Source organism: Falco peregrinus, chromosome 3 (genome assembly GCF_023634155.1).
Source record: "Falco peregrinus isolate bFalPer1 chromosome 3, bFalPer1.pri, whole genome shotgun sequence".
NCBI classification, from domain to species: domain Eukaryota; kingdom Metazoa; phylum Chordata; class Aves; order Falconiformes; family Falconidae; genus Falco; species Falco peregrinus.
The window spans coordinates 77,293,488-77,437,666 of NC_073723.1; the positions used below are offsets into that span (position 1 = coordinate 77,293,488).

Below are 144,179 nucleotides of genomic sequence, written 5' to 3' on the forward strand. Positions count from 1 at the left end.
CCCTCGGCCGGCGCCTTCAGCGAGGGTAACGCGGGCGCCGGAAGCCTCGGCCCGCGCTCGGCGGTGCCGGCAGCGGCGGGGGCGGGATAACGGAGTGCCGGGACAGCCCCCCGCCGCCCCGGCAGGCCCCACCGCCGTGCGGGGGGCGCGGCCGCCGGCACTCCCTGCGCAGAACTACATTTCCCAGAACGCTTCGCCACCGGCGCCTCCCCTTCCCTGCCGGGCTGGGCGCACGCCCGTGCCCGGAGCCCTGGCGGCGGCACTACAGTCCCCGGCAGCCCCGGCCACCTCCGCGCCCTCGCCCGTGGCGGCGGCGGCAGCTGCGCGTCGCTCCCTGGCAGCGGCGTCCGGAGCCGCGGCCGGCGCTGCGCGGGAGGGAGCGGGCGCCATGGCTGACAGCGGAGAGCCCCCGGCGGCTCCGGCCGCCGTCCCTCCGGGCTCGCCGGAGCAGAAGCGGCGGCCGGGCGGCTCCCCCAGCGCGGGTGCCGCCGGGGCGGAGGGCGCGGCGGCGGCCATGCCGCGGCTGCCGGTGGGCGGCCCGGGCGGGGCGGCGGGAATGTCGCTGCCGCGGCTGGAGAAGCCGATCAAGCAGGCCTTCTACAACACCGGGGCGCTGCTCTTCGCGGGGCTCTGCTGCGGCGCCGCCGTCCTGGTCTACTTCATCCTGGAGGCCTTCCTGCGGCCGCTGCTCTGGGCCGTGCTCTGCGGCACCTTCCTGCACCCCTTCAAGAGCTCCCTGACGGCGCTGGGCCGCCGCTGGCTCGGCCGCCTGCACCGTTCCCGCACGCCCGTCCTGCTGGCCGCCCTCCTCCTCCCCATCTGCTTCGCCAACTACGGGGTGGAAGCGCTGGGCGAGCAGGTGCTGCGGCGGCGGCGGCTCCTGCTGCTGCTGGGCGCCGGCGGGCCCCTGCTCTACGGGCTGTACTGCCTGGGCAGCTCCCTGGGCGTGCAGGTGCTGCTGGCCCAAGCCGCCCGCCTGATCTGCCAGGGGCTGGACTACTTCAGCAGCCAGTGGGTGAGTGCCCGCCTCGGGCGGGAAGGGGCTTCGGCGGCGGCCGGGCTCCTCTGGGGGGGCGGTGGTGGGCGCCACTTTCCCCCTCCCCGCCCCGGGTGTAGGGGGCCCGCCGGGCCGGGGCGCGATGTGCCCCCGGCCTCCCTCCTGCTCTGGCGGGCCGCGGCACCCGCCCTCTGCCTGCCCGCCCGGCGGCCCGTGGCTGCTCTGGGGGCCGGCGCCGCGGGCCGCCATCTCACTTGTTGCGCGGCGGGGTTGGGAGGGAGGGCTGCCTGGGCGGGAAGGTGGCGGACCCGGAGGTGAGGCGGCTGTTTGAAGTCACCGCCGCACCTTTTCGTTATTTTTTAGAAACTTGTATTTTATTGCGCTGCAGAAGGCAGAAACTCCCCTGGCAGCACGTGGGTGCGACTTGGGGCGCGGGGGCGCACAGCCCCGGTGCGGGCACGGGGGTACCGGGGCACAGCCGACCCGCGCTGTGGAAACCGGGTGTGAAGTAACTTGGGGAAAAGCTCCTGTGCTGTAACCCGGGGCGCGGGGAAGTGTCCTTTGTCATCACGTGGGTGCAGCTGGAGCAGAAGCCTTGCCTCGGTCGCTGTGTCCCGTCCAGTTCAGTCCTGCGCGGTGCTGGGGTGCTGTGAAGCCTGAGGTAATTCAGGTGAGGTGCTGAGCAAGCACCGACTCCTGTGGAGGTGTGAAATGTGTAGTAAGTGTTGTGAAGTAGCAGCTCAGCTCCGCGAGTAGTTAACTTGGGGGGGGGATGGCACCTTAAGGCTTGTCTCTCAGTGTATTTTTTTTTTTTCTTTTTAATGTATCAAACGATGCAAACAGTTTGAACGTTGAAAAGTGAAGCTGTTTAATTTAGCGATGTTATTTAAGGTAATAAAGATTCTGGCAGACTACTCTCCCCGGTTGTTGTCTTCAGTAGGTAAACTAGTTAAAACCTCCGGCAGAACTCATTTTCACTTCGTTATGTAGTGGGTTTTGCACTTTTAATTATATCTTAAGTAAATGGATATGTGAAAGCACAGAAGGAACAGTAAGTTGTACTCTTATTAAATACTGATGTACAATAGGCATGCTCAAATTGCCTGGTGTCAAGGATTTGTTATTTTTTTTAAGCTGCTCTAGTTTTTTAAACAAACAAAACGATGCCTCCCCCTTGAGTGGAGAATGACATACACATTTGGTTTAGTGGTTTTATATGTGGAGATAAAACTGAAGAACTACCTAAAACTGATTTTATGTGGACAAGAGAGAGAAACTGTCAAGAAAAGTCGCCCAACAAACTAACAAGCTTGTGCAGGCTTCTGATTTTGAATTACACATGTTCTTTGAATACTAGTTTTATTCCCTTAGTGGAGCTGGTGCATGCTGGTATCTCAAACAAAACTTTGGAGGTGTGTACCAGAAGCAAGAGCTTTCCTGAATGCTCTGACAAAGGACACTTTGAGCTTTTTCTAGTATAAATAGGATGGAGTGGAGAATGTGTTTTGTCACTCGAAGGTAAACATTGGAAGAAGAGATTTTCTTGGCTATCTATTCTGAGATGTCATATGCTGGAAAGTGTCAGGGGAGATCTGTTTCTGGTGTGTTTTGTCTTCAGAAGTATAATTAAGACTGAGTAGACAGACAGAGACACGCTTTCTGTTTTTATGAAGAGGCAAGATACAACCCAACCATCTTTACCTTCAGCTGAGAGGTACAAGAATCTAAGCATGGCTTGATACTGGTGGGAAGATTTGATTAGTTGTCATAAAGTTTACTTTCCTTTGCATTGGCCTATTTTATTTTTAACAGATCAGCAATATTACTACACTAACTGACTTGGCTAAGTCCAGGCCTTTATTCAAACTTCGTTAATTAAGCTATGCTTACATGGGGTGAGTATATGGGTACTAAAGGAAGCTGCACTGATTTAACCTCGTAACTATGGTTGTAATGCACTGGTCTATGTGCACGCTCAGTGCAGTTTCGGTTAGCAGTGCCTGATACTTCTGTTTTGCACTAATGTTTCTGATGTGATACTTGTGTTCATTGAAGTGCTGTAAGATTTTAACTGGGCAAAAGGTAGTAAGCTCCCAGAACTCTTCAGACCTGAGTTCCTTGGGAAGATTTTGGGTTCGTGTCAAACTGACCACAGATGTCCTTAAGCAAACCAGTTACAGTAGTTTTTTAAGGAAGCTGCCGGTGTCTCTTTCTGGGGTGCTAGATGAGAAAGAAACTGGACTTCCCTTTGTAAATAACCTTAACCTAGTCCAGTTTTTTTGAATGTTGCTGTTAATTAATATTTATTATCTCAGACCTGTAGCAGGATAGTTTAATTTTCTTCGTGCTGTTGAGCCTCGAGGTGGACCCATTAGTAGTATCTGGTTTAACCTCGGTTAAGCATTTTAAGCCCTTTAATTGCCATATTATATTGCAGGACTCTGTTTTCATGCATAAGTTCTGTTGTTAGTTGCACAGGAATTTTGGTTGTCACAAGTCAGTTTGCTCCATTGTACTCCTCTGGGATGTGAATCCTTCACGTTTTCTTCTGTATCTTATCTTGCATGAAGATTATAACTATTTTTGTTTGTAGATACTCTATGTGATATGCAGAAGTAATGGTAATTCCATTTTTTGCACTGTTTCTTTTAGCAGCCCACTAAGCCAATCTAGATTTCTGTGTTTCAAAATACTTTAATATGCAGTAATGTTATTAATATAAGTAGATTTTCCCCTTAGCAAGAAATATTTTTTTGCCAAGAATACGATATAGAATTTACTAAAAGCATGAAAAAGACAAGCAAGCATGGTTTGTTTTAAGTGTGAGACTAGTATCTGACTAGCATAGTGCAGTTGTTTGTGGTAAGTTTAATCTTTTGAGCTATGAATGTCTGTGCTCCAGGTACCAGTGAGCCTGCCTTGGGCTGCAGAGGTGTACAATGCATTTGTTCTTGTTTGGAACTTTGCCCCACCTGGATGGCACTGCTGCTTACAGAGGGGAAAAACATGCACAGTTGTCATTTCCCTTTCTCATTCCTTCTGCTGTATGAGAGAAGTGAGAAGATGCCTATCATTAGAATTTGACTGAGAACAACTATGAGGTTTTTGGGGTACCAATTTGGTGTTCTCTAGCTAAAGGTATTTTTATGGTATCTACTAGGCCATGAAACAGACAGACATTCTTTTAAGTTCTAGAAAGAAATGTTCTCAAAATACAGCAATTGCATGTGATAATGACATGGTAAACTGTTACCTTGGCACCAGTGTGTTACTGAGCTTTCTTGTACTGTTGTCTTCAAATCTAGGAAAGCCATTCATGGTGTTGATGAATTAAGGTTTGGAAATAGCTATATTCCTGTCTGTGGTTCTTCAGTCACACCTGCAGTTTAGGAACTGGGAATCCTAGATACCTCCATGATAGGACCGTTTGATAGGTGATTGCAAAACACTGCATTGAAGAAAAACTTCAAGATCTTAAGCTATTCTACAAGCATCTCGTTCCCACGGTCTCCTTTTCCTTCCCTTTCTGCTTTACAGTTCTTGCAATATCTTTGAAGAAACTTGCTCAAGAAATGTAGTATGCTTCTGGGCCTTAAAGCTAGGAGCTGGTTATAAATTCTAGATGAGTTCCTTGCTCTGATTCTGACCTTCTCTAGGGTTGTTTTAGAAGTCTTACGTAGAGGACATGCACTCTACATGAACTTCACAGATAATAGGGAAGGTGAACATTTTTCTGTATATTTTTTTTTTGTAGGAAGGGAGAGTTTATCTCATAGCAGGCATAATATACCCTTACATGTTTATCTGCTCTGACAATTTCAATGTGGTTACACTTGCAGTTAGCATACCTTCTGAAGACTAAACTTGGACTGTCTTGTCATCCTAGTTTTATAGGAGGTATGCTTGTATCTGGTGCCGTATCTAAGGTACAGGAAACTCTTCTGCTTTATTGCAAGAGTTCCATTTAGCCTGATGTTTTACACTTAGAGTACTATACAGGAAATGCCAGCTGTATTGGTTGTATTTTCTTTTTTTATTTTTGGTAGGGTTCACATGCTCATTTATTTAGAAAATGGTTAGTTTGTAGATCCTGGCAGGTGACATAAATTACACAGCTGCTTTACATTGACTCTGAAGTTCATTTTAGTAAATTAAATATGATATAATTGGCAGAATTATCTGGAGTGAACTTGGTTATGGGGCTGTCAAAATCTTTCTCTGCTGGCCAGTCTTTCTTCCTTGGTTTGTCACAGCTATTGGTCAGGATCAGAACTATGTACTCATATGTGTGTGTCAGTCTGTTTTTGTATTTCTAACTGTGCTAGGTACAACTCATGTTCTAGCAGTTAGCATGCAATTAGAGGACCTAATCAATCTTTTTCTCACTGCGGTGCTGGGCAAATCTGGAAACACCATTTGCTGTGACCACTGCATTGGAATATGGTCAAAGTAGGTGTTTGTTTTGGCTAGTGGACTGTCTGCTCCCTGTCAGGGAAGCTATCAAAGACATCAGTCAGGGAACCCTCCATCTGTGTTGGCACTAGATGTCAGCAGTCCCTAAACTAACCCTTGCAGACTGAAATTCTCAAACGTGCTCCTTGGCAAATGTTTTGGGTCACAGGCTCCAAGATGCTTGTCTTCCACAGTGCTATTGAATATCACCTGTGGAGGCAAAAAAGCATCTACATTTTGTCAAGTTCACCTGATGGGGCAATTTCCCTTCTAGCAAAGGAAGGGGGTAAGCTTGACTATAATATTGGATTAACTATAAATGATAAAAACACAGTTCTGATTTTTGAGGTGTATATAATTTCTATTTTTTGAGTGTTTCAGGTAGGTCCCCCCAGCTTAGAGCAGGCTTGCTCTGTAATAAGAAATTTAGGTTCCTAAATCTATCCAGCTTAAAAAAAACCCTAAAAACCCACCAAAAAACAACCACCTGAAAAAGCCCTTAAGTATTCTTTCTGCTGATTATAGTAATCCTTTCATTATTTGGTCTTATAGCTTATAAATCATACAGCCATGTACTGATTGTAAACACCTCTTACCAAAACCACAGGTTTTGGTTTAGAGATAAACTGTGTAGAGACCACATGTGGCCTATTTAAAAACATGATGGGGAGGGGCAGGGAAAGACTGAGTTGATAGTAGGGTTTTTTTCTGCTTTTGTTTTTCCCTTCCACACCCACCTTCAGTTTTGGGAGAACCTGCTGTGTGATGTGTTCTTGAAAAGGCTTAGGAGCTTGTTTAGATTTATACACAGGAACTGCAGCCTCAGGCATTAAGCTGATTCTAGCCTTGAGCCTAATGATCTATACTACATTATGTTAATTATTTTTTGGTATTTAAATTTTTGAACACAGTGATACTACATTTTCTACGACCTCTGAAAGGAATGATTGTTACGGAACTGTCCAGCAAAATTTGAACTGTGTTCTGTATAATAAAGCGAGAAGGTAAAGAAGTTCCGTTGTTTGAGGAACCATCTCTTAAGAAAGTGTCATCATGAAGCATGTCAGAGGAGTGGTACTCTGTCTGCAGGGAGAGAATTTTATGTGCTTTGAAAAGCCTGTTTCCACAAGTGAATCTTGTCTCAATAGCATTTTTATTAACGGAGTTTCTCATAAATAACTTGTATTAAGACAGGAAAAGTGAACTGAAGAAGAACCATTTTCAACATCTATAGCTGCAGTCTTCTGGGTATCTTAGATGTAATAGATTTCCTTTAATTCACAGTGTAGGAAATGTTTCAGGGCACATCAAAAATACTTTTAACCTGTGTATGGCAGTATTGATTTTCGATGATCAGTTCCCCTCTGCCCCAAGTTTCTAGTTATAGGCTCATACTTTTGTCCCTTCAAAAAGGGGTGGTCTCAGTAAACACTAGGTTTCTGTTTGACATGGTTTAGCAGTCTGCGTGTGTTAATGCCAGGAATACCTACATGGATATGTTTCACATGGTTTAGCAGTCTGCGTGTGTTAATGCCAGGCATACCTACATGGATATGTTTCACAGTTGGGGGTTCTAGAAGAAACAGAAAGGTATGCTGTTCTAGTCGTTTGGACTTAGGAGAAGGAATAACCCAGTCTTGTCAGGTTTATCCTTACTTGTGTTCACTTAGAAAAAAAAAAATCAGGATGTCATTTACCAGCTTAGGTAAATGACAGCCCCCTTAATGCGGGGAAGAGGTGGTTGAGTTTGCTCTGAGGTGGGCATTAGTGTTGTAGGTGTGATCAGTTGGGTTTGTTTTTTTTCCTGGTTTTCTATCTGTTTGGCAAAGACTGTCTCCATGCTAAATGAAAGGCAATTACACTTTCTTCATTCTGCAAAACTCTGCACATCACAGGATATTTCCTCTTGTGTAATAAGGAATATACAGTAAAGCTACATGGAATTAATTTTGGTTCTGAAAACTGGAATCAGAATGACATTTTTGTAAGTCCTCGCCTGTCCCTTTATTGTCTTTTTTTATTGTTTAGAAAACTTTTTCAAATGAACAGACAGATAAGGAAAACACTCTGATGTTCACAATGGCAAGCACAGTTTGGCTTTTATTGATGCGTTTAATGCCTTGTGTCACTTCATTTTTCAAGTCCAACACTGCTCTGCTGAACTTCTGCCATGGGTTTGTTTTCCTTCGCCAGCCTGCATCACCACTGAGGAGAAAGAGGTAGAAATAATGAACGACTGTCTTCACGTCTTCAACCAGCATCACTCAGTGCAGCACTGTTTTAAAAATTTGAGAAAGTGGCATGTGAATGTTTGGTCAGTGTTTTTAAGGTTTTTCATTAGTTTTTCTTACAATAGAAAATCTCTATTTCCAAATGAAAATTTTATTTTTACGTGTTAAAGGGAAATGGTAAAATAAGACTTTTTATTCAAACCCTGAAACAAACTGGAAAATAGGAAATGGAATTGAATACATAGTTTTGTCAAACAGTTTTAAATCTGAATTAAAAAAAACCCAAACAGCACAACAAACCAAACCATAAAAAACTTTGCTGTATGATTTCCAAGTGTGAAGGAGGAGCCTGGAAAAAAAGACTTTAAAATGGCAAAGGGAGAAGTTAGAGCTACAACTAGAAAATGAAAGATTTGAAACAATACCATTTGGTAGGTCTTGACTTGTTAAAAACTGAAGCTTTTGGAAGGTTGTCAGGGCACATATCAAAAGAAGCTGTTGGTTATTCTACTCAGTCTTCCCTGTTATGTTTACCGTGGAGTGGTTTACATGAAGCAGGTAGGAAATGTGTTTGCTGCTGGATGTTGAGTTGTTGGGGCAATATTCCATTGAAGGCTGGGTTGTTTGGAAGCTTTGCTACCAGTGAAGAGCTGTTCTTGCTTACCCCATTTGTGACATATGCTTCAGTTGCCTTGTTGGTGCCCATCTTACCTGTGTGAGCTGGTTTAGCTGTAACTGAATTAGATCTTAAACTCTTGTTTAGTTTTTTTCATTTGTTTGCTTTTTTTCTGGATAGTTTTTTTTATCAATGTGGGGAGCTTGAGCTAGCTCCGTGAATGTTGGAGCTGGTGTGCAGCAGATGTGGGACTGTCTGACTGGCGGTGGAAGGGAATGAACTGCCACTTCCAGTAGCAGTGAGCTGTTAAATGAGCTCATCTGTAAAACCTCTCCTGTAGAGATTAACTTGCTGATAGGAGAAAAAAAAAAAAGGGAGTGAACTGTGTAAATAAAGAATTCCGTTCTTCAGTATAAATCAATATAAATGTTGCAAAGAGCTGAGTAGTAAGAAAGAGTTCATTCTTAAGAAATGATGCCAAAGCCAAAACAAGTGTCACAGATTTTCAAATTCTCTCAACTTGCAACTGGAACTGGAAACAAACTTTCAGTAACGTTGGTGATACAGTCATGCTGATAAATCCTACACTTTCCAACACTGAAATTTAAAAGAAAAATCAAAACGCTGCATACTTCTGTGGTGTAATTTTGCCTTCAATTGGCAATTTAAAGAGAACTGAAACCCTTCAGACTTACCTTGATGTGTCTAAATCTGGCATTTTAAATTTACCACTGTAACCCAAAAGTGGATGCTGAAATCAAAGAAGTTATACTGTAGTTACAGCTATGTATAAAGGAAAGCAGGCAATTTTTCTTTATCTGTCTAAAGGCGAGACAACATTTTGTTCAGTTTGTGAGGGATGCTACGAAGTGCAAAGGAGATGTGAGAAATAGGCAATTTGGTTTAGCATGGAATTTGTATCCACTCTAGTTTCAGTGCAGTAATTACAGTAGCTTAATTTTAATAAAAGTAGGCAGTATCTTTTATTCTTTATTTCCATTATGTCAGTTGTTGAGATGGACATGTGATAGTAAAGAGGCCATTAATATTCTTACACTCTAGTGTAGCTAAAGCCTTTGGAGACCATTCAGAAGAACAGTGGGAAAGGTTATATAACATCCTTCTAAAGAGTTAAGGAGGAAAAAAAAAAGTAGGCTGTTGCCAAGTTAGTATGGGATGAAATCCTAGTCCATGTCAATTTAAGTTAATTTGCTTTGTCAGTTGCTTTCAGCTACGAATTGTTGGAAGTAGGCTACCCAGGTTCCTCTACAGTGTATTTGTTGCAGTATAGGGAAGTGCTTGGCCATAACATTAACTGATAAAGAACTAGTTTCTCCGTGGTGTCACTGAAATTATACCTCTTGCACCAGTCAGTTAACTATATATGTTTTTTACAGGGCTTCGGGATTGTTATTCCTTGATCTCCAAAGCAAGATGTCTTGTTTATTTTAAAATAATCTGTTTCTCACTATTCAGTAGAAATAAGAAATATTGGGTCATTTGCTAAGCTTTCAGAAATGAGAGTTGATGAATTATTGTAACTTACAACACAGAAATTTATTGAATACCTAAACCCTCAAATGCTAGCTTTTAGTTCAGCTATATGCATGGCTAAAAGTAGTGCAGCATGTTTCACTTTGTTGGCTGTTAAATGTAGGCTTATGCTCTATTATTATGCTTTTCTGGTGTAATTTTAATCAGAAAGTTTAATTTATTTGATTTACTGAGTCTCCTATTAGAAATTTATTAAATTTAAAAGCTAAAGAGAAAAATTGGCTTGATGCTGGAAAATTTATCATGGAATGATGTTGTGTGGCTGACATTAGGGAGTTAGGATTGCATTTGCATGCTGAGTTCTCTCTTGCAATTACAGTTGTGCTGTAATATGCCTTGTGAGTGAATTTATGTTATGAGCCTGTGCTTTTAAAGGAGTGCTGCTGTGCATGTAAGTTCACAACTTAATATTTTTTTTTTTAGTCTTATTGTCTAAGGGTTGTGTTAGTTCTAGACGTTTGTCTCAAGTCCACATTTGGCCACAAGCATTATCCAGCTCCGTTGATGCAAAACTAGAGATAGCAGTGGGAAGTTGGGCTGATCAGCTTTGATGAGAGAGATTAGTATGAAAAGGGTGTAAGTTTTTTCACATTTAAGTGATTTTTAAATTACGTTTTGTGTATGTGTATGAGTGTTCCCTCTGAAGTTATCACTGCTTTGCTGCTGCATTCAGTACAATTAAGATTACCTTTGCACCAATTGGGTGCATGGGAGATGTCGCACAAACTTGCTTTTTACAGGGACTGTTGCCTCCTCAGTGTGAGTCATATAATGTGCAAAGTAAAGAGGTGAAAGCTCTTCTGGTGTATTCTGTTTAACTACTTGTGCTATGTCTCTGCCACTACATTACTGCTTCTTACAGTGACGTCTGATTCGGCAAATGCTGTTAATAGAGGTTCTGTTTAAACTTCATTGGGATTTATGGATTTGTAAGTGTAAACTTGAAAGTGTCCTTAACTGGTTATGGATAGAGAATGTTTGTTGAATTTGGTTGGGTTTTTTTTTTTTTTTTTTTTGTTAAGGATGGAACACTGAGTTTCTATTTTCACAGGTTTTCATACCTCTTCTATTTCACATCTTCTGCTGAGTAGCAGCTTTTGACCTCCTGTTGCCACTTCTGGTTTCTGCTTTCTTCTTTTCAGCATTTTCAAGCTCAAATTCTTCGTCTCAGGATTCTTAATTGGAATTCTGTATTGTGATTTATCTGATGATAAATCTGAGTTATTGAAAGCAGTTAGAAGCAGCAAAACCAGTATGATCACATCTGTCTCTTGATACATTGTCACAGACATTTTTCTGTCTAGTGTTTTTGGTTAAATATTTGATTAAATTTCATGTCACAAGTCATTAAAAGACATGACTGGTTTGTGGACCAACACTGCTCAGAAACAGCAGTTCTTGTTGTGCTTCTGAATGGCTATCTGTGACTTAAAACCCCCTTTGTCTCTTTGGACTGGAACACAGGAGCTGGCAAGCTGCTCTGTGCTGGAGTGAGCGGTGCTCTGCTGGCTCTGTCTCCGTGTGGCCCTGTTGGTGGTGCTGGTGGCCCTGTTTCATTTAGTTTCTCACCTTTCAGTGGTAGTTCCAGAATAATTGCTTGGTCTCAGGTGCAAAACCATCTTCCTTCAGGGTTTGTGTCCAGGAAAGCTTGTATACCCCCTGACATTAGAACCATACTGAAGGCAGGCCAAAGGCATGTCTAGCCTGCCCTTATGCTTTGCACAAACTTTACATTTCTCTTACATGGAGCAAACCCTCATGTAATTAATTGGCAGTTCTGAAACACAGGCTTCTTGAAGAATTAGAACCAGAAGTCAGGTTCTAACTTCAGTTCTCTCGCCACGGCAGTTGGGGGTGTGTGTGTGTATATACACACATATCAAAATACAGTTCTATTGTGCTCGTGTATGTATACATACCTGTGCGTATCTTTTTCTTAAAGATATGGACGCTGGTTGTTGGTTACCTGCTGATGGTTTCATTCAAGTGGAATATAAGCACTGAACGTTACTTAAAAGCAATCTCAGTCCCTGTCTGGATTATGCTGCTCTTTCACTTGGGTGAGTAACAAGGAGTTACTATTGTAATGCATCCACTGGGATTCTGTTGTCTTGCAAACAAAGCTAGTGGCTTACACTTCTGCTAAATCTTTATAATGGAGTCTTAGCTGGGGTGCATGCTGTTTTCTCTGCTCAGTAATTCTGGCTACATGTGTCCTGCAGGGACTGCTGGAGTAGGGAATGGGAAGGCATCAAGATGCTGAGCAACATGTGTCTTCAACTCCTCCTGCACAGTTTGTACTTCCCCATGGTTTTCCCTTCTTTGGCTGACAGACCTGGTACTTACTCCCTGACAGTGAAGGAGGGCTGGGGTCACATGTTTCATTTTCTGTTGTTAAAATTGTTTTCTTGTGTCAGCATAGTCTGAAGTTGCTGAAGTTAGGAATGGTAACAACTTGGTTTATTCACCGAGAAACTTGTTCACCTGTATTTTCTATTCTTTTCTGTCAATGTGGAAAACTTGTTTGCTTTATGATGTATTTTAGTTTCTGTCCAGATTGTTCTTTGTTGATGTGCTGTCTTTCTTGGTTTTGCTAAATGTAGAGTTTATTAATGGCATAATTTTTCTCATAAAAAGCACAAACCCTTGGATCTTTCAGCTTCTGTGGCAGGTTCCTGGAGAATTCCTGTGTTTCTGGTTATAGTTGTTCTGATGACTGTAGGCATGTTGCATGAACAGCAGAATGGAAAGGAGTCTTCTGGTAAGGAGCAAGTCACTATTTCTTTTATTGTTGGAGGCAAAAGTTCTTTTAAGTCACATGAAAGAATCTGGATTGTTTTAATGTAAATTCAACGTCATATGGATTGCAAGAATTTGAAACTAACAGACTAAAAATCTTACAGTTTACTCATGCTGCAATGAATCTTTTAATTCTTTACAGAAAATCATTGGTATGGATGTTTCCTTTTCATAGCAAAGGAGCAACTCTAATGATCAAGCCTGATTACTTAAGTTTGCAGAATCCTACATGTAGTTTCAAGCATAAAGAAAGCCCAGGAAATTTGGAATCGGAGGCTAAGTTTTGAAAGAGATGAGCAATATGGGTTTGGTAGCTCCTGTAGTATTAAGTATGAGAGAAGCTTGAGACAATTGCGTTCAGCAAGTTTCTTATAGCCACTCATTTGTTTTTAAAATACGAGTTTCTTAAAACTACAGTTTGTGTTCAGGCCAAGCAAAATTGGGTTTTCCTGTTGTGAGTCAATTTTGCATGAAAGCAAATGTCAGGTGTTGCCTTCTAGTATCAGCTATATGATTATTTTGGGGAAACTTTTTTCCTGTCTTACTGTTTTCTTGGAAGTTGTAATAAACTTGGTTAGTAAAATTTGAGTATCTGATACAGAGATTTTTAGGTTAATCAGACTGCCAGCAACTCTGAATGGCTTGGTAGCAGTTCATTAGCAAGGATAGTGCTAAGCAAATAACTGGTTTTGTATTTTGGCTCCATGTGTATTGTAATATTAAAATTAATGGCACTCATTCCTGATTGACCATATTGAATATATATAATGCATACTAAAAACAAAGTGTCTACCCATATAATTTCTGTTGGTTCACTGCTTTTGTGGACATCAAACAACAAATAAAACATTTTAAGATTAAGCTTTTCTTTATTTACATACACATATATATTTTACAGGGGCGGAGCTTCCTGGTCAGATGATTTCCATTGCTGCTTCAACAATTGCCATGGCAATTTCAATGACAGAAGATGAATCCAATAATGAACATTCCTCACAACCCTCAGGTGACTGAACACTCTGTAAGAAACATTTGAATTTGCTCTAAAGGCATGACATTGGAGGGAATGAAGAAAAAATTTAAAATAGTCCCCATCCTCTTCATTCTGTCCAAAATAGCACATTTACACTTGCTTTGTGAAACAAGTTTTTTAAAATGTTAATAAGGAGATAATATAAAAGCTCTCTTGCAAATGATAGTTTACGTGGCTGTGTCTACATTTAGAAGGCCTGACTAGAAGGATTTATTGTGGTGGTGTCTTTTGGTTGTTTTTTTTGTGGGTGGGGTTTTTTTTGGGTTTTTGTTTTTTTTTTGGAATGAGGCCATCTTTTTTCCTATTCTTTAGTATTCATTTTTTAGTTTTCCCTAGCTGCCTTTTGATTTTTTGGCAGTTACGAGATATAACTGGATTTCTGGACAAGGTACAGACAGACTGGAATAATTTTTGTGTACATCAGAGTGAGAAAAAAACCTTTGTTTTCTGTTTCACTGTGGCATGCTCAAAGTCTTTCCTGTAGTGAGTGTACTTGACGTTATAGCTTGAGTTGCAATACTTCCACTTGCAGTAACCAACTAGAAATCTGTAAGAAATGGCTTGAAAGAGTTGCAAAGAAGGTGTTTAATTGTCCATCACTGGTTTTGAACCTTAGCATCATTTTTCTAGGTAGACCTTTGATGGAATGTGATACTAGAAAAATAAGTTATTATGAAGATCTCTGGAAATTGGAAGGGTTCATCCATTTCCCACAATTAGACGAAACGGGTCATTCAACTTGACAGAATGTGAACTTACAAAACTAAATATGAAAAGGGCAGTTTCAAACAGCTTATTCTTTTCTTACCTTTGTTTCTACATTGTACATGACTATTATAAAAATATAGAACCCTATGAATATATGTCCTGAAAATTTGAGAATGGAGCTTTGTGGTGACAGTTCTCTTACGTTGCTGTCTCTAATCTTTAGTTTTGTAAATGAGATTTTTTTTTTTAGTTGAATTTTGAACATCTGGTCAAGCAACAGTCTCCCACAAATGTGCTAATAAGTGGTTGTGTTCTTGTTTGTTGCCCCTGCTACTTTTTTTTTTTAAAACTTATCAGTTTTTAATTTTTTTCTCTTTAAGACAGTTTGGTTTTTTTTCCTCTTTTCAAGTTGTAACCTTTCTTGGCCAAAAGAAAGCTACAGCAGATTTAAAAAGGTGTCTTTTACAGTGTATTTATTTTGACATAATTTCTTGAGACAGTTTACTGGATGATTTTTTTGTCTTGTGAATTCTGTTGTTTTCCTTCACAGCAGGAAAAGAACAAATACAGTTTACTGTTTTGTGTACTGTTTACTCCTAAACAATAGTTCAAACAATTTTACAACAATCTGTTGGGAACTAGCATTCTATTCTTTGATATGTGTTAAACACATCCTTTTGGTCGTCTGGTTTGGATGTTCTGTGTGAACGGTGATGAAATGTTATGCTTGTACAGCAAAAGGTTTTACTTGCAAGGTTAAGAAATTACAGCTCTTTTGTTTTTCCTTTGCAGTGATTTTTGGATGTTTCGTTATCTTGCTTTGGAACTTGTAATGCACATCTATTTTATGAGAAGTGTAATATTTTGAAAGCTTTCACATCTTCAGGCAGCAGTTGGATAGCGAATTTCAGGAGATCTTCCTTTTTTATATCTATTCTGTCAGTGGTTGTCAAGGTTAATTAGTTGTCAGTAGCAACAACAATGCTTATACCATATTAAATCAATTATAGAACAGTCAGTGCTTTGAGGTTTCACTGTTTTCCTTATGCTTAAATTTGTTCGTGAAAAAAACAGGAGGGGAAGTAAGCTGTATTGATTTTATAGTTTTTCCTGAACACTCATGCTTTTCCTTATTTTGTGGTTGAATAGTGGTATTTAGTGTTGGAGGTGAGGCGTTTAATGATACCAGTGCAGGTGGTCTAACTTCACTTTCCTGGTGTTCTAAGTATTTCCAGAGTATATACAGTAAATGAGAAGTCCACAATTGAAGAAGCAGATACCACTGCACTATTTTTTTAGCTGCCTTGTAGGCAAGCTTCTGTTGTCTTGTTGGCTTTGAATATGATAGATACTGAAAGCCTTAAATGTATGTACTCATGACTCTTACCTGCCCTTTCTGCCCCAGTTTCTTTGTTTTCTTACAAATAAAAAATAATCTTTTTCTCTTGAAATTACAGAAAGATGTGGTTATTCATGAAGGGATACCTTCGTTCTGGTGTTCTGAAAGATTTTTTTCATTGGTAATAATAACAACACTGTTTCATCTAACTGAAGATTTTATTTTGATACCCTGCTCCATGGTGATAGACACTTGCCTTCCTGTTTATGCTGCTGTGCCTTTTCCTTTTATTTAAGGAAGGGGAGGATAATAATTCAAAATGCTATGTCAGCAAGAAGTTGACTTGACAGAGAACACATTGTGTGAAGAAAAGAATGTATCTTAACACAGCCTGGAAAATTGACTTTGTTTTTATTATATTCAAATAAGTATCATACATTCTGATTTTGCTAGAATTATACACTAGCTATTATGTTAGCCATTTGGGAAAGACTGTCATGCTTTTGTTAGCTGGAAGATGGAAAGGTGCTCTTCAGGTTTCGTCTCTAAAAATATTATGAAGCACGCTAAATGGGATTTTACAGAAACTGAAGTTACTCTAAATAGATATTGTGATAGGGTTTTTTTTTTCCTATTTGTGTTGATAAGGCACGGTTTGCATGAGTCATGCCTCCGTTTGCAGAACATACCTTGCCAACAAAATCTGTCTTTTTCATTTTGAAAGTTTGGTGTTTTTTTTGGATGGATCAGCTTTGTGAACCAACTGGATACAGACATCTGAATGGCAGTTCTGATGTTAAGGAGTCTGTGTTTGTCATGGGGAGAATACTGCGTCATTGGCAGTGCCGATTCAGTTTTGCTTAAAGTGCTGTGGAACTGCATTCTGGAAAAGCTTTCTTGTCTTGGGATCCTCTAGGAGTTTTTAGTCTTTTTCGTTCTTTTTTTTTTTCTTTTTTTCCTTTCAACTCTTTCCCATCTGTGCTTTGCATTCTGTATACAGTCTGCATAAGTTAATAGGGAAACTGTAAGGGAATGAGGCTGTTTAATTGGTACTGCTCTTAACATTACTGTTATTTAATTAAGGTTTTCTTCATTGCAAAAATACGTTGATCAAATTTTTCATTACTGAAAGAAGGTATATTCTTTTTTCTTCCATAAAAGTGACTCTTATTACTTTTTGCTCCAGAAGCCCTTATCAGATAACTTTAATCTTGAGGCATAGACTTCAGCAGATTAAATTCCTTTGTTTTTTTTATTTTAGCTTTTAACACTCCCTCCCCTGTAATAAATATTTGAGTTTCTGCTTGTTGTCATGTCACTTCTGTTTATTAATTTTGGAGCAAAAAGGTAAGAAGAAAAGTGCTAAGTGAGATGAATTGATAGGGGAGATTTCTCAGTTAAGGATGTACTGCTTTCAGATTAGTGTTCCTTTAGTGCATAGTAAGCTGGATCCATTTGTTTCTATTAGTACTGTTCTGCTTCTTTGAAAGCAGACTGAGAAGTATAGGGCAATGTACTCTATCTCTTACAACAAAAATACTTCGTTTTTTTAGGAAAACTTCTGTTTACAGGTAGCTTCCTGTCCCCTTATTAAAAAATGGACTCGTGTCTTTTTCTCCCAAGTCTAGTTGGTATGATAGGCTTCCTCCCTTGGAGACATGAGTTGATCTGCCCATAAGCACTCCACCTGAAGCTTCTGCTGTGTTTAGCTGCTTGCAGAGTTCCTTCTTTTAGGTTGCATGCTGTAATTCCTTTGGGAATATACTGAAGTTTCACCAAATACGGTTACCAGCAACCAACTGATGTTTCTGTCATCATTCCAGTGTCCTATCAGTGGGGTTAATCAGTAGATCTGCATTATTGTATTGGTGTGTTGGGGGAAGTGTTTATAAGCTCTAAAAATAATTCCACTTACTTGTAGAACACCAGTGCAGATTTCCACAACAAAAGAAGAGTGTTCATCCAATGTGTGAGGCTGCAGAATTTGTCACTTACCACTACTGTACACGTATGACACATTGGTCTGGTCTTTTTGTACGTTCTAGCTGTCATGCTAGGCTAGGAATGGCTTTAGTGATACATTGCAGCTAAAACTGCATGTGTGGAACACGAATTGTTTGACTGGTATGCATGTAGTATATTATAACAAGAGTACAGCAATTTTTCTTTGTGGGAGGGAGGTGAATTGGTATTGATGTGATAAAAGCCCAGTGGAAGAGTTGTGTTCATTGCTTACCTACCTGCTGCAGTATGTACCAACATAACAAATTGCCTTTTATTCTTCAGTATAGAGTAACTTTAGAGATTTTTCTGTGTGTGTGTTCTCTATCTTGGCTGCAAATTTTTCTCAAGTACTGATGTGTGGAAAGCGTGTACATTTCATCACCAGCATGGGGCCTCAGTAGAAGTTTTTACCAGTGTTGTCCAGGAGAGATTCTACATTGAGTGACTGAAGGTGGATTTGGTGTCACCCATACTAGGCAGATTTACCAATTAAAAGTTAAATAAATAAATAAATGACAATGTTCTCTATACAAGAATTTTAATTTGGATACAATATTTTGGCCTGAAATGACTATTTACTGTTTGTTTAGAAGTGCCTTTGACACATCAGCTCACATTTTTAAATTGAATTCCATGTTTACTAACTTACGAATGACAACATTTGTTACCTAATAATTTATGCTCGCTGTTGTTACTAAAATATGTTACACAAGCAAGTTAGGGTCATGGTGCAAGTGCTATTTTTGTAATGTGAGTGTTCACGAAAAGAAAAAGTGTAGTAAGAAATCTGTAAGATACAAGCTCTCTCTTCAATGTATGTTGTATTTTTTTGTTTTCTTTAAATGGGCTAAACCTAAGATTTGTTTTTCAATACTTGAAATAAAGAGAAATCAAAGATTTCTTTTAAGACTTTAGATTTCTTTTAGAATTGAATTACATTAGGTATTTTTCAGGGTTTTGTGATTCTTTGATAAAATATATTTGGCTTGTAACTTACCTGCAGTGACAGGAGGCCTCTCAGAGGCTGCAGCATCTTTTCTTCTCTCCTGCTCCCAGCACTGCTTGGCATGGTATTGCATGACGTGGGAGAGCTTACACAGCCCTGTTCTAGCTTTTCAAAATTCAGATCAGTGCCAAGGCAGTCTCTGTCTTTTAAACAAATTTAAAGAAAACCAGCCAAAACAAAAATAAAGAGCTTAATTTGGGACTAGGGAGCATATTCTGTTCTGTGGTGAACATTAATCTGATATTTCCACTTCTTTGTTTGCATTTCTTTGTTTTAGGAGCAACAGAAGGTGATGAGCCTCCACATGCTTCATCATCTTTCTCCTCTTCTTCATCTTCTGGGAGCAGACAAAGACCTGAGATTGGATCTTTTCTTAGAAAAAAGAAGACTAGTGATATTTACTTTGTTACACTTGTGTGGGCCATTGTCATTGTCCAGATCTGGCTAAATTTCTGGATTGTGCAGCTGTTGCCGGTGCCTTTTGCAGGTAATAATCCAATTATTGGAAATGCATGTTAAATAATGACTTTGATAGCCTTGGGCTTTCTGTTAAATAAAATAGAAGGAAAGGCTTGTAGGCTTGTATGAATTGTGATTTAAAACTTTTTCAATGCTTTTTGTTAAGACAAGATATGAATTGTAGCTTCAAATAGGAAGATTGATTTGTACTGTCACCATGTAGTGAACAACTGTGTAAGATTGCTTTGTCTCTTGTAGTTACCTGGAATAATTTAGTGCCATACCTTACATTGTAAAAATACTTCTGATTTAGAGTACTTTTGTTTTTCTTCTTCGTGATGTCTTTGGTTTTGCACCTATGGAGAAAAAATATTTTAGCTGTTATTCAGTAGTGAAGTACAGCTCATGTTAACTTAATTTCCATTAAAAATGGGTTGCTAGGCTCTGTGGACAAGTGACAAGATAAATTTGGTTCTAATTCTAGCTCTAAGGTTAATTAGCTTTGTTGCTTCACATCTACATGCATCTGTTCTCTTATATGTCAAGCAAAAATGGAGTAGTTATGGTAGCTATCTAAAGAGGTGGTTATAAAACTGAATGCCTTTTTTTTTTTTTTTAATACTCTTTAAGGGGAGTGAATAGGGAAGGCGGGAACTCTGGGAATATGCATGAGCTACTATGAATCTGAAGGCATTTCCTCCCACCCCCCTATTGTAAACAAAATGAGTTTCCTGATTTGCTTGGATTTTCTTTAAACTTCAGTTAAAACGCTAATTTTCAACATTTTGAAATCTATGTAACACTTATATGTAACTATTTTACTTTTTAGCAAGTGTGGTGGGTTGGCCCCAGCTAGTGTCCAGGCACCCTCAAGTCAATCGCTGTTTTTCTGTCTTCTAGTGTGGGCTCATCCATGTGCTGCAGTCCCCTTGGGGAGGTGCCAGCTCAGGTGTCTCCTCATCCCTCGGCCACAGTCTCTTCAATAGGTGTATCTGCTCCGGCATGGGTCCTTCGCGGGCCACGGTCCCTCTGAGTGATGTGCCTGCTGTGCTGTGGAACATTTTTACTCCCCTGGCCTTTTTATTCCCTCTGTTTCTTCTTCCTCTCTATTCACCTGTTCTCTCTGTGTTCCTTCCTCTTCTCCCTCTCTAGTGTTTTCTGCCCTTTCTTAGGTATATTTTCACAGAGGCACCACACCTATGCCTGATGGGCTCAGCCTTGGCCTGTGGTGGGTCCACTGTGGAGCCACCTGGAACCAACTGTGTCTGGCACAAGGTAGCCCCTGGTTTCTCCCCATGGAGGCCACCCCAGCGGCCACCCTGCTACCAAAACCTTGCAATTTACATTCAATACACAAAGCCATTATAAACAAAGTCTAGTTGTGCATCTGGAAATTACGGCTGTGGGGCCATGTGTACAGGTTCAAGGAGCTGTGGGCACTGTGAGGCACGGTGATTGAGAGGCATGGTGCAGGGAACAGCTGCACATTTGGTTGTGGTGCTGTAGCAGCAGCTGAAGGGTAAAGCGATGGTTAGATGTATGAACAGCTGAACGCAGCGTAAGAGCAGAGAGGGGGTTCATCTTTGTTTCATTCCAGCGTAGTTCCTACAGAAGAAACTGCCCAGCTTTGGTGTGTGGGCATCCTGGGAAATGGCGATGCCAGGTTGGATGTAGCTCATAAATAAATCATAAAACTGATAAAGGATTAGACAATAAATTTTAGACTTGCTAGAAGCAGAGTTGACATGGCTTAATTTATTGAAAAGTCAAGGAGTGACATAACTGCTGTTCAGAAATACATACTTGGCTGGGACGAAAAATGGATGCGATAGTTTTACAGTTAGGCAGACAACAATGAATGATTTTAAACTTGAGCCAGACAAATCTAAAAAGCGCACGTATAGAACTGAAATGGATGAATACTGCTGCTGCCAGCCATAAGGTCTAAAAAGGCTATCTGAAAAAATAAACTCATGTCAAAATATAAATCAATTTTGAGAATATTTGTGACTTGCCTTAGCAGTGACACGGCCGTTTAAGTGCTTTTTCTTGTGATGTAACTGATTATTACTAGATCACCACAAAAATACAGTGAAGAGGCAATATAATGATGAGGAGAACCACATTTTTAGAACAGTGGATCACATTAAGCATTGGATGGTGAATGATGATAACCTGGATTGTTAGAAGAGAGATGGTAGTAAAAATAGGAGGGCTTATAAAGGAAGTTTCCTTGCAACTGTTTGAGTTTAAGGAGACTAATAACTAAGCATTTTTGAGATGCTAGGGAGAATGCTTCTATGTTTAGTAAAATAAAATAACCCTTCAAAACCTTAAATAGAAAGGTGTTAAATTCATCATTGTGTTTACGAATATAAGGAACACGAAGCAGCATTTAGAGTATTAGAAATATCTTGGTACCGTTAACATATTTTTTTTTTTTTAATGCATTTGTACTTCAGTATAATGGGATGCTCTTTTAAAATTGCTTAATGTAGAGAGGGTGGAAGAATTATAATTGCACCATCAAATGAAAAGGTGAAAAGATTACTTTTGAATTCAAAGGCTAAGCAATAAAGCTGGTTGTAGAACGCTTGTAGCCTGTTGTTCAGTAATGTGAGCCTGGGAATCATGGTATTGTCTCTTTTTAAGCGCTTTCATTCCTTGTTTGCTCTGTTACATCTCTCTTTTTTGCTTCTGTTTTTGTCTGTCTGCAGGTCATTTTCTGCTTCCTGGAAATGTGTGGAATCTCTTAATTATGCAGCCTTTCTCTTTTGCTCAGAACTTTCTAAAAACAGCCCTCCTTCAGCCTTTTCTCTCTTGCCTCTTTTTAATCTAACATAGTTACAGCTGTGTGGCTGTAGCACCTTCTGACATCACCTTTGCAATGAGCGTGCACTCAGTTGTTCTAGAACATACTATTTAAACACTTAATAGCAAAAGGTTAGAATGCCGTTTCAGGTATGTTGTTCACCTTGTAAAATGCAAGCTTGCCTTCTTTTGCTGAGCAGCAGTTTATGTATTTGCCGTGAGTTGCATTTCATTATACAAAATTTCAACCTGTAATTCAGGTGCTGGCACTTGCACTGTGTTTTCTTCTTTTTTGTATGTTTGCCACGTGATCTTTAGTAGAAAGATTATTTTATTTAAGAGAACAGAGCCCGTATTGGCCACAAGGTGGTGCCAGAGGGCAAGTCAACCAAGTATCGGCAAATCCTTGAACGAGCTCTCTGAACCAGTACTTACACGAGTGGCTTTGCAGGTAACCGGGGCTTGTGGAACTTTGGTAAATGCCCTGTAGCTATTAAAAGTTAAACTTTTTGGCTATATATGTCATTGTACACATCTCCAAGTAGAAGCATGAGGTGAATTTTTGAGGCTGAAGGAGTTACTGTACTGTTGATGTATAGCGGTAATTAATGAATCTAGTTTGGAGAGTAGTCCTTCATACAAAAAAATCCCAAAACACTTTATTAAAAATATGCTTGAATGTATTGATGGGGAGTTCAGTATCAAATGGTGCTATAAATATGATACAATTGGAGGCGTACAGGGAGCATTTTTGCAGAAAGTGATTTTACTGTGTTAAGTAGATTTTTTTTTTAACACAGACTGTAGTTTTTGGTCTACGTGTGACATTCGCTGTTACTGAATTCTGGTATAAAAAGGGAGCAACTAGGAGAATGAAGTGACTGTTGATAATAGGTTCACTTTGTTTACCTTTAGAACCACAGTTTTCAGGTTTTGGGGATGGAGCATAGTTTTGTTCAGAGGTTTGTGTGTAAGTAGTTCATGCCAGGACTGGGTTATGAGACCTTCTGGTCTGTTACTGCTACGTAAAAGTGTCTTTGTGACTGATACTTTTGCAACAGTACTCCATTTAAACCAGTTGTAATACAAATATTTGTTTATAATGTGATTTAATTAAGTCTTCTGTTAGTAAATTTGCTAGTGGCTTTGGAAGATTACTTGCTTTTCTTATTTTCAGTGATGAGAAGATAGATAATTGGTGTAACATTGTTGAATAAAAAAAGAATATGGCAAGTAGTTCATGGCTGTTAAAGTTAGAGTCCAAAGAAAGTTTCATCTGTGTCATGTGGGTTTACTTTTACGTTCCTGATTGTGATGATTCACAAGTTTTGCGTGTGTACTCGGTAAGTCAGGGAGAGCAGTGCCATCACAGAACTGGAACAATAAGCCTTATGCAAGAAGTCTCTGGGCCTTATTTCATGGCAAGTAAATGGACATGAGCTTTTATTTCTGTAACTGTAATGCTGGATGTTTCTAGGGTTACTGAGAAGCTCTATTTTACAGTGGAAATAGGTTAAGACTGTTGGAGAAAAGCTGCTTGTGGTAGCAAAATTCTTCTTTTGGGGAAGAAGACTTGTAACTATTGTCTGGTTTTGAGGAGTGTTATGAATTTTTCTGAAACTTTGTGCGATTGTTTTCAACTCAGGATAAAACACTGATCTCAAAACAATGTTTTTGATGTTTAAAAGCAAAATTAATCAGCAGTTGTGTTTCAGTTGTAGGTTTACGTGATCTGTGAAATTGCATGTGATCTGTTAGTTCTTAAAGGAAAGATAAGAGCTTGAACAGTATAGAAGGCCTAAAATTTAGGAATTGAAGCTGAAAATTTTATTTTATGCATAACATACTGTTAAGTTCTGAATGTGGTATTTTATGTGTAGTCGTGTGGCGTGGTGTATGTGTGAAGATGTTATAAATCCACTTTACTGGAATTGTGGAATGGCACCTGCTAATGCCAGGCCTTGCTCAAGTCTGTTAGCTGTGTGTTTGGGTAGTGCGCAGGCACCTTTCTTCTGCTGCCATCTAAATGCCCTGTGGATAAGCACAGCTGTAAAGTGAGTGAGGAGATTTGGAATTTTCAAGTGATTTTAGTACTAAAATGATGTCTAATGGGAAATAAAACTCAAGAATATTTTTTGTTCTTTTTCATAGGTCTTTCAGAATGGAATAGTTGCATAGTCTTGTGGAGCTCCTCTGAAATCTCTCGTAATTAATTCCCTTCTTGTGGTTACAGTTTGGGCACTTAAAAAACTTGTGGCTCATTTTGGAGTTTTGAACTTCATGGCAAACCGTTGCAACAGTTGGTGGCAGCTTGTTGAAAATTTTGTGAAGGAACGTCAGGAAGCTCTTGCTCCACGGCCCATCAGAGGGCTTGGAAGAGTCATGCTAAAGCTTGACAGTAAGGTATTTCTACTTTTTTCCTTAAGCAACCTGAAAGTTTTTTATTCTCTGTTCACTGTATGCTGAGACGCTTTAATTCTAAAATAAATGTCTGTCACTAATGGACCTGTCTCTCATGTAAGACTATATCTGTTTTATGGCGTATTTTAAACCATGTCTCTTCTGTCACTATTCACACTTAAGTACATGTTCAAACTTCATTAAATGATTACATACAAAGCTTGACAGAAGTTGATTTTTAAATGTCGAGTTAGCTTTAGAAGATTCCTTATCTGAGTAAAGCAAACTTTTCATGGTTTACCATGATCGCAGAGATTTTGAAGTTAAACAATGAGCTTTAATCTGAAGGATGAGACATTCCGACTTCTGTTGTGAAAACTTAATATAAAAAGTAACCCATTTTATTCTGTAAGTAGGGCCTGAGCTAGTTTGAACGCATTTATTTATATTGTGTAGAAGTACAGTTGCTGAACACAGTGGAGTGATGGTACAGAAGGGAGCCTCCCTTCTGTAAGAGAAGAAATAATGTGGCATAAGGTACCTGGGAAGTGCCATAGAATGAGGCTTCTGTGCTCCCCTCCCTTCTCCACTCAAAATGCACCCACATTTGCATTGCAAATGGCGGAGTTGGAAAGCTCCACAAAGTTATGAAGGCTCCTCCATTCAGAATTGTAAGTTTTGACTTAAACTGATAGATTTTGTTTGTAATACCGATGCCAGTGTGTAAAAATGTGCTTTCTGTAACTGTTGTTGAAGTATTCTCTGATTTAGAAAAAGCTGTTACTTCAGAGTTTGTAGAACTGAAGAGCTGAACCTTGTAAGTACATTTGTCAGAGCATCTGTACTTTGGCAGAACTGTCTGCAGTTCGTAGCTCTGAATTCCTGCAGGAAAAGGAAGAGCTGAAGCCCAGATCTAATGCGTAGATGGATTCAAAAGGTCAACAAAAGCATTAAAATGGCTGTAGGAAATAAGTAAGTATTTCAGAGTTCATTGGGGAAGTATTTGAAAGAGGAAAAGCCTTTCAGAATACAGCTATGAATGAGATAAAGGGGTTTTTTTCAAAGGTAGTGGAAAGTATTAGCACGTGAGGATCAAAGCTTACCTTATACAAAGCCTTTCATTAAAAGCTTTTGTAAGAAGACTCTCCAGACATAATATTGTATGTGTTACATTTCATGAGTTGTCATGTTTAGTATCCTTGTATGGCATAACTATGTGATACAGTGTCCTTCTTAATTCCACTAAGTCTTTTCTCCTTAAAGAAGGTAGGGCTTTTGTTGTAATGTGCAGCAGAACTTCCTGCTTTTTGGCTTACATGTATCTGAGGTCAGTTTATATTGGTGGTGTTCTTGTCTAAGCAGAAGAACAGTGTTGGCAAAACTCATTTCTCCATCTCCTCCCCCACCCCCATTTTTTAGATGACAGTCATATTCTTCTGAGTCTGTGCTCTGTATATTAAAGCAATTCTTGCTCTTCTAGCCATTACAAGAAGGACATTTGATACTCTGCATGATTCTCTTGTCCTTGTTTGTGCCTGTTCTAATTACAGTTCACCTGGCTTTATCATGGGTGACTGGAATTATATGTGGTCTTCCAATGTTTGTCACACTAATGCTTTCGTATCTTTTAAATTCTAGGGTATGCTTATTCCGTGTGTTCTAGAATCATGAATGCATCTTATCTCTGAGAATTTGGGAAGAAATGCCATAGATTATTGGCAGTTGTGATTTTTTTTTGTGGGGACAGGGAAAGGAGAGGAATGAAAATTACATCCTTGTAATTTTTTTTTTAGGAAGGATGGAAGAGCTGTATTTAAGAGCTGTATGATTACCAAACATTTTGGCTTCAGTAGGCACTGTTGAAGAGCAAGTAAAAATATGCAAACACAAAATAGAAATTCATGGAGTATATTGTTACAGCTTACCTTTTTTGTGTGTGTGAGAAACCAAGAATGAGAGATCATTTCCTTTGCAATTAGATGTTTAATTTTTTAGTATTTTATCTGTAACTTTCTTTTCCTGGGAGCTGTAGCTGCCTAGTGATTTTTTTGGTTTTGCTTTCTGTATACGGAGTTAATTGCAGGCTGAATCTCAGCATCAGAATTCTTGGGGCTCTTGTCAATGGCTTCTTGTACTTAGCTGAGGTCTGTTTCACATAAATATCTAGTGGTACTATTTGGTCTTTCTAAAGTGGTATGCCTGATTAGGAAATAATTCCAGTTTTGAGTAAAAGGCAGTGAGGATGAGGAAGGCGTCTTAGAGTGGCATGTTGTCTTCTCCCAGATGAAGTGCAGGAGGCTAGTGTAGATGGTCTGGAAAAGGACCCATTATGAGAAATTATGGGAGAGTACTGCTTACGCATGCCAATCTCTGAGCTTTACTGATTATGTCTGTTTCTTAAATAAAAGTAAGAAAAGAACTGCTCTGCTTCTTTCCCACTGCTTGTCGACCTCTGGTTTCCTCTTGGAAATGCACACAGATTTGAACTGAAGAGAAGCTCTGGTCCAGAGGAAAGAAAGTAGGGCATTGCTTTTCATTTTCTTTATAAATACTAGGTCAAACTGTGCCTGTATGTGCAGGCCTGCTCTAAATATGGACTATGGAAATAAGATGTCCTTACTGTATTCCTTAGTCCTTGGTTGTGCATTGCCCTGTGGAGCCATCAGATGCAGCAGTTCAGGTGTGAGAGACTTCTTGGAGGAAAGATTAGGAGGTTTTCATCAAGTCATCTTAAAACTTAGTAGATGATAAAAACATGTATGATATCCTAAGTCAGGAACTAATAACTTTTTTTTTTTGTTTAAAAGACAACTGTTGTCTTTAATATTGAGACTAGTTTTGTTTTTTATTGGAATTTGCGAGGGAGTTGAGCAGTATAGGCTGTTGCTCAACTGCATGCACTAGACTTATTAATTAGAATGTACTAGTATTTTGCCTGCATGCTTTCTGGTAGACTTCAGTGAGTCATGTAGTTGTTACACTTTTTCTAGGTATAGCATACTGGAATTTTTTTATATGGAGGACAGTAATAAAGTGTTTGGACTTTTGGTAAAGTCAAGGTTTCATTCTTCTGGTACCAAATTTAGCAAGTGGTTAAACCAAGCACAGAAAACGAGCAGAATCTCTACTAGTGCATGTATTTTTTTAGGAAATACTTCCTAAGATGTGTAAGATCTTATATAAATAGTTTTCCAATAAAATACTGCAAAAGTGACTGTGGGCTTAGTTTTTTTGGATAACTTGAAGATTAAAATTAAGCTGTAGCCTATTTTCAGATGTGTTTGTTTACATTTATAGAACTACTTAACATTGGTGTTGGTAAGATAATAGGCAGGTAAACTCTCCCAGATAGCATCTTAAATGTTAATAAAAAATTGCTGGTTTTTTGACGTATAATGTTATTTCCTAGTTACTGTATTTATGATCCAATGCCAGAAGGCTGAAATAACAGAAAAATACCAAAGACTTCCTTTCACATTCTGCTAAAATCTCAGGCTAAGAATAGAGCTCTAGTTTCTATTGCATTGGACTTACAAAGTGGAGAGCTAAGAGCCATGAGATCTCTGTTTGTTCCAAAACAAACCTAAACCCCTGTAGTGGGTTTTAATGTGCAGAAGTGAAGTTAGAGGCAAAAGTGTGTTGTTGAATCAGTAAACAACTTTACCTTTTTTGACTGATAAATTATCCCATAGGTGAAGAGGTGAAATAGAAACAAATTTTATAGTGTCAGTTGGAGGCTTTCGGAACTTTGCCATCTTTACATTACTGTGATTCTTTCCACGAGTAGTAAAAGCGGATGCTTTGTGACGTATTTTATTTTCACGTTTCCTGATGTTCATGTTTCTTCGTAAACCTGTTTCTTGTTTCTGATTCAACTTAATTAACAGTCTGATATTTATTTTTTTTTTTATTTGAATTGTTCTTAGATGTTTTCATTGAACTATTATTTTCTGGCAACTGGTGAAAACACTAGATTTACTTGAGCATTCAGTGATGATGTTTTCCGGGAGAAGCAAACTTCACTTACTTGATTTAATCTCTTAACACAGAGGAATAACATTGAAGCTTTTGACTGTTGTGATTATGCTGCTAACTGATTACTAATGGCTAGAATTAAGAGTATAGTCCTACATCAGCTAGGTCCTAAAATGGGTGTACTTGAGCAGCATGGGTGAGAATTAGCAAGGAAAAATAACTGTAGCACAAAAAGAGAAATTGACAGTTGAGAAGTGGAGAGCCTTCTGCACAAACAATAAAATTATATGAAATCTGTACATTTATTTGATCAACAATTTGCTGTTGTGTGTATATCAGATTTAATTAATTATATTTGATATTGTGCCATTGAATATCAATGTTGTAATATGAATGTGGTACTAAAAACCATACAAAATTTGTTTAACAGTAGTTGACATGATAGGAATGTTTTGAAATACATAGGAAACTGCCTGAATGGGACTATTAGTGCAATAAACAAGTATCTCATGTTAAGTTTTCATGTTTCAGTAAAGTGCCCTTCTCAGAGTACTTCTACAAATCCTGCTCTGAAATGTTAGCTCTTGGTATAATTAAAGTGGAATTGCCCAGATCATGCTGATAGCTCTGTTAATATGATTAAAATTGTTCTTATTTGTTACATCCCTCTTTGTTTCAAAAAGTGCATGTTAATAGTAAAATCTAGATTCTTGCATTAGAAGTTGTGATCTTTTCTTCCTATTGCAATTTACCTTTGTGTCTGGAACAAATTCATTTTCATTCTGTGGATGACTTTGCCTGCCTCTCATTGTTGGTTGGTTTTTTTTTTTTCCCCTATTACTGCATTTTCCAATAATTTTCCACTGTGTTCTTGTCTTTTTTTCCCTTTTCTTCCCTCTCCCCCTGCCACTGACAAGCTGTGGCACTGGCTTAATAAGAAGGTAAATAAACAGAAAAATTGTGATTCCAACTAATGGATTCTGTGGTTTTGGGGAGCGGTGGGGTTTTTTTGGTGTGCTGCTTTTTTTTTTTTTTTTTTTTTAGCATGAACACTCCTTAACATGCCTTGCTTAATTTTTTTTTCTCTCCCAAGTGTTTCTTTTCCAGCTCTTGATATAAGCTACTGAAGGTCATAAATAATGCCTGATCTCTTGTCTTCTACCGAAATGAATGCACATAGTTAAATGTTTTGTACAGCAGGATATTGGATTAGCCTTTCAAGTGGTAGTTTCATTTAGCGACACTTCCATTTAACAACAGTTGATTTCTACCTGGTCTCCACTTGTATGCATAACAAACCCAGTTTTTTCCCAGACTAGAGAGCTGTTCTCTGCTCAGAGAAAACATCAGTTAACTACATTAACATGGGAGTGGTGAGGGTGAAGCACAGTTGTGAAACTATGAATGTAAGTGCTTGCAAATAGTGCATTGACTGGCTTCAGTCGGTGCTGTGAATCTTTTGCTTCTGAAGTGTCAAACTGGCCTGTGTACTTTGTGGTATTTAGTGTAGCAGGAGTGAAATGAGAATATGCGTGGTCTCAGAGCTGCTGAACCTAATGACAGTCTTCAGGGAAGAAAAAATAATTATAAAAGCAGTTGGTATAGCTAAAACGTGGTGGTTTTTTTTCTTCTTTTGTGTAGCTTTTAAAAGCATGTGATATCTTTTATAAGACATGTACTCAGTTCCCATGGTTCATCCTAGTCAACTAGAGCTAACTATTGTTCTTTGGGGGATTGTCATCCCAAGAGAAGTTAAAACTGATTCAGTCCATGTTTGGCCTCATGTGCAACTGAAATCTGGACATCATCTCAATGCAGTGATACCTCTCTGGGACTTGGGCAGTGTCATTGCTTCAAACAAGTGCAGAGCTGGAGAGGGATGTCTGAAGTGTATGTATATGTGCAGGACCTCAGAATTTTAAAGGTGAAAATCTTACATGTGATAAAATATATGAAAACTAAGTAGCTAAATGAGAGACAATCAGATACCATATTTGCAAATAGGTTATGCTTCCAGCAGTAACTTTTATCCTCACTTACCACTTCAGTATTAGTGGGAGAGTCAGGGTGGTTACTGTGGTTTTATAAACAACAACTCATCCTTTCCATTTGGTAGCTAGCACAATAGAAACCATAGATCTTGTTTGACTTGCATGTTGTGAAAGACACCTGAAATCCTGTAGTTAGAAACAAGTGGAACAGAGTAGAGCATGGAGGCACTGGCACAACTCTGTTCTTGAAAACAATGAAATGGGGCTGCAGAGCTGTGGGTGTAAGATGGGGAATAACGCTGGACACCTGTGGTGTCCAGGCTGAGCAGCTATAATGAATTTAGAAAGTTTGATCTTCAGTATTTAATCAGTGAACTCAGGGTTATATGATGGGGGGGCTCTCTGTTTCTGAACAAGAGGGTAGAGTTGCTTCCTTCATGATTCAGCTGTAACTGTACACTAAGAGGGCAATTTTAAACGTTCTTTTGCCCTTGAATATAGTTTGGTTGATTTTAAATTACATTTTTATTTTCTGACTTTGAAATGTTTGTGTTATGTGAGTGACTTACAATTAGTAAATATGTACAACCATAACCCTTCATAATTTTTTTTTAATTGGGTATTGGTTTGTTAGCACAGTTTGGATGAAGAGCTGAGTTCAGTGAGCCGCAGGTGAAAGTTTAGGCTCAGCTACTCCTTTTTCTGGCTCTGAGTTTGTCATTTGCTTGTTTGAAAATTCATGTATGTAGGTCGATTTTTTTTTTTTTTTTTTTTTTTCCTTAATATTGATAGGTTGCAAAAATACTTTCTCTGTGATTGATTTGAACTCTGTAAGTCTAGATTTTATTTTTAGTGTAGAGATTTGCATTATTGGGCAAAACTTATGGATATAGTTTCTTAACAGAGTTTTTTTAGATCCTAGGAGCTATTTTTGAAAACTACTGTTTAGCTTTACAGTGTCATAGGAGATCCTGAAAGTCCCGTAGTGTGAGCAAGTAGTAATAATATTATAATCCAGATGGGAAGGGGAAGGAAACAAAAAGAAGGCAAAAAAATACTGTGCAAACTGTATCAGGTTCTTGGAGTTTTGTTTTGTTGATTTGTGGTGATTTTTCTAAAAATAATTATGTTTGGAAAAAAAATCATACTCTACAAGAGGCAAAGAAAGTAGGAGTTTTGTAATACAGAACACTGGATGCAGTTAAAAGGTTGATTTCTTTGCACCTTTCTCCTTTTTGTGTGTCTTTGAAGGGAAGTACTTGGTGGATTATCAGATATTTATCTTTGTGTTCTCCCAAGAAACTAAAAATATGCCATCTAGAGGCGGCATAGTTTGAAATGATGGTTGGTTATGGCTGATAGTGATAAACTTTTTTCATTTTTGGGTTGGTTTGTTGTTGTTTTTTCTGTTCTAAGAGCTTCTGTCAAGGAGCTGCTTGCAAGTCTCTGGTTTTTGTTGGGTTTTTGTTGTTGTTTTGGGGTTTGGTAGTTTACCTGTGAAGTTTTTGGTGGTTTGGTGTTTGGTTTTTTTGGCAAACAATAGTATATAATTACATAGTTTAACACTGTATATGTAGCCTAAAGAATAGAGTAAGTTTGGTTGAACTAGCATGACTTGTTCTTTATAACATTGTCTATGGCAGGAGTCCTTAGAAAGAGTTGCTGAATTCTGCTGTTGCTATTGGAGGAACAGTGGTTGTGAGTAGGCTTGAGACCTCATATAGACCATTCTGTAGCTTTTCTAACTTAACTATTCATCTGACTCATTTTAACGTAACCCTGAGATGTGTCCTGATTGCAGGTTTCCCCTTATTCTCAATCAGATGGTATTAATAAGATGATATCCTCAAATATTAACTGAACTAAAAGGAGATATCAAGTCTAAGAAATGTCTTGGAAAAAAATCCTGATAGACAGTGAAGTTGTTTAAAGAAAAAAAAATAGTCCTTTTTGGTAATTTCATGTAGATTTAATTGAAAATGAAGTAGATGTCCAGGTATGCTTCACTGTGTGGGTAAAGCAGTAAATAAAACATAGTAGAAAAACTAGTATTCTGATGGCTATGCAGTGTGAAGCATGAAAATATGAATTCATAGATGATGTATCATTCTGCGTAACATGGAGAACCTGACTAGATAGTAGGTTTCTAGATTGTTAAGCGTGAACTATAGTTCTCTTACAGTTCAGTGTAATACAGTTTGTATCATCATCCAAAGTTGAAAGCAGAGAGTACTTGCAAATTATTGAGAAGCATTTGAACAGAATGCAACTTACCTTAAAAACTTTTTTACAGTGAGATAAATTAAAAAAAAAAAATAAAGCTGATACCTTCGCCTTCAAAACTTTGGCAATTGAGGATATTTTTTTGGTGGACAGTATTACAAATCAGTAACATTTCAGTTTGGTTTCAGAAGTGTGACCTTCTGTAGCTTAGGAGCCTGGCTTTCCTTTTACCTTTGTGTAATTTTGGATGTTGTGACAGCATTGGCTTCCTGCTGTTGACTAACCATTAGATTAGAAGCTTGGAACTGAATTTCATGATCTCTGGCTAATGACTAGTGTTTAGCTAGTACATGTTTGTCTTTGTGTGCATGCCCATGATTTACAGGAAGGATGTAAAGGGAGGTCTGACAGGGTTGGGGGTAAGAACAAAGTCTGGACCTGATGCAGTGGTAAGTACGAGCACACAGGGATTTAACAGTCTAGCTTACCTGCAGCAACATAGCACCTCTGCATTATTTAGCGTGAGTGTGCAAAGGTGAGTGCTTCTTAAGGAAGTATTGTGGGTGAATGTAGAGGAGGGATGGGAGGTTTAATAGAAAGCAAATTAAAGGCAAAGGAGTAAATATATCCCTAAATGAGTGTTGGGCATCTGCTTTTGCTTCCACAATACTCAATCCAATTCAGTCTTCTCCTGTGATGTCTGTACCAGTTGTATATCTTGAATTTCCTTAAGACTATGGTGAGACATGTAATTGCAGTACCTGTAGGCATATCAGAGCTGGCTTTCATCTAGCTTGCTTGGGCTGCCTGCCCAAGTAAATAAACACAGGGTGGGCTTGCATGGCTGAGGCTGCTGCCTGTACTGTACATCAGTGCTACCATTACTAACTAGATTAAAGGTAGTTTAGGCTTTACATGTGCTGCAGCTGCACTTCAGTGGCTGTGTAGGTGTACTCCAACCCACAGTAAAGAGTGTCAAGGAAAGATCAGCTGTTTGTCATGTTCCAGTTCAGAGAGAGTCCTCCACTATTTGCTACCATGGTGAAACATCTAAAGCTTCCAGCTTCAGCTGTACTGAGATTTTATCTATTGGTTACCACTTACACAATCATTGAGGCTAGTGTTTTTTGAAATCTCTTCACAGTACCTCCAATTTCTTGGATTCAGTGAGTCTGATTAAGGTACTATGTGTAAGACTAGCCAGTGGATTTCTTTCATCTCTAACTTAGAAAGTAAACAGCAAATAGTTTGAACCTAGTTAATTAAGAAATAACAAGGGCAGCTTTAATTTTCAATAGCCTCATTTTGAAGACCATGCTAGAAAATTTCCACCCCCTGGCTGTCAGTTTTTCAGTGATACTTTTGTGTTCTGTCTTTTAAAACAGGGAATTTTTTTCTATCACATAATCCATAGATGTATTCGCTTGGAAGGGCACAGCAAATTCTGTTTTCGGTCTTATTTCCAAAGAGGTAGCAGCCCTATGTAGGGTCTACTAGAGTTTTTCAGAAAGCGTACAGGACTGCTGCAGGAAGGTACCTTCCCTCTAGCACTGGCAAGGCAGTATCTGATGGCTGAATTATTACAGTAATGCTGAAAAATGTTAAAAAATATCTAACCTAGAAGATTTTGCAGTTTTCTTCAGGTTCTCGGAATTCATTTCTGCAGGTCATAATATAGTGCAGATTTTGTTACAAAAAATTGCTGGCTCAACACCTTGTTTCTTGTAAAAGGGTTTTGCTTTTTTTCCATTTTTTTCTTTATAATTTTAAGCAACAGTTCTCAGATGCTGAATATAATCCTTGTGTTAATTTAGGTAACGTGAAGTTTAAAAATAATTGCTTCATGCACTTAACTGTTCAGATTCTTCAGGATGAGCATAAAAAAAATAAAAATCCTTACTTTTGGTTCAGATAGGAGGTGTTACTTCCATGTTAACCAATTCAGTCATCACAGAGCAGTCTGTGGGAGTGAGTTGTTCCAGGGCCCTCTTCATGTGTAGGGATGGGATAAATAATGAAGAAAGAACTAATGTAAACCGTCAGCAAGCATATTAGTAGTTCTGTAAAATCTTTTAACTGAGAAGTTACCAGCTTAATTGCTGAATATATACCTTGTTACTCACTTGGAAATACTTTCATCTACTGTACATTGGCTTTGACCTCAGTCCTCTTAAAGCAAAAGTTTTACAGCTGCCCTGCTGCTGCTGCTTTTTCCTGCAGTAGTGCTAAATGGAGTAGAAATAGCCTTTGTATTTGAACCATAGAAGCTAGGAAAATTTATTTGGTCATACTTGCATGGGCTTTCACAGCTTTTTATGTAAACAGTCAGTTTTGTGTATGAGATGAAGCTCAGCTTGCTGTGTTCTAGAGCACTGCATAGTCATGTTGCAGAGCAGTTTTATTGTTTTAAATGGTGTTATCAGAATTTCTCTCATCTTAAGTGCTGTCACTCTTTGTGGACATGTATAGAATGGGTCTTTCCATAAACTGACAGAGGAACGTACACACCTCTTTCCTCTATCAGTAGGTTTAGCTGATGCATGTGTAATACTGAGCATCCTTTTGAGATTGAAAGTGGATAGAAATAGTCACTGCTGAATAATTGGCCTGATGTTCAATCATGTAGAAAACCTCCCGTCCCATTTCAGTTCAGAAGGTGACGAACAGCTTTAAAAGTTTGGTTACTTGCAGAAATACCTCATTTGCTGTTTAGATGGCCAGTAGCTGTTCAGGGTTCAAAGTCATGGTTGTGCATTACAGTGTACTTTCATGGCTTCCAAGGCCTGTGCAGATAGTATCTGTAAGTTTCCAAGTTGCTGAAGGACAAGAAACAAAGGCAAATTTCTAGGTTCATAGCTGACATGAATGCTAGCTTCTTTAGTTCTAGTACGTAAATGTTGAATTATTGCTTGCTTTGCAAAGAGCTTGCTGTGTCTTGTGGTAATATGTAAGTGGTGTTTGCAAAATCACATGTCATACCATGATCTTAATCATGCTAACATTGCTTGTTAATTGTTCATCTCCAAGCTTGGGCATAAATGCTGTTTGATTAGAGCCTGGTTTTGCACTGTGACTGTAAATAAACAGAACAATACTGTCATGTAACATTGCTTTCATTAAAGGTTGATTTATATGCTACCATTTGTCTTTTTTCTTTTTTTCTGCACAGATGATCGTGTGGTTGGAGAAAATGCTAGATAAAATAATCAGCATTTTCATAATATTTTTGCTAGTGATAGGAACCCTTCTGCTAGCCCTGCTCCTTACTGCAAAGGTACAGTGCACTAAGGAATATAATAACAGAGCTTATTTTAAATGCTGAATGAAAGTTACTGATATTTATGCAAAATTGTGTAGCTTAAAGAATTATCTTAAAAATGTAGCAACTAAAATGTTTTGTAGTTGAACTTGTTACCATTCTAAGACTTCTTATATGTAAAAATCTATGTGATTATGTTTGTCTTTATATGTTTATTTACATATATGACAACACTAATGCATAGGCACTTGGAAAAATGGAGTTTATTCTAGTGAAAGAATTACTAGCTTATATATTACAGGAGCAGATCTGTTTTGCATTCTGTTACACTTTTCTTGTCAACATCAGATCCACTTAGATTTTTTTTTTTTTTACAATTTACCTTGCATCAGAAACATTTGCAAAATGCGTAAGGTGTGTTTATCGATTTGTTTGTGTAATTGCCTGTAATAACCTTATGGTATTCTGTTCCGAGTTTAAATGTGCTGAGATACATGATCAGATGTTCTCTGAAATTGAGTTTTGGTTTGTTAGGATTTTTTTTTGCTCACCAGAAGAGGTCACTGGTGTACTTTTCTGTTTGGTGGTTTTTTTTTTTTTAATAGCGTGTGTTCATACTTTAAAAGAGTCAGTGGAGATTGAATGTTTGACTTGAATACAGCTATGGAACAAAAATCAATGGGTTCTGATGTCAATCTTCCCCCCCCCGCCCCCCCCGATGTAGGCTTATATAACGTATAATGTCGAGTACTTAAAATTGAAAACCTTTAAGAGTTGTGCAAACATTCCTGCCTAAAGCTTCCTTATGTTCATAAAAGGAACATTAAGATATTTATAAAAACTATCTTTTATCACTCTTATCAAAGAATTAATTGCTGAGGCACTTTATAGTGTGGTTAGTCATGTTAGAGCTGTGCATTCATTAATTTTTACACTTATTTGATCCATGGCTTAAAGTATATCTGAAACTATGCTCTGTATTTTAGTACTTTCCCTGACATCACTATTTTTTTTGCCACTGATGAGATAAGCTTTAAATTTCTGTTTGCTATTACTAGTCACAGAGTGCGTGACCAAAATTGTCAGAACAGACTGATGATTATTGTATTGACTGCTTTTTTTGGTTAATGGCACTTCATTCTTCATAATGGGTTGTCTGCATTGGAAGACTTATTCTTTGAATGTACAAACTGGTCCTCCCCCCACCCCCCCAAAAAAAAAGTAGCCTCTCAATGTTGGAACAGTTCTAGTTTACATTACATAACATTTTCCCTCTCTATATTTAATTTAGGTACATCAAGAGAGTGTTCACATGATTCAAGTCACAAGCAGCTTGATCAATGAGACAGTAGCCAGTCATCCAGAATGGGCAAAGTAAGAATGCTGAAGTTAAGCAAATAGTATAGGGTGGATGAGCAAGCTTCCAGGTGCTCTTATGCATAGCTTTTTAATTTAAAAAAATCCCCTAGGTGAGCGGAAATGGCAGTGACTGTTGCAGGCAGATGTAAAAGCTAAACTCCTAGGCAGCAGTAGGGTTTATGCATTACTCTGGAGGACTGTCAGTGTGGTATCTCATTTGAGGACTTGGACTTTGTTGGAGAAGGACAGCTGTATAAACTTACGTAGTTACAGTTTTGGAGAAAAAACTTGTATAGTGCAGAGAATAAAGAGGTCAATATTCTTTTCCCTTTTAGCTGCAAAAGAAAAGTAATGGCAAAGAGTGCTCTCTTATAGAAAGTTAGGATAGGAGAGCTGAATTACTTTTTCAATGTGGAAAGCTGGCTGCAGAATGCCTTTGAAGGAATAGGAGTTGAAGAAAATGTTTTTGGAGTGAATCAAAGAAGAGTTCAAGGGTGGAAAGAATGGTAGATAGGGAGAGTTTTGTATGAATCAGTTGGGAAGGGCTGTTGCTGTTAAGAGTATAGTGTATGTAGTGGGAAGCTTGTAAGATCTGGTCTATGTAATGATTAAAGCAAGCACTAAGGCAAATATTAAAGGAGAATAAAGATTTTGAGAGAACTGCATACAGAGAAAAACAAGGGCACACTGGTAAGCAAAGAAGTATTTGCACGAACAGCAGAGGGGGAATGGGCAAGACTGAAGAGTGTGATTTTGAAGGGGAAGATGTTAGTTTGCTTTCGTTTTGCTTCAGCTAAACAGACATGGGGTAGAGATGAGTCCAGGTACTTAGTAGCAAAAAGAATCCTCTCCTGGACAAAAATGGTTGACTTCTTTCAAGGGCACTTTCTTAACAAAAGTGATGATGGTTATAACAGGATTGGAAGAAAGTGCATGCTGTATTGTAAGAGCAAGAGAAATTTTCAAAACCAGAACTAAAATGTTACAGTTAAAATAAGTGCTTTAGCAATACTTAAGTAATCACAATCAAGAGAACAGAAAGTACTTCAAAATGTGTTTTAGTCCTTCATGGCATCTCTGGTGTTGTTCGGCCTTTCCGTCTTGCCATAAAATGGAATATAAGTAGGAAAATGGAAATTTGACTGTCAGAAGTTTATTCGCATAATGAAAATACTGGAGTACTATTTAAGTAATTAGCAGAATTTTAGCTAAAATTTTTACTTCCAGTGTTTGCATCCAAACACTCTCTTTTAATTCATTAGTAGTAAGTACATGTCTTGCTAAATGCATCAAGCTTAACCAGCTTTCAGAGCTTGATGCTCATTATGTTTAGAGGTGACTGAAATTTCTTGGAATTCCTATGTAGACCATTTCTGAAGTGTTACACAGACAGAAGAGCTTCCATGTTGATCTTCAGTCAAGTAGAACAAATGCAGCAGTTTTATTTCCGGAATGTTTTCATGTTTTGGAAGGGCTGCAACATGTGCCATTGAATTAAGATGTAGAAAGAAGGTCAAAGCAGAGAATGTGTGCCCTGTATTCACAAGTGTTGAAATGCTGGCAACTCAGTAGGTCCATTGCTTGAAAGTGACCTGATGCTGGGGACTTAGAAATAACTAGTGGCCAAACCTGTTGCTTCATCTGGTCACCTTTTCAGGGAAACTACGTGAAGAATTTACATTCAGCTTGTAATTCGAAAGGTTGTCTTTGCAGCCAGATAAGACTGCTTCGTATAGTATTTTCAGAAAACTAGAACCCTAGGAAAATTTCTAAGAATGTAGTGTGAGTAGCATGCCTACAGATGGAAGAGCAGATCTTTCTTGAAAAGTTGAGATACCAATTTAACTAAGGTTTAAGGAACGTTGGAGAAGTCTAAATTCAATGACATGCCCGAAACTTACTTGTGCTTTGCTTTGAGAAAATCTGTTCCTTGATATGTAAAGGAAATATTCTAGTTGTAGTAAGCTTATATGTATTAAACTTTAACTGTTTGTTTGAAAATGTTAATTTTTAATGTGTTTTGGATGTAATGAAATGAGTAAGATATGTAGCAGTTAATTTTTTTTTTCCTTCTTAAAAAAACCAACAACTAGCTGGCTCCCAGAAGCCCAGGTTATTCAGAAGGCACTCAATTCGGCAGCTAACAATGTATACCAATATGGCCGAGAATGGATCACACATAAGGTAAGAGTGAGCTCCCCCACCTTTTTTCATGTTTTCATTTCTTGTATCTCATAAAAGTAAAAAGAAATAAAAAGATTTTTGTTAGTGATTCTTTTCTGTGTGGTTAACCATTTTGGTGACAGATCTATTCTTTAAACGCTCCGGTTTGTGAGTTGAAGGAAGAGTGGGAGTGATTTCAGTAGTCTTTTCTGCTCAGAGAAATAATTATTTTTAAGAGCTGAAAAATCTGACATCATTTTAATACTATTGCCAGCAAAAATGCATCAAGTAAAGGTGAATAATTTTTTTCATTTGGCTTTAGCTGTCCAATTGCAGACAATGTTGATTCCTCCCTTCCGCCCTGCCCTTCTAATTTCTGTGTGGGCTGGGTGTGGTAGATAAATAAAAAAAAATCTTATTTTTCAAATTACAGTCTATTTATTTAAGTTAACTTTCTTCAGGAGAATTTGCCAAGATCCTTATTTATACCTTTTGCTATCTGGCACACATCTCAGATTATTGGAAATATTTAAAGATGATCAAGGATTTTGGATTAAGCATTTCAGAGATGGCATTGGTTTTCAGTGTAGAAAGAAGTCCTTGTCTTAGTGCAGCAGAATATTTATTTTGCTGATAAAATCTTCATGTTGTGAACAGTGTTGTCTGAAGTGTGTATTCCATACTGATACTCAGCTCTTCTAATAATTTGGTTTGAGCTATGCCTTTACTCACAATCTTAGGTGATTTATCTAGCTTGGAGTTTATTGGTAGATGCCAGCTTCATAGTGTCCTGTATAATAAAAGATTTCTATGTCTTTTAGCTCCACAAGATTTTAGGGGAAAAAGTGAATAACACCGCTGTGATTGAAAAACAAGTGCTAGAGCTCTGGGACAGGCTTTATCACTCTTGGTTTGTGAAGGTAGGCAACTTAAATGGTATTTATATGAACTTTCACTTAGTGCTTTGAGGTAATTATTCTAAGTATGCGTTTCTGAGAAAGATCAGCAAAAAGTTGGAATGCTGAGTAAAGGTAGTCATAATAAAAAGCTGGTAAAGATTTCGGGTTTGTAAGATATATCATTCGACAGTCACGGTTTGAGTACAGCTAGAGCTATGTCCTTCACTTAAATAGTTATGTATGTTTTTATGTATGCCATTTAATTTAGTCCTTGCTTAATTATTATATTCAGTATTTCATAGTTCAGAGCTTTCTGTTGAATTTTTGTGATGTTGAGAGGTTAGGAGGAGAAACTGGTGTTCTGCATGGTTTGTGTAATTTTTATTAGTTTGAAATTTTGAGAAAGAAATTGTCCTTTCACTAAGTTTCTTACAATGCGTTTTTGCCAACTGTATTAGTCTTCCTATAATAGGTTCTGCATGCTGAATCTTGAAAAGTTGGTAAGAGTTAAATCATTTCCATGCTGCCAGTGCTGTTTGCCTTTTAAAGGAAAAAGCAATTAATTAGCCATGGTGCAATGGAAATATCAAAATCCAGATGTACCCCTGAAATACTCCTGTATATTTAAGTAATTGCAATTATAGTATATTAACACTTTTCTTTATACGGTCTTTTTTAAAGTACTTGTAAAGTTCCAAGAAGATCTCTGTATTATAGCAAGAGTTTCAATATAGCAGTCAGAATAGAAAGGGAAAGAATCAGGGGTTTTTTCTGACAAGATAATGTTTTAGAAGAGCATGTAGAGAGACTACATACTATTGAGGAAATATGAGATTGCTGAGGAGAAAGGAGAGCTTGTATCTACAATAGATTTTGCTGGCCTTAAGCACTTTGGGAGTATTCAGTGTTAAATGCTCGACCAAGAAAAGTGCCTACTTTTGATACAGTTACACTGATAAACCTTTGTGTTGGGTGGTCCATAGCACTGTATCCTTCAGCAGGGCTGTGTGTCACCATGTGTGCTGTGGGAGTACAGCTTGTTTGTTGCTGCAGTGTGCAGCACAGGTTGTGTCTTTGTTCACTGCGTTAGGTGATTTCATTCCTGCAACTATTACTTGATGGAATGCTATGAGGCTTCTTTCTTGTAGGTGCTTTTGTGGTTAGGGTAAGAAACAGCTTTCCTAGCAATCAAAATGGCAGAAAGAGCTTCAGGAACACACTGATGCTTGCTGCCTACAGTCTGGGAGCCTGTTCCCCTGGATGCTGTTGGCATACTAGACATCCTATGTTACCATTGGCTTCCTGGGCTGCAGCTGATTATCTGCAGGCTGCAGGTAACTACTCCAGAGTCTTTCTGATCTTGCCTCTTCTATCACACTCCATATCCACATAAATGTCTCATCTAAGTGCTTTCCACCTGGCCATTTCCTTCTGTAATATTACAATAGCCTTGTGTGGTCCTTCAGTGTATCTGAAAACTGGTAAACTGGATGATAGTGCAGTGTGGAGGACAACTGTACCATACCTAACTCACTCAGTACAGCTTTCAAGCTCCCCGTTATTTCAATTGTATGAGCATAATAAATACACTTCATTTTGAAGCCTGCACGGTGTTGCTCTAGTCTGTAGGTGACTGAAGAACCCAGGCTCAGGTGATGCTCTTCCACGGAAGCCATAGAGTTGAGGAAGAACTGCTGATGAAACATGGATTCAGCCATTAACTGGCTACTTTCTGAGAAGATCAGTGGGTAGCAAATGGTGTATATTTTAAAAGATTCTAGAGATGTGGTAGATCAGTTACCATTGTGTCTATGTACCCAGTGAAGTAAAATAGCAGCAGACTAATAAACCACTTGGAAGGTGATAGCGTAACTCTGCAATCAAGCTGTCTTTTTCAAGGACAAGAATCTCCTTTTCCTAGCCCATTCAGGTGTGGGATTTTGTTTTGCTTTTAAGATCCAGTGAATTTGTTGAAAAGGAACCAGATGATAATTTCTTCAGATTCCTTATTTATCAACACCTGAGGCCTTTGGTACTACAATATATATATTATGTAGTTGCTGAACAACAATGAACTTGAAATGTTTATGAGTAACTGTTAGAAAATTTGCAAATGATATCTAATTCTGCTAGTTAATGGCAAGAGCTGTCTGCAGATAGAACTAGATGAACAGGGAATAGGTTCTTGATATTCTTAATACAGTTTACAAATACAAAGGGCCTATTGGAGGGGGATTTTCAACTACTCTTATGTTTCTGCTCTAAATAAGCTGCTAACTCAGAATAAAGATCTCTGCGTTGCTGTGGATTGTTAAAGGACGTTGCTAATCGTGCATCATAAAGTCTAACAGTGCATCTAGGGAGACTTGGTAGTAAGTGGAAGATGTAATGCTCATAGATTAATCATTGCAGGGACTTTGCTACTTGCTGTGTATGTCAAAAAAGATACTGTCGTTCTGAATGCAGGCTGATAAAGCTAAAAGTTTTGGGAAGATTCTAACAATAGTATTGGGATGCTTTTATAAACAACAGAGTTGCGAACTTCAGAAGTCTCTTGTTATTAAAGATTAGGATGAGATCTATTGTAGTCAACAGGTTTGCTTAAACTTGCTTATGGTAGCATTTTGGTATCCTTCCCTGAAACGCTTGTCACAGTCTCAGACTGAGTCAAATAGTCTCATACTAGACGGTGATCAGGTGTGATGCTGTTGGACAATAGGTAACTTCATAAGTAGGGTGAAACCACTTAAAGAATTGGCTGCTGTGGTGATGGCCAATGTGTTGCTGAAGAAAGCCTCCATGCTTTCAGTTTAGCTTTTAGATTTTGCATGACTGAAAGTTGCCAGTGGAGGTGCAGACACTAACTGTGAGAAAACTACTTGTTTTGGCTTTTGCTTGAGTGTTCCTTTGTGGGTTGTACTGGGAAAAGTTGTATGTTGCAAACAGTAAATTAGGTAGGCAGTAACTGACATCATTGCCTGTTTCTTGTGTACTATCCTAAAGAGCAAGACAGATATCATTGTATCAGTCAAGCAGTAAAGTTAAACTGAGGTGAATCAGTACTATATACAGAACTGTAATTACATAGGATGATTAACTACAGTTTTCTGTCAGACTTTGATTTTTCCTGTGTACAGAGTACTTCCAGTATTTTTGAGGATGCAAATTAAAGCAGCTCTCAGTATTTAGATGCATGTTTGATCTCTTCTTCTGTAAGAAAACTTTAGTCTCTAACTTTCTTCTGTCTGTAAGTTACTCAAATGTCTCTCTTCTTTATGTCTTTGTCTCTCTTTTTAAGAATGTAACACATTCTGGAAGACACAGAGGACACAAATGGCACATAAACCGTCAAAACAGCTGGCTTGGTGATATTCTGGACTGGCAAGATGTTGCATCGTTTGTTCATGATAACATTGAAACATTTCTTTCGGTATGTATTTTTTGCCCTTATTGCAAAATTGGTCTCATTTTTAGCTGATAACAATTTCTCCTTGGACGACCATTAAGGTTATGGATTCAAATACATAGAAAATTATATAAACACTGCTAGTATTACTTACAATTACCCAAGCGATTATTGTAAGCCTACTTAGGATCTGACCATACTCCAAACAGAACTGGTTGTGATGAAGAAGCCTTCCTGATTAGAGCATCTTCATTAATACTAGCTTTCTAGACCTCGTCCTGAGAGAGATTGTTACTGTAGGATTATGTGTGTCACCTGCAAGCTGATTTTAAATGCTTTTTGTTATGTAGTTGTCTCTTTTAAAAAATGAGACCAATTTGTCTAGGTTATAATTGTGGAAACTATTGACCAAGAGGTTGGAAAACAATTATTTTTTTTCCCCTCAAGTTACTATTCATTGGGTTGAAAGCAGCTTATTTCTGTCATCTTTTATGAAAGTTCTGTGGAGAATGAAATTAATTTTTTACACTCTGTGAATTCCTGAATAGATGAACTGGACCTTTCTCCTCACGAGGAGAAAAAGCATTGAAAGCAATCCAAACTGAAGCAACTACGTTTCTCTAGAAAATTATGTTAAGTCTGAAATGCTTAATATAGTCAGTCCCTGATATAGTTAATATTTAACTTAAGCTGTTGTCATAAATCAAAGTATCTTCAGGTTACTATTTATCCATTTTGCAAAAAATGTTATTTATACCTAACTGACAACGTAACATTTCTGTGGATGCAATTAAAGCTAGTATTTGCCTCAAGGCAGGTTTTTGTTTAGACTGATGGGCATGTGTGCTTTTTCTGTGCTTTCTCAACTGCTGCTTAAATGGTTACAGTTCCTGTCACAGCAGATGTGAGTCAAGAAAAAGTCAAGAGAAACTCTTTATTGCAGTGAATCTTTCTTCAGTTAATAGTGAAATTTGCTTAATACTTTCTGGAAGTTGACCATGCATGCTTGAGGCAAAGTTACAAAAATACACAACGCTTCATCATTTAAAATCAATATGGAGTTTCCTTCTAGGCAAGAGTGAGAGAAGAAGAAACTACGATAGGTGCTAGCCATGTCATTTACAGCTTTACTGCACAGTGCTCAGAAACCATGGTGGTAAGTGTGCTTCAGTAGTCTAAATAGGCTAGAATAATGCAGGAAATGGTGTAAAGAGGAAAAAATATTTAAGATTGAAAGATGTTAATATTAAAATTTTCATCTAGCTAGCATGCTTTGCTTTACTTCTAAAATCTGGTTGAGAAGTTCAGGAAAAAAGAGTGCCAGCAGTTGACTTCCTTTCCTGTTTATTTCCATGAACTCGTTACTCATCATCTGTGGGGAAACACCTGCCCTTTTTCTCCATACACTCGTGTCTTTAATGACAGCCTCTAAACCAGTCAGCGTAGAGCTCTAAATCCTGATGTCACATCCTTAGCGGGCAGCATTTTCTTTGGGGGCTTGCTCATCCACAGTGCATAGCGTAAATATTACTCACACTGATATTGCAAATTAAACCCACTGAAAATCTGACTTCTCTGTTTGTTTGGGCCATTAAAACTTGGAGATGATGAAAATAAGAATAGTTTTTTCCTGTTTAGTGTTTCTAAGCAAGTTGTTTACCTACCCTAGGATACAATGGAAACTTGCTGTATTCAGGATTTGTGTTTTTATCAAAGCATGAAAATCTTTTGGTATGTTGAAGAGGAACAAGGAGTTATTAGAATGGCATACTGAAGTGGGAAGAATCAATGTTTGAGATTATGTGGGCGCTTTTGAGGGGGGATGTTTTTGAGCATTTCTTTTTTTCCTTTGGGTGGGTTTTCTTTGGTTTGGGGTTTTTTTTTGGCTTTTTTTCTTTTTTGTGTATGGTATTTTGTTTTTTGTTTGGTGGAAAGGTTTAAATAGGTTAGCTGCAATTCAAACTGTAGGATGTTTCTGCATTTGGACACTTGAAATCAGTGCTAACCTACAATTCTTAAGCATACAACAAGACACAGTACAGTCCCAAAACTGCTTTGACAGTTTTTTAAAACACAAACCATTTAAAGACAATGAGATAAGTGGAAAGAAGTATATGTGGATATGCAGCTATAGTGAGATTTCTTCCACCTTCGGAAAAGAATAAACATTACACTGCTTGCACATAGGAAGTACATATGCATGGATTGAGGCTAGAACTTACCATAGAATAACTGTCTTGCTAGCCCTTTGGCTTTCTGAAGTGTGTCTGAATAGTACAGATGACTCTGTATTCCCTGAAAATACAACTGTTTGATGATGGCATATTGCAATCACAAGCAGATAAGCTCTTTTCCATTGATGGATATCATAGGAAATGTTCATCCTCTTTAAAAGAAGGAGCATTTTCTGTAAGAAAAATGTTAAAAGAATACAGATGCAAGTGTTTCACTTTGGGCTTTTCCTGTTGTGGAAGAAACTTTAATATTAGTTGAAAGCATATAATTAAATCACTGGTATAGATGTCCTGGGAAATCACATGTGTTCATTTAGTTTATAAAAATATGTATCGATTCAGTACTTTGAGTATCAGACAAAGCACAGAAGACTTAGGTACTCCCCTCAAAATGCACTGTTCAATATAGCAGTTATGCCTAGGTCTAGTTTGATGTAGACAGACCTTAATTATTTTAAAATAATTCACTGTATAAACATGTAAATTGCCTGAAGATTTAATAAGAAGAGAAGCTTTTCCAAATCAGCAGCTTGCCTTTTTTTGAAAAGCTTTAGTGTTAGGAGCACTGCTGCCTTTCAGCTTTGGATTTTCCCAGTATTCTTTAGAAGTAGTATTATAAACTAGTTTGGCCAGCGATGTATTTCTGAAATGGGTTGGTTTTTTTTCATCCTGTTCTTAGTTTGGAGAGAATTTGAGTGGATCCTCATGTAGGCCTTGAATTTTGCACCCTGTGCTCTATTCTAAGGTAGTTTTTCAGGTGAATGAAATATGCAATCCATAGCTGGACTATTAATATTTAGTTTCTGAAAAATAGCCTCATTCCTTCCCCACGTACCTGCTTTTCCATTCATTCCCTTTTCCTCCATTCCTTGAAGGCTTGAAACCTTGAAAAAGTAAATTGCTGCTGGCTAAATCTCTGAATGATGGCTCGGAACTTCCTTGATGGTATATGAGACATTGCTAATGTCTCCTTAAATTAATCTTTCTGCTTCTCACACAAGAAAATTCATTGTTCCACCAGCAGCCAGTATCTCATTGAGAGATTTCCTGGACAGGAAGAAAGAAGACTTTCCATTAAGACATACACTGTGAGCTTCAGCTCAGTTAGGTTTCTCTATCCTTGCCTTTAGCACGACTGATGTGTGTGTTCCAAATCAAGTCAGCTTCTCAGATATTTCACTGAGTTACCACACATCCTATTATTTTCTCTGATCCTGAGAATTTCTTCAGATAATCTCTGAAGTTTATAACTAATACAGTCCATTCTTCAGTAGTAATTCAACTACCATGCATTTTTTATTTTCTAGTAAGGTAAGCGTTTAGAGGTTTGGTGTTCCCATCTTTGTAATGGGTGTTGGTTTTTTCAGGGTAGGTGAAATTCAACCTGATGCATATTTTTAGAGGAGGAGTTGATTTCTTCACAGTCAGAAAGTCAAAGGCAAGATGCTGGAGGATAGTTCTTTTTCTGTGGCTGTTTTGTCTCTGTTTCATGTAAAGGTCAAGCAAAGATGTCTTTTCAAAAATGAGCTGTTGAGCCCTGAAGGGTTAGCTCAGAACTTTATGGGCAAACATTTATTTGGAAATCAGCTTTTAACTGGAGCAGGGAGCTTTTGATCTTGTGCATACTGTATTGTTCTTCACAAAAGTCCATTGCTTGCCTTTTACCTTAAAGGTTTATTGACTCATTCTGTTGCTGTCATTTTTGAGTTGTCAGGATGATATGTCTTTCTGAACAGGAAAAAAGTAAAAAGTATACAGAAGGATAAAGTTTTTTATTCCTAATACCTTTTTGTGTCCAGTTTTATTCCTTTATAAATCTGTTAATGATCTCTATAACCAAATTACGTACATGAATTTACCTGGCTTCCAGAAGTGTGTTAAGTTCTCAACAAATAAAATGTGCTTGACCAGAACAAGTTAAACCTTGCTTGCAGGTGTTGGCCAGTTTAAGTGGCCATTGGGACACCTTAGATATCAAAATTGCACTTAATGTTCTTAGCTTTCTTGCCTGCTAAGGATTGGAAAGACACAGCAACTGATGCTGATGGTGACACATCATGGTGTGATGCATAAGGGAGTCTTGAATTCTGTTCAGCTTTGTAGCTCTTATAAGCAGTGTTCTCTTAAGGCTACTTATAAAGCAGTGTTTTGGGGAAAGAAGTGTGGTCTTCAGTTAATTAAGAACAGTAATATTAAAAGTATCATTATTGCATAAATATTTGTAGTTGTGTTTTGGAGAACTTGTCTCAGCTGGCAAGGTGTTAGAAATCTTTTATGCGTAGTAAGTGAGCTCTTGAACTCAGCTGCGGTATGTTCTGAGTATCAAATGACATTACAAACTCTTAGGTGCAGGTACATCATCTTCCCTCAAGTTAAGGAGGTTGTCCTTTTACAAGGTGTTTTTGTTTCTGGGCACCTCCCACCCCTTGACCTATGACCTGGACTGTATGTTGTGTGATACTTGGAGAGGCATTACTTTTCCAGGTCATGGCAGGTAGCTTGTCCTCTTGCTTGCCTATTTGTTGGGTTGGTTTTTCCCCCTTCCTTAGTTGCTAGCATGTTTTCTTAAAGCAAAAGCAGTCTTTTCCTAGCTCTTAAGTTACGCATATTCAATACCTTCTTCCTCAATAAACTGCTTGTGTTTCAAATCCCTTTGTTTTCAACCCGTGTCCCTATTTTCAAGGATTTTACTGCTGTTCATGATCAAAATCCACATTCTAATAGGAGCCCTGTGACACCAAGTTCTAGTAACAGGAGTTACTGGGACTGGAGTGCCTTGCACAGTTAGCGTACAACTTAGGGCCTGTTGTTAGCAATGGTGGTACTATCTTTACTGAAACCACCTAGAGGCCTCTACTTTAGCTACAGATCGTTCCCTCAAAAATCGTTGTCCTCTATGTTTACAGTCCTCATAGTGTAATGTACATTTAATAAAGTTACCTGGTGGATGCATGAACGTATACTGCTGCTGCACCCCAAGAATGAATTCTTAATCCATAGAAGAAGGAAAGGGACAGGTACCAGTGAGAGACATTTTTCAGCAGAATGGTCTCTTCCCTTCTAACCTCACTTGAATTTTCAAGAGACTAATAAAATCTGTTCAAAAGATGAGCTTTAGAATTAATATTTCCCATTAAATAGTAAGAAGCACGGACTAAGTGGATCTTTCTGGTTTTACTATGTGTTGTAATTCCCTGTCACTTCCCCCAGCATTTATTCCCTCCCAAATTATGGCTAATAAATTATCGTCTGTATGTTTCATTCAGTTGCAAAGGAAAGGTGATCACTCAGCTCACACTCCTTTGTCTGCTCTACAAATGCCATCTACTAGAGTTTTTTTGTGATTTTTCTTTTTTTGTTTGTTTTAATTCAGTCTAATTAAGCTGTTCATTACACCAAGAGTAACTGTTGCTAATATTGAAGTCTTCACTTGCAGCTTTGAACCTGGAGAAGGGGTTTTGTGTCAGAACTTTTAGTTTTTTCTAGTTATATTAGTCTGAAAGAAGGTATATCTTTTTGTTTGTAACCTTGCTTCTTTTATGTTTGAATCACTTTGGCTATTACATTCTTACTGTAGTCCTTCTGAATGAAATATTTTTTTATGAAATTACTGTGCATTGTATTTAGGGTGCCTCCATGTGCCATACCATACCATGTTTTTACGTCCTTAATGTCTCATGAAGTTGCTGCCCTATTCAGCTTGATGTGCCTGCACCCGTACATAAACTGATTTGCCTATATGGGTATTCTATGTTTAAAGGTATATCTTAAATATACTGTACACTGTCTGTAACTAATAAGCGATCAGTTCCTAAAGCCAATACCAAATCTAATAGATCGTATGGCATTGTTTATTTTACGTAATTGCTTGACTAACTGATGCATCCCTACTCAATCACAGTGTGTAGTTGTCTGCAGACATTATAAAAATTATGCATCTCATTACCATAAAACATTTTTAAAATAAATTTATTGAAGTAGTAATTCTGTTACTTGATTTGACACTCTCTTCAGATTTATTCCTACCTTGTGATGTTACATCTTGTTCTTCGTGTTTTAGCATTTCTGCCTTTGAAAAGATGAGCTTTCTCTCCCAAGACAAGACCTGCTTTCTGTTGATGGTGATGTTAATCACAATAAACGAGGCAGTGCTTCTAGGATTCTTGCAGTTTTGCATAATGAAATAATTTTGAGCTTGGGAGGAAAACTCTAAAACCTTGTAACCATCTACCTAGAAACTTGTGTTTCATAAAGTAGACATTTTCACTTGACATTACCTGCTGTAACTTAGGAGTGAGGGAAGATGTTTTTTTAAAAAATGTCACTTTGTACGACTTGATGGAGATGCATCACTCTGTAAGCAGTTCTCTGTCCTAGCTGATACCATATGGTGACTGACTTGACTTCATCTTCGATTCCCCCTCCTTTTCCAGATACTTGAGTCTTTGTGGATAGTGATGAGTCGCAATGTGAGCCTCCTGTTTACTACAGTTACAACATTGGTGACAATCCTCTTCCATAGTGGGACAGCTCTTCTCAATTTTGTGCTTTCAGTGGTAAGTGGTATGTCATCGGTTTACATGGGCTGTTTTATTGAAGGAACCTAATTGCATGTTATAACAATGAAAAATCAAACCTAAAGCATTGAAAACATCTTCTAACCTTATCTAATACCAAAATTCTTCAAGATTTTGCACCTTTCAAATCTGTTGCTTGGGGGGTATTCTAGGCAGAGGGCAAGATTTGTGTAATGTCAGTATTAGGGAGCTGGCAGTCTTCGTATCACTCCATTCATGGAAAGCTCTTTTTTCTGGCCTTGAAGGTATTGAGCTGTAACTTGTGATATCCTACATAACTACTGAAATGTTATGGCATATCCTCATAAACGTATCCTTAAACAAGGCAATGTGCTCAGAAGAGGTGGAGAATTGTTACAGGGAAATGTCAGCAAAAGTATTTATTTCACAAGGATTACCTTGTATTCCCTTTTTTAATGAAGTGTCTTCAGCAGATCTGCGAGGTGGTTTTTGCATTGTTTAACCTCTGTGAGGTCTGAGTTGTGGAATGCTTCTGACACAAAGTTCTTGTTAATGTTATTGCCCACACTGAGTTAGTAGTCTCTGAAACCTTTTTATTAGAGGTGTTTTGTTTAAAGGGGATATTATTTTTTAGTGTATTATGTAAAATAGATGTTTATAGTTTCTTTTGCTTCTAAATGCCACAGCTGTGTCAAGTATTTTATAATGGTAGAGGTAGCTTCTTTTGTCTCATTTGCTGTGACAGCTGTTACTTAAAGTAAAAAACTCCTAAAAGACTGGCTTGGGACTTTTTCCTGTTTTAACTAAGCAAATGCTGGTCTTGGAACCTTGACTGAAATCCATGTGTCCTAGTTTTTAGTTCAGAATTCAAAAACATTTGTTAGAAAACAAATTGTTTTGCCGATTCAGCTTCATTGCTTTCATTGATGCTTGCTCAGGAGGGAGGTCTTTGTAGACAAAGCTACAAAATTGAAATAGTGTTTAACAGCACTTCAAGGCAGCTGTGTGGATTCTTTTCAATATATAAGAAAGAATGGATCCCAATAAGACAATGGAATGGCTGTCTTGAACTAGAGAAAATCACTGTCACTTAATGTTCTTTAGTTATTTTTCAGTTAGTAAAGAAAAAAATTCATGGCAATATTTCATATCTCTTCTTCCTTTGTCCACAACTTCACCTGTCATGACACATTGAAAACGGTGTCTGAGAAGTTAGTATACTTGAAAGAGACAAGTTTGGGTTGTAATTGCAGATGATTTCAATGTGCTCGCTGCCTAGACACAAGATTCTCCTCTAGATGCCTGATGGCTTATACCAAGTTCATTGCATGCTGGTGCTGTGGTGCGTGATCCTGCCTTTTTGTCTGTCAGTGGGTCCTGCAACTTGCTTGGGCACTGTGCAGTCTGGTTTAGCAGAGCTAGTTCGGACATTGCTGTGTGGAAGTTCTTTTAAGGATTAGATGCCTTAATGGCTACTGTTTCCTCCACTTCTGTTTTAGGTTGAAGGTGTAACTTAAAATGCTCATATAAAGCTTTCCCCACCAAAACACATCAGTCCTGCACTCCTTGTTTCTTGGATCTGACCATGTGTTTCCATTTGCACTCCTAGTGGTTACATACATAGGAAAGATTTGTTTTAATAAATGTATAGGTTCTTTCTGTAGATTCTTGATAATGGTAGTTTGAAATGCAAACAGTAGAACTGATAAATTAGAAACACTTCAAATTTTAAGACATAAGGCAAAAAAAAAAAAACATTACTGAAGAGCATTGTCCCGTTAAAACTGTACTTCAAATACACAAGGGTAAAGGGATATGCTTGTCTCCATGTCTATGCACAGAAAAAGTAATGTATAAGGGTTAGTATTCTTGTAACTGCACTACCTCTCTTGAAGGTTTAAAATTTGAATGTCTGCCTGAAGAGTAGTTATTAATGCTGTTGAACACTGTGGGAGAGTGCTAAACTTAGTCTTGTTTGCACTGTATATTTCATAGGCCATTGTGTCTGTTCCGAGGCATAGTTTCTCATCTTTATGAAAGTCTTTCACAAAGGTTCTTGCTACAAAAGCTGAATGGATTTTCTTAAAACACAAAAAAGTATGTTAATGGAACTTGTGTTAATAGTGTTTAGTGTGGGTTTGTTAGCAGCTTATGATTAAAAGAGAAAGGACTTAAACTGAGGATATTCAGTAAATAGCCTGCGCTAAATGAAGACTAATGCAGCCCATTTGGGGTAAGAAGTAAATGAAAATGCTAGTTGTTGTGAGAACTTAGTTAAACCTTAAAGTACTAAGGACAACTCAACTGAACTGTTGCAGAGTCCATGTAGAAATAACATAACTGCTTCTTAATTTTTCCTTGTGTGTTTTTTCTCTTTCCCTGCTGCAACAGCTTAATGTTGTATGCAGAGAAAATCCATATGTGAGCCTTTGATAAGTCACTGCAGCTTTGTTAACTTTTGTGATAGGCATTGTTACCGATTCCCATTTGGTGCTATGTCATTGTTACATTTACCTGCTATTCAAGTTCCTTCCTTCAGAGTTAAGGAAAAACACCCTTTAAGTGAGGAAGAAGAGAGAAGACCAGAAGGGACCTTAACGGTTCTTATTCTTCTGTGGTCTTGAAGCATATTTACATCTTTCAATATAGTGAGATTTCCCCCCACTGCCAGTAATTTGCTTTCTAAGGGTGGATATCTTTAATATTTTAGTGTTTCTTTAAGCTGAGATTTCAGCATGAGCTGTTTTCTGCTCTCTTCTGGAAAGTCTTGAATTAAAAAGTTCCTGGTTTCCTGGAAAAATTCTCACTATTCTCCAGAAAGGAGAGAGAGCTTCTGCATAGCGTTTATTTGCCTTGACATTAAAATGGTGTTGGAGTCTTTGATTATTCTAGTTTAGTTGCTGCATCTTTGATGGCTACCTGGCCCAATATAGTTTCCCCACCTCCACTCTTTCTTTTTTAAAATGCAGTTTTGGAATGGAATATTTACATTTTTAATGGACTGAACCCTAAGGTAGGCAACACGTGATCACGTTTTGTATGTTGCCGTGGTACAGCCAGCACTGTCAGCTAAAAAAGCTGACTCTTCTGAAAATGCCGTGTCTGTGTTTTGACAAAAGATATATTTAGTGGGCTACTGAGGGAAGTAGTTCTTTTCTAAATGGGAAACAGAAGGAATTCTTGCAAATTATGTCTAGGTAGAGCTGTGTTTATAAGAAAGCACTACTCCAGCTTTAACTGTACTCTTTTATTTTTTCATTTTGCAGGATTCTTAGTTGCTACAGAAGAGTTTTTACCCATTTGAAGTAGCACAAGCTCATTTAAATTTTCCAACAAGATAATTTCTGAAGTGCTTAACTTTTTAACTGATTGCATTCATGTCCAGTTTTATTCATCTTGAATAAAAATAGTGAATTTTATTTTGGTAAATGGTTTTAGAAAAATGTGCCTTAAAATACAGAAATAGCGGACACTTTGTTCAGAACCTCCATTTTGAAAAACACATCTACCATTGAAACACTCAGTAGGAAGTTACCTGTGTAGCATACCCATCCATGATCCAGTAGGACTGTATTCAAAGCCTTAACAGACATCTGGAAACTGATAATTAGTTAGAAGATTGGCACTTCTATTTCACTTCTGAATAGAAATTCCTATCTGCACACACATGCACATCGATGTATATAATTTGCCATTGTGTCCACATAATTTGCCATATCCACACATGCACACTCAGACATGTATGTGCACACTCACTCTCTCTGCTTGTACTCAGTTACAAAGGTCAGAAGAGAAGAGCTCCGTTTGGCTGACAGTCAACTACAGTCCTGTTGGAAAAACACAAATTTTTGATGCTGGGGGGAAAAGAAAAGCCAAGAACAAAGCTTTTGTGCAGAAAATTGAGTATGAAAGGCAGATACAGAAATAATTCCTGAGTCTATGGACCTGATGCACAAGCAATTAAGATATGTGTTCCTCAGTAAGTGTGGAAATGAGAGATGCTGAATTACCATTTTAGTATAAAGTGTTTACCTATAGCTTTCTCCTTGATTTCAGTCTGCTCTCAAATTAGAGTACTTAATGATTTGGTCTACAGAACAAATTCTACAGCAAGAAAGTAATCCATTGACTGTTTAACAATGGAATGATGTTATTATTTTATCTTTGTTCAATTCTTCCTCATAGTCATCAGCAGATTCTTGAATTGTTGCTTAGGAAACAATCTGGGAAACATTGGACATCTCAGCTATCCTGTAAAAGAGGCCTGAAAACTTTCAGGCTCCAGTTGATATAGGGTAGGATGCATCTTTTTGCTGCTGAATGTACTCTTGAGGCTATTCTACTTGAAGAGTCAGCAAGCCACTTGTTAATAAATTATTAAATTCTCTGCTGCTTCATTTTGCTTTTCTGTACCTATTGAGCTTAAGTAAATATATTAATTCCCCCAAATGCAGATAATCTAAAATTCAGTTGAATTTTAATGATGCTATAGAATACATACGTCTTGTCTTAACAGAAATAGAGCTAGGTTTATATCTTTTCTTGACTTGTAGTTCAGTTTAACACCATTTTATTCTCTTGCCGTTTATCCTCAGCTGTCACTTTGGCTTTTATAGTTCAGGTGGGTATGTGTATGTTGGTGTGCTGTTACTCCCTAAGAAAGCAAGTTTCTTTTGTAAACTGAGGAAAAACAGCTTTTCCAGTCAGTACAGGTGCTGTGTGTGTTGCTACTTGAACTAATCCCCAGCTCTTATTCATAGCCTGCCTCAAGTCAGCCGTGTATGCTTCTCATACCACAGGGAATCAAGCTTTGCCTGTTTGCTGCACTTAATTTGCTTGTTCCCTGGCTGCTGTATTGTTTTTAGAAGGCAACATCTTCAGGAGTGAACTGAGACTGTCCTAATAAAACAAGATCCGGTGGAGCTGTTTTTCACTTTGCTTTTTGTTAGTGTCAGGATGAATGGATATTGTACTTTATGCTGCTTTCTGTGTTGAAAACTGCACTGCAAGGAGGATCTGTAGCTGGATCCCCAGAGGAAGAAAGACAAAACACAACCTGGGTGCCTGCTTCAGTATAGGGAGTTTTGTAGCGAGATAACGAAATACTGAAGTAGCTTAGGAGAAATGGCAGGCCTTATCAAGGAGAAAATAACCATACTTGCAGCATTACAGAGGATGGTAAAATCTGATTAAAGTTCTAAGATGTGCTCGTTTGAAATTGTAACAAAACACAGATAATATTGCTACTGGCAGTGGATTATTTCCTGTTAAACCAAGGCATAATTCAGTTTGGGTTTATTGGTTGTTTTTTTTTAATGATCTCAAAATGATTAACAGTGTGCTGTTTAAATGTGCTGATGTAATGATTTGTTTTGATAGATTTGTTTATCACCCAAGGCAGAAGTTACACACCTGGGAAGATGGAATACAGCCTAAATCTATATATGACATTTTGGTAGGGGGGTCACAGTAGGTGAACAGCTGAATGTGACTTCCAAGTTAAAAGCTGGGAGAGTGGAAGAAAGTAGTAGTAACATTTCACTGAGTAGAAAGGAATTGGGAACAGAGGCCAGTAGACGGCATTCTTGAGACTGGTAATAGAATACTGCATGTAATGCTGTCTGCATTTATTTTTTTTCTGAGCGTGTTCAGAGAGAATGCATGAAAAGGGCATGCAATGTCTGCAGACTGGATAAAATGCTTGAAAGTAAGGGACTTACAGAAGTCAGGCTGTTTGGCTTATCAGAAGATTAAGATGTGGTTTATTCTAGTATACGAGTAGGTTGGAAATAAGGAAAATGAAAGAATTCTTTTTAATCTTGGGAAGAAAGGAAAAAGATCTAAAGGCTACAGTTGAAGCAGATATAAGCCATAGTTTACCATTGGAGCACATAGAATGAATTTTCCTTGTTTGAGATATTCTGTTTCAAGCTGGACACGTTTCTGTGATGTATACATAGCCCAAGAAGTTGCTGAGCCCACTAACAGAAAAATGAGGAAAATGCAGTGGATTGCAACATAAAGGAAGCTAATACAATCTGATTGAATTTTTTTCGTCTTCAAACTGAAACAATGGAGCTGCCATCGCTTCTGCTGAGACTCAGCTTCAGAATCACAGTATTGCCAGCCTAATAAATATTATAAATCTTCTGTTTGTGAGTTTTTTTATTTAATTCAGATTTGATATTCAGCTGCATAATGACTCTTGAGACAACTCAGGCTTATTTGGTGGGGTTTTGTTTGTTTTGTTTGTGTTTTTTTTTTTTTAAGAATAGGTGTTACTATTCAGCAATTCTTTGATCTGCTGAACATGCTGGGGAAAAACCCAAAAAATCCCAACTAGATGTGACTTTGAGAAGAAGCTGAACGGGGCTTAGAGTTTTATAATGTTTAGCTATAATGGTGAAGCCCTTTGTCCAGCAGGGGAGAAAATTATTCTTCCAGCTCTGTGTGTTTCTCTAAATCCAAGCTTGTGGAATAGTATTTTGTGTCTTTCCAGTGAAGTTCAAGATATGTATTTATTGTCTTTTAATTTAAGACTCAAATTTGTTTTGCAGGTGATTTTTCTGACCACGCTATTCTACCTGTTGAGTTCCAGTGATGAGTACTACAAGCCAGTAAAGTGGGTGATAAGCCTGACACCTTTGTCTCAGCCAGGTCCCTCATCAAATATAGTTGGGCAGTCTGTAGAGGAAGCAATAAGGTATGTTGTTGATTTCTTGCCCTTTCAGGAAAATCCATTTTTAAATTTGATGTTTAACAACAAATATTTAGCAATAGTAACAGCTTGTTTCAAAGATGAGTTGCAAATCTCAAAGATTTTCAATAACCTAGCATTGATGATTCCCCCCCACCCCACCCCCCACCCTTGATTGTTAAAAAAGCAGTTTGATTGGACCTGCCTAAAAAATTTTCAGAGGTCTGTGCCATAGTGAATACTAGTATTTTATAAAACTGATACACCTATGACATCCTTAACCCATCAGGAAGCATGTGTTTGCTGCTGTGTTGGCATTAACAGGTCGTGCAGCTTAGCAGGAGCAGATTCATACAGCAGAACAGTTGACAAGGAGGACCTGACATCTGTGCTGTATGCATGTCAGAGTTACTTAGAACTGTTTTTAGTCTGATCTTGGGCACTAGGTACCCAAGTACCTAGTGTACATCTGAAGTGTATTTGAGGTGCTTCTGGAGTGCATTTTCCAGTTCAGTTTCATCCAAGAGAAATCTAGTTCATGATACACATGAATCAAATTACACTGAAGGGAACAACAGAGGAGCACTGTCCTTACCACACTTAAAACACTACTGTACTGCACCTCCAGAGTGCGTCCACAGTGTTTCATGCTTAGTTACCATTCTTAGGTTTCACTTCTGTACTACTACAGCAAGAGAAGGAGGATTTTTTAGTGTTTTTAAATATGGTTCACTGAGATTTCACAATACAGCAATTTTTGGGGTAGTAGTGTAATATATTTCATTACAGATGAATTAAACTGTTGGCTTTCACCTGTTAGCAGCTTGAGACACTCACATGTTGGTAATGTAATAAATGGATTTTAAATAAGGTGTTTAAGCCATAGCTCCCTTCTTGAAAAGTTGATGGACTGGGCAGAATCAACAGACTCCATGCTAACTTCTGTACAGCCATTGTCTCTTGCACCATTGCTTTCTGTGTCATCTTGCACATACATACAAAACATGAATAGACTTTAAACCAGTGATGTATTAAAAATGCTTTCCAACCTTATTTCCGTATGTTTGCCATTGTTCTTAGGTGTACTTTACAAGTGAGTGCTGTTGTCTAGTACTGGAATTAAACTGTTTCTGTGTACGTTGTGAAAATGAGAGGGTTATGTCATGTTGTGTAAGATCTTGAACAACAACGATAACTGCTGTAGCCATTTCAAATGAAGCAGTAATCCAGCTAGAAAACAACGAATTTGAAATTCTGCCAAAAAGTTAATAGCTCTTCTTTTGAGTGACTGCTGTTGAGTTTTCATTGATCGCATGTTTAATATCCCTGTTCTATCTGTTTTGAAGAGTGCAAGCAGATTTAGGAACTGAAACTTGTCTCACGGATTGTTCTTTTTAGCTCTCGGTAGAGGAGAGCAGTGTCAAAAAATAGGATATGGCTTCTCTGGGCATGGATACTCTACAAAAGAGAATTGTATTAAATGCAGTTTTAAGTGTATAGGTCTGTGACACAGATGACCCAAGGTATTTGTCAGAGTTTAGGATGGTGAAAAGAAAGAGTATAATGTTAGAGAAGCCACAGGAAAATGAGCAGGGAAGAGCCAGCATGCATCAGTAAGTGCAAATAAGATGAGAAGAAGCCAGTGTCTGGAGAATGTGAAATGTAAATGTCATACACAAGGGAACTCTGCGTGTTCACTAAGGTAGCCTGAATCAGTCAGTCATATTTGTTTGTTTGGAGTAGTCTTTAGTTGGTGCCTTATTGAATTCTTTGGACTGCTTCTTCTGAGATACTCAGAAGTTCCTCTCTGTTGTTCAGTTGTACCAAAGGATTTATCACAATGCTTCTAGACTAGCTTGCATTCCATTCAATACTTATTGTGACCTTCAGCATGTAAATATGATGGAGTATAGTAACAAATTCCCATGAGATTATGCATGCCTAATTTGTTGCTATATGATAAACAATTGCCAATGCAAGCTGTTTCTTTTGTCACAAAGTAGCAGCTTTCATTTGTTTTTGAAGATCAATTGTTGCTGGAGGGGTAGGAACCTAAAAATGGCTGGTTCACCTCATCTATAAAAAGTATGCAGAATGGATGTTAATGCTTCGTGGTAGGGTGGGAGGAAGAGGCTCCATTTGTATTATGAATTATTAAATAATGATGTTTCTGTAGTTACTTTCATTATTAGACTTTGACAGCATTACACAACATGAATTCAGCCTCAAGATACTCATGCATTCAAGTTGACCAAAAGTATAGAAAGATTGAAAGTCACCAACTTTGTTCCAGCTCCCATCACCCTTCAGCAGGGCATAGCAGTGCACAGAGCTAAGACTGCGTCTACCTAGTCCTGTCTGGAGGGCAGGGATCCTCCTGGCAAGAGATGCAGTTACATCTCTGTTGCCTGTGGAACACATGAAATGAAAACACTCTTATTCCATGTTATCAGTTGCTTCTGTTGCTCTTTTACTTAAAATATGTTTGTGAAAAGCACTGGGGAACTTGGATACAATCAAGGAAGTCTGTTCCTTTGAGTTCTGTGCCATTTATTTGTGAGCAGAAGAGCAAGGGGGAAAGCATAGGAGGGCAGTCAGTAAGTGGTTTCTGTAGCTCAAGAAATCCTTTAATTTGAACCTGTTATCTAGCAAACACCTAATCAAACCAAGAGCTTTTCCCACAGCAGTTGCTTTCATTGGAGCCGTGTTGTGATTTTTGCTGTCTGGATAATAAGTAACTATTGATTTTAATAAATATTTTTCTAAGTCCCTTGGTGATGAATTTGCAAAGACAGTGACAGTTCTGTTTACATGGATTGATTTATGAGCTGTATTGGGGTAAGAACAGCTTTCCAGTCGATTTTGAGCCAAGTGTTGAAGCTGACTCCTATTTGTCACAATACCTCAGATGTTAAATTTGCACTTGAGTAGTGGGAGAAAAAAATAGGCAGCTGTGGTGACACAGGAGTTTTGAAGTTGTGGAAGGGAATCCAAGAGTTACCTGCTTCAAGCCATGGGATGAAATGCCCTCTGGGCCTTCAACAGGAAATCTGTTTGTCCAGAATGGAAGGGAGGCAGAATGCCAGCAGCATGTAACAGGTGCTGGGAGCCAGCAGGGATTCACCAAGGCAAATCATGCCAAGCTTGACCTGAGAGCTTGCTTGGCTAGCCTAGTGGTACAATGGCAGAGCAGTGAATGACAGAAGATCACTTGGAGGCACACAAAGGATGAGGTGACATCAGGGAGCACCCAGTACAGCTTCACCAAGGACCAGAGACTGCCCTTCACCTCTTCTTATGAGCCGTGGGCTCCAGCCCCCTCCTCCTCATGTGCCCAGGGTCCCCTTGATGAGACAGTGGCAGCCCCACGTTCCAGGAGAGTTGGGGGTCCTCAGTGACCCCCTCACCGACCCAACACCCTGCAAGTGGAACGGCCCCCACTCTGAACAGTGGCTGAGAGGTGACAGAGCATCCAGATTTCCTGCTGGCTGGAAAGGGAGGCCCAGCCGGCCTGCGCAAGGGGAGGAGAGGGCCTGCCATCCTTTGGGCTGCTGTGCCTGAACAAGGCAAGGAGCTGCTGAAGCACCACCGAGGGATGTCCCGGGCGGGGGTGGGTTCACTCTGAGGTGCACCCTTGTTCTCTTGGCTAGTATGAAGGACAAAACTTCTCACCACTTTTGCAGTCTCATGCTTACCCGTTCTGATAAAGAGCTCTCCCCTTTTGTAGGGAGCCTCACAGCCACTCCTCAGCTGGAACCTTGCAGCAGGTTTCCAGGAAGAAGCTCTTGTCTTTCTCGGACATCTGCTGGAAGATCGCATGGAGGCACACGGAAGGACAAAAAGACATCAGGGAACACCCAGCATAGCTTCACCAAGGACCAGGTGCGCTGGGACCAACATGAGCTTGCTTTGAGGAGGTGACTGTCCTAGCAGGACACGGAGAGAGCAGTGACTGCCATTTACTCTGGCTCTAGCCAGGCCTGTGACACAGTGTCCCCCAGCATCCCAGTGGGTGAGGCGTGGGCAGGAGAAGGGGACTGCAACACGGTGGGAGGGCCACTGCTTTGTGCTCAGCAGGGCAAACCCCACCTGTGGGGCAGCTGCTAGTGGTGGCATGTGCCAGGTCAGTGGCGGGGCTGATGCTGGCAATGGTCTGAAGGAAGGGCCTGGGTGGTAATGGGACAGGCCACCTTCTGCAAGGTTGTAAGTGTTCCTTCCCATTTGGAGAAGGCAGGAAAGCTCAGCTTCAAAGAACCACAGGAGCACAGATGTTGGGATAGATGCTTGGCAGTCTCCAGTCCAAGCTTCTGCTCAGATCAGCCCCAGTTGGATCCTGTTGCTTGTGACTTTGTTCAGTCACATTTGGGTACCTGGAAGGACAGAAGCTCTGCAGTCCCTGCGGGCCCCTATATTTTGTCTGGGCGGCTTCATAGTGACAATCTTTCCCTGTTAACTAACTGGGATTTCTCCTGGGCCTAGTGCTGCTCGTTCAGCTGTAGTCACCACTCGGGTACACCGCTGAACCTTCTCCTCTTGATGCAGACCAGAGGCAGCTCCCTCTGCCTACCCTTGTGTGTCCCATACTATCTCAAATGCTTTGGGCTTGACCCACCCCACAACAAAGCTTTCCCAGACTGGGGAGACCAGGAGTGGACAGAGGAGTGCAGATGAAGGTGCCGAATAAGAGAGGAAGCATGTGTAGCTTTTGTTGTTGTTTTATTGTTTGGGGTTTTTTGAATGGTTTCTTTCCCAGTCTTGAAAAGAGCTCTTAATGAAACAGCTAGAAGGGACCTTCAGGGTGAAGCCTAGTACTTCTTTCTGGCAGAACTGTGGTCTGCTTTTCCAAGGCAACAGCTGTCTGTCTAACATCTTTGCTTATCTGTTGCTACTCTTTGCGCTGCCCCAGAGTGTCTGGCTTCATCTTCAAGAAGCTTTTGCTCTTTTAAGATTTGACACTCAGAGGAGAAGTAGAGATGCCAAGACATCAGGGTGGAGCTTCTCAGCCTGGAAACATAATTCAGTGTTTCTAGGCTTCTTCAGGGACAATGAGGCAAAGGGAAAACACAAGGGATGGCCTGCTGCTTGTTTGGTCTTTTTCCTGTGTTGAGAATGTGATTTTGTTTGTGAGCTGGGCATTTGCCTTTGCCCCAGATACATGCCTTTGATGTAGTTGTACCAGTTCTCACAGGTAGGTCCTGCTGGCCTCCGAGTAATCCTCCAGAAGGGAACTGACAGTGTTTGGACTATGGAACAAACAGTTTTGCAGATTGTTTGTACATCAGTTTTCCCAGTTTTGAGTAACTTCTATGATGAAAATGCTCCTGTCGTTTTAGAGTAAGCACCTGTGTGTGCTTTGTTACCTTTGCTCCTCCTGACTGGTTGCATCTTGGGGAAGGCAGCATTTAATCTGCAGGAGAGGGAGCATGAGTATTTCTGTGATAATTCTATAAAAAAGTAGTAAAGAGCCTGGGTGGAAGATCACTGCTGAAGGCATGTGTGACTGCAGGGTTTTCTGACTGATTTGTGAAGTACTGGTGCTACAGATAAAGCAACTAATTCAAAATTCACAATGTCAAATACTGAGCTGGAATTTCTTGTGCCATTGCCTGCAAATTAGATGGGAAATAAGATTTTAGGGAATTAATAATAATCCTGAATACTGCTAATGCTTAGCAAAATAGCTTCTTTTCTCTAATAGTTTTGGTCTTTCATGCCTAGTTGGTTTATCTGTTTCTCTTTTTCTTTGGTTTGCAATCAGTCTCGGGTTTCTCTTACCCAATTTTAACTTTCATGGTATGGCCACACTGTTACTATTTCTTCTTGATAAATGCTTTGTTTGCCCTTTGCCTTTCTCCCTCCTGTCATTCTCTCCTTTTTTTTCCTATTTTTTTTCCCCTGTTTTCTGCGTTATGTAAGTGGGTTTCAATACGCTCAAAAATGTGATGAATTAAGAAGGTAGCATAGCACCTTCATCGCATGCAAGAGTCTCCCTTGAGTGGCAGTGATGTTTAGTGGCCTGTGAATATAGTAAATACATGATTTCTTTCACTGAAACTACTGGAAGTCAGCTACAGGAACCAGTGGAGAAAGGGGAACAGGGAGGGGACTGGTGAGTGTGGCAGAAGGCTTGAGCTGCAGCATTGTCAGTCAGGGTTAGGAAGATGTCTTGCTTTAGGAATGTGGTCCAAGTGGTTCTCAGTCTACTGTATTTAGATAATTTGAGTTCTCAATACTAGTTTATGAAATTTCTCATTGTAGTTATATTAATAAGGTAGTATTTTGAGGATGGGGAGAAATCATTATCTGCACATATCAGTGTGAGATATGCTTTGTTCAGAAAGGTTCTTTAAAATCAAGGTAGTTCCTATGTCCCTTACCTCACTACATACGTAGGAAAGTCCTGTCCTTTACCCCTCAATTACATAGGTGGTACTCTTGTCTTGGATGAAGCAGTAATTCTCCAATTAACAGGTCTCCAAAGTAGTAGCATGCACACCTTTGCCTGAACCATTTTCCTTTCCCCGAGCAGCATGTCGTTCTCTTCCTGAATGCACCATACCCTTCTTCCCTGAAGCTCCCATTCTGCTTGCTCTGGTGGAGATATTGCACATTACTAAGTTGCATGTTCTCACGGCCTCAGTGCAATTTAGTGTGTGCGATACTTTCACATGAGTGCATGCACACGGGTATGGCTGTGGCTTAAAGTTACTGCAGCTTTCAATTTTGGTGGGGCCTAATTACATTGTGAAATGGTCTGAAACCCATATCAGAATTTTGAGTGATGCCTGGAAACATGTGTTAGTGGAAGTTTGTTCTGTAATGCCAGGAAGATGAGTACCGTTTGTTTTCAGTTTGAGAAGGGTTATCATTATTTGCTTCATTTTCTTCACTTGCCATGTACACCTCAAATTTGATCAGATTTTTCATTGGCTATATAAAAGTCTCTTAAAATATTAGGCGTTTTTAAAGAAGAAATAGCAATTGTATCCTTAACTGAAATTTGCCAGAAAGTCAAAGAGAGATTTGATATGAAGAAAACCTATAGCGCCTTGGTGGCTGAAATAGGTTTGTACTGGATTTTTAGCTTTTATTTATTAGCACTTAAAGAGATCTGAAATGAGCTACGATGCAAACAAATAATAAAAAATCTCAGCTGTTTAAGCATCTGGCTAGTTTGGTGTGGCATCCCGGCAGTAATGATGGAGAAAATGAGATAGTGATACAATTCCCTCAGAAAACAATAATCTTCCAGCATGTTAAGGTAATGCTTAGAAAAAGCAAAATGTGTGATCTTGTTTATTTTACTGCAACCTTAATAATGTCTTTCAGATTAATTTTTTCAACAACTGTTGACTGATTATGTTTTGACCGAATTTTTGCATGCAATATATGTTCTTTAGTAGCAGGAGTATCTTCTGCAGAAATCTCTTGTCACAGGAATGCATTGAACAGGGCCTTACTGAAATTCTATAAGCTGTACTTATGGTATATGTTACAAGATGGGAATAGAATTGAAAATTATTCTGTCTTAATGAAATAATATCCTAGTGTAAAATTGGAAATAACAGATAATTATTTTTTATTTTTTTCAATTACATGGAGGAAAGGAAAGCTTCAGTTGAGTTACTGACAAAAAGTAGAATGTAGTCTGTAAACCAAGAGATGCCACAAGGTTTCAGTACATATGCAGAACCAAACTGACAGTAACTGTAACTTGATTATCCTAGTGGGATAAATAGTAGTATTTATCAGCTAATTGGTTTAGTAGCAATAACCAGAAGGATCACTCATAACACTATTTTAGTCTTAAATACTCTCCTATATGCAAAAAAAGAAAAAAAGGGGAATTTGTCTTTACCTGTATTTCCTTTTTCTTTAATATCAAAAGTACTTGTTATTAAATGCAGCAGTCTATGTATTGCTTTATGTACATGATTTTTAAAAGTTACTCAATTGAAAGAAAATTTCAGAAAATAATTCATTTGCTCATGCTTAATCTTTATACTCTTTTTCCAAATTTACCTGAAATTATGAAAAAATGTTCATTATTGTACACACATAATTTGGGTCAAGCAAGTCACAAAGTCTGTAGGAGTTTAACAGTTTACTACCCCTAATTCACACGATTATGTAAGTGCACAAGCTGATGCTGAAACAGTTCTGTTCTCTACACCATGCAAACTGTTATACTATATTTTCAAACATGTTGATGGATTATTGAGGGCTTCCTTAGTTTATATCAGGCAGTGCCAGTATTCTGCCATTTGCTTCTTTGGTCTTCCAGATGGAGCGTTCTGTATGTTTTAACAGCAATTTCTCTTTGTCTGTTTTTGTAGTTTGTAATTCTGTGACTGTCCAGTTTAAGTCATCTGTACTGAAGGCATCTATAAACACATAGAGGGTGTGGGTTAGTGCATGCATGTGTGTGCACGTCTGCAAATTTAAACATGTAAGCAGGTGAGCGGGCGGTCTTTAAGAATAATGTAAGTGTGTTGCATCTTAGATACTAGTCCTTTAATTACAGATTGCAATTCTGCAATTATGAATATATGCTGCTATTGTTACAGAACCAACTTTTTTAAATGGTTATTTGTATGTCAGAACTTACAGTCTTTATTTGAATGGAAGTGTAGCTGGTATGTGACATAGACTGTACCAGCAAAACCACTGACACTTGCATCTGGAATTCAGCTCAGACAGTTAGTTTTTCTCCTTGCTTCTAAGGCAGGCCTAGTAGCTAACTAGGAGGAATGGAAAGACAAGGATTGCTGAAAGAATTACTAAAATACACAGAAGAGATCTTCTATCGGGCATTTCTAAGAATTCTGGGATACAATGAAAATGATTTTTAATATAACATACTGAAGGATTCTATGCTTTCACAGAATGTGTGTATTTAAGGTTGCAGTATATATTATTATAACCTTGGTTAGATTTCTGCTATTTAAAATACAGATCTATTGTAATGTAAGAAGAAAACGTGAAGGTTGATATAAAACTTCAGGATTTCCTGACATTTCAGTCTTTAACATCACAACTTTTTTGTCATATTAGATTGAATTAAAAGGTCAATCCATTATTTGTTCTTTACACCAGCATAAGCAATCAAAATACCCTCTTTCCTATGCTTGTGATTCATAATTTTATAATAGTAATAATCTGAACAGACTGGAAGCTTCTTAATATAGGACTGAAATGGATCTTGAGCTTTATTGAGTCCAGCTAGCTGTTGCTCTCATTCATGAACTTTTCAAGCTAAAATAGGGATCTAAAAGAATTACATCTTCCAAGTGGTGTGGAGAATAATAAATGTTCAGTGTACAGTGCCAGCACATGCTAACAGCTAAGAAAGGCTTGAGTATGACTAAAGGGAAGACTGACTGCATAGCTGAAGAGCAAACTAACAAAGGCCAAGGAAGTGGGAAACCATCCTTTTAAAAAGCTGAACTTTTGGCTAAATGAAGAAGAGGATCATAAACTTTAGCAGATAGGAAATAGACCTAAAGTGGAAGGGAGGAGGAGTTTGATTCATTTCCTCAAAGCTCCACAAAATGCTGCTGAAACAAAATACTATTTTTCATATGCAGCAGGAGCAAAAAGCACTTAGGGCAGCTGAGGGATGATAAGGAGTACTCAGCAACAAGAAGTCTGTTGCAGGGGAGAGGTAAATTGACGCTGTGTTCTTTGTTGCTGTAAAGGTAAGTGAAGGGAGGGAGTCACATTGCAAAACCATTCTTATGGATGAGCTGCACCAGAGTCTCTCAGAATTTACAGTGACTGTAGAAAAGGTTGTGGAAGAAACAGACAAAATGAGCAGTAGCAGATTGCTGAGAGTGGATGATACAAACTCACCAGAGAAAACTGAAGGGCAAAATAAAAATAAAAATATTCCAGGAAACCCAGGAAGTAGACATGTAAGCTGGACGTCAGTACTGTGCAGCTTAGTAGGAACTAAAGTTAAGGACATACCAGCACCTGGTGAATATGATTTAGTTGTGAAGAGTCAATGGAGTTTGTTCTCAGAGTTCTGCCTTACTCCATACTCTTCCTGTTTTTTGAAGTGGTTCAGCAAGCAGGACCATTAAGAAGTCGATCTGGCTGCTATATCCTGATGAACTTTCATAAAGGCTTTTTATAGCATCTCTTTCCAAAGACTTCCAAGGAAACTAAGTAGTGATGAGATAATAGAGAACGTTTCTGCATAGATAAAGAATCAGTTCTAAAGAAACGGAGAGCAGGAGTAAATAATGCTGTTGAGGTGGGGACCTGTACTGTCCTATCTATTCATAATTGTCCTGGGAAGGAAGTAGAGAGGGACACCTCAATGATGCTGCAGAGCTAGTAGGGGTGAAGACTGATTGTGGAATTGCAGCAGGACTGTATGCAAACTCAGATAGCAATGTTTGTGGAATAAAATGACTGATGAAATGTAGTGTAGATGAAAGTGATGCATGTGCTTGAAAACCCATCCTAATTTCACACACAAACCGATGGCCTCTGTGCCAACTGTTACTGTTTGGGAGCTGTATTTTCAGGTAGGCGTGCTAGCTCAGTGTTCAGCAATACTGAAGACATCTGCCAGGCTTATCAAACACTAAGTTTTGTTACAGAGGAAACACAGAATGTTCCTCCCATTGTATGAATCTATGGTTTGCCTATACCCTGAGTTGCTGAGTGCAGTTGTGGTTCGTGCATCTCAAAGCTAGGAGGGCAACAAGGCCGATTAGAGAAATCAAACTAAATGTCGATTTCTGTATGAGGAGTGACTGAGCTGGTTAGGACTCTTCAGCCTGGAAAAAGGGTGTTACAGAGTTCAGGTTTGCAAAATCAGAACCAGTGTGAAAAGGGTAACTGGGGTTTGACAGCTCATGGTCTCTTCCAAGATAAAATCTTGGGATCACGAAACAGCAAGCAGGCAGTTTCAAAAAATAAGAAAGGTGTGTTGGTTCACGTAACAGGCAGTAGACATGGGGAAGGTCTTGCCAAAGAATGTTGGTTGCAGGAACTTGCAGAATTGGACAGGGCTAAGAGTAGGTACTTAGGATTACTAAATAGACAGCCTGCATCAGGTTCATGATATCCCCTGATGTGCAAATAGAGGCTGGAAAAATGGTGGATTTTTAAATATGTTTGTCCTATTTCTTTTGTTCCCTTAGCATCTGCTTCTGGCCTCTGCTGGATATGGGATGCTGACCGGACAGACCTTTGGTCTGAACTGGTTTGGATTTTTCTGTTATGTTCCAAGATCCGTTTTAAGCATTGTGGTCTGCTCACGGTGAAGATCTAGAATGTTAGAAATAGTTGATTGAGAAATAACTAATGCATTCAAATGTGCTTCTCAGAAGACTAATTGTAAGTTTGTGGTATATGTGACTAAACCAGACCAAATTAATAATTAAAAATAATTTTAAAATATTGCAAACATGAAAGTATTGCAAAGAACTAATTAGATGTAGAATTTCTTACAGGTTGGACTATGTGTTAATTGTTCTTTTCCAGAAAATTGTAGACTTTTCTTGGTTAGAGAAGAAAGTCTGTTTTCTGCTGTGTCCTTTGAACTAGTTGCCGCTGTTTAAAAGTCTGAAGTTTTGATAGTCACTGGAGCCATGTCCTGCCTTGAGAGATGTAATATTTGCATCGGTTAAACCATTGCAAGGACCTATGCTTTGTTCAAAACTACGTTTCTTTATCTGATTAGTGTCATTACTAGTCTCCATATGTTGGCACTGTTACCTCTCTTTGTTCAGTTGTATTATTCCTAAGGACAAATTCATTTCAACAGCAGAACTGTTGAAATCTCATCATGGAGTTGTCTCTGAAAATCATTTGCATGTTTATATGGCTCCTGAGATGATCTTACTCTGTCAAGAAATGCATCTGTTATATTTATAGCTGGAATATATTTTAGTGCTCTTTGTTATTTTTATGTGTAATTTGGAACTGAAAAATGAGGGTCGTCATTATTATTAAAAGAAGAGAACCCTTAGAGTCATAGAGCAGCTTCAGAGTTTTCTTGCAAAGGACTTCTTTGAATTATTTCATTTTTCACTGTTGTTCTGGTGATTGCTTGAAATTTGGGGGATCATTGTAGAAGAATACTTCAGTCCTTGTTAAGATAATAGCTGTCCTTTGATTGCCACTGGTAGCTTGTCTTTTGCAACAGATGTTGATGTCTGAAGGAAGAAAAAGTGACTTGGTTTTGCAGTTAGGGTGACAGAGACTGTTAGTTTCAGCTGGGATAAGACAGCACTAGTGTACAGGTCAGAGTTCCTGCCCTCCAGCTGTGTGTGCTGGCTCCTTTCCTGGTGGCAATGCAGCTATTTATGCCGCTGCTCTGAGTTGGGTGGGGAGTAGAGAGCTGAGTTATTAAAACTAATGTGGCAAAAAATAATTATTAGCTGAATTCATTGTAAAAATTGTCATGGCACATAAAAGAGACTGTGCTGGCAGGTAGACAAAGGAAAGGTGGTCTGGGGCAGAAATGAATGCTTGAGAACAGGGGGATGGGAGAGCTCTTGTTGTGGCAGTTTTGAGTTAACCTGATTTGAAATAAATTGTGAAACTGTGCTGTGAAATTTAAAATGCATTGCATTTGCTTTTATGCCTTGAACTCTCCACTTTTAAGATGTGAAGGTTGTGTTCTGAAAAGAAATTGAGTAGCTGGTGTTTCTTACAGCAGCATTGTGAATTGGTCGGGTCTGAATGCAGGAAGGTTTTGCAATGAAGATACAGTAACAGTCTTTGTAATGTCTATTTAGAGAATATGGGAAAATACAAAACATCAGTGGGATAAAGAAGATGACAAAAAATGAAATTGTCTTTTTCTAATAGTATTTTTGGCTTAGGTGTTCCTTTTATCAAACTGACATTTTAATTGGATTGTAAACCACTGTAGGGCTTGTGAAGTGTTTTTTAAGGTATTTAGGGAAATGCAAATTCTTGCAAATGTTTCCAAAGATAAATACCACTTTTGTTTAGTTTTTATTCCATATGCCCATTCAGCGGCCAGGGTCAATGTACCTTCACTGTAAATTTAGTATAGTAAAGTCTTCTGAACTTACTCTATGCTTACTCTAATCTTATTGGAAACTCCAATTCTCTTCATTTCAGCCCATGTGCTCTTTTTTCCTCCAGTGCTGTGGGAACAGAGAGATCTAGAAAATAAAATTAATTCTGTGGCAAAAAAATGAACGCTATGATTTGAAGGTTGAGGTTATGTTGTGCATCCCAGGAGTCTTCACTTTTCTGCCTCTTTCCTTTCAGCTGGGGTTGTTGCAGTGTTAAGCTGAAACTTTTGAAATTTCACCATGTTGCTAATGGTGAACAGATCTTAACCTGCAGGCTACGCGAAGTGAACCTAAATTCAGGTGGACATACATTTAATGTAAACTTTGGTAGAAGCAAAGGGGAAGCAGTAGACTTTTTTCGGTAAATCAGTAAGAGAGAAAAAACATAATCCACTAATACCCACAAAATCCATAAAATGAGAAGCTGGTGCTTTCCCTTGTCAAATCTGCAAGCAGATTCCCTAGCTTTTCAGTGAAGTGGAAAGAGCTTTAACAAAAAAATATTTAGGCCAGCTATGCAGAAACATTTGACAATTTGATGGAAGTTTCTTCATTTTTAATCTGAGTGATGTGAAGTATGACCCATGTCCTCTGATACTTTTGAAAATTTTGGGTTTTAATTTTACATGCATTTCAAAGCTCAGTAAAATGGAATATGTATGTCTAAGTATGCCTTACACCAGATTGCCATGAAGTGCTCATAAATTACACATTTGCAGATGACTGTTCTTGCAGGTAAAGTGGTTCATCTGGATACAGTGCCAAAGTGAGACATGAGCAGCAGTTGGATTTTCTGATTTCTGAAATGTGTAATTACTTTTGTATATAAAAGGAAGCTGTATGTATGCCAATGAGGTATTAAGAGATGAAATTAATTTATTGTCATAATTTCACCAGGAAGGTCTGCGTTTTATAGATGGTAATAAATTCATTCAGCATTTCCACTAGTATACCACATCACCTTGAGGTTCTGGTACCGCAGAGGCAGAGTAGGTGAAGCATACTGTTGATGAAGATTGTGATTAGTGTTTGCAGCATTACTTTTTTTAGCTGCCGTAACCATTATGTGAAATGGGTAAGAATTTCTAGAGACTTGAAGGTATGATTCTTAGTTTTTCTGACAGAAGTAACAAACACAAGTCTTCAGAGACTTGAGAGTTCTCCGGGGCTACACTTGCCACAAAGTAGGAACCCCTGTGCTTTTTTTCTGACTAGTTTAAGCAGGCAGAAAGAAGAAGAGTGAAACTGGATATAGCCTTCTCTCTCTTCCTTCTTGACCACTGGCACCTCACAGTTTCTCAGCACTGTGATGCTTCTCCTTTCAGCTTACTAGTTGTGTGTGCTTAGACGCAAGGAGCTAGAGGGAGTGCTGTACTGTTCCACAGTCTTTTAGAGTTATATGCTATTTTGCTGTTAAAATGTACTACATAACAGCTTGCAGGATGACGTCAGACCAGAATATACCTGTTGGTCCGTGGTTAACTTTTCTGCTATTCTGTTAGTGTATTTGTAATGAGTAATGGACATAAGTGTAACGTTTTCTTATAAGCTGCATGACTACATCGGCAAAAGACATGGAGACTTTGCATTTAAATTTAAATAAAATTAATCTGAAGATAAAAATTATGCTTGTCTGAACTGAAATGTTAAACTTGTGTAAATTAGAATGGCACTTTTGTGTGCTTTCTTATGAATGAGAACCAATTTTGCAGTTACACCCTAACATTGTTAAATTCACAGCAACTAATTCTGGCTGATGAAATAGTTTTTCTGGGTGGTTGTCTTTCTCTTGGTTACCATGATAAGACTGCCTTCTCTTCTTTTGTAGTGTCTGAGAAAATCTGAAATGACTCTTTACAAAGTCTTTTCTGTAGTTGTAGATGGATATTTTAATTTCAAATGAAGTTGATACTTCAGATACCTGCATCAAGCCTTCCTTGCCCCCTGTATATTGAAGTGTTGTTTTGGGCCATACTTACAAAAGTTGTTAAAATCTTGCTAGTTTTACTGCAGCACAGAAAATATCTTTATGTGGAAAATAAGCAGATACTCAAAGATTTTGAAATATTTTTGACAACTGAGATGTATTTGTGGTGCAGTTCCTGTTTGATTGATAGGAAAAATATTTACTTAAAGATTTAATTACAGCATGTTGAAATCTGGGTTCATATAGATACTACTAAATATTTAGATTTAATATTCTTATGAACTTCTTATGAACTGTTCTGGATGTGTGGGATTCTTTTTCTTTCTGGTTTTGTTTTGGAAGGACCTAGCAAATTGCACTCTAAAAAGTTGAAAAAAACTTTGTGTTGCCAAATAAAGAGTTTCAGAAATTGTGAGATACCTTCTTTATAGTGCAAAGGGGTTTATGTGAGACAGGTCTAAGATTTAAGAGACCAGCAAGGCTGAGGAAGGGTTTAGTGGGAACAAATGTATCTTTAGTGCAACCAGCAGAAATGATGGGGGTTTTTTGTTGTTGTATCCTTATGATCATTGCAGTACAGATAGCACTTCATTTATCCAGCTGCCTAGAGGTTTCCGTTGCCAAAGACCCCGTTGTAATTGTTCGTGTTCTAAGTTCTTGGATTCCAACCACAGATAACTTGCACATATGGATTAAAGTGGTATTTAGCCTGTTTTTGTAAGGCATCTTTAAACAAAACGTTGATAGATTGATTTTTCTCCCCCTTTTTATACTTGTTTATACTTGATGGCTGACAGAATCAATCAATTAATAAACAGGTTCTTGTTACAGAAATATTATGTTCCTTTGATATCAGAAAGAAAAGGCATGAATTAAATGTCAGAGAAAATGCAGAAGATTAAAGACTGCGTATCTAAAGTATGAAAACATCTTGAGGTTTTTAATGCAAACTCACATTTAGCATTCTTACTGTGGCTTTTTTTGGGGGGGTCGTCTTGCCTTTTTTTAAAATTATTTATAACTAAAATACAGGTCAGTATTTCGCTCTTCAAAATCTCTAGATTCTACATATTTTGGTCTGTGATTTCCTATTTTAATATTCTAGAAGTTTATCTGAACCGTGAAGTATTCAGGCTATTTTCACTGAGGCCACCATATACTTGTAAATATTCCTTCTTCACGCACCACGTATTTGGCTGTCAAAGGTTGGATTTATTGTTTCAGGTCATTCTTATACACTTGCTTTTTTCCATATTTTCCCTTCTCCTCCTCTTTTTTTTTTTTGGGGGGGGGTGGGGGGGTGGGGGGGGATATGACTGACAACAGCTTTTCGTAGTTAATCTGTCAAGAGAATCTCGCATTTCAAACAACAGTGTTGGTGTGTGAGGCTTATTATGCAGTTATAACATCCAGTGGGGTTTAAATTAAAATTATCTTTAAATAAGGTAATTTTGATGCAGCAGTCACTTGGGTATCTATGTGTGCTTTTAGGTGGGAAAGGAGGGCAAAAATATGCAAACTGCGCATGGAAGTAACAATGAGTATATTGCCCAAAGAAGCAAAAACTGGGAATCTTGGAATTCTTGCTGTTAGTTTAGAAGATAAGGTTCTACCTAGTAGTCTAATAGCAGAGGAAGTTTATTTTCTAGAAAGTTTTCTTGATTCAACAAAGGAAAGAAAATTTGCTCTTAGTGGCTTTAGTTCCAGAAAGGGCTGTTTTCTGTGCAGACTGTGTTAACTCTTCGAAGTGCAGTGAAAACCTTTCTGCTAATCGTCTGGCTCCATGATTTCTGTTACATGTCTTCCTGTCCTCTCTGCCCTCCTGCCAGAGTTCCCAAAACTGCAAAGGCACAAGCAGCGTAACTAAAAGCATGACATGTAAAATGGGAAGTTAACATCAGCAAGCTTTGCATTTGTCTCTGCTAAGAGGGTGTGCGTGCCACCACTTCTGCAATGATGTAACTGCTAGAACTGTTTGGGGGAGAGGAACTCGGGGATATGTAGATCCAAGCTAAAATAGTGGTTTCAGGAAACTTCATGCCTTTCTCAAATAAGGCTGAGAAACTGGCATAGTAAGATGGCTTCAGAGTATGGTTTTTGTGACTGTAGTCCTAAAGCACAGGTTTTCAGTTCAGTTTTAGGATACTCCACATGTGTAAGTGTGCTGTAAAAATGATACAGCACTTAGCTGCCTGTGTGTCGTCTCATGAAGCTGTGGTCACACTTAAGAGAGAACTTTGTTTTGTGGCCAGCAAGCTGGACATAGATTCAGCAGGATTGAATTAAATTGCCAGATTTCTGTTTGGTTTTTAGTAGTGTAACCTGGTAAGCAACCTAAAACCTGGGAATATAAAGGTATTGAGGCTAAAATCTAGTAATAAATACGAGGTGCTTAATTATTTTCATCGGGAAAGCTGAGTAAGTATGTAGGAAAGTAGGAGTTTAAGCAGTCTAATTTCACTTAGTAGACCAGTGGTTTTAATCTGATGAAAATGAGCAGGTATGTAAGCAGATTTTAAAAAAAAAAAAAAAAGAATGAACAGGTAGAATGGGAAAGAGCGAATAAAAAGTAGTTCATACTTAGAATGTTACTGCTTCTCGTAGATAAAATGTTATCTTTATTATAGAGGATATGGTCTGATGCTTGAGCAGTTTCTTTCAAGGAGTTTATCCCTGGAACTCACTACAGCAAAGAACAGTCTGGGGTTTTTGCATCTAAATGCCTTAAATGACAGATGCAATGGATGCTTATCCTTTTCGTAGGGAACAAATGCATAAAGGGTTCAGTGTTACATTTTGAGTTGTGTTATTTGTGGCACTAATGGCTTTGCAGTTTTTAAAAGCAGCTTGTATATATCTTTATAGTTCCCAGAATCCTATTGCCAATAAAATTTAACAGAGTTTCTTTGATTGTTTTAGAGGTGTATTTGATGCTTCCCTCAAAATGGCTGGGTTCTATGGACTCTACACTTGGCTGACTCACACTATATTTGGGATTAACATAGTCTTCATACCATCTGGTAAGAATTTGAACTATGGTAATCTATTTATAGATAATACAACATTATTCATTGTACAAGGGCAGTACAGTAGGATTGAATGTTGCTGATAATATTAGTCTTGAAGTTATTTTTAGAGCATGACTATGGGTCGGGTGGAGAGAAGCCCCTGACTGCTGTCTTACCTCAGAGCCTTGCCTCTTTCTGTTTTCACAACACATCCCCTGCCAGCTATTTTACTTCTGTCTGTTTCTATTCCTGAATGTAATTCTTTTTCCCTTCTATTCAGTCCAAGTCTTTCCAGGTTTTAACTTCATTCTGCCTGCCTTGACTTTTGTTTCTTCCATAGTTGGCAAGTGCTGATTTTTCAAGATGTCTAAATGCAGGAAGATGTGGTGTGAAAACGTGTGATAGAGGCGTGCTGTCTATTCTCAGTGATGTGGCCGGACTGTATTACCAGCCTCTAGTTTTCTTTTATTTCTTAATCTTAGCTTTGGAAATGTCTGAACAGTTTTTACTGAACAGTCTTCTCTCTTGTTCCTCTTTTCCCCCTCTTCCTCTAAAAATAATATTAATTATAGTAATTTAAAAAATGGTGTACCTTCGTGTACGAGGGAACGAAAGGGGAAGCTATCAAGCAACAAACCCCTATATAATAGAAAATTACTATATTATAAAATGCAGCTACCTTAGAGGCTATTGTTTGTTATGAAGACCTACTTAGAAGGTTATCGGTCAGTTTCTTTCAGCTACATGCAAAATCTTAAAAGTTTTTCCTTGGGGTTAATGACAGCAAAAGAGAGAAAAAATATTTTTTTTGTATTACATTCATTCCTCTTGCATTTAGTTAGAATGACAGCAGTGCTGCAACACTTGAGATTACAATGGGTATTTGTATAATCAGAAGGGCATATGCCTGTGTGTATACATCTGCATACAGAAATATGTCATGGATTTGATATTTGCTTAGTTTCTCACAGTACTACCTACTTACGGTTAACTGCAGGGGATGCCTTAAGTTACAATTAAGACTTTTGCTTGTATGCTTTCTTGCACATAGTTGCTAGTGTTTAGTTATGTGAAAGTTTGAAATGTGCGTGATTGGTAGAACTTTAATTTTTTTATGAATTGGTGCCTCTTTTGGAAGTAGCTCCTTATGACTGGCAGTTAGTGGAGCTTTTATATATGGGGAATAGTGTAATTTTCAGTTTCTTCCTAAACCACAGCTATAAAACGCCAAGAGCCTTATGTGGCACTTCTCCAGTGTCTTATTTACAACAGTTGATAAAGTGGCACTGCCAGTGTGGCAAAAGTGTCAGAATTTAACTACAAATATATTTATGAAATATGTTTCTCTGGTCTTTTTGATACCTCTGCTTCTGTGTGCTCTAGCATTAGCAGCAATCCTTGGAGCAGTGCCGTTTCTGGGGACATACTGGGCAGCCATCCCTGCAGTCCTAGATTTGTGGCTTGTGCAAGGACAGGGATGCAAAGCCATTTTGCTCTTGGTTTTTCACCTCTTGCCGACCTATTTTGTAGATACAGCAATTTATTCAGATATATCAGGGTAAGTACATTGAAGACTTTTCAAAGTTAATATTGTAAAAATGCTTAATGATCATCAACACCTTTAATTAAACTTACTTTCTGAAGCATGCAGAACAGTATCTTCAAGCACAGGAATAGATGAAGTGATACCACCTTTTTAACTGGCCTAAGTGCCTTTACTTTCCCAGGACTCTCTTCTGTAAACTCTGTCACTTCAGAGGTCTTGAACTCACTTTCAAAGTCAGCAAAATCTAATTCTAACAATACTTTTGCTCTTTATCTAATCATTGTCTAAAGCCGTGTAGCATTTTCCTTTACATCACCTAACGCCAGATGATGCTACAGAGCAAACAAGAAATCCATGAGCTGTTTAGGGACCTAAAAATAAATATTTCATTTTTCAGAATGAATTGTGAGAATTTTGAGGATTTTTTTTTGAAGTCAGCTTTTGTGTTGTGTCACCATACCCCAGTGTAAAAATCTATTGATTATGGATTGATCTTTAAATGTGTTGAGACAGATGAAATTGCAAAACTGGAGGTGGGCTTCTACTGAGACAGTAGCTGTTCTGTCGTGGGAGGTAGGCATAGATTTCTTGAAAAATCTTGCTAGGTATTTTGCTGTCTCTGTTGACTTGAAATGTCTCCTGGTTTTGACTTTGAGACTGTACACAAACGCACTTCAATCTGTGGAGTCAAAGTCAACATTTGCAGTTGTGTATGGAGTGCAACTGAAATGCCCACCGATACTGGCTGCTGCTGAAATACCTAGTGAATCCCTTTATGCAATTCAAGACTAGAAGATAAAGCAGCACTGTTTAACAGAGCTGGCAAAGATATGAACTGTAAAGTCTTGTAAGTGCAAAACAGGTTCACAACCATGTACAACAAAGATAGAAAGCTGGACTCTAGTTGCTGCTTCAGTCTTGATCATCTCTTAAACTGTTTGAATTGAGGACCTGATGGTCCAGACTTGGTTACGTGCTGGTACTAGTTCCTCATTTGTGCAGATTTTTATTACAGTAGAGTTAATGCAGAATAAAGACATGAAATGTTTCAGTTCTGTGTTATTAGAAATTATTATTTTTGTTCACTAAATACAATTACACCAAACAGAGAGAACCTAATGATAATATGCACAATATTATTAATTTTCCTAGGCCATGGCATTAGTTATTTTGCATGAATTAAAGCAAACAGTTGAAATATAATCAAATGAGGATTTTTTTTTTCCAGGAATAAATTGTGGTTAAATTTTAAGCTAGTAGCTATTTCACCAGCCAATAATTGTTCTGCTTACTATAATACATTTTTTGACTGGAGAGGATGCAGGATCTGTCTACTGTCTTCCCCGTAAATAGATCAGTAAGCATGATGCTGTCTTGCAGATTAGATTAAATCTATTTGAAATAGATATAATAGTGTTATGCAGGATTTTCCAGATGCATTACATTTATCCTGTAGCCCTATTTCATCAGGTGATCTGTTGTCTAATGTAGCAAACTAGCCAGAAGAATGTTTGATGCGAATGCTAGAAAAAAAGTATTCAAAGTTTTTAAAGATTTAGAAATGAATCATGTGTCTACTGTTGGAGAAGCAAAACTTCAAGGTCAAGTCTGTCCCCTAAGAAAAACAATCTGGCCCTACCAGTAGGTTAAATTTGATCTAGGTAAGACATGACTGAGGTGTGTATGATGTAAAGTTGCATGGTCTCGTTCCACACACAGTTGTGATGAAGGCAAAGACTGCCAGTGTGGGAGCTGGGTAGAAGTCAAAACCATAGTAGAAACCTGGCAGAAACTGCCAGAGCTCTAAACTGACTACCTGGTATTTTCACTCCATTACACACACAGTTTAGAGCAACTTTCTGAAAATTGGATGCTAGGTTTCAACTGTAGCTTTTCTTAGATAATCCTGTATTACCATCTTTATTTTAGCTATAAAGATTAAGCATGATGAGCAGGTTTTGTGTAAATGCTGTTGATTAAGTTTTGTCTTGTGCACCCAAACTGAAACGTGGAAAAGATAACTGGCATGGCTTACTTGCTGCCATAATAGCTTTCTATCAAAAGCTCCATTGGCCCCAGCTTTCCAGTAAATATTGTTTATAAAAATCTGGTTTTGTTTTTCATCTGAAAACATTAAAAGGTAATGATAGCAAACAGTCTGAGAGGTTGTTTATTAAAAAAAAAAAGAAATGACTATTTATTTAAAGAATATATGCTTACTGTTCTTTGAAAGATGGGATGCAAGTTGCTGTCATTGTGTAAATTAATGTCTTTGCTCAGTGGTGCTCATACTACATGTTGCGAGTTGTCTTAAAACGTAACAGTTCTTGACCATAAAGCGTGAATAGTCTTTGTAATCAATCATCTCACTGTTTTCAAAATGGAGATGTTTTTGCCATCAGCTTCAGGCATTTTTCAGCAGATGTCTATGAAGTGGCTACCTCATTGTGGATGTTACTAGTGTTATAGGCTACAGTACATTGTTTAATCTGTTGTGCAAATATAGTGCAGAATACAGCTTGGAATATTTGTGCAGTCATTCAGAAAGCAGTTTACAATGTAAATATGGGTTTCTATAGCTAGCTATGTTATTTTCTAGGCTTAATAAAACATTGAGTAATTCGCATTTCATAATTGATAGTGTTGTTTTTTATTGTTCTTAATTTAATTTTATTCTGCTTGTGCCATAATTCCAGAGGTGGTCATCCTTACCTGACAGGTCTTGCAGTCGCTGGTGGAGCATATTACCTGGGACTGGAAGGAGCCATCATAGGACCAATTCTACTTTGTATACTTGTGGTTGCTTCCAACATATATAGTGCCATGTTGGTGAGTCCAACAAATTCAGTGCCCACTCCATCACAAGCAGCATGGCCATTACAGATTTACCGGTAAGTTATAAATGCCTTACATGTATGCATAGTGCTTTTACATGGATCAGTGTATGGATCATGCATATGGGGAGTGTGTGTATGAGTTTTATATATGTGCATACACATCTACACACATATTGAAGTATTTGGAGAGGATTCAGCTATCCTATATTCTAGAAATAGAAATTGTGGTAAAGTAAAACACTCCCTGGAACTTGTAAACTTGAAATGTTTCTTTAGTGTTCCTCAGCTTCTTACAGAAGGCTGCTTTCGAAAATTCTCTGATATTGTACCATATAATTTATATGTTGCTGTTGTGCTAGGAGGTGACTGATGTCTTTCTTTCTGTGTAAAACTGTTATTCATGGATATCTAATAGTCAGCATTCATTGTTCTTAATAATAGGCCTGCCTGCAAATATTGCATTTTCTGTGTAACTGTACAATACTGCAAAATATAAATAAACGTACTTGAACTTTACAAATGGGATAACATGGTGTGCCATTATTCCATTATAAATTCGATCTTGATTAATCTCTTTATTAAAGTTACCAAACATGGAATATAGAAATGTACATTTAAACTGTACTGTTAAGGAATGTGATGAATAAACTCCTAATTGAATAGTTAATTAGAGCTGGAAATCGTATCATGAAGTTACTAATGACAGTAGCCATTGTAATGTTTCTACTGTCTTGTTAAATTACATAGGTTAGCTCATTATACATATCTCTTTAAGAGGATTCTGTGCTTGTCAGAAATAATCCTTTGCTTCATTCACATGAATAATGCTGTCCTCTTTCATATGGGTAACTTAGGAGAAAAGCTGCTAATTGGACCTGTCTGTGGTCTCTAATTTGTAGAAGTTATGTTCCAAGATTTTCTGTATACGCAATAGATAGACCTTCCTGCAGTATGCACAACAATCTGTATGTGTGTTTGTTTCCTGTTTAATTTGTAGGAAACTAGGTATTTGTAATCACTGAAGAAATCTGAGTTTTACTTTTCCCACCCTCCAGGTCACCTAGAGAGAGTCCTGAGGAGTTGAAGATGGCTGCAGAGTGATGAAGGTGCTGTGCCGCAGCTATGCGACATGGGAGAATCACTGTCTTCTGTCTTGAGTTCACAACAGCCATGGCCTTCTGTCCCTTTCCAGCTGCACCTAGGGGCAGCTCACAGGGAAGCATAGCTTGGGTTTTAGGAGAAAACACTTCTCGAACATCTGCTGGCCTTACATTAATGCACACTTTGCCTCTTCAAGAGAGAATGTCTACTTCCCATGGCTTTGCACACTAACAGAGTTCAACTGCCTTGTTGAAGACATTCTGTCTTCATAAATGGAATAGTTAAGAGGACAGGTATATCCACTGGAGTCGCTATCTTAACTGCTGAAATGAGTAACTTGGCTTTTATTTATTGGGTTATTTGTATTATTAGATTGTAGTATCTTTAAAGAAAGCCAATTCCAAAATATTTATTCTCAATCTGGTGGCAAAAAAGGTGTAAACCACTCATTGTTAAATGAAAATAGAATATAATTATTTGCTGCTCCTCAGACTATTTCTTAGAGGCTTTGACCATCATCCATAACTCTTAATAACACTTAAATATTATAGTTTTATATGCACTGAAATGTAACGTTGTTAGACTGGTATTATATCTTCCTGCAATAAGCAGACACGCGAATTGGTAAATGTGGGGTTTCTTCCTATTGAAATAGGAGGACTTGTTTAAATAGTTTAAATCTTGCCCTCATTTGCAGTGAAATCTAATAATATTTTGCTGTTTATCCACCATCCCAGTGGAGTCATCTTGTCAAATAGATTTCATCAAAAGCCTTAAGTGTCTTCAGGCAGAGGTAATGTATGATTGTCATGTCTAGTTGCAGTAATAGGAAGAAGTTGAATGGGGATTGTTTCATGCTGGTTTTCAAATGCTGTGGCTAAGTTCAGTTAACTTTTCAAACAAATTTAAGTTTATTTCCAAAGAGGAATAGGAGAGAGCATGGATTTTGGTTCAGGTTTTTTTTTTTTTTTCCTCTGTAAGCCTCTGGCCAAATATCTTAAGATATATCTTAATGTTTTAAGATAATAATAAACAGAGCTCCTATATTCCTGAAATGGTGTGTTGCCTAGGTCACAGCATCAGACTCCTCTAGTGCTTTTCTTTCGTATGTAAGTTTTTTTTTTGAAATTGCAGTTTGGTGGCATTTAAGGCCTTTTGTATTGATTGTTGAAACAGTTTGACACAATGGATCTTTATAAATGGTTCCTGTTTATAAATAGGAAGTGGGTTTTTTTGGTAGAAATTTCATAATTGAACACCTTTTCCCCAAATAGGGTGAGGCCCTGGCTACAAAGTAGCAGATGCACATGCTTAACCAAAGAACCGCCTTTCAGTTTCTAGTAACTTCTCTTGCGTTTATTTCAGTTTGATTGATAATGAGTTACACAAAGTACAGGCATCTCTTGCATTTATTGCTGACGATAACACAGTGTTGGAACAAAAATCCTTATCTAGGGATAAAGATATCTGGGATTTGTGTACAAACAGTTTTCAGTAATGTAGATTTTTTGGTCAAGTTGCAAAAGTGCTGATAGATGTGGAAGGCTCCTGTTTTCATGATACTGCATGTATTTTTACATTGTTTCTAAAAATACATTGCCGTGAAAAGTGATCGGAAGGTAATCTGATACTCACTAAGGAAGAAAGTCCTGGCATAGGTTTGCAGTAACCAGGCTCCTATTAAGACACAAATAGCCTACTCCTCAGATTCTGAAAATCAGCTGCTGCAATTCTACTGGTGAAATGTTACGCTTAAATGGGGGATTTCAGGTATGCTGTTTTTCTACTTGCAAATTTGCAGGTATGTGTTTGGAGGACAGACTCAGGCTTCGTTTCATGGTTTGACTCGAGTTCATTGAAATACACAAACATCCCACTTACTATTTTAAATTCAGAAAGACCTTTGCATCAATTCCAACTAACTGAAGAGGAAGGCTATATTGTTTGAATTAAGTAACTGTCCTGTGTTTTTATTTCCTTGGTTATGGGGCTCATGGAAAATCTTTAATGAAACGCATTTTTATGATTGTTACTGGCTGGAGTAGAGGATGACAAAGAGCCTGAGGCTGTCCCTATGTATTCCTGCAGCATGCTGACCAGCTTGAATGAGACCACTGTGATAGTTGGGAAACTTCTTTGTTATATTACTTTTTTTAGTTCACAGTTTTGCACTGAAATGTTGTGTTCTTATTATAGCTTCTTGCAGACAGCATTTAAAGAAAATTACTGGCAAGAAATACTGATGTTTAATGGATCTCAAGTGTTCCCTTGCTCCTCTTTTCTTAACTGGTCAAGACGTTTCTTTTGTCCACCTTTGCTACCCCAGTTATTTCTGAGACTTTCAGATTCCTATGGTACTCAACATAGTCATTTTTGAAAGAGTCATTATAAGGCATTCTTCTGTTTTAAGTTTTCCTTTTCTCCCTCCCGATTCACCCAACCTTCTTTGATCAAAGAAGGGTCTCTGCAGTGAAGATTAAAACTGTATTTCAGACACAGTTACCTTTTGATAATGGCAAATCAGTAAAATCAGCTGAAAAAATGTGTTGCTATTTCAAAATCATCCTTTCCCGGTTTGAAGAGAAATAATGTTGTATAGAGAATTCAGATCTGATGTAGTCTTGTTAGTTCACCCTCCTTTGAAACGAGGCTTCATACTGATGCTTCCTTTTTCAAATTCAGCTGAGACTTACCGTGAAGAACCATCCGTAGTACAGTCTTTCTCACTACATTTAGCTGATGGAGCTCATGCTACGTGCTGTGCTGTGCCATGCTGGATTGAGGAACCAGTTGTATGGTTCAGCGGTGGTACAGTAACAGTACACTAACAAAAAGAAAAGAAAAAAAAGAAACAAACCCTCTATAATAGCATATTAGAAAATGAAACAGTCACTGAATTTTGGCATGTTTAAATAAAAAACAACATACAACAAAAGACTACCTTATGAAGAAGCATACCTGGATTATTTAGGGTTTGTCTTTAGTAAGTGTCTAATTACCAGTAGAAATAGAAGAACTTGTCCTTGCATATTTAACAGCCTTTTCTAAAAGGACAGCCTCTTTAAGAACAGATGAGTTTAAATCAACTTTGTGTTAATGTGAAATTAAAAAAACTGGTTATTTTGACTTCTCATCATTGTAAGCTACCGGTTCCTGGTTGTATTGCTTCATCTGCAAAAGCAGCCAGCAGCATTAAACTATGGCTTTCTTAGAAGAGGCCATCTTTTTCATAATGCTTATAGGCAAGAAATTGATGGCCTTTCGATTTACTATAAACAGTTATTCTAGGAGCAGGTATTTACTTGTGTTTAGTATGTTTCGTATTCAGTTTGAACATAAACAAATTAGATTTCAGAGGGGAATGCTTGTAGTGAACCAAGACAGTGTAGTCTCACAGTGTTGTAAAATACAACTGTGCTGGGTTTTCTCATTCTTTTCTAGCAAATCAGGCTTGCTGCCACTAAGTGTAGTGCCGAAGGGCTAGTGGTGACTGTTTCTTGTGCTGAGTCTTAAGTTAGCCCTTCTTCCCCTTCGTGTAGCTTAGCTCAATGTTGCTGTGCTGTAGCAGCTGTAGCAGAAGTGAATGTGTGCCAGTTTACAGCCCAGCGTATCCTTCAGGTCACTGTAAATACTGGCTTGTTGAATACATAAAGCCACAGGCTGCAATGGGCGAGAATCTGGCAGACGTTCATTTTGCCAGCCTCACTACAATATGGTGATTTTCAACACAGATGCACCGCGACCAGTTGGGAGCAATAATAACTTATTTTGAGACTGCTTAACATTATAGTCATACATACAATATACATTTTTCAGAAATTAAGTTGATACCCACGTATCTAATAACGGAGACAGCAGTCAGCTATTTCTGTGCGTAATGGTATGTATTTGCACGTCATCTAGGGTGCGTTTAGGCTTTCCTGATTTCAAGGACCACGTGGCTTCTCTTCAAGGCTTTGGGAGGAAATTATGTATATCTTGTCAGTGTTTATTGGATTAGGAATTCCATAATCTGTTTAATTAAATAAAATGAGAAAAAAGCATTGTGTAGGGAAAACTGGATGCTGTCTCCAGTATTATACGTTGTGGATATCATTTGAATAGGTGTATGGCTGCAATGTCAAAACATTTTTTCTCAGAAAACCTGAAAGTACAAAACTGGATAAATTTTTTTCCCCAGTAAAAGCAGCAGCAGAATTGCTATGCTGCTAATCCCTGGTACTGGTGACAGAATACTGCAGTGTGCTGCCTTTCCTATGGACCTGATACAGTAAGCATGGGAAAATACCATTATTCTACTGAGACTCTATAGCTTTGCATCAAGTGGTAGAAGATGCTCCCACAACTGCCTTTAACATTGTGTTTATATTATAATGGTTGAAGTTTGTCACTGCATATAGTGCCACCTTTATGGATACTATCTCTGGAAATGGCTACTGCTTCCTTCCGAAGGTGCTGAAAGCTGTTGGGACTGCAGTTAGTATTCATTATATTTAGTACTTCAGGTGGTATTCTTCTAGAGATGCAGTTGCTTGCAGTTTTACAAGTGAAAATTGATTTTCCAATTAAACAATCTTTACTGAGTGACAGTTGGTATTTCTTAAATCCATGGATGCATCATCTTTACAAACTACATTGGCTTGTATTTCAAAGGGTTTCTTATTATTTTTATTATTTCTTACACTTTCTGGTAAAGCATACTTTGGCAATTTCCTTCTTGTTTCTATTTCTACAAAACTAGAATTGCCTAAAACACTTAAGAAACCTTAGGGAGGCTTGATCTTTAACCTGATACTGTTTGTCACTTTTAGTAAAATACCTTAATGTTTTACTGTAAAATTCTCCGAAATTGCTTATAAATGATAAAACTGCAAATAAAAAAATAAAAATTGCAATGTGGAAAATGAACTTGATATTTTGAAACCAGAAACAATGCCAGAAGTGATGAGCATATTCAGGGATTCCGTGTTGGGTTTGTAAATATGTATGTTGATATGCAGTATTATATAAATATAAACAGCGTCTCTTCTATTAAGGCTTCAGCTGAAATTTTGTCCTATACTACTTTTTTTTAAAAGATAGAAAAGGACAAAATACTGCTTGTATATAGTGAAAACAAGCAGCATTTTCTAGAATTAATGTTTACTGGATAAAGGTTGGGGAAAAGCCAAGCAAATACTGGTAGGGTGACTAGAACTGTGTTGTTGTAGTTAATAGAAAGCTGGGAAAAGCTGTTCTTCCATCTAGTAATACATTGCTAAGAGATTACTGTTCCTGGAAGTATTTGAACATATCTACTAAAGAGCTGCCAAAATTAATAGGTCATGAAATATGTCTTTAGTTCCCCAGTCTCTTAACCCCGTCTGTATCTGACTTAGTAGATGAGACTGTTTCTTCATCCTCTTTTGGGATGTATTCCAGGACCTGAAGGGCATGCTTTGAATGTCCATACTGAAATAGTATGTCCAATTCAGGAAGGAATTACTAACTGGCAAGTAAATGCGTCCTTAATGTGCTCTGCGTATGGATGGACTTGGACAAACGTAATTCATGTTGCATTGAATTAGAGATTATTCGTTGGCTATAACACCATGTGGCAATACCAGAGCTAGGTTTGAGTTAGAAGCAGGGCATATTCGCTTGCTGCAGGATGCATTTGCAAGCTAATAAAGGCAGAGTGAGTGCTCTAGAATCCATGTATATATCTGAAGAATTTTCAGCATTGATGGTTTTAAAGCAAAAATGCTGATTTCTTTTCTTAGCCTCACTTTTTGCCACTAGACTACATCATTGGATGCCAAGAAGACCTAAATTCAAGGTGACTTTTCATGGTACTTGTGTAGATTAAGAGCAGGAGACATCACAGAGCTATAAAGTAGCCACGGAACAGAAGTTCGTTAAGCTTAAGAACTGACATCCAGGCTATGAAGTTGGAAAAACAAAATCCAAATTTTTGGGCCCCTTTCTGCCATTGTCAGCCCAAACCTGAAGCATTTCCAAGAAGTATCAGTAACAACTGTTTTTGTGGTGTTTATAACTTACTGGCTGTGTAGATCAGTGTTTTAAGTTTCCCTCTTCTGTCATCAGTATATTCTGCAAGCATTCAATTTGTTCAGTTACCTTTAAAAACAATTTTTCTATGCTTCAGTGATGGCTAGAAACCAACTTTTTAAACTAATAGTTTGGTGTTTACCTATATATATTTATAAAGTAGTGTTTGATGTTTTGGTCAGAAGACTAGGGAAGCGGGTGGGTTTTTTCCCCTTTGGTAAATTTGACCAAACCAAATCCAAAGAAACTTCTGATGCTGAGTCTTAAGACTGGCTAGACCCTACTCAAAACTAACAGCGGATCTTTTGCATTACAGAGCGCGGGTTGTTCTAAAGCGTGCATTCCTACCCAGAACCTGTGGGGATTTGGAGCAATAACTTCTGTTGTCTGTTGACACAAATTTTATCTGTAAATGTACATGTGATACATCTTCAGAATGGAACTATGTTCAAAAGTAACGTTGCCATAATTGGTTTTGGTACAGTACCTGGTTTTGCATGTATAATACTGAAAATGTAACCCCTGTGTCCATCCATGGCAGAAAAAAATGTGTGAGTTAAGACTGAGAAGTATTCATGTGGACTGCAGAGGTATTTAAATAATTTTGATTGTACGCACTAGTCCTCTTCCTAATAAAAACGTTTTTTTGTAGCAGGTTTAAGAAGCTTTTAACTTAATATTGTATTCACACTGCAGTCCTTTGTAAGCACAGAATGGTTAATATATTTTGAAATAAAATGCTGTTAATGTAAAGATAACTGAGTTTGGTTTGAACGATGGGATCTTTGGAATGAGCCACAAAGGCAGAAGAAGTTAATCTGGTGAAATAACAGGTTTGCTGGAGACAAAGTGCAAATATGGTAGTGGATCTGCAGTCCCTGTGTATAACTTATTTCAAAGAGAGAAGCCATACTTCTCATTATTTCTTCACCCTTTCAACGTGGTAATGAAGTACGTGTGCCTCAGCAGTAACTATGGCTCAGCTGACATCTGGCAACTTGCTGTACTGCCTGCAGTAACACAACCATGTGGCCAGACCCTACAAAAGCTTACATTTGGCAGCCGTAGGTAATTCAGGTTCCTGCTGTTGTGGCTTCCTCTCTGAAATGGAAATGGTTGTTTAGCATCTTAAGCATAATTTTAGATCATTCTAATGACTATAAAGCAGAAGTGATCAAACGCTCCCTGCATGACTGCTCGCACCTTTTAAAGAGGGATGTGGCTGATGTTCCACCTCTCATCCCTCGCACTATTCTGTGACCAGACTCATCACCTTGAACTAATTCATATAGCACGGTCAATCTTAGCCAATATCTCTTTAGTTCTCTGAAGGGATCAAACCTTGTCTAGTTTAGTGCTTACAGGGTGGGGGTTTTTTTAGCAATTGATGCTAGTAATGTAATAATGATATTTTTTTTTTAACAAAAATTGGGACAGATTTTCCAAGATGCTCAGAATTTCTCTTAAGTTGGAACCAACACAAATGCATCTGTAATCAGGCAGCCCAAAGCACATACAATTCTGTGAGAACTCCTTAACTCTCATTTGTTTTTTCATTTTGGTGGTTATAATGTGCAGATACTTATTTTCTCTTAGGTCAAACAACTGTAGTTCTGTTCAGCACCCATAGCAACTTTATAGCGATGTAGCACCAGTGAAACAGCCTATTTGCTCAGTCTCAACTGTTCCTTCAAAGTCATTCAGGAGGTGCATGCCTGATATCGTTCATTAATATTTTGGGGTGGGAGACTAGAGAATATGAAAATTATCAGGCAGATATATAGGCAAAAAAATGTGTTGAAAGACATACGTTGCCGATGTATTTTGAGCATCACCAGAGATAAAATTTAAAAACTAATTGTTTCATTGTAAGAAGCCATCATCACTTCATCACTGCCAAACTACAAATCTATTCTTTGGAGAATTCAATTGGCTTGTTAATCTACACAAATATTTTCTAGTACAGTATCTTACACGGCAGTAGATTCCCTTAGAGATTAATTTCTCTCTCATGCTGATGCCCCTCCCCAGTTATGCTTGCTGCAATTTGTTTAGCATTTAAAAAAACTGCTGGGGAAGGGGTGGTAAAAGCCCCTCCATCAGATCGTTTCAGCTGTTAGCATTTAGTTAAAATGTGAGGAAAAAAATCTGTGGCAAGTAGCTGGCTGCTACTTGCAAGATAACCTGTTGGTCTTTTGGGACTGGTGGGAATGAAACTGGAAGAGTAGACTTCACCTTATTGCATTTTTTTTCATCCAGTCTAAAATAATTATTGTATGTATTATAAATTGGAACCAAATTTTATATTAGGTTGGTTTCTAATTATTTTTCAGGGTGAGCAGTGACATGTGAATTTCCTCTCTTGTTTAGTGAGGCCAAAGCAAATGACTGCTGTACTAAATGCTATGTCTGCCTATATCAAAATACCCTCGCTTGTGTGTGCGTGGATGTTTATGTGTAGGTATGTTCAAAGCATGTAGTTCGGTTGCATTTATTTTGAGTAGATTGATGATGGTAAGAAATAGTTTTATCCAGCTTCAGGTCTGGACATTTGGCTGTGAAGATGTGTGCTTGGAGTATCTTCTTAGACACAGCCAGTGCCTTACACTTGAAAAATCAGATTGAAACTTTGATTGAACATGAGTAAATTTTCCAAAGGTTCCTTCCAACGGTTTTTATTCTTACTGCTTCAGAAGACTGTAGCGATACACTTAAGCTTGGCTTTTTAGTTCAACAGCACTGAAAAGTAGTAGCTGGTAAGATGATTTTTGTTTTTCAATCCCACGAACAGTAAAATCCCTGTTCACAAGGCAATTGCAGTCTTTTGGCTTTACCACTCATAAAAGTAGCAACTGGCATTTTGAGAAAAAGTACCCTGGACGTTCAAGTACATCTAGTTGACATACATCCAAACACACAACGAGTGATAACACTGGGATGGTATCTCATGCTGCCATATAAAATTTCCTGCGTTCTTGACTGAAGGGTGTTTTAAGTCCTTTGACATAGCTTTGTATCAAACAATAGCTTTTTTTCTATCGTTCAAAATCAGGAACTACTGCATATGCTAATTACTTTTCACAAGGAAGTTCATGTTTCACATCATAGCAAGTAGTTACTTTTATTATTTTTTTTTCCTTGATAAGAGGTAATCTTTGAAATTACAGTATTAATGCTGCCATCATTTGTGCTGCGATGGGCCCTGATGACTTCTTTGAGGATCTAGTTCCGCTTTTCTGAAATTCTGAGCATGCGCAGACATGAACGTTTTGATCAAGTTGGTGGATGCAAGATGGTTGCAAGGAACGTACCAGAAACGTGTTTAGCGGGTGCGTGATGGTATGAAACAGCTAATTCATGGTTCTGCTCAACTGAAAGAGGGAGTGTGTTTCTGGAAGTTGCAACCTGCCATGAGGTTACTGGTTTGGTGGCTGCAGGGGAGTGCTAGGGGAGTGCATAGCCCCTCGTAGGGCTGAACTGTCTCCAGCAAACAAAGCCCCAGCTGTTCTCGGTCTTCCAGAGCTCCGTCTTGTGATGTTGCATGCGTTTCTGCTGCCTTAGCACAGAAAAACAGGATGGCAGCCGTGAAGCAAAGCGATAATACGATTTTTATGTTTCCCAAACTCCCTTACTGGTCTCTTGGGCTCCTTATTTTATGTTCTTAATTTCTGCTGTGTTCCCTAGTGCTAAGACTAGAATAAGCCTGAGCATAGGTGTGTAGGGTAGGAGCACAGCACCAAAGTGGAGTGGGAACGCGAGTGGTGCCGAGACCAGGCTGTGTATGTGGAAATGCCCAGAAGCAGCAAGTTATTGAAAGCTGCTTATGGAGATGTTGCCCTCGCTGTCACCCCATGCAAAACTGTGTGACCACATGCAGTGGAGCTGATGGTCTGCTGGCAGGGACACACTGCACTAGTCCCCTGTGCAATACACAACCGAAATGAAGGACACTACGCTTTCTACACTGTTCTTTGTGTTGTAGTAATAGCTATAAAAATCTCCATCCATTCCCTCAGCTAGTTCCTTCTCTCTACCCTACAACTGTTCTAAGAAACACGGAAGGTACTTGGAAGGCATGCAGGTGACAGCTGAGGTCGCAGTAGGTACCAGCAGCTGCGCAGGGTGGGTCTTGTTTATTTGCTTGTAGACTTAGAACAGTGAACACGCGTTCTTGGTTCACAGGTGGAATCAAATCCTTATGGCCTAGATAAGTAAAACAGGCTCTGTGCTTTGCTTTTGCCTTTCTTACCAGGATCTAATCTTTTTTATTAATAAAAAGTTTTAAAAATTATCTTGGCCAAATACCTGCTTTTATTCACTTAAGACAAACAGCAGAGAAAAGACGTGATAAAACTTCAAGAACCTTTGCGGCTTTTGTAGTATCTTTCAGCAGAAGTTGTCTGACAAGTTTTAGGGAAACTCACACGTAATCTTGGCTGGCCTTGGTTAAGGCTGCCTTTTTTTCTTTTAATGGGAGAAAAAAAGGTGTAATTAAAAAAGATGTGCTCAGCAGGGTCAGGCAAAGGATTTTAAAGTGCTGCTGTTGCTGACTGCTCTGTGTGATTGCTCTAAGAACTGGAGAGAGGTTGGGTTGCAAGTTTTGCATCTTTGTCTCAGTTTTCTGAAGACAAAAATTTCCTTGTCAGGGTTGTGAATGCAATTGGGCTTGTTTAGAAAAGGCATACTTCGGTGACTTTGGCTTGTTTGAATTTAAGCAGTTTCTTGGGACATTTGCCCTTATGCTGGTCAGCTAAACTTGCTGCCCTCGGTCTGTGATTATGGAGTGAAAAGCTAAGAGCATTTGATATGGAGATTTGGAAATTAACAAGTAACTAATGGTACAAACAGGTTAATGATTGCCAGATTAACAAGAAGCACTGTAGTAAAGAAGTATTTCCATATAATTCTATTCTACCTCTGTTTTACCAACTGACCTGTTATAATTTAAGTAATTAAACTTTTATAAGCGGCCACAGTTCATGAGTTATAATGATATATATGCATATAATTGCTATTTAAGGGAGATTTTATCCAGGTAGGTTTATCAAACTAAGGGGATTTTCAAGACAAGACCTGCCGTCTGTAGCTTTAGAACTGAAAGTAATGACGGCGAAGTTAGGAGATGGCAGCCCTGCCAGCCGGAACCATCCCGAGGATTTTGGCATTGGACTGACGATGGACGGGAAGGTGTTCTACGCTAAGTGTCAAGGTAACACGTGTCCAGTGAGTGTCAAGACATAGCAAATCCTGAACTGTCCACCTAGAGTTTACAGGTCTGTGGATCTCCAAATAGAGGACAAAAGAGTTGAATTATATTGTCTGATAGTTAAAGGTAACTTTGTAATTTTATATGTGCTGGTTGGGAATTTGCTGCAGTATTTTGTGATAATGGGGATATTGGTCTTGCAGTGAGAACAGTATGATTCTCCAAGGGGACAATGTGGGCTTCTGGTTTAAGATTTTGCTTAAATGTGATGTGTTTCAAAACAATAGTCCGTACAATTCAGAAAGGGAATCTAGATCTGATTTTTATCAAAGGAAATGGTTGCTTAGATCCCTGTCGAAGAAAGATCCTGAAAAAATAATCTTTCCCTGAGGTGTTCTGGAACACTTCTTGGTCAAGGCAGTTCAGTTCTACTCCTTTCAATTCAACCAGGTAAAAATCACAACTTTTCAGATGTCCGAGTAAAAGCCTATAGCCAGTATATTGCCCCATCAGGAGGCAGCAACGTCAGATTTTCTTTAGACAGACTTTTTTTTTTTTTTTCCATTAAGTTAATCTACAGAATTTTTTGAAGAAATTCTGTTCTGTGAAGAGCAAATCTGCTGGCTTTCATCAAATGCTGTTTTTGCTCTAGACTTTCAAGAACTGAATGGCAGGGAAATTGAAAAGCTTACACACTGGGAATGTCAAATATTTTCTTGTATACTTCTCAGTGGTCTGTAACTGACATATAACAAGTTATTTCTTTGCTTTATGAAACACAGTTAGTAGATAGTTGTAGCTAGACTGTCATTGCTATACTATTGCAATCGTTCTAGCAGTGGTTAGTCTACTCGTTATTTTTTGATAGATCCTGAGAAATCATAAGCTGTTTGTACACTGTAAAGCAAATTTCTCTGTGGAGATTTAAACTATTAAAGCTATTTTTGTCTCAAGAATGAAATAAATTTGGTTTTCTCTTTAGAGTATTGCAAATTGATGAAGCCCTGTATCTTTTCCTAGCCATATTTATCAGAGAAAGTGTCAACCTTATGCCTAAATGTTCCTAATAAAGCTGCAGAGATTGCAATTAATGTGGACTCGTTGCCTGCCATCACCACTGGTTTACAAGCATTAAACAGCTTGCCTTCAAAGCACTGCCACTCTGTTATGATGGCAAACGATAGTCCTGTGGTGACAAAAACTTCCAATAAACTTAATTTTCTGGTCAGAGTGAACTACCTTGCGCTGGTAGTTATTAAGTAGCTAAACAAAAATTTCTCAGTATGAAAACATCAGATTTTCCTGTGCAATTTCAAATGTCATTCATCTCTTTATCTCTCAGGAATAAATATTTGAAGAAAATGATTGAGGTTAACTTCTCTTAGCTGGGAAAAATCTACTATATCCATGGCCGTAGAGCAAAGCCACTTGCTGCTTCCTAGATACAGCAGCTTATTTCTACAGTTATGTCCTGTCTTTTAAAGTAGAAGTGCTCTGAATGTTCATACAAATGAAATAAAATATGAAAAATAATTATTTGGCTAAACTGAAATGATCCTTTGGTAAAGTGGATTCCTTTTTTCAGGGCAGTCGTACACATGACAGGTCTTGCCTAAGGAAATACTTCCATTTTGATTGATTAGATGTGAAGAATTTTCTTGACCTGGTAGACTCCTGTGAAAGCTGACAAATGCCGTGTCAAAATAACATCAGGATTAAAAAACTGGTAACGTGAAAACTAGATGGATTATAAACTAGTCAAGTAACTGTAGAAACCATAAATGAGAATACTTGTTCCAGAAAGTCTTGCACTAGGTTCCTGTGAAAAACTGTTCTTGGTCTATCACAATGTTGTTGATTTATATAAAGATAGGAAGAAAAATTCAAATTATTTGAAGGTTAAATGTAATAACTCAGCATTTGCAATGGTAGGTAGAAATTCCTTCTGAGAAATCTTGGTTACTTGTCAAACTGGTCTCATTTTAACAATGTATATGTTAATAAAGGCAAATGCAAGGTGATACATTCAGAATTATACCTCTGTTATAAGAATTATATTTTGGAAGCCAGTGCCTCCTTAAAGCAGATTTAAAAATCAAAGGGTCCTCGTTTCCAGTAGGAAAAAAAAGTCAGTATCAGGTGGCTGGAAGTTGATTCTAAATAAATTTGGCATAGAGTTAAGGCACGTGTTTGAACACTAATTAACCAATGGAAAAATCTCAGTGATGAAGGTATTAATCATCCTTGAGGGTTTAAAATGGTTCATTACACTGGATAGGACAACAGTTTCTGAATGAAAAAACCCTATGGCCTCTGTTGTGTAGGATGGAAAATAGGGGCTAGCCCAATCCCTGTGTCACAAAATTCTGTGAATGCTTAAAATATGGAATGTTTAATTCAGTTAAATCCCTTCGTGTACTTCAAGCATCTGTAGTTGTCTGCAAAAATAAGCAAGGCCTGCTGTCTTGGCAGCTGCAAAATCAGCACTTGAAATTTCATGATAGCTCCTTGCATTCTACTGATCTTTGTCCTTTAATGTATCTTTTTATTGTGACACAAAACTGGTGGTTGCAAAACAGCATTTTACTGGGGGTTTAGGGTTGGAAATGGGTTCATGAGTCATGCTGAAGCCAGATAGATTTTTCAGCTCTGTGTGGTTTTACTTTGATGTTAGCTTGTTGACTTTTATGTTTTCTAAATAAGTATCTGTGATGTCAAGTGAAAAAACATTCTGCTTTTTTGTTGTTGTTTTTTTTTGTTTTGTTTTGTTTATTTTTTTCTTAAAAAGATGATGCCTTGTCTTGGTCTCTTTTAACAGTAACGTTTGTTTTGTGGTGCTTGGTGCTAGAAAATGCTGTCAACTTTTCTGGCTTGCTTAGGTGCTTCTTCATTTTCTTCCAGAGTCAGTGCTTTTCCTGGAATTACATGCCATGTCCACCTATCCTCCAAGTATTAATTGCTCTTAGGTGAAGCAGCAATCTAATCCACAGCGCTCTAGGGTGTGCAAGAATGGCCTTGTAGCTTTGCTGAGTTGATAAAACTATAGGAAAGTCCCTCTGGCACTGACTGACACTTATTCTTGGCTTTCTTTTTTTCCCCCAGTGAAATCCAGTTCAGAAGAGCAACTGGGTAAACTTGCTGGCTGCAGCCCCTTTATCATGCTTAAGCGATACTGAGGCATTGGTGCTGGCTTGGTAAGGAGACTGCTCATGACTAATTGTTGTCTTTAAAACAGTTTTTCCTCGCATAATCCAGACGTTTTATTAAAAAAAAAAAAGTGGAACATTTTTGCTGATGCACAGAGTCCGTCATGGAAACAGATGGGATATTCCTACTGCCCGACAGTTCTTTTTCTTTTACTTCTTTCCAGATGAGGATGTTCGGGTAATTTGTGAACAGCTCAGACCACTGAGAAGTAGGAGACTGTTGATAACTGTTGGTTATTCACAGGTACAATGAGGTAGTGGGAAATTCTGGGTAGGACGAACAGTGTTGATAAACTTTCACTACAAACAGCGGGAGCTTAATCGGATGCTTCAGTGGCATCAGAGTTAAACCAACGTTCTGACAAATCCCACCCTGCGGGCTTTGTGTCGGAGAGGGGGAAGCCAGCAGCCCAGTGGTACAAGGAACCGGGGGTTTTGTTTCCCTGTGTGCTCTGCCTGCGTACGGGATACATCTCGTGTCTGCCACATCCACGCACGCCTGCTGCCACCAGAGCTGCTTCATCCGGGAGGGGCTCCGGCACGTTACCTCTGCAGCAGGTGATGTGGGTCTGCGTGAGACGGCGCTGAGCGACCTGGGTAGGTGGTTGTTACGGGGGTGAGGGACCCCCTTTGGTGGAACTGCCTGAAGCCTCCCCTCTTGCCGCCAGCCACCTCCACGTCCCTAGATGGTGTGTGCCATCCCCTCGAGACGTGTGGCAGGGAACACACGCTTCTCCTGCCCTCCCTGCCCTCCGGGGCCGCAGCTGGAGCTCACGGGGGTTAATTATCTTTTGGGGTTTGTTCATCTTTTCCTTTCCAGGCAACCCTGGGCTTTTGTGTGCCAACAGGTCTAAAATACTGACCAGCAAGGGAAGCTGTTTTTTGTGTGTTGATACACATTCATGCACAGACACAGAATGGAGGCACAGGCTAAAGATCAGATCTGGAAAGGGAATTTGGATTTATATGCCCAGTAACACAATTGTTACAATGAATTTTTGAGTTCATTTTAACCCTCGAGGCAGCTAATGTTTGTATGATTACTGTTTTTATTACTGTGTTCCCCAAAACTGGATGAGCCTAGAAGCCCGTAGGCTTGGCAGAGCTGAGCAGCTCGGTAACAGACGTGAACCTGAGCCCTCCCAAACCTGTAACCAAGTGTTGTTCCTCTGCTTCTCTTAGGTGCACATACTCTCAGTGGACCTACTCTGCATGTCTGAATTTGGGCTTTTGGCCCAACAGACAAGTGACTGCTATGGTATTGTAAAGCATGGCCAATATCAGCATTATATATGGGATTTTTTTCCTTTGTAAATTAGCCTGGCGTCTTAAATATTCATCGGGGATGCAAATTCAGCTTAGTCATCTTCCTCAGAGCAGCCTGTGTGGAAGAGGATTCTAATTCCTTGCTGCTGCTCAGGTACTGACTTCATATGAAATAAGTGAACTTATTTTTATATCTAGGCTAGAGCCTGCTGCTCACTCTGATTTAATTGCTATTTAAATATTCAGTGTGCAACAGCACAGCTCCCGCTGAGAAAGGAAACTGCCTTCCCAGATCTAGATGAAGGAAAGTGAGGAGGAAGGAGTAATGTTCTAGTCTTTTAGGCAGAAAATAGTAATGAATCCTTTCAGGCAGGTGTTCAGACAGTTGGGTAAAAAGGGGATGGATGGACCCTTCTTCATTATGGCTGCTTGATAAGAAGAGTTATTCCCTGCTGTTCTCCATCAGAAACATGCTTTTAGGAGGTCCCAAACTTTTAGTCTTAAGCCAAAAAGTGTTGCCCAAATGGTGCCAAGCAAAATTGCTTAAGCACCAGTGAAAAATGGATGCCAAACACATCTTTGCCATGACTGTCTAGTACACAGTGCTCAGAGCACGTCTGTCCTTGTTGGAAGAGAATGGGAAAAAAAACGACCAAACCCAAGGGTATGATTCTGAATTCGGGAGGAGTTATTCATTTAACTTGCCATTTCCAGAACATCTGCTTGGTGGGTTCTTGAATGAGTTAGAACTTCATGAAAACCAAACATTGCTCTTCAAATAATAGCCATTTCTCAAAAAAAGCAGTGGCATCATGGCATTGGCTGTGTAGCACACCCCATTTTCAGCAGTAGATCTGTTTTCATGGAAGAGTGAACCATCGTAAAGTGGGCTGAGACTGCACAGTTAAAAATGAAATTTCTAATGAAGATCTGCTTGGCAGCTTACGTAACAGAAATTTGCCAAGACCTTCGTGTTTGGTGGGTTCTGATGTTGCTGTTTGCAGATGTGCTGATGACCACATGCTTTCCAGGAGCTGCAGTTCCTTAGGAAAGATGGTCATCGTGCAAAGAATCTGATGTTTCAAAATTAAGTTTTGATTAAAACAGGAAGTGAAACAATAGGAAAACAGTGCAAAATGAAAATGCAAAGTACCAATGCCAGGGAGTTCTGCTGTGTATTACTGTGGTGGCTGTTGACTGTGGGAGAGACATTCAGCATACAGTTTTATACTTAAATGACAGTCTAAAGCAGACTCTGAAGAAAGAGATTTCAAGACTCTGTGTTTGCTTTACTCCACCCTGATTATTTTGACCTAGACTAATACTGTGTGGTCAGGTAAAGAACGTTAAACTATGCTAGTCTGGAATGCAGTGAGCAGTAAAGGAGGAATATCTACGTATTATGAACTAACAAATTCATTCAAAAATACCTTCCTTTTCAGACCAATCTGGAACAGTAGCTAAGATAGGCACGTACACAAACTGTTAAAAAAAATAATTATTAGAAATTAGATATGAATAGTTGTGTGTGTTAGGTGGAGCTACTTGTAAGAAGATTGTAGGCACAGTGTATGATTAGTGCAATGGTTGATATGAAAGAGTGTAATATGACTGATAATAGAAATGTGTATTTGGAAAATACGCAGAGGCTTCAGTAAGTAAAAACAGATATAAGTGATGTCGTAAGAATTCTCTTAAGGCTGGTATTTAACATGCATACTTCTTACTGGCAATCAGTATTGTCGTGTTCCGATAACGTTAACTAAGGTCACCTAAGTTTGCACTTGTGGTATATTTTCCTCATTAACAGAACAGAGCTCCTGAGGAAACCAAAAATGCTCAGAAAGTTTGCTGATGATACAAAATGGGGAGGAGTGGCTGATAGCAAGCTGTACTGTCACTCAGCCAGACCTGGGCAGGCTGGAGAGCTGGCTGGGGAGGAACCTGATGAAGTTCAACAAAGGCAAGTGCAGGGTCCTGCCCCTGGGGAGGAACAACCCCACGCACCAGCACAGGCCCGGGCTGACCGGCTGGAAGGCAGCTCTGCGGAGAAGGACCTGGGAGTGCTGGAGGACAGCAAGGTGCCCATGAGCCAGCAGGGTGCTCCTGGCGCCAAGGCGGCCAATGGGATCCTGGGGGGCATTAGGAGGAGGGTGGCCTGCAGGTCAAGGGAGGTGATCCTGCCCCTCTCCTCTACCCTGGTGAGGTCACACCTGGGGTGCTGTGTCCAGTTCTGGGCTCCCCAGTTCCAGAGGGACAGGGAACTGCTGGAGAGGGTCCAGTGGAGGGCCATGCAGGTGATGAGGGGGGTGGAGCATCTCCCTGATGAGGAAAGGCTGAGAGAGCTGGGCCTGTTTAGCCTGGAGAAGAGAAGACTGAGAGGGGATCTTATCGATGCCTACAAATGTCTTAATGGTGAGTGCCAAGAGGATGGGGCCAGGCTCTCCTCAGTGGTGCCCAGTGACAGGACAAGGGGCAACGGGCACAAGTGGAAACACAAGAAGTTCCTTCTGAATATAAAGAAGAACTTATTTTCCTTTAGGGTGACAGAGCACTGGCACAGGCTGCCCAGAGAGGTTGTGGAGACTCCTTCTGTGGATGCATTCAAAACCTGCCTGGGCATGACTCAGTGCAACCCACTCTGCATGAGCCTGCTGTCACAGTGGGTTGGACTAGATCAGAGGTCCTCAAACTACGGCCCGCGGGCTGGATACGGCCCCCCAGGGTCCTCAATCCGGCCCCGGTATTTACAGAACCCCCCGCCGGGGGTTGGGGGGGGAACCAAGCAGCCGCAGATGGCTGCCTGCCACTGCATCCGCGCGCTGGCCCCCTGGTTAAACAGTTTGAGGAGCCCTGGACTAGATGATTTCTAGAGGTCCTTTCCAATCCTGACCATTCTGTGATTATCTTGGAAGTGAAAAGCACTAGGTCAGCAAAGTGACAAATAGGCTTTGAACTTCGTTCACAGAAGTATTGTTGCAGAAAGGCACTGCAAAGGATCCTCTCCTTAGCTTACAAATAGGTGATTTTCCAGGGGGGTAGGGGAAGGTGATTTGAAAATACCGGTTGTTGTAGTAGTTTACCAAGCTAGGAGTTTCCAAGTCTACTAAATGTGGTGCCGAAGGTTGAGGTGGACTGAAAAACACTATGTCTATGTGGCTGGGTTCGGACAAAATGCCAAAATGGCCTTTATTGTTTATACAAATTGCTTATATATCTTAGACAGTACATGTGTCAGACCCTGACAGGTTTCTGTGTTCTTCTTCTTGCTTGCTGTTTGCTGTTGCTGTAGGTGCCCGCATGCTGCGGTTCTAAGTTCCAGTTCTCCACACCCTGTTTACATACCTGACAGTTTGTGGCTGTCTTAAAGGTACACGACTAAGTCTTTGAAGTCAACTAACTTGTCTGCAGACCCCAACAACTATATATTTAACATAAACTTGTCTGCAGACCTGCTGCAGACCCCAACAACTATATATTTGCCACACTTCTTTAATCCAAAATCTTTCATAGAATAGACGCTTAGCTGTGAACTTAGAAAATGAATATATTTCCTTTTGGTTCAGGAGAAGTGTGGTTTGCAAAACTTGTGTCTCTGTATCATTAGAACAAAGAGTGACTACCAGGGAAAAGATCCTGACTTGAAGTTAGTTTATATAATTACTCGCTGTGGTGTGATAAACTGTATAATCTTTCTAGTGTGTACTCTAAATACCTTGGGAGTGATATGTTGTATTTGCATATCCTACAGTTTTATCTCATTGACACTTGATAAATAATAATAATCTGGTGATCTTCAGCGTCAGCAAATAGTTCCATCCTGGGAACAGCTGAGTATCCTATAATCTGGTGCAATTACTGGCTAACTCTGAAGCCGACAGTATTGGAGAAACTGCTACTTCCACTGAATTATTTCAGAATTTAGTATGCAGTGCTGTCAACAGGCTTACTGTTGTAAAGTAAGGCTGTTAGTTCTTGGGGAAAGTATCTCTATTGATTTGCTTTGTCTTAGCAGGAATTTGGAATACTGTTGCCTGATGCATAATTAACACCTGAAACTAAAGGTCACTTGAATGCTTCAGCATTTAACAGATAATGCTGCCATGTATTTGAGTCCTTTTTATTTTGTCTTAATAAAGTATTTTTAAAATCTAAACTATGGCTTTCACATATATAATGAAGCTGGCAGCTCTTCAGTGTACTCTTTTACAATTTATCATATAGGCACATATATTCCCTTGGTGGCTGAACATTTCTACCCCAAGTGGTATATTTTCCGTAGAAAATGTGACATTGCTGCCAGTTTCATTCTTATGTCTGTCAAAGAAAGGGTACTTGAAGTTTTCATTGGATTTTCAGGCATGGCTATAATTTTTACTGTTCTGTTTTATACTGTCTGTCTTGTCTTTGACCAAAAGAAAGGAAAAGATGCAAAGCAGAGAAGACATGAACTGCTTGGTAGGTGATTTTGAAACTGTTTTAGCATAGTGTTCTATCTGGTTATCTTTGGAGAACATCCCAAGGAAACAAGTTAGGAATCCAGAGAGGAAAATAAGTCAGAGCAAGACTGATGTGATTTAGTTGGATTTATAACATGAAAATATGAAAGACAACATTGACTACGTGTTTATATGTATGCTTGAAGAAAGATCCACTTGAGACAAGGAAGAGTGCTCTTCAAGCATTACTTTTCCTAACCCTGAGCAGAGTCCTAGCCTATTCTTGAGCCTAGCAGTGGAGGAGAACTTCTTGTGCAGGTAGGTAGTGTGGTCCTTCTCTGCTTTAGACACAGGTTATACAAATTTCTGCTTTCATCTCTAACAATTAACTTAAGCAGTAGAGAAATGCTGTAGCTACAGACACCCCAGCCTTTTTGATGGTGGAGTTCTAGGTGGAGGGCATGGATAAGAGATATTTGCCTTTTTCCTCAGCCTCTGACTCCAGTTAACGTGGAGTTGTCCGACAGTCGCACTGTTGAGGCCAAGCGATCAGGCTTGGGAATGAGTTACAACATCTCTGCATGTCTCCATGTGTGCTCTTAGCCCAGGGCAAATGCAAGGAAAGTCGATTTAATAAAGGCTGGTTCAGCAGAGCTGCCTTACCTTGCATTTTCCCTGGTATTAGAGGATTCCTATCAGCTATTTTTAGTGCTCACAGGACCCATGGTAACTTGGTTGCACATCTGAGCCCTAAGGTGTCACCTCTGGAAAAGAGAGGGGAAAAATAATTTTGCATGCGTAGCAAAGCACAGAAATAAGATGTTTTATACTGTAACTTTGAAATATAATTTCTGCTTTAACAGGAATGAAGGGGTAAAGTTAAGTAACCACTGGATTTAGTTTGTAATAGTTAGATTTTAAAAGTGTAAAAGTTTAAAGATACTGACTTTTCTAAGTACTGCTTGCAATGTTCCCCGTGAAGTATAAATGATGTTATTTGGAGACTGTGTGGTATGCCATGTGAGAGTTGACTTGGGAGCTGCTAACATATATCCTTCCTGTATGATAATATTGAGGTCTCAGGAAAGATAGAATTCAGCCTGTACTTCAGCAAAGGGGTGTTCTGAGGTGCAAGAGAAAGGGGAACTCAACTGAATTGCATGTTAATTTGTCTTGGTTTCCTCTTGACTTATAATACTGCTGCAGAGGTCTAAGGATGACAGAGATCAGGTGGGGTTTTTTTGCAGGGAAATAAATATGAATATTTTTTTTTTTTTAAATCAAGTATGTTTATCCAAAATAATAAAGTAATTTTTTGTATTGGATGAGCAGACAACTGCTAAGCAGTGTCCGAGGAATATCATAGCTATTGTGTATTTGTGCCTGCATTGCAGAGAGAATAAAGAATTTTTTCAGCTTTAGTGATCTATCTGAATCTAATCTGCAGTGATAATTACATCTGTGTGTTACTCAAACATCTGCAGATTTTTTCCATGTTGGTGAATGCAGCTAGTGCCCGCAACTGGTTATTTGTAATCAACCCTCTGAATCAGTATAATGAAGAGCTTAGATTTTTAGAGTATAAGAATGTGGTCTGCTGTTGTGGAACTAACAGAGTTACATGCTGCCTGATGAAATGTCAGCCAAAAGGTACTTCAGCCCTGCTGTTTCTCTGCGGGAGGGGAATCATCCCCCAATCACTCTAGAATTTTTCCTCCTTCCTTGGAAGCTTCACTTTTGATATAAGAAATCATGGTTTTGCAATCAGGATCTTTGTTGTTTTGTCTTTACCTATTAACTGGATAGCCTGACTCTTCATTTGGAATGCACTTGAAGAAGAATGTTTTTTCCTAATTTTAAGTTACTGAAGTTGCATCTAGGTAATTAAATTTGTGTTGGTATTTTCTATGTAAAGATTTTAGCTTTGAGAAAATTTTACGGGTGTTACAAATATCCCTTCACTAGAGATTATATGATGGAATTGATAAAAAATGGGAAAACAGTAGAAATTCCCATAATTTATACATTTTTGGTTTTGTTTCCCAACTCTACTGTAGATTTTCAAACCTTTTATCACATGAATACCTCTCAAATGTCTTTTCTCTTCCCTCAGCTGATTTATTTCCATTGGTATGAGCTGTTGGGTCCAAAGCTGCCTGTCACCTAGCTGTGATCTAAGTGATCTTTCACAGTCATATACCAGCATTGTGTCAGAACAGAACTTAAAAACTCCTTCTAAAATGAGGGTCAACAGCTTTAAATTTAACAAGAGGGAGGAATCCAAGGTGCAATCAAAAGAATTAAGGGAGATCTTGGTTAGTGATGAAATTTGTAATTACTGCATAAAGTGAAGGGATTCAGTGCTGGTTAGTTGCTGTGTAAATGCTGTCTGTGGTATGCTCCAAAGACTGGTGGAGCATGTGGGATGAAGCTGATATGAATTTCTTAACATGAATCTTGCTCACAAGGCAAATAAAGCTAGGAAATGATGGTTCTGAAGCCATGAAGTGCAGCAAATCATCAGGCACACAAACAGAATTCTCTCGGCATCCCGCTTGCTCTGAAAAATTGTGCAAAAGCAGCACTATAGCAAAAAAAAAAAGTATACCAAAACACTTCATGCTACTCTTTTTGTGAATGGATTGAATGGATTTTTCATGAGGTGCTGTGGAAGAAAATCAAATCACTGTTCAGTATATCACTGTTCACACTAGATCTATTTTCTTATTTAAAGAGGTTTTTTTTTCTCTTACAGTAAAAGATGTTGGTTCATTTTGCCTAATTAGATACAATGTAATTACTATTTCATATTTGATTTTAAAGCTTTCAGTAAAATTTAAATAAGGAAATACAGAGGAAGAATTTGAGAGATTTAAGTAACTTAATGTAAAAAAATTTAAAAACCCTGAACAAACAACAGTTACCAAAACTACCACCATAAAACATAAGGTGTGAAATACTGCAAATTATAGGTGAGCTGGAAACTCTGTTGCAGCATCATCCATGATACATGGTGAACATACTCCACAGCTGAAATGTTTCTTATGGAATGGATTATCAGATTCCTTGATTTTAAAACTTCCGTTTGTTCTACATGAGTATTTGTCAGACAGGAATCTGTGTAAAGATTGAAATAAATAATTCACCTACCATTTAAGAACAACTTAGCAAGTTTTAAAACATTAAAACCAAATAAGGTCCATCATTTGAAATATGTTCAGCTCAACAGACAACTTCAGTTCCCCGGAACAGATAGGTGAAGTGAGGTTAATTGCATTTATACTGTCTTTAAGCCTGGATTTTCAGTACGTTGTGAAGGAGGAGGTATACATGAGGGTGAAAATTAGACTTGATTTTAATAAGAGTTTCTTTGGAATCAATTAAAGCTGATAGATTTAAGAAACGGAGAGAGAAACACTCCAAGCCTCTCTACTCTTCTGAGAGTCTGTAAGTGTAAGTTAAGTCTTTCAAGTGTATTTTGACGTTCTGGGCCTGATTATCATGAGGCACAGGCTTTGCATTTTTTGCATAGTCAGTCGCTTTTTTTCCCTCAGCCTTAGGTATGTAGCAGCTGAGATGGGGTCTCTCCCTGGTCAAGTGAGCCTTAAGAACCAACATTTTTAAAACTCTTCAGAAGAAACTAACTCACTCCAGTGAGCATCTCTTCATACATTTGTGAATTTGGCTGGTTTTTGCCGTGGTTCAGTCATGCCACATGAAAGGTTTGTGTGCGTGTGTAGATTTTCCCAGCTCCAGGTGTTTGATCTGTCTATCAGTGCCCCAGGAAAGCTGAGACCCTTGTGCCCGACCAGTCTGTCAGCGTCCCGTTATACAGACCCTTCACCAAACAGTCCTACTGGATCGGAGGGCGATTCAACAGCCGTGCTCAGGGAAACACACCAATAGCATCAGGGGACCCCTTAGCAGGTCCCCCCACTTTATTTGAATGTGTTACCCACTGCCGGCAACTGCTAGCGCCCACAAAGGATTAGTACTAACACACTTTATTATAAAACCATGACAAGTTAAGATTCTTAATGGTCGGTGATAGGGACGGTCTGCAAATGCAAGCTTGAAATGATGATGTACAATGAGATTATGAATAATCAAACCATTGATCACTAATAACAGCATGGTTTAGTTATTTAGTGCACATAAGACAAAGCTCTCACCCAATAGGCATTCTTGTGGGGGAGAAGACAGGTTCAGCCCATCGACTGATCCCAGAAGTTACGATGGGGTCTTCCCTACCTTCCCCCCTCATTCATTCCTTTCTTATACTTTTCTTTACTCTCAGGTGGAGCTGTAGTGACTCCAGTCATACATTCTTTCATTACTGATTGGTGTAAACTTCTCTCGCTTTCATTTAAAGACCTATGTCTTTAAATTGATAAGAAATAGAAAGTGCATGCTTGGTGAGGGGTGGTCATGCCTCGGAGGTTGGTAACTGGGATGGAGGTGTGTGCTAGCATTGTAACGAGGTTATAAAGAGCAAGGTTCATCTAAGGAAAATAGTTTCATCACAGTTGTTGGCCAGGCAACGGACATAATCTCATATGTTTTCTGTTTGGCAGCCGCTATGCAGCTTATCGGCTGTGTGGTACCATCAAGTTCCCAGTCCTGCAGGGAGTACAGAGCCTGGCCGCCGTGCCTCCATCTGCTCCACCCTCACTGCTCCTCTAGGATAGCAGGTTGTGTTGCCCAGGGAACCATGGTGGAGTAGATTCCATGCATGCCAGCCGTCCTGAAAGTGGCAACTGTATTTTTCCCTAAAAAGGTTGTTATAATACTACAGTTTCTACTAGGTCCTAATTTTCTATAACTTCCCCCCCTCCAAGTGATTTTCCCACAAGTCATGAGCCACTTTCTGCAGAAACATCTTTGCTGGGATAGGTGATGCAGAAGGCTGCGAGCTAAACTGCAGAATGGTGGCGCTTTTGTAACCAACAGGCCACCCTGTCATCCCACCTGCTTTTTTGCCTTTGATTGTAGGAGAAAGGGTGCAGTAAAGTCACAAGAAAAGGAAAAGCTTTTAATGTATACTTTTAGTTTTAGTAGTAAGTATGCATTCGTGTGTATAGCTTAATACAGCTTTCCTAGCTGTGGAGTGGCCTCCGTGTGTGCTTGCCTGTGTACAGCTAGTCTCTGATGCCTTGCTGCACATGCATTTGTCTTGTTAGAACCTTGCATATAGGTGTAGAGCTCAGTCCTGGAAACGAGCACCTGAAACTGCAGGAGTTCAGTAGCAGCCAGGAGTGTTCAGCATTCAGGAGGTCAAGCCCTGGGGTGGGGGGTGTGTGTCTTTCCACTGATGAAGAAAGATGCACAAATGTCTGAGCACAGCATGCATATGATGTGAAACTATTTAAGAGTTAGGTATTACTCATATTGTGTATTATTAACATACATATGCATAGTTAATACACATACTAATTTTGGGAGCAGAGGCACTGTAATTTCTTATCATATTTCATTTCGTTTTTGAGAAAACGTAGGCACAAATCCAGTTTGTTAGGTAAGTAGAAGCTTACAAAGAAAGTAAGTGTACATCTTCATAAATCTCTGAGGTGTTTTTCCATTTGAAATCTGGGAAAATGTGGTATTTACTTTATGTAAAGCGTTCATGGCTCTCTTCTCTATTCTGAATGCTGCATGATGGTCCAATAGGCAGTGCAGATGATTTGCTCATACCAGCATAGCAAAAGTAGATAGGAGTCTCAGGGTGGTGGTATGTGATAGGTGGAAGAAGCCTAATGCTTTCAGGCAAACACTTCAGTTACTAATAAAACTCTCTGCCACAAGCAGTGACAATACAGTGACGCCTCCTAGAAGCTGGTACAGAATATTCTGATGGAACATAAATTCACTAGCCAGTGCACACAGATTCTTGCAAAAGAATCACCACTGTAAGTGTGTGTGTTTAACAGAGTAGCTGTCCAAGTTGATGTTAATAGCAGACGTCAAGGCCTTCAAAATTCTTAAATCAACTTCAGTGGATGTTGATTTCGTAAAAAGAAATGTATCCTTAGGGAAGCACTTGATTAAGCCAAGGGGAAGTGATCTTGCACTGGAGTGAATGTGAAGAAAGAGAATATTTAACCAAACAGCAATCTCTGTGATCAGTTGTATTTCTAATTTTTTATGCTGCAGCAACTGAAATGTTTGAGTACGTCCCCTGGAGCCTGCAAGCGCTGCTGTCATCAGGGCGGTTCTGCCTCTGAATAGTAGGAAGGCTTCCGCTATTCCTGCGTGGTTGTGAATTCAGCTGCAAGAGCTCAGCTGGGAGAAACGGGCAGGGCGCGTTAGCCTGTGTGTGAACACAAGGCTCTAGTGTCTGCTTTTGGGAAAGGCTCTGCTTCTGTGAGCAGGGGCTGGGGAGGGCACTGAGGCACAGTGTGGCTCTGCAAGAGGCTACATGCCCGATGGCAGGAGCTGTGTGCAGGGACCTCCAGCACCCACCCCCAGACCTTCAAGACTGAAGGTCCAGTCTTCTGCTGGTCTGAACACATGGCAAAAATTAGGAATCGTTACAGACAGACCTTGCCTCAAGTCTAGACTGTTTTTTTCAGCAGCCCAGCTTCTGCTACATCAGCCTTTGGGACTGTGTTCTGTGCATGTTTTGTGGTTTAACCCCGGCCGGCAACCAAGCCCCACGCAGCCGCTCGCTCACTGCCCCTCACCCAGAGGGATGGGGAGGGGAATCGGAAAGGAGTGTGAAACTCGAGGGTTGAGATAAGAACAATTTAATAGGTAAATTGGATGAGTTTTGGTACACTTCTGGTGTAACTGGAGAGCTTTGAGTGATTAGTTAAGGCTGGGCAAGTTGCAAAAGCACCTTGATAATGTAGTTAAGGGATAAAGTGATGTGGCAGGGTACAATATGTGATTATTTTCACCATGTCAACACGATGAGAGAGAAGTGAAACAGATGAGGAGATCAGAAAGGAGGAAACACATACACAGCAAGAGGCAAATAAAGGATTTAGAGGCGGAAAAATGGAAAAAGTGTGGATTTTGTAATAACAGATCATTTTTAAATTATCCTTAGAATTGAAGAACAGAGGCAAAGCTTGTGGAGTATTTTATAAATGCTATGATAAATAAAATATTTCTTTTAAATATCATAACAACTTAATGTTTACTAATAAGATATATACAATAATATTAATAATATTTACTATTTTTTTTTAATATATATGTGACATGCAGTTGTTTTTTGAGTAAACTGAAATCCAGGTTTTGTATACAGCAAGTTTCAGTGTGGTGAATCTAGGGTAGCTGTATAAGTCACTTACTAGGAAAGCAGCTGCCTCATAGCTCTAGCAATAGCATAACCCGACCATTACATAGAAAGTACCTTGCTAAAAACAGCCTGCCTTTTGCAATTCTCTGTTTTATATAGTAGGGGAAAAATTTTTCTGTATTACAGGCTAGAGGAGTTAGGACCATCAGGAACGCTTGGCTTTTGTTGAGTTTTCTGGAACCAATATTAAGCCTCAAGCAAAAACTGTCATCAATGCTGATATCTTTTTGTGTTGTACCAAACACAATGTTTAAGTGCATTTCAGTGCGTATAGAGGGCTGGATGCAGCAGGGAACAGGAGGGGAGGGAAGATGTTGTAGTTCCATGTAACATCTACTGTATTCTATGACCCAGAATTTATAAGAGGTGCTGATGGGAGAGGAAGAAGGAGAGGAGGTTTGGTTTGTGTTAGTCTTTGCCTGAGGATTTATCCGCAATAGGGTGCTCAGTGCCTCAGTCTTCCACTTCTGCACAAGGGGAAGTCTTGGATGCCTTGAGGAATGCTGTGACATGACATTTGATACACCTTTTCAAAAGCAACAGTAGCTTGGGACGGGTGAGGCTTTTGAGGGTTTGTGAAACTGCTCTTTGAGGTTGCAGAAGTGGATTGATTTTGTGACCTTCTAATAATAATAATAATTAAAAAAATCATATGTACAAAGTCTCTGTAATGAAGTTGACAGAAATAGAGATAGTCATGGAAGTAGAATGTTACAGATACAAGGTTAAAAAAAAAAAAAGTCAATAAGGAAAGATCCAGCCCAAGCAATTGCATTTCTTCCATTCCTGAAGCAGGCATTGTTACCCATTCTTGTGACTGTGATGTCACAGTGGTGGTTGGGTTTTGGAGGGCTTTTTGGCTGCTTCTAGTTGACTATAAAGAGCATATTAAAGCACAGTTCTGTGTATCTTCCTTTCCCAGGCAAACAGTGATAATAATGAGAATTTACAAGCAATGTTACAATTAATAAAATATAGGAATTACAATGAGCCGTCCTTAAATTGATCAGTTTATTTCCATCTGTATGTGGCTCATATGCTATTCCATGGATCAGTCAGGCATTCTTTCAGACAGCAACGTTGCTTCTCTTTGCTTATAAATTCACAAGATCTGGCTGTTGCTTTTTGGGACCTTTTTGAGTCTTAGGGCCCTTTATCTTTCATCTCAGGGCATCACCTGATTCTGCAGACGCGTCCTTTTTTGATGACATCTTTACAGAGTACTCTAGCTGTCTGGCTTTAACTGCTGGTTCCTCTGCAAGTTGTGCACAGAATTACTTCCCTGACTTGGCAGCAGCCCATGGGATTCCAAATTATAGTGTCTTGCTTTTCTCTTGCTTGTCTTTTTTGCCTTGAATGTTTGTAGAGCCCTAATGTGTTTCTCACAACACATTCTTATTTCCCGTTGAACAAAATGCCAGCAGTTCCCAGCTCAAGCATCATTCCTGCTATTCAAACCTCACTGTGCTTAGTCAGAGGTTTCTTTTTTTGCTGACAGACTTCCTCGGACTTCTATTTGTTTATTCATTGCTCCTCCGCTGTGTGTATTATCTAGGTACAAACATCTTCCAATCTAATCTAAATTTTAAAAATGGTGCTTATTCACCTTTGCTGTTTACTCACCTGTTTTATCTCACACTTCTAGTGAGGGTAGCTCACTTCTTCAAACCCTACGAACACGTTTTGTGACAACTCTTCATTGCTCATGTCCCTGTTTCTAATACTGCATTGATAGTGCACTTATCAAACTTAAGCCATCCCAGTTGCTTTCAGGCTAAATTTGTGTTCATCTGCTGCTGCAAAGTTGTCCACAGCTCTCACTGAAATGTTTTTATTGACCTGCCACTGCTATCACATGTGTCTTGAGGATTGTTAGAAAATTCCAAGTGCATTAACATGTGAGAAGAGTGCCTGTTCTTTGATAGCGCTCTAATCACTATAAATGTGTAAAAAAAGCAATATTTCTGCCACTTTGCTTAGTTTTTTAATTCAGTGTGTTTTTTTCCCAAAGCTTCTTAGTGTTTCACAAATAGAAAACATTAATGTCATCTAAATACTTAATTTGATGTTCTTTCTGATTCAGTAATAAGTGTATGAACTACCTCCTGTCTCTGTGACCATCCTGCTGTGCCTTGCTGTTGATTTTGCCCAAGTTCAAGAAGTCAGTTGTTTATCTGTTTAGTTTCTGTTACTCTCCTGTCCCCTACTGTAAGCTAATGAGAGGACTCTTGACTAACTTTTCCAAATAAAGCTTCTGTGAGGAACATTAACAAAAGCTTTCAGAAACTCCAAATAAGTTCTGTGTCAGCATCAGAAATATCACTCTTGTATATTTTGTTACATGGTGGATAACTCAAAAGATGTTTATTCATTTCTTCACACTTTATTTGGATTAGGGAATTGTTTTATTTAGACCAAAATTCTGGCATGATCAGGGAAGACTTTGTTTTTACTTTCTCTGAGAAGTTAAACTTAAATGTTCTGGGGGTTTTCTTAAAACAAACTCCACAAAACCCAAACAAAAAAAACTTGCTTAACAAGGAAGTTGCTTACATGCCTCTATGTAAACCTTAATCGCCATAAAAATAATGCTCTGAGACACTACTGGCTTTCTCCCAAGGTCAAAATGAAGGTCATAGATTATTGTCTTATATATATTTCAAGACATGTGCAAAAATATTTATTTCTGAGACTTGAAAAATTTGACAGGTGAGGCATTAATTTTCAGAAACACTCTGTAGATATTTTTATACTGTTTCTAAAGGTATTTGTGACACTTTTCTGGAGAGGACTGACAGGTTGATAACTATGTGGCTGTTAAAATGTGTGTGCACAAGTGCAGCTTTCCATCTAGCTGCGATGGAAATATCTGTATTGCATGACCGTCTTTTTCTACAACATGCTTTGAGTTTACAGTCTTATTTTCCCGCTATCATGATAAAATCATGATGGCAAAGAGGTTTCAAGGCTAATTACGTTAAATTCATTTGGTCAGAACATTTCAAGTCTCACTTCTTTCTGTCCTTTGATGGAAATAAAATACTGAGCTAAAGTCAATATTGTTTACTCACTCAATTGTCGTGTGTAAATTTGAATTAAGTCTGAGCTTTTGTGATTTAACTACAACAACCTTTAGTGAACCACTCACCAGTCATCCACTGAGGTAGGCTAATTTTTCCCACATACTTACTTTTAGTTGGAGGGAAGTGAGAGAATGAACTTCATGTCTACCTGAGAGTAGTTATAAATGTACTGGTAGTGTTGTGACACCTTTAAGCAGTTTGTACCTGTAAGTAGAAATGTAACTTCCCTGTTTTCACAACCACCTTGCAGCTTAAATAAAGATTCAAAAAACCAGCCATGTATTCCTGAAGGCTTTGGATTATATCAGGCTGGATCAAGATCACTGATGGGATGGCAAATAGTCTAACTTTGGGTTAGGGGCCATAGAAATAAATTAGGTTAAAACATGGCAGTACTTAGAAATTTTCTTTACAGTGTCTTGTTTTTTTCCCCCCTTCCCTAATTACGTCTAACTTTCTGGAGAGAAAGATAAATATATTACAATGCTGTAACTTACCTTTTGTTGATCTTATGAAAGAAACAAAGCCTGATGTGCATTGGGCTCTTTTGTGGGACAAACTTTATTTTTTTAGAAGCTGCCTGCAGTGATTTTACAGGTAAGGTGAACCTGCAACACCAGCATATATATCTATACTAGGTGATGTATTTTCTGACTGTGGCCTCTCTTTTTATTCTGGCTGATCCGATCTCAGGAACTTCTCTGAAGCTGCTTAGAGAGACCTCCAGAACTGTTTGGGACCTCTTTCTTTAACTGCAAGCCACAGAAAAATACTCCTGGAGTAATTTGGCTGCCAACTACTGTGCATCTCTGTGTGTGAAATGGTACAAAAATCAGAAAATAATACCCTTCTTGCACTAATGATAAATCTCTTGCACATCACCAGTCATCCCTTTTTATTTAACAGTGTGGATGTAATGCTGGTAAAAGATGTCCTCTTGATAGTGCTGTGGGAGAAGATCAGCTAGAAAAAGTGACTGTCATACATAAATGTGCAAACTTGCCTTTTGGGAGGGGGACGCTTAAGGAATTTTCTTATGAGCAGTAATTAGTTTAATCTCCATGGTCCATATAGGTCTGGTCTCTTCTGCTCGGTGTGTTAATTACTGGGAAGTGCAATGATGAGCTAGTTTTGAAACACAGAAAATATATTGCATCCGCATACCACCACCTGGCCTAAATGGAAATAGAATTTGATCCTGACCAACAGGTAAAGCACAGACAGTTGGTTCTGAGGTGATTAGCTGTGCCCTTGTGACAACACTGGTAACTTTTCAAAGGACATTGAAATTGTGTAGCTGAACACTCTGAATGGAAGAGGAAAGGTTACCTCTGTAGTCCTTATTCCAACATGGATCAACTCGCATAGTTACAGCCCCTTAGTTCTAGAACATACTGTGTTTTCCACAGTATAGGTGTCCTAGGCTTCTATCACTTAAGCCAACATAACTATGGTAACAGACTAGGGTTTCTCTCTTGTGTGGTTTGCTTGTAGAGGAAGTACCTCCAAACTTTGGCTCTAAGTTTAGGGATTCTGGTAGCCAGCATATTTTCAAACACTGTATCACAAACAGCAGCTTTGCTTTCTGGCAAGGTGTAGTATGGTGTCTGGAGCAGCGCTTACACACAAGACTTGCAGCATATGCAGGTCTGTAGCCTTGGCCTGTGTGGTGGTTTGTCCCTGGCTGGACACCAGGTGCCCAGCAAAGCCCCTCTATCGCTCCCCTCCTCAACCAGACAGGGGAGAGAACATGTAACAAAAGGCTGGTGGGTCAAGATGAGGACAGGAAGATCACCCAGCAATTACCGTCACGAGCAAAACAGGCTCAACTAGGGGAAAAGTAGTTTAATTTATTACCATTCAAGTCAGAACCATCCCCACCGCCCCCCGCCACATCCCCTTCTTAACAGGCTTAACTTAATTCCTGATTTCTCTACGTCCTCCCCCTGAGCAGTGCAGTGGGCTGACGAATGGGGGTTATGGTCAGTTCATCACGTGTTTTCTCTGCCTCTCCTTCCTCCTGACCTTCTTCCCCTGCTCCAGCTTGGGGTCCCTCCTATGGAAGACAGCTCTCCATGAACTTCTCCAATGTGAGTCTTCCCCAGGGCTGCAGTTCTTCACGAACTGCTCCAGCCTGGGTCCCTCCCATGGGGTCACAAGTCCTGCCACCAAACCTGCTCCAGCCTGGGCTGCCCACGGGGTCACAGCTTCCTCCAGGCATCTACCCACTCTGGTGTGGGGTCCTCCGTGGGCTGCAGGTAGATATCTGCCCCACCGTTAACCTCCATGGGCTGCAGGGGCACAGCCTGCCTCACGGTGGCCTGCACCACTGGCTGCTGGAGCATCTCTGCTCTGGTGCCTGGAGCACCTCCTGCCCTCCTTCTGCACTGACCTGGGGGGCTGCAGGGCTGTTGCACTCACATATTCCCACACCTCTCTTTCGCTGCAGTATTTTTGCAAAGATATTCCCTCCTGGCCGGCAGCGGGTCTGTCTCGGAGCCGGCTGGCGTTGGCTCTGTCAGACATGGGGGAAGCTTCTGGCAGCTTCTCGCAGAAGCCACCCCTGGATCCCCCCAGCTACCAAAACCTCGCCACACAAGCCCAATACAGCCTGTTTGTTCTGAAAGCAATACAGCAAAAGGAATTAGATTTGAGTCTCATTTCTGTCTCCAGTATGCCTGGAGTGCCTTTGGGCAACATCTCTCTTGTCCGAGTGGGAAAATCAGTGAGACACCATTGCAGAGGGAGATACAAGCCCTTATTTGTGTACGTGCCATGAGCTGTGCAGGGGCCTTTATATGGGTCTGTAGCATACACTGGGAAGAATCCATGGCTTCCTCCCTAGGCTGGAGGCAGTTATTTGGGGAGATAATTTCAAACATTTCTGAAAATGTTTCTGAAAAATGTTGTTTACTTCCATCAAACATCATGCTGCTGAACCCTGTGAACAAGTTTCAACAAGGCCAGGACAACCAGGGTGAGGTCTTAAATGGGGACTTTTCAATGGAAAGCGAGGCCCTCCAGCACATCATCGTTGTCATGACAGTATCTTTTTAACTGCTTGGTTTTTGTTGCTCTGAGGCTGCATAGCATGTTGCGGTGACACCTTCTCCTTTGTGCTTTATTTTCTTCTCTGAAACCCTGTAAGAAAATATTTCTTGCATATTGTTTGGCAGAAGGTTAAATTCCCATGGCTTGTCCTGTCTTACAAAGATGTGTGTCATTGTTATGGTCCTATCACTGGCTTGCAAGCAGTGAACTCCCAAGGATTTTTGCTATGACCCTGTGACTTCAAAAGAGGAAGGTAATGGTTTTCTAAGTGTCTTTCTCTCTACCACTTAGATGGACTTCCACAAAAATCCCACAACCCTATGGCTCATTTCATAACCTTTTCTATAATTGCAGGATTCAACCATGTTCTCTATGTGCCAGAAAGGGGGGGGGGGGGGGGGGGGGGGCGGGGGGCGGGGTTGTTCCCTAGACATCTAGGGAAGCAAAGATCCATTCTAGATTTTGCACAGCAATTACCATAGCTATGAGTAAAGAATCCAGCAGGGTGGGCGGAAAGAAAATTGAATATCAGCTCTCCATGGAGTTGTATGATTGTTAAGTTGCAGGAGCAATTTCTGGACTACAGCCACAAATACCAATGCAGGTTGCAGATGCCTGTAGCAAAAAGGTAGTGAGAATCTTACGTACATTCTTCTTTTGTTGATTATGGAATGTAAGGTTGGCCAAATGTGGTTTTGTGGGGGTTTTTTTGGCAGTTGTGGCTGGTTTTTGTTTGTTTGTGGTTGTTCTTTTGTTTTTTTTTAAAAAAAAACACACAACACCAAGCAAAGCCCCCAGTGTTAGGGCTGCTCGTTTTGAAGAATTAACACATTATAACTGTCATGCATATACTTAGCTGCCGACTAATTTCTGTTCAGTGAGCATTTATGTTGGAAAATTGGAGAGCAACAGTGCTGTGGGTGGATGTACGGTTAATTCTTGCACCGGGGCACTGTTACCTTGCAATACTATTTTCTGCTGAAGGAAAGACATGAAAAATCAAGAGCAATTGCCCTAGGAATCTGAAGTGCTGCATTTGTGATGCTCTTTATCTCTGTGTGGGAGCCGGGTGGTGTCCCTCAGCTGTGAGAGCTTCCTCTAGCAGCTCTCCTGTCTCCTGCGGAAGCTGCCTGGTCTGAAAAGAAACAGTATGTGAATGTAACCAGGTCTTGGATGGTGGCATACAGGCAGTAAACGGGATTGCAAACAACTGTCCATACATGTGCAGTTTCCTTGTTACCTTAATCTTAATTAGGCACAATTAAGTTGAGTCTAATGACAGTCTGTGAGGCTTTGTGTGCCTACCTCACTTTTATCTGTAATCGATAATGAGTTAGGTTGAAATTTTCCCATTCACAATTTTCTCCCTCCTACTTGGTGTTTTTCTGGTATTTGAATTTTGTTTAGTTGTGGATTTTTTTTAATTAGGAAAACTTTCTCTGTACTGTGTGTAAGTCTAGTGACTTGAATGTGAGATTTGAATGATTGCCACTTGCATCTCCTTGAAAGTGGTCTCGTATTTTGAGGTGGTCTCTTGATTAGATATAGATGACTGAATCTGGTGGGGTGTAGGCATGAAGATGAATGTGACAGGGTAGTGTGTCTCATGCTGCTTTGGGGACCAGGAAGGTGGAGGTGCTGAGGAACTCCTCAGCAGTGTACAAGAGGGGGAAGGCTGGGGGCTGGCACCTGATGGAGGTTGGAATGAGCTGCTGTTTTTAAACCACCTCTTGACTCCTCCTGAACTCCAGCCCAACGTACCTGGTCTCTTGCTAATAGTAGGCACTACGCTGTTAGGCAGCTTAAGGAGGGAAAGTCATTCACTCTAATTCTGTTTTCTTTGCTACTATCTGTAATTCAGACGCATCAAATGCTGGAAAGAATCACTGTACCAAATGACTTAGTAGCCACTGTAGTAGAGGCATGAGTTTTAGGCATATATAAGGCATGAGAATAAGGTCTGTGAGCAGATTATTCTTACACTTATATCCTCATGCTAATAGTTGCTCTTCAGTGTTGAGCCAGCCCTGTTCAGTACCTTGGGTTTGTCACCTTTAAAATAGGTGGGAGTTTATGGACATATGGAAGATTACAATGGATTCATACTCAGATGATTGTTACGGCATGCTTGGTTCTCCTGTGTACACTTCAAGAATAACGTTGAAAAAGGGGAGAAAGGGTTGCAAGGCCTGACTGGAAAACTGTAAGATACATCTTCCAGTGAAGGACTTCAAGAACTCCATTTGTTCAGCTTTATTGCACGGAGAGGTGACTAGTTGAGTGAATTTCACAAGTACTTCGATGAGAAGAAAATGCTGGGTTCTTAAAAGGCCCTTTAATCTTGGGGAGAGAAGCATCACAAGAAGCACAGGCTGGAAGTTAAAGCCAGACAAACTCTGTCTGAGAGAGAAACAGTTGAGTTTGGAAAACGGTGCCCATGTTTTTAACAGGAAGAGTGATTAACTACTGGGATAAACTGACAGGCTCTTGAAGCTTTCAAAAAAGAATGTGACACCTTGTTGCAAGATGTACCATCGCAAAATAAACGTTGTCAGGTGGAAGCAGGCTTGACAGGCTTTCGTTGGGTAGCAGACTGAAGTAAATGATCTAGTAGTCATTTCTGGTTGTAAACCACAGAGCTCTATCCACATAATGGGTCCCTTCATCCATATGTATGCATGCAGTAATTTGAAAATAGTAAATATTGAACTATGTGAGTAGATTATACTTCCACAATAATTAACATTTTTTCAAAATACATAGTACAGAGGAGACACTTGCAATTTTTAATGATTTAATTTACATATGGAGTAAAAAGTATTCACTTTTGGGCATAAAGGTAATAGTCAAAGTGGAAATGCAGTATTGCTCAAAAAAAATCTATGTTTCCAGTGCTTGTAGTTGCTTTCATTGATATTTTTGCCAAAATTTTGCTTTCTTGTAACTTGGGTTTTTCATTATAATGTAAAAAAAAACAAAAACAAGCAAAAAAAAATAATCACAGGTCAAATCATGTATTTGAATTTTAAGAAATGGCATCCTTCCAGTGTCTCAAGACTGGGACTCTGAAGGGCACTGTGTTCATTTTGGTTTATGTGTGCTTTTTTTCCTTTCAATATCAAAACATGATCTGAAAGTGTAACAAACAAAGGAATTAGCCACATGAGCTCTGTATTTTTGTGACTTTGAGGAGAACTTGCTCTGAGTCACTTGTGCTTTTAACTGAGGTAGCAGTAATCTTATTGTGTTGTCTTTTAAAAAAAAAAAATGGAGGGCTCAGGATAGGGCACTCAGTTTATTTGCTGATTTTTGGTTTAAGCTAAGAAAATATGAAGATTAGGATTACAATAGCCTTGGTTCTATTTATTTTAAAATAATATGTACCGATAGGAATGCTTTCACCTGTTGCCCAGGGGTTTCCCCATCAGACCTATTCTGCAGACATTCACCACCTTTTTGCCAACAGCCAGCTGACCCACCCCCACATAGTGAATGTGGTGTAAATACCGCAGCTACTGGAAATGCACTCTCCAGAGCTGCTCTGTTCTTCACTCTGCCCGCATTTTAGGGTATACCCTGAGCACTGATACTTTTGGAGGTCCTGAATGATGCAGACTGCATGTATGGATCAAGCTTTTTCAGTCTTCGCAAATGCAAACAAGGTGCTTGCATGGAGGTTGTTTTGGATGTTTAGAATTTGAGGTAGGGCTTTGTGACTGTATGTCATCCAAAACGTGCTAGGTTGTGTGTATCGTGAAGAATATGGGAGGAGGCTGGTACTCTCAAGTTTTCATGTCAGCTTTGTTACCTCCTTTGTAGTAGAAAAATAATGAAGAGATCTCTCCATTAGCAGCAGCTGGCATGGCTGTTGCAAACTACTACATAAATATATGCAGAAAAGGGAGAGAGAAATGGCTGTGAATAAACAGAAGTTGAAGAACCGATGCTTGTGTGTGCATGTGTATATACACATACATGCGCATGCACACACACAGGGAATTTAGTACACTTTACAGCTCCTGTAAAATAATGTTCTGCAACTGAAAAAGCAAAGAATGCTGGCACATGGAAGAAACCCAGAGGTGAAAACAAAACATATTTTTCACGGTTAATGCAGAACATTTCGAAGAAGAATGAGCGGCAGGGAGGGTTTTGGCTTTCTAAGCAGGCATAGAAATATTTGTTAGCTCATAATGAACCTGCTTTTGCCTTGCTTTCTGCCTGAGTTGTTAATGCTTGTGTTTCCCCTTTTTCCTTCCTAGCTGAACTTCTTCCTTGATCAAAGCTCCTATTTTATTTTTAAACTTTTCATTCCTGTAAGTGTTTGGAAGCTTTCCAGCGGAGCTCTGCTAAAGCCAGAGGGGACTGGAAGCAAAGAGCAAGGACAGACCCAAGGACAAATTACAGACACTTGGGGGACACTCCTTTAAAGCAGCCAGAAGCCACTCCCCTTCCTCTCCTTGCATTTTAGCTCTTTCCAGTCCTTTCTAAGGAGCAGAGAATTTCATCCTACATCCTAATGCAGGAAGAGATGTCAAGGAGACAGGGAAAGGCCTTGGCAGTGCGAATATCTTAGATGTTTTTAAAGGATGTGAATAGTTATTTTTGGAAAGTTAAAATAGATGATTCATTCTGAAGTAGGCAGCTGCACGTAAGATTTAGACTGGAATGACAGATTTGAATGCAAAAACATTAGGACTCAGCCAAAAGGCACTGTCACCTGAACAGTTTATGCCCTAATGACCAAGGATAGCATCTCAGTATTTACCTGGCAAGAAGCAACAGACAATGGTATCCTTTCTGCTCTGTGTGACTGGATGCAAAGAAAAGCAATGTGCCCCGTAACCAATTCAGGCCCCCCTTTGCTCTTACCTGAGGCATGGAGTGTACCAGGCAGATGGAGAACAGAGTGAGGACAAGGTGCTTAGGTTGTTTACACTGCTGATGCTGGCCTTGCATGACCCCTCTGTCTCAGTTTCTTCCTCTGTGAAAGATCCATGCATAAAGGATGAATGCAGTAATGCCATTGATAGTTATGATGGCAGTAAATTAAAAATGTCTGTTAACATTAAAGCAGCATAAAGGTACTCCCCCAAAAGTTTCTCTTCAGACACATTTAAACAGCAGCTCTATCTTAGTAACTCAGTCTACCTAATTAATCATATTCTTGCTAGCTCTTAAGCTTTTTTTTTTTTTAGGATTGTTTCCCTATTGACCCACTGAACTACCTCCATTTAAGGAATGATATTACTAGTATTACTGCCTTATATTGGCAAGAGAGGAAGAGATGTTCACACTGATGCTAAATGGAAAGCAGCTGCTTTTCATCATATCAGTGAGATTCCCTTCAAAGTATAGTCCTGCTTTTGAGTATCTCTCCATTCCCCTTATTTGTAAAGGGACCTGATAACCTGCTCTCAAAGACAGACAAAGTCAAGCTAGTATGGTACGAAGGAGAAGTTCATATATTTATAGGAATGTTGAAGTTTATTAGACTGTAGAATTAACTAGTCTTAACTTAAGGAGACATTGTCAGCTTAAATTTCACCCATTGTTAACATCTTGTCTAAATAAGCTGTAAAAAAATACTAAGCCTGGTAGGGGGGGAGAAAGATATTCTCATTTTAAAATAAATGAAACATGCAGACATTTTCCTGAACTGTGTGAAAACCCAAATCCCAAAGCATAAAGGACTGACCTGATGTTGACAGTAAGTGTAAACAGAAGTAAAATGAATTTTCTGTTTCTGTGCTGAAAGCAGTGCAGCTAGTTTAAAAAGGAAAAAAAAAAAAAAAAAAAGAAGAAGAAAATAATACTCTATTTTGGAGAGTAACAGGCCTTGGACACCACTGCTACTCTGCAGTAGTATCACAGTCCTGTCTCACTGTGTGGGTGTCAGGGAATGTGGGATACAGCAGCTTATGAATAAAAACCACTTCCTATGTTCTGTCCTATCAGTGGTGTAGACCTCTCCCATCCTCCCTGTGGGTGTAGATAGACCAGATGTTGTGCATGAGCATCATCATCCCACAGTCAACCCTGGTCTTGTTTTATCCTGCTGCAAGGTCAATAGCAGTGGTGCCGTAGCCCAGCTCTGTGATAGCTGCTCCTTGACCTATGTTCTGCTGAGCCACTGTGCATCTGTGTCTGGTCATGCAGTGAAGGATGGACCACAGGGCCATACTAGGACTAGGGAGATGTCTTTCTACTTCAAGATCCAGGCTCAAGCAAATCCTTTGAGGTTACGGTATGTGCCACAGTCACCACCTAGTAATGTGGCCCTTCTACCACCTTGTGACTTTACACTTACCTGAGGTCTCTTCCCCTGGCAAATTGTCCTGTATCTTTTGGGTGAATAAAGCTTTGAAAGACACCAAAGCTGTAGTTTCCTATTTCAAAGAGCTGAGAGATTTGGTAGTGGTACTATATCTATATTGTTGCTACAAGGAATGGCTACTCTTGGTATCCTGCTGCTGCTACCCTTTGTTTCATTTCTCCATTTCGTCAGTGTCTGCCTTCACCTCCAAATGATCCTGTAAAGAAAGCTGTGTCTCTCCCTTGACTGCAGAGAGGACTAGCCTTGTAACTTTTCTGTCATCTTCATTGTTCTTCCTTGGCATTGCATACATAGAGAGGAACCAGAGGCTTTCCTACAAAGAAATGCGCTTCCTTGTGTTGCTGTTCAAGTACACATGTAACTCTTGGCTTCAGCCCGTAGTACATTTGAGCTATGCTATAGGTTCCCTGAATTATTTTCCAACAGTGTTGCCATTCTTCGGCAAATTGAACATACTTAGTGTCTTCAGAGCAGGATCAGTGAGTATATCACAGTCTGACCGTAAAGCAGCCACACGGTACTTCCTGAAGGGAAGAATTTGGAGTTACTGAAGCTCTGCTGCAGCTAGAATGCCTAAGACTGCTGTTACCTTGACAACTGTAGACAGGACATAATTTGTCCTGGCCTGCATCTGAATCTTATTGTAATTCCTGGCATAGATTGGTCTATCAAACCTACATCAGTGCAACACCTGTTCTTCACTAAGAGTTAAAAAAAATTAATGTTCTGCGTTTTTCCTCAACAGGCAGAAGATAGTTTTTTTGCCCAGAGTTCAGTACTCAGCCCTGCCACTTTGTGCATGACCTTGGGCACGTGCTTAGCTGTATCTCCTTGCCTGTGAAACACAAAGGATGGTCCTGTCTGCTCTTCAGGAAGTACTGTGGAGGTAAAGCAACTGTAGCTATTCAACAACAAAGCAACACACACATGTTATAAAAGCACATGTAGCATATATATATATATATATATAAAAAATACATATACATATATATATATATGGGGTGGGGAGAGAAAAAGCAACAGGACTATTCCGTTCTTAGTGGAGAGTTTTCAATTTGCTGCATCCGTGACATTTTTGAAGGAAGCAGACATCCTTCCATTGGGAAATGATGCATACTCATACCTGAAAAGTGTATGTAAATATCCCTTATTAAGTAGCTCATCCCTTTGGTTAGCTTAGACCACTGGTGCTGAAAACTAGTGACAGATGAGAATATACAAATATTACTTTACACAGCTCTCCCTGTTCCTTTCACAAGATACTTATCTGTCCCCTCAGTGAACAAATACAACAGGAGAAGGACATACAAGGTCTATCCCTTTAGCTCCCATTTGCACATCAGAGAAACTGTTTCCTTAAAAGTTGTGGCAGATCCCATTTTAAAATTTAATTTCTTTCTTCTCTTCCCAAAATGGAAGTCCCTGTGACCTGTGTGCTGGTTAGACAGCTGATGGCCTTTGTGCAGCACTTAAAAGCTTGAGGTCAAATTCTAATGGCCCTGTAGGAACCCCACAGCTGCCAAGCATGAGACTTGGCAATATGGCCTTCGGAGGTATTTGCCAGCAGACGTCTGAGTTCCCTACAGAGAACAAGGAGAAGAAGGGGGTTTTTGAAGAGGCCAGGTGGGTTGGCTTCTTAATAGATTCCAAATAATTTCTTCAGGGTATGTTCCTTCTTGGGCTCCATCATATTATGTTCAGATCTGTGTGCTAACTAATTTTCCTCCGTTTGAAAGCAATCTCCTGTATTCTTAGCAAACAACCTGTCGTACACTGAAAGGGATCAGAAATGCACAAAGTTCACAGTAAAATACAATGTAGACATGTGCCCTTATGGATAAGTTCTCATTAGGCAGATGGTGTATAAATACTGTGTGTGGTTGTGTTCCCTAGACATCGCTTGTTGTATGTCTTGGTTTCTAAGTAGGTGATTTAGACAGAAAGAAATCTACTGTTATTTTATCAGGTTTCCCTTAGGTACAGTGTATAATTTGAAAGCTAATGCCAGAATCCTTTTGTTGTTGTGCGGTACGTGTTCAGAGTGACTATTCCAAGAGGCACTTTTTTTCTGCAACTGCAAATTCTTTGAACATCTAATTTTTATATTGTTTTCCTTAAGGGAAATATATGAAATTATATGACTGTATGCTAGCATTTTCCATATAGCCACCTTTTATAATGGTTACTTGTGTTTATCACATTCCTTCCTCTTCAAATTTGCTCTTTAAATTATACCACTGCATACTTACATTCCCTTCTCAGCCTCTTCCTGCTAATGAAGGAGAAGAGAAGCCGTCAGGTTGTTCCAGAGAGGATGAGCATGAATTCTAATTTAATTCTAACATAGCTGGCTTCCTATGTGTCAGCACGTTTTTATCATTACAGTGTGACCTCTCCCATTGGAATGCAAGGATTAGAGAAAACAGGGTATTTTGCCACTCAGACTGTCTGAAAGCTTCCCGTGCTCTGCAGCAAGGTGGAAAAAGATGCCAAGAACAGAATTTACAGCCAGAAAAGTTGAATGTATATTTCAAATCCTGTATTTTAGCAGAGATAGAAGTAGCCTAGATCTTAACACAGTAAAGGCTCATGTCTGAAGGCATGACTGATTTCAGAGTGTCAGTAACATGGAAAGCGCAAAACCTTGCTGGGAGGTAAAACTAGAACCATTCTGAACAAGTTTTTCTCTGTGCTGTGAATTTTCAAAGTTGCTACGGAAACAGAGCTCAGAATGTACTTCCTCCCCTCTCCCTGCCAAAACTATTTCCCATATTCAGCTTTTTAAAACTATTTTGTCCTCCTCTTCTAAATAGCACTTTCTGGGTTAAAAAACCCAAATGGACAAAATCTGTACAGCAAAATTAAGACAAACGCATACTAAACACTGTTCCATGCTGCAGCCTGAGACTGCTGGTGAATTGCCCCAGTCAGTGTCTGGCTGTTGAACCTAGTGGTATAAATTTTTATATTGTCTGCAACGTGGACAATATTCTGGCAGAAACATGTAGCTGATTCCAAAAGACTTCTGTCATGCCAAAGCCTTCAAATTCTTTCTTTTTTCCACTCTTCCACTTCAGTGATATAGCTGTCCTATGTCCGTGTACGCAAGCCTCTGGAAAAATCACACAGCATTTAAATATTTTTAATTTTTTTTTTTTTAAAAGGTCATCACACCACTACGACTTCAGCAAAATAATGTTTTGGAGGTTGTTTTGTTCCAAGTTCTTCTTAATTTCATCCCATGAAGTTCCTAAGCTTATGAACTGAATCTGCCATATATATATAATATAAAAGCATGTATAATGTGTTCCGATGTCCAGGAAGTCCTTGCTTACCATAGACTAATTCCTCCTTCAGTGCTGAGTTTCATCTCCGTGATATAAGCTCTTTGGGAGCCCATGTGAACCTACATAATAAGGAGTTGTAGTGAGTGTTCATAATGCCTATGGCACACACCTCTCGCTACCTACTATACCTTCAGTGCTCCACACTGTGGTCCCACATCCATTCTGGCAACATCATTGGCTTTTTTGGATTTGGCATATGTATCCACCTTGTATCCCTTTAACCCTTATCCTTACAACGCCTTAAATAACACTTTGACCAGTCTTCTATGAATAACCAGTGTGAATAAAATGCAGAGGCAAGCTAGGCTAGGTAATTTCAGTGTACTGTGGAAGCTGGTGTCAGGCAATTTATTGTGTCCTTAATGATAATTGTTCTTTTTCAGTTTCTGTCAAGGCTGACATTATAACATCTTCTAGCAAGGTAGATTGTTTTACTTCCTGTGGTTTTCTGGTCACACACAGCTTTTTGGTATCACGCCCTGGACATTTTGCACGTATCCTGTTGTTGGGGAATGATTTTCCCACTGTTGCCTTCACTGTTATATTTGGCGGGAGGCCCCTTTATTTCAGTTGGGATTTTTTCCACCTTGTTCGTGAAACTTCAGAAGCATAGCACAGACTTGATGACTCACCTGTCTCAGGCATTTAATGAATTTTCCCTTATCCCCATATTTAATTTTTGTGATTTGGTCCGTTCTCTAACTACCAACACATCGAATGTTTTTTTTTCTAGTTTGCATTGAACCTTTCTGCTTTTGTTTTGAGTAGTCATATTTATAGCTTCTAATGATAGCTGGATATTTGTAAGATACATAGCCGTGAGAGAAAGTCCTCTTTCTCCATTTCAGTGTGCTTTTATTCTCCCTGGTGATCCCATTACAAACTGTTGCCAGAAGCCTTGTAGGTGTACAGCTCTGCATTCTGATTTCTTGCCAGAGTATAACCTGGTATATAATCACAACCACCTTGCAAGATGCAAGTCAACTGTCCGTATGATAAGCAGGTCAGGATATCTGTGTGCTATGTCTTCTGAGGCTGCTGGTTACAAAAAGGAAATAATTTGTGAGATGGGGGTCTGTATATTTTAATTTTAGCAAGCAGTGTTTCAGTCCCCTGTAATCTTAAGCATAGCTGGAATCCATGCAGTGACTTGTGTTATGTGTTAGGACAGGGACTATTGAGTGATTCATTTGTGCTGATTTGAAAGAGCCAGTATGGCAAAAAGTGAGGAATTAACTCTCATATTTCTCATAAACACTGACTGACGTGAAGTCCCCTTCCCCATGTCATTGTAATTTCTTATGACTGGATGTGTTGCTTCTATAGGACAGCTTCTTCTACATCAATGATCAGACATCTTGTTTTTAATTTTCCCTCCTTTTATTTCTTTTTTGTTTGTTTTGGTTTTTGCTGTTGTTGTTGTGGGTTTTTTTGACTAATGAAGAGATGACAGCAAGAACAGTTTGTGGCCCAAACGATTAAATACAGTTGGGTTCATGAAGGCAGAACCAAAGATAACCGAGCTGAGATAGCCATGGGCTATAACTAGATCATTAAACTTCCATTTTTATTTTTCACTCATGTCATTACAATTGAAGATACTTCTTGGAATCCTTTTTGAAGTGATTTGAATGCAGGATTAGAGGCAATATATTTGGAACCACTGAAAAGAACATGTGATAAAAAAAGAAACCCAGCCCTAATAGGAAAAACCCTAGGTAAATGTCTGCAATGAGAAAGTTCTTTCTTAAAAGGCATAAGTTATCAAAAAAAAAAAAAAAAAAAGAAAAAGAAAAAGAGAGGAATAATAACTGACCAACAGTATCTTGTCCCACTTGAGCAAGGAACAAAATCAGCTCAACAATTAAGTGCCTTTATTAAGATCTAAAGCAGTGATATTTAACATCAGTTGAAAGGGAAAAAAATAAAATGAAAATGTTCTAAGCAGTGAAGCAGGAGGAAAAGAAACCCCATGCTGAGAGTCATTAAGACCAAAAGGTAATTCATCACAGGCATGACTAACCTTATTACGGGAAAGCTGCATTGTCTTTGTGGTGCAGGCATTGATTCCAAGCTAGGAAACGAACATGAAGGCACCTTTAGCAGTGAAAGGAAAAATATTAAATTGCTCCTGAAAATTGTAGCAGTGCTATTTACTCCATCAAGGAATAATAATGAGACTGTTCAGGGAAGTCCAGCCAGCCAGCATAAGAAATGTATTTTGTTAAATTCTAATTAAAGATTAATTTTTGCTGAACACTCTCCAAGCAGTGAATTGTTTATTAAGAAAAGGAAGTCCAGGGAAAAAGCAAAAAGCCAAGGTATTCCTCTTTAGCTGTCTGGAAGCCACCTAAAATTTTAGTGAGTTTTCATCTGGTTGCCATAGTTGCTTTTCTGCTATCATAAAAGGGAGTTCTTCATGCCTGCTGCATGGGCTGTCAGGTTTGCCTGTTACCCAAGGGTGTCATCCAGTGCCATGCATAAGCTAATGGGTCTTGTTAGAAAGTGGAGGAGTAGCCTGTAGCAGAGACAACACTGGTTTGTGGAGAGAGTCCAGATCTGAGAGGGTTGGTGCACAGCTCAGACTGGCAAACTGTGCTGAACCCAAGCTGGTTTTGTGTACAGCCGTTGTTGTTCCTGCACAGATTTTTTCCTCTGTGTTTCATAGGAACCTACCAAGGCTCTCTGGGCATTTTTGCTATCTTTGATATCCATATACTACTTCCTGAATTGATGTATGGTAGACTGCAATTGCATGAAAAGATAACCTGAATCGAAACGAAGCAAAACTAGAAACATGATCATTCATCCCAGTTCTGATCGTGAGTTGGCAGCTTAGTTCACAAGCAACTTGGCCTTTGCTTGTTAGACCATGGACACATGTGAATGTGCTGAGTAGTTTAAACTAAATTCTTATGGAAAGAACAGCAGCCATTCCAAGTAAAATCATGACAAATACAGAGACAACAGAGCCTCAGCAACCTTAGACTCAGCTGTGATGTTCCTTTAAAACATAGGTAGAAAAAATATGGGGAAACCAGTGTTGAGATTTGATGGTGAGTATAGACAAGAGTAAATGAGATTTCCAGGAAAACATAGAGGAAGGAGCAGAGAGAGTGTGCCAGGTGCCCTTTAGGATTCTGGTAGATCTAAATAGTTGGGACACAAACTTATTTAGAAGGTGAGGTTGGTGTAAGTCTGGAATCTCCTTACATATCTAATTGGAGAGCTCTCCCCTTCTGCCACAGGCTGAAGTGGTGGAATGAAGTTGCTTTGGAAGCTAGTAGGCATGTTAGACATACTGTCCTGGACTGTCTTCTGCAGTGCAAGTATGGTTGAACGCTGATCCTTAAAAACCCTGTGTGGGATCAGGGGAGAGATCTTGGAGTGCATGTGGCTCCTTCCTCGCTTATGCTACTGAGTTCCTTCAAGGGATACCAGGGAGCAGCAGGGAATGATGCACATCCTGTTCTCATCCTGATGTGCTATGTGGTTGTGGGCAGAAAATGTAGCTATGGAAGGCAAAAGCTGCTGGAAATGCCAAAAGAATCATAGAAGAATGCATGTCTAAAATTCTGAGTCTCTAATCCAGGTGTTTCTGCGGTTGGTAAGCTGAAGTGAGAGGGCTTTGATTAAAGTGGAGGGTGACATGAGGAGGTATTACTGTGAAGATCCTGAGCCTGCTGCCTACACTGCCATCAGTAAGAACATCCTGCAAGCAAGGGCCTTCTTGCTGTGTCAGAGCTGTGATTGCTTCTGCTGGGATAGGTAGTAGAATACTTAAAAAGTGTGGGCTTCCTCTGTGTCAAGGGACACGTCTGCCTGCACATATACTCTTCCAAACCTGGTCAGGGAGATATAATTAGGAGAGAAGTCTTTTAATGAACCGCTAATACTGGCCTAGCAGCAACTTGCAGATGTTGAGGGAAAGGTTAGGGTCTGGCCTGCTGCTGAAGTATTTGATTCATTATTTGGATGTTCCAAGTTTTCATGGTTTGCTCTTCCCTTTGAATAAAAGCTGTTTGTTTAACCCTGGAATTTTTTGCATGCAGGTGGGTATATTGCTTATCATGAACACTCACGTGGTGTAATTTATTTTCTGAGTGAGGACTATGCAATTTTTAAAGAACTTTGAAAGTCAAACTGCCTGACAGAAAGGTTAGTACATGACAGACAAAGCTGATAAACAGTCACTACACTTGGATAAAGCTGCAAGTAAGTAGGTTGATAAATCGGTCAAAGAAGTTGTGTTTTTTCAGCTTGAAAACTGAACAGGATCATCCAGTTCAGTGCTGGAGAACCATGGATCATAAGGGTCAGTTCATTTTCAAAACCACAGCCCATCAGAGCTAGGAGTTTAAGCATCTTTCCATACAGGTGGCTGCAGTTTCAGGGACCTAGATTTGTTTTTGAACTTTCTTCTCCCCCAGCTGGATCTGTTAGCACCAAGGTCCCCTGAGTGTAATAAAGGTTCAGAAAATGGGCAGTCATACCTCCAGCTTTCAGGAGCTTAACCAGATCAAACAGATTTCAGTCAATGCCTGCTTACAGAGAATCTTTCACAAGCAGCAGATTTGACCACTGCCTTACACATCTTCTGTATTACAGACTAATTGGCTAGAACACATACTGAGAGAGTGTGTGACCAGGATAAACTCCTTCCTCAGCCTGAAGGAATTTTACCTTTTGTTACTGTTCCACCAGAGCAGAGGAAGTGCTGGGTGGAAGCTGTTTTTCCAGCCTGAATCAGGCTGCCTTCCCTTGGACTAGTATATGGCTGAGAATGTAAGAGTCCGATCAAAAAGGAGAGAGCGCAAGGGGAGCCTTGCTGTAGTGATTGGAGCATTCATACGGGAGAAAACCCCTAAACTCTGTGCTTTGGACTATGCTTCTTTTTGCTTCTGTGACTTTACAGGAGGAGGAGGAGGGAGAACTCATGATCACCAGCACAACTTAATGGGCTGGCTTACGTTCTTCTCTGCACTGTGGCCCAGAGTGCCTAGAAAGTTTCCCCCATTTAACTATACTTAGCAAATGGGTAAGGTATGCCTCAAGGAGGCAGAAAATAAAAACTTGAATCCTGTCAGGCTCAGTTAAGTATTGACCTCAGTCTCCTATTCACTGGCTCGGTGTTTTAAGGAGGAGGCAATCAAAGGTAGCCCATGGTGACACCTTAATATCTTGTTTCTCCAAAGAAGGCAGTAAGCCTTCGCTCAGTGTTTTTTTTTATTATTTTTTTCTCAACAGGTAGCTATATCTCATTCACAGGAGAGGATTTGGGACTCTAGACTGAAGAGAGAGGTGCTTGCTCACAGCTCGTAATCTTGTTGCTTAATTTTATTCTAATTAATACATTCAATTATATTAACTAATTATTTCAATTAATTACATTTTAAGTTTCATTTCTCAAGGGAGTAATTGTTTTGCTCATCATTATGTGTAAACTAGCTTTTTTTAGCTCTTTGCACAAACTATAGAATTTAGGGAAGAGGGCTGATGAACTTGGAAAACATTTGGGGATGAGAAGGCAATTGATTTTTGGTGTTGTGGTGGGTTAGCATTGGCTGGCAGCCAGGTACCCACCCAGCTGTTCACTCACTGCCCCTCCTCAGAAGGCTGGAGGAGAAAATAGGATGAGAAAGCTGATGAGCCAAGATAAAAACAGGAAGACTGCTTACCAGTTATAGTCACAGGCAGAATAGACTCAGCTTGGGGAAAATTACTTTATTCCAATTAAAACAGACTTGCGCAGTGAAAAACAAAAACCAAACATTAAAACAACACCTTCTCCCCATTTTCACAGGCTCAGCTTCAGTCATTCATTTCTGATGCCCCTCCACCCTGAGCAGAGCAGGGGGGATGAGGGATAGGGAGGTTGCGCTCAATGCATAACACTGTCTCTCCTGTTCCCTCCTCCTTGTGCTGTTCCTCTGCTCCACCACTGGTCTTTCCTTGGGCTGAAGTCCTTCAGAAAAAATGTGCTGCAGTGTGGGCCCTCTACAGATGTCAGTTCCTTCAGGAAGTATCCAACTGCTCCAACATGGGGTCCTCTGTGAGCTGCAGTGTGGATGTCTGCTCTGGTGGTGTCTCCTTCACTGACCACTGTGGTATCTGCTCCAGCACCATGGACCACCACCTCCCCCTCCTTCTCTGACCTTATTGTTCCTCCTGTTTTTTCTCACTTCCATTTTTTTCTTGTTCTGCCTGTCTAGTGTTTTCTGCCTTTCCTTAAACATGTTTTCCCAGCACCACACATATGGCTGATGGGATCAGCTTTGGCCAGCAGGGAGGCCATGACAGAGCTCCCTGTGTTCAGTACAGGGCAGCCCCTGACCTCTTTCCGTAGAGGCTAAACCTGCAGCCTCCTCTCTACCAAAATCTTGCCACCTACATACAATACAGGTATTCAGACTATGTTGCTGTAGAAGTCCTGTCAGGGCCTTCAGGGCACCACTAGGCATTAATTACCCTGACCAGCCTCACCTGGGACCTCCACCCAAGATCTCCATTTAAGCTGAGGCCTGTGATTTTGCTTGTCCTGAGCTATGTTATAGGTGCACCTAGTTGCAGACCTTTCCCTGCCTCATATTTTGTTTTTTGGCTGAAACTCTAGACAGACCTTGCACCTGGTTTGCTCCCTTGCCATGTCTGGCGCTGTCAGTGGAACCCTGTGTTCAGATGCTGTGGGACTGTGGCCCTGGTTGGTGAGAATGCTGCCTGTGCTGGGATCACCCTTGGCTTAGACAGCAGTCAGCCTTTGCTGCTCCCTGATGCTTCTGTTTTGGTAGGTTTTTGCTTCGTCCCTTCTATCAGCGTAGTTAGTGATATTAATATATGGGGAGTAGCACTGTGTCTCTGTTTTGATTGGAAATCAAATGAGAGATGGTGGTAGGAATGCATTTTTATGTGACTGTGGTCATGGGTTTACCAATTCTTTCATGAGGTGGGGTAGGAGTAGTGAACACACAACTATAGAGGAGAATTTCTGGAAGGGGGTAGAGGGGCAGCCCATTTTGCAGCATTGTGATCTTAGATTACTGTAAGTCCATTGTCAAGCTGCATCCTGCTCTCACGCCTGCTTTGGGAGCCAGGCACTAGAAGTTAGAGACTGCAACTTCTACTCCATGCACACCCAAACCCTGTATCAGATCCAGTCCTCAGACTACTGATGTGTACAGATTTTCTGTCTTAGATTCCAAAATATTTTTCTCTTGTCATCATCTTCTGTCCTCAGCTAATGCTCTGATTGAGAATCTAATTATGGCAAGGTGAGGGTAAATTTGAACACAGATGTTACTGTGCCTCTGAATGTCCAAAGCTGTGCCTTGCTGCTTGAACATTGTAAATGCTGCTGTGCTCTTCAGGCCCCCAGGAATCCCTCTGTCTTTGCTAGATAATGCAATGCTCTACAGACTCACAGTTACTGGCTTGGTCTCGTTTCTAGTCATCAGCAATTTGGTTTTGTAGAGATTTTCCAGATTTCAGGAGGATTCTTGGATTTATTTCCCTGGCTTGTGCAGCCTCACATTTACTCAGTTTAAATTCTCTGGGGCTTTTTTTTTCCTTTGGCACATCAGAGCAACACATTAAAAAGGGTCCCTGTGGTTTGCTTTGGAAGATTCTGAGAGGGTATGCTGGTTGAAAACTCTCTAGTACCTGGTTAACTTAGCTCCTACAGTGGTTCATCAAGGACATCTCATAAAAATATGCCTAGTCTAAAGAAAAAGTAGACTGGCTTATGTATTACCTTCATTATATCTGATGTAGCAAAGTCTTTGGCTTGTGCTTCTCCTGTCTCTAGCTAAAGTTGCTGCTTCATGTTCAGGCCATGAGAGCATGTAAATGACTGAAGAACCTGTGTCTGCTCCAAAAATGCTTTTGAAAATTTTACTGATAATTTCCAATTGTTTTAGCTGTGTAAATCCACCACTCTGTTCAACCTGGCTTGTTACCTGACCTTGCTCAGTCACCATTTGACTACCAAGACAAATTCAGTTTGATTTTACTTTCCATAGCTAGGGGGAGTATTTCTGCTGCAAACATTCATTATTTTAGTGTTAATATGTCCCTCAATCTATCAAACATTTTATCTTTTACATCCATCCTATAGAAAAAAAATCCAAAAAAGCCTACATTGCAATTCGCATCCACAGACTTTCCTTCCCAGCCTGTCTAGACAGGATTTTGGTTCCTATGTATCATAACCAGCTAGCACCTGGCATTTTGATCTTCCTTTGTTTCTTGGACATTTTGCATTATGACAGCCTTTGTTTTAAGAAACATGTTGTTGCTTGAATATATTTTGAGGTTTTGGGCCTTTTTTTTCTTTTATCTTGTGAAGACTTTCCATTTGCTATAAAAAGGATTGAGGGTGAACAGCTTAAACTTGCATATCTAACTTTTAATTGGTTGCACATTTAACTTCTGCTCAGTGCGGGCATCTAAAAAAGATGGGGACAGACAGATCCAACCTGAAAGTATTTGAAGTGTAACTGGGAAGCAGAAAAAAGCAGAATACTATTAGAAAAAAGACATACCACCCCACTGTCTGTTCACATGCCAAGTTAGGGAAAGCAAAGTACATTTGATCTGCTTGCTCTCACCTCTTTTTTTTTTTATAGAAAATGGAAATAAAAGGCAATTTCCAGGGTGAAATTCATCTCAGTCAAAGATATGTGCCTATTTCCACCCTCCTTAGCAGTCATGAAGTTTCAACAGGTATGGGTAACATCCTTCTTATGTGGTTTCTCTGGAACCTAATGGAGTTTCATGTCTGGCTGTCAGTGGAATTTATCTGGCAGCAGTAGTGCCCTCTAAAGATAGTAATTTCAAGGTGACTGGAAAAAGTAGCCGTCCTGACAATATACCAACAAAACTCCAAATGTTAATTTTCAGTCAGGTCAGCTTCTGGCCAGAGACCCTGAAAACTGAAGTGCTGGCACTAGACTCTCAGGGCCATGTGCACCAATCTGGGGTGGGGTAGGGCTGCTCTTTCTGGGGCTGCTGCAGCCTTGGGTCAGTTTGACTGTGTAGAGTTTATGTAAATTCAGTCAGGGTGTTTAAAGCAGCTTCACTCATTGTGGACTCATTTAAAAGCCAAAATATTCATGATGTTTTAGAAGGAACCATATTTTCAAGTGACTTTTTATAGCAGCTTGATACCTCTGACTTCTGCATGCAAATATGCTGCCTAATTTCTGGAAGTCCTTTCTTGTTATGCGCAGAGGTGTGGGGGACTGTGCCCTCAACAACCTTATTTGACTCCAGTACTGCTGTTAAGGAAAAACTTGTAAGTGCTGAGAGCACTACCTTCAGTTGTGTCAGTTGCTTTTCCAGAGATAGTGGTTTGTTTAATTTTTTTTTATTTGCCTTGTTCCTTTGATTGCTTCAGAAGCCATTAACAAAGTGATGGTAGGAGACTGAATTTAATTTCCTAATTCCTAAGCCCCTGGCTGTTTTGCTTTTATGAAAGGATAATACTGATGTTGTGTATAAGGGACTAATGTTGGCTGGTTTCAGTAGCTGTTTTGACAGTGCAATTATTGTCAAAGTTGTTACAACAAATAGCCATTTTAAACTTTAAAATATGCATGTAGCAGGTTAAGTTCTCCTGGGCCAGTTAGGTCTTCCAGGAACTTTGCTGCATCACAGAGAGATCTGCAGAATTTAGCAAGTTAGTTTTAAAAAACACAATCTCTACATATGTTCTATGTGACTTGAGTATTTGAAAGAGTCTACGTTTTTATTATAGAGTTGCTTTGGAATGCCAGGACTTAATGAAGCTTTCTCTTCTGCTGTCAGTGAGTATCAACCAGTAGCAATAACCCCTGCTTGAAGGGAAAGGTTGATTCTTGCTCTCTTGTACATAAACTGCTGTTTTGTGATGGCAGAAAGGGCTTTGTGCATTGGCAGTGTATATAAAATTGCACCATGAACGGTTGGTGTTTCTAAACTTCTGCCCCTACTTCATAACACGTAGGCTGTCATCTCTCATAAATGTATTGCATGGCCTGTTCTTTTACTTTACTAAAAAAAAATATGGATTCTGAGATCAAATAAAGACACGAGAAAACATAATTTTCTCTGTCGACAGAGCAGGGTGTCACTGGGGATTTTTATGGTGCCACAACTGCAAAATGCTGCTTAAGTGCTCTCGTAACCTGTGGCAACTGTAATTCCAGAGAGTTGCAGAATTTTAAAGCTCTTGCGCTGAACAAGCTTGGCTGTTTACAGCTGTGAAGAACATCTCTTCCTAATGCTAGTTTATACTGCTCAAAATGCAGTCTTGTCTTTAGAACTTTGTGCCTCTTTCCAGCTTTCTGGGCCTTCACTCTGCCTCTCCAAAGGCAGTGGCTATCAGAAGCATTTTGTATAGACAGTACTTGCTGGTCACTGTTGCAGTGGAAGCAAAAGGAAGGTCTGGGAGTACGAAGCTGTTTTCACACTTCTGTGTTCAGCTATTTAAATATAGAACTCACAGGACAAAGCGCTTTTTGCATCACTGTAGAAATGCGAAGTTAATATTCAGTTGTTGGAGAATATTGTTTGTCTGTTGGTTGCTTTTTGAAAAGTTCTTATTGCATCCAGTGGAGAAAGGAAATGAGGAGAGGGGAACTTTTGAGAAAAGTCAGTCTGTTCCCATTGATTCTTGTAAGTGGGAATATTTACTATTAGAGTGACAGTTTCACAATGTTGTGCCTAATTTGTTTTAGCTTTTTCAATTTTTTTCTCTTGCATGGATATAGCCATAACAGTTGTGATTTCCTGCTGTGTGCTCTTTGAAGTAGCAATTATAAATTGGTCTAGGTGCCTGTGACCAACAGTGTTGTGTGTGTTCTTCACTGTGTCGTAAAAGTACTTCAGTGTGGCATAGCACCTTGAAAGGGGGTGTTATAAAGTTTTAGCATGGCCTGTAGGTAATAGGGGGTGATGACAGACCAGAGCTATCACTGGTTTTTCAAGGTGTTCTTCCTAACACACATCCCGTTAGAGTCTACACTTTCTGTTGATCTTTTGACTGGAATTTCAAGCTCTCTCTACTAGTCAATTTTAGAGTTCCCTGTCTTGAAGTGGCTTTCCTTTCAAAGCAGATCAGGAGAGCCACTAGACGGAGCACTGGCTAGATGCTCTGGGACTTTGCACAGATTCCTGGTATGACTTTCGACAGCTCACTTTTTTTTTTATTATTATTATTATTTTATTGCAAGCCTATCAAAATTTCTAACCAGTTTATCTAGGATTATAGAAAATATTTATATTCACAAACATGTACAAGCTTTAAATTCACATTTTCAATGCCTCTGTAGCTATGAAGGGAGATGATTCTCATGTCATTGTCAGAGTACTGATGCTAGTAGGGGGCATGGTTTAAAAGTACCTGAAAAACATGAGAGCTAGCAGTGCTATTTAATCTGCATTGTTACTTCAGTTCTTTAGCTGAAGAATGGGAATGGTACAGGTAGAAGATAAGAACATTTTCTAGGTAGGGAAGATGTGGTAGACATTGTTGGGGGCCTGCTTAGTCCCATTAAAACATTGTGGTAAAACTAGAAATGGTTTGATCTCAAGATTCTCTATTAGCACCAGATGCCCTGCTTTGTTTCTCCGAAATCAAAGTTGTTTAATTTTGGAATTTTTTTTTATTCTCAGTTGGGTTGGAGTGGGCAAAGGAAGGATAGTGCTCTGTTAGCAGATCTAGTAATGTGTACTTTGTGTAACTAGTGAATGTGCTGTGGAGGGACAAGAGGGAAACAATTTTTTAAAGGAATTATATACAGTACTGATGTAGCACATTCGTTACATCTGTTAATGGTTTTGAAATATTTTGAAACTCATTAAAGAATATCCTGAATAAAGAGAAATCATCTTTGGAGCAAAGTGCAAGTTAAGTAATTACTTTTTGTTTCCTTACAAGTCTTTCCTTTGAGATTAAAGCATGCTTGGACTGATGCTCTAGCAAATGGGTAAATAATCTAGTCATAAGAGTTAAAAAACAGTTTCCCTAACTATTGGACTTTCTATTTAAAAGCACCAGTTATTGACAGAATGTTTTCAGCTGCTCATTCTTATTTCTTCTCCTTCCCCTGGACTCTGAGGCACTTTATGTAAAGATATTTCAGAAGAAACACCCTTATGAAACTACTTTGCAGCATGGTAAAATAAGTAAAATTTGCTTTGAGCAACTGGCCACTGTCCTTATAGTGGAGGTCTTGAAGCAGAGTTGGACAAAATAGTTATGGAAATCTTTGAGATGCTGTAAAGTAGCAGCGCTTGCAGGGAGAAACCTTCTGTTCAGGCTTTTTGTTTCTGGGTGGTGCCACCACTGTCTGATCTTCTTTCCAAAGTAATGTGATTCAGTGGTGGTTCTCGGAAGTTTTATGGTTTACTTTCAGACACTTAGGGTGGTATTCATACCTTCTGACTTGAGATAGCTGAAAATTACACATCTGTATCTAAAGTGACTAGCTACTCTAGCCTCTATTTACTGTCATTAGAGAGAAACTGGCACTTCTAGGGAGGTGTTGCTCTGATTTGCTTTAGAAACCAGTTTGAGAATGAAATTACTTCTTCAGGTGCCTTTTTGTCTTCTTTGACTATAAAGGGTGGCTTAGAAAGAGCTCACATTTGACGTGTCTTTTAGCTGCATGGGTTAGATGGAGTGAATCCCTTTTTCTGTCTCAGGAGGAGCTGAATTACTCCCCAAATGCAGAGTTACCTTTTTTTCCTTTTTTTTTTTTTTTTTTTTTTTGTGGGGGTGGGGGTCTCACCATTTCCTCCCAGTAAGGATGGGTTAAGAAAAGGCTTATTGGAGTGAAGTGCTGTGCTTGTGAGACTCTCACAGCTGTGACAAGAACAGAGATAACTTCTGATTTGGAACAGCCTGGCTTCTAGGTCATAAATTAGGCTGATTTATGTCACAGTGCTGTCTCTGAGTAATGTCATTCTTCATTGCTTAATAAACACTAAAAGTCTGTTTCTAACCTCTACAAAACACCAGCAATGAGAAATATGTTGCATTGGAATGACTCTGCTTTGGCTGTAGAGACCAAACCCAACTTGTTCCATTAATAAGACCCATGTTGCAAAGCAGGGCACCTTACGGCTGGGGAAGAAGATTAACTTCAGCTTGCCAATACAAAGCAGTCTTTAAAGTACAATGTTACTGCTCTTGTGCTGTGCTGAAAACCCCACTGCTAGCAGTCAAACTGAGTTTTGCTTTCAAGAAAAAATAATGAGTGCTAATCCATTGAATCATTCACTTGTCTTTGTGACTTTAGGAGTGTTTGGGGCTACTTTCTAAACAAATTCCTTCCTACATTTTTAATGTGTGATGGCTATCTAAGAAATAAGTTCTGTTTCACTTCGAAAATGCACCTCTGAGTTGGTTAATAGTTCAGCAGTTAGCACCCAGAACAAGCTGTACGCCTGAGTAGAGATACCTAAGATCCTCTAAAGTATGTGGAGGTGCAATGAACACACACAGTGGTTGTAAGACATGATTAAGCAAGTGAATGTCAGGTATGAGCAATGAGAAAAGCTTAGGTATTATTACTAACATGTTGGTTAATATGAATTTAACTTCCTAAATTTATTCTGCTGTTTTCTTTTAATACATGGAACACTTCAACTTTATTGACAAAAGGTATTAGCATGACTAAAAGGAACTGAATTTATTTGTTTGGAAATTGTTTGACCAGACAAGTAGCAATCACGTAGATGGAGCTCTGTTTCTAGATGGCAGCAAATCATCAGAATAATGTGTGGGCTGTATGGGGAATCTACAGCATGCATGTGGTGTTTGTGACTAAAATGGGAAGCAATGTGTATTTTGCTTCTGCTATTGCTTTCTCAAGGAATTTCCCCATGCTTTGCCTCTTTGGTTCCAAAATACTGTTCTGATTAAGGCATGATAGGGTTTACTGTTAGTGTCATTTTTTTTTTCCTGTTTTCCATTCTGTGTGAATCCTTTCACAGACAAAAGCAATGGTGATTGTATTGGAGCTGGGTGCCTGCTCTGTCTTTACTCTGGATTTATTATTGCATTTTTATCAGATTTTGCCTTGCTTTCCACTTCACTGGGTTTGATGATCTTTAGTGAAATCTGTTAGTTTAAGGAGGTGGCTTTCTTAATGACTTATACACCATCTGTTATTTTATTTTCAGTTTATTGTTGCTTTTAATTATAATTTAGTAAGTTCTGCAGATATCTGCTGCTTTAATTATAGTGAAATGTGTATTGCTTTTACAATCATGTTGTCAAACTGGGGTTATTAAGTACCCTAAGGCACCTTGATTTTTGTGATGTAATGGTGCATGAGTATGACTAGAGAACTGTAACAGTCCAACTTCAAAATATCTGAATCTCTGCCTGTTGTTTTGTTTCAGTTACCTTATAAAGCTGCTTCTCATGGACACTTTTTTGTTTACAGCACACTAACACTTTAGTTTGAAATGCTGCAACACAAAGTATTGCATATTTAAATTTTGTGAGTCCTGTTGAATTGTGCATACAATACTAGATAGTCTGCATGTGACTAGAACGAGATCTGATTAATGCTTTATCAAATGATCATTCTCAAAGGGGAATGTGTTTTAAATGTGTAATAATTTTTTTTTCATTCATACCATGTACAGGAACAAACAAGTGGTAGACTTTCATTTGCTTTTTCCCTGGCTGTGTTTCTAACGTACAGTAGAAATAATTTTTGCCAGGAACACTTCCTGTGAGATTTAGTTTAGAAGAGGCTTTCCATGTCCCTGATTTGTTTGAGGTTGAATCCCAGAATCGCAACATGTATTCAAGAAGTGTCCATCCTGCCTCCTTTCAGTCGTGTAACATTGCCAGTGACAGAGAGGGCGCTGCTTATGTTAATATGAATTATTTAGTTGTTTATCCTGCTGACTTGTGAAGGTTTTATGCTTAGTTCATAATTGGCAAAAACTTTTATGCTCCAAGACAGAAGTTGTGGAGATGTGCAAGTTATTTATGCAGTTTTGTTTGCGGTATTTTCAGGTGTGACTGACCTGACCCCAAGTCTTCTTGAGTCATTCTAGTAAAGAAATGTGAACTGGTCTTTCTTGGTTCTCCACTATGTTCCTTTGAATGTATTAGTGCACAGCAGTTCATCTCTTGAAGGGATGATTACCTTAAGCAGCAAATCCCACCTAAACTGAATTTGATCCATTTTTTCTGAATTGGGTTGCCTAATTATTGTTTTGCCACAGGCACAAATCAAACCACTTCAGTTTCTCTCCACCCATGATACAGTGAAGGTTCTGATATCCGAAAATCAATGACACAGAAAGGCCCACCTCTTGCAGCAGTCAAGAACTGGATGCTCTTTCTGGCTGGAACTCAGGGGGGAAAAAAGGAGAGTTTAAGACCCTTGAAAGAAGGGGCACGCTACTCAGGAGGACTAGAAGGATGTTGTTAGGTTATGTAGGGAGAAAATTAGAAAGGGCAAAGTAGTCCCATTAAAACTTAATCTGGCTACTGCTCTGAAAGACAGTAAAAAATATTTCTGTTAATGTTTTAGTAACAAAAGGAGGGCTAAGGAGGATCTCCATCCTTTACTCCAGGGGTCTTCAAACATTTTAACCAGGGGGCCGGCGCGCGGATGGAGTGCCAGGCAGCCATCTGCGGCTGCTTGGTTTCCCCCCCCAACCCCCGGCGGGGTGTGTGTGGTGTGTGTCTGTAAATACCGGGGGCCGGATTGAGGACCCTGGGGGCCATATCCAGCCCGCAGGCCGTAGTTTGAGGACCCCTGGTTTATTGGATGTGTGGGGAAACTGTCCTGGTTTCAGCTGGGATGGAGTTAACTTTCTTCTTAGTAGCTTGTGTAGTGCTATGTTTTGAATTTGGTGTAAGAACAATGTTGATAGCACACTGATGTTTTTAGTTGTTGCTGGGTGATGTCTATACTAAAGTCAAGGACTTTTCTGTTTCTGGGGCCCTGCTAGAGGGGCACGGGAAATAGGGAGGGGACCCAGCCAGGACAGGTGACCCAAGCTAGCCAAAGAGGTATTCCATGCCATGGGATGTCATGCTGAGTATAGAAACTGGGGGAAGAAGGATGAAGGGGGGAACATTTGGCATTATGGTGCTTGCCTTCCCACGTAACCGTTACGTGTGATGGAGCCCGGCTTTCCTGGGGATGGCTGAGCTCCTGCCTGCCCATGGGAAGCGGTGAATAAATTCCTTGTTTTGCTTTGCTTGTGTGTATGGCTTTTGCTTTACTTATTAAATTGTTCTTATCTCAACCCTCGATGAGGTTTGAGATAACCTCTCAACTTCTGGGTGAAGGGCAGTGAGTGAGCAGCTGTGTGGGGCTTGGTTGTCAGTCAGGGTCAAACCACGACATGAAACACAGTGACAGTCTGAGGGAATGGCCAAGGTACTTAAAGATCAAGGCAAAGAAGGTAGAAGAATAGTAACACCAGTTGTTCTCCAGGTACCCAGCTCCCTGAGCTGGAAGACAGGGATGGGGAATAGAATGAAGTCCCCATAATCCAAGGGGAAATGGTCAGTGACCTTCTACACCACTTAGACACACAGAATTCTACAGGACCAAATGGAATCCACCTAAGGGTACTGAGAGAGATGGCAGACTTGTCCACCAAGTCACTTTCCATCATTTATCAGCAGTCCTGGCTAACTGAGAAGGTCCCATTCATGGGAGGTTAGCCAACGTGATGTCCATCTACAAGAAGGGCTGGAAGGAAGATCCAGGGAACTACGGGTCTGTCAGCCTGACCTTGGTGCCAGGGAAGGTTATGGAGCAGATCATTCTGAGCACCATCACATAGCACGTGTGGGACCACTGGGGGATCAGGCCCACCCAGAATGGGTGTATGAAAAGCAGGTCCTGCTTAATAAACCTGATCTCTTTCTATGACAAGATGTCCTGCCAAGTGGATGAGAGAAAGGCTGTGGATGTTGTCTGCTGAGACTATAGTAAAGCCTTTGATGCTATCTCCTGCAGCATTCTCCTGGAGAAACTGGCTGCTCATGGCTGGGACAGGTGTATTATTCACTGGCTTTAAAACTGGCTGGATAGCTGAGCCCAAAGCGTGGTGATGAATGGATTTACATCCAGTTGGTGGCCAGTGACTGAGTGCACCCTCAGTAAGTTCACAGACAACAAGTTGGGTAGGAGTGTTGATCTGCTGGAGCGCAGGAAGGCTCTGCAGAGGGATCTGGACAGGCTGGACTGATGGGCTGAGGCCAGTTTTATGAAGTTCCACAAGAAGTGCTGGGTCCACTACAGGCCTGGAGCAGAGTGGTTGGAAAGCTGCCTGGTGGGAAAGGACCTGGGGGTGCTGGCTGATGGCTGGCTGAACATGGGCCAGCAGTGTGCCCAGGGGGCCAAGGCAGCCAACAGCACCCTGGCTTGTATCAGAAGCAGTGTGGCCAGCAGGACCAGGGCCGCCATCGCCCCCCTGCACTCAGCACTGGTGAGGCTGAACCTCAAATAGTGTGTTCAGCTTTGGGCCCCTCACTATAAGAAAGACACTGACGTGTGCTGGAGCATGTCCAGAGATGGGCAACGAGGCTGGTGAAGGGTCTTGAGAGCAGGTCTTGCGAGGAGCGGCTGGGGGAACTGGCGTTGTTTAGTCTGCAGAGGAGGCAGCTCAAGGGGAACCTTATTGCTCTCTAGAGGTACCTGAAAGGAGGCTGTAGCGAGGTGTGGGTCTGTCTGTTCTCCCAAGTAACAAGAGACAGGACAAGAGGACACAGCCTCAAGTTGAGCCGGGAGAGATTTAGATTGGATGTTAGGAAAAAATTCTTCCCTGAAAGGGTGGTCAAGCATTGGAACAGGCTGCCCAGGGAGGCGGTGGAATCACCATCCCTGGAGGTATTTAACAGATGTATAGATGTGGCACTTAGGGACATGTTTAAGTGGTCAAATTGGCAGTGTTACGTTAATGGTTGGACTTGATGATCTTAAAGTTCTTTTCCAGTCTAAACAGTTCTATGATTGATTGTCAGCATTTGCTGTGTTTGAATTAAAGGATCCACATAGGTGTATGGCAAGCCAAGCATGGACCACAAGTTTCACACGTTTGGACCTTGAGCTGTGAATGTGAGGCTGGTACCTTTCGTAGGCTGTGCCCTTGCACTAGAAAAGCAGCAATCTTCTGGCTTTTATGCAAGTTCACTGCTGTTTGTGGACAAGTTGCCAGTGTAGGTCCTTCATTTGAAGTGGGTTGCCAACAACAGCACCCCTGTTACAATATGCAGTGAATTGGTTTATTCTAGTCAGTAATCTGCATAATTAGGGTGGAAATGAGAGTAATAAATATACTTAAGTCTTTGGGAAAGGCTGTCTTCTTGATGACTTTTCAGAGGATGAAAATTAAGATTAATTCTTGAGGAGGAGAACTGACCTTAAAAGCCCCATTATAATTGACCTCAAAGGCACTATTCTTTTCAGTTACTGAGAAACATTTGCTAAAATTTAATTGGAAAGATCGTTGATAGCTAACCCACAGCATAACAATATTGATACTGGGTTTTGCTCATAGTTTCTCTTCATTTATATAGATGTCTTAAAACTGGAACAATGTCACTTTTGTAATGGACAGTGGTGAAGTCCAAGAGGCAAAGCTTGTGTGAAAGATGTATATTAGTATTTACCATTTCTCTTTTCGATTTTATGTTTCCTTATTTCACTTGTCTAAAAAACTCAAAATGGCATGTTGATTTAGAGGTACAAAGCACACATAGTGAATCCCTTTTCTTCTTGTTTTATGTCAAAATTGTAGGAAGCTCTGCTTATGTAGTTTAGGTGTTTTAAGTGCTTTACTACATCTTTTTTTCACTAGCTCAAATAAGACATCAGAATTAGGCTTTGAGTTACTCAGCTTGTTCATCATGCAGCGGTTTAAAGTGTAATCTTCTCTTGATGTTTGTAACTTTTTTTTCATTGTTTGGATCCCCACTAAACTGTGTCTTACGTATCATTTACTTTTTGTACAGGTACCGAAAACCTCTTCCCTTCAGTGTTCCTTATGTAAAAGGTTTTCCTGCAGTGAGAAAATTATTAAACAGGATTCAACGTAGAACATAATTTAATATTTAAATCTATCCATTTTTGCTCCATTAAAGCTCAGTCTGGCTGTTTATTTTGGTTCTTTTAAGTACCCACAGTGGAAGAAAATGATGTCTTAAATAATGTTAACTTGTCTCCTCCTGTGGCAAAACAAAGGTCAGTGCATGCTGTTGCCATACAAGTGAACTAAGAATAGCTGAAATCTAGATCATTTTTCAAACCATATATCTAAAAATCCGAACTGTACTGGGAGAGCAGGCAAGGCTTGTGTGTTGGCCTGTTTTGGTTGAGCAAAATGTTTCCCTTGCTGCAGCGTGTTTCATTCATTGCCTGAGAAGGCTTTTTCCCAGTTTCATCCTCCCAAATATATTTTTGAAGCAGACTTTAATTCTAGGTCTGTAACATTCTCATCCTTATTGTCAGCTACTGAAACAACTAAGAGTTGTTTCTGTTCAAGTTCTTTAAGCTTGTTGACTGCAGGAAGCGATAGAGGTGGGGGGCAGGCTGCCTGCTGCCCTGCCGGGTCCCCTAGGCTCTACCAGCAGGGATTTTGCTCTGCAGCCATTTCACTGAAGACAGACAGAAATCAGGAGGTTTTGTTAAAGCTGACGTGGTGCCCTTTCCTTGGGACTTCATGTAGGACTCATAGACCATTTGGCATGACAAGAGTTCACACATGCTTTAGTGGCTTCCTACCAGAGACTGTTAACTCCTTGGTTACAGATGTTAGTTCTAGCCCAATATTCATTCTGTTAACAGCAGTATCAGCTCTGTGTTTCAGAGTTCATACTTCTTTCCTTGATAGATTTTTCTAGGTTTTTCTCATTTACATTTTTGCAACATATAGATTGTGTATCTGCCTTTGTATATGCATGCATCTGCAGTATATACATTGTATATATATGCACACACGTGCAAACATACATGTATTTATACATACATGTGCACACATACACCACACACACTTCCAAAATCCAGCAGTGTTTATTCACAGGAGTTTGTGTTCTTGTTAACTGATGCCTTATCTTTGGAGGAAATAGTAATGTATAAAGATGTTTCACAGATAGCACCGATACTCAGTTGTTTTCAGAGTAAACCATAACAGCTCTTCAATTGTGAACAACAACAGTTAAGGACAGGAAATGTAAAAGGAGGCAAAAGACACTTTAAAATATTGCAGGGTGTGCGTGAAGAGGTTG

The 144,179-nt window shown here is 39.4% G+C and overlaps 1 protein-coding gene across 3 annotated transcripts; it reads left to right on the plus strand.

Moving 5' to 3' along the window:
• Positions 1-225: 225 nt before the first annotated feature.
• On the plus strand, positions 226-83,491 carry TMEM245 (transmembrane protein 245). 3 transcript variants are annotated; one of them, XM_055799214.1, is made up of 18 exons: positions 232-1,015; positions 11,793-11,910; positions 12,510-12,611; positions 13,548-13,655; positions 19,017-19,226; positions 24,243-24,412; positions 29,302-29,325; positions 35,768-35,872; positions 37,149-37,231; positions 39,310-39,400; positions 40,201-40,299; positions 43,577-43,708; positions 50,352-50,474; positions 57,014-57,159; positions 75,067-75,167; positions 76,539-76,713; positions 79,398-79,592; positions 80,594-83,491. In XM_055799214.1, the coding sequence occupies exons 1-18, from the start codon at positions 389-391 to the stop codon at positions 80,637-80,639; spliced, it is 2,655 nt and encodes an 884-aa protein (XP_055655189.1). In that variant the 5' UTR covers positions 232-388; the 3' UTR covers positions 80,640-83,491. The 3 variants fall into 3 exon arrangements, 2 of the variants coding, with proteins under 2 accessions (XP_055655190.1, XP_055655189.1); XR_008746383.1 differs by lacking the exons at positions 79,398-79,592; positions 80,594-83,491 and adding an exon at positions 60,881-61,035 and having other exon boundaries at positions 226-1,015; positions 76,539-76,555; XM_055799215.1 differs by lacking the exon at positions 29,302-29,325 and having other exon boundaries at positions 226-1,015.
• The last annotated feature ends 60,688 nt before the right edge of the window (positions 83,492-144,179 follow it).

Coding starts and splice junctions, on each gene's coding strand:
- TMEM245 (XM_055799214.1), top strand. CDS start 389: ATGGCTGACAGCGGAGAGCCCCCGGCGGCTCCGGCCGCCGTCCCTCCG. Junction 24,413..29,301: donor TGCTAAAGCTTGACAGTAAG/GTATTTCTACTT, acceptor GCCACTGACAAG/CTGTGGCACTGGCTTAATAA. Junction 79,593..80,593: donor TGGCCATTACAGATTTACCG/GTAAGTTATAAA, acceptor CCCACCCTCCAG/GTCACCTAGAGAGAGTCCTG.